This window comes from Mesocricetus auratus, unplaced genomic scaffold (genome assembly GCF_017639785.1).
Source record: "Mesocricetus auratus isolate SY011 unplaced genomic scaffold, BCM_Maur_2.0 Super-Scaffold_100011, whole genome shotgun sequence".
Taxonomy (NCBI): Eukaryota; Metazoa; Chordata; class Mammalia; order Rodentia; family Cricetidae; genus Mesocricetus; species Mesocricetus auratus.
This window is the reverse complement of record NW_024429195.1, coordinates 34,893,116-35,037,294: the sequence shown is the minus strand read 5'-3', so window position 1 is coordinate 35,037,294 and position 144,179 is coordinate 34,893,116. Positions and strand designations below refer to the sequence as shown.

Below are 144,179 nucleotides of genomic sequence, written 5' to 3'. Positions count from 1 at the left end.
GGTGAGGAGTCTCTTGCTTAGGGGCTGTTTGGGGAGGTGCAAACCCTGCTGGATGGTACCAGTGGAAGGCAGCCAAGTCCTGTGAACGGTGCCTCTCTTCAGTGTGTGAGCTCTTGTGACACTGGCATAATGGTTGCTGTATAAGAAGTCTGCTGAGTTCTCCCCCTCTGGAACCTCTGGGCGCCTGACATGGCCCTTACCTCTGCAGGGTGGAGGGTGGAGGGGTCCTCTGTACCTCCATCCCAGCTTTCTGCTGCATCTGAGTCGGGGCTGCCTGACTTCAATGAAGGATTGTTTTCTTGCAGCCAGTGGCCGGCAGAGCCGCCAACTCCAACACTACAAACAGGGCTGCTTTTAAAGCAGAGCAGAAGGGCGTGGAATCAAGGGTACAGGAGTTCCTCTTAAACACACTACGGGTCTGTCCTGGCTCTCCCTCTTCTGAGGGAGAGCCTGAAGCTTCCAGAAGGCTGACTCCCCCACACTCTACCTTCAGACTAACAGAAAGTAGGTGTCTTCATGCTGGGCTCTGGAACAGACTTTCATTGGGCAGGCTCAAGGCCCAGTCATTTCTTTTCCAACAACACGCCCTGAAAGCTGTATTTGACTAGCTGCCTTCTAAAAGCACCGTGTGGTCTTTTGGGCTGTGCCTCCAACTGAGCGCTACAGGAGAGATGGCATGGAACCTTGCCTGGGGCACTGAAGAGATGGCTCAACTATTAAGTACATTGGCTACAGAAGCCGGGCTACTTGAGAAATTGTCCTCTGACCTACACACACACACACACACACACACACACACACACACACACACACACGTCCTTGTCCTGTGCCACCCCAATCTGCATCACACACAATAATGAAAATGTTAAAGTGTGTAGAAATTATGCATGTATACCTTCCTGCTGATGAAATATAATTACCTGGTCAAATGCTCACATTTAACTATTGGAAAGAAATCCCCCTATTGAAACTTTTTTTTTTGCATAATGCCAAGTAGGAAAACCTAAGGAATTAATTTGGTACAAAGAGCATTTTTTTAAAGGAACCAAAACTATGAAGCCTCTTGAGTGACTGGATCACTATGAATAAAAGCTTTGCTTCAAAGCCAATTTTATTGCTGTTGCTCATGGGCTGGTTTTAGAAGTCCATGGGTGCTTGAATACAGAGAAAAGAGACTAAAAGAGAAATCACATTTTCTGTTGGCATGGGAAGAAGGTGAAATAGGACAGCCTCTGGCTGTTCTCCGGTGATCCATGCAAATCATTTCTATTTGGAAAGAAGCAAAACAAGCCATTTTCCCCTCCTCATGAGGTGTCAGAGAGGAGGACCTCCACATATGCGAAGCCTCTCTCTTCTGACCACTGTTAGCATGCCTTCCTCGAAATAGCTACAAACATAGGGCTGTCCCTTTCGTCAGCTTGGAGGGCCACGAAATAGAATGTAGATGCAATAACCGTACAGAATCTCTAGGTGAACCCCCACAGGGATTAAAAATAGCATTGCCACGAGAGATCATAGCATGAAGGAGTCTGGAGAAGGTAAACGCATAAAACCGCAGGTACACCCCATTGAAAAGAAGTGCATCTCCCTTGGTTCCTGCCATGCACAGGGCAGGAAGCTGGAGAGTAACATTCAGTAAGTCTACAAAGGAAAGTCACCTTATTTGGACTTCAGTTTAAAAGGCCACCCGTCTCATTAACCAAATCAGTACCCTTTAACTCTCCCTTTTACAAGAGCAAGCCCTGTTGCTGTGGTGAACGAATCCAAGATTGATTTTGCCACAAAAATAACTAATTGACGTGATTTGCCTTTTTCTCCCATTATCAAGTTAGAAGGAGGGCAAAGATGGAATTTAAAATGCAATTCGCATTGTTTTATGGATTGTGTTTGAATGCTGACTGTATTTTCACTGAAGAAACAATGTTCTGTTCTCAGAGTCTTAAAATGGGCGCACCAGATTACCTAATCAAATCTATAGTAGGAAGTCTAGAGCAGAACAATGTGCTGGCTGCTGTGTTTTGACTTTGCTGTTTCCATGGTAATAAGCATGAACAAATTAAGGAAAAATATGAACAATTTGTCTTAAGGTTAAGGCTTTGTCAAATCGTATTTAGTCTAATTAGTTTTTAAATTAATGATACTTCAACCAATCAAAATGCTTTTCCAGAAATTCTCATGCAAAAATCTATTGTAAATACTGACATTGTTACAATTAAGTGTCCCAGTTGTTAGGGCACACTGGTTGTGGAATGAGAATTATAAGCTTAACCAAATTAAAGTGACAATTTGACAAGGGATATGTTGGTAAGAAACAAAAACAATTGCAAACTATGAAAACCTCCAGATTATTAAACTACAAATCACGTCTTTATGTTTATTTATTTTTGCTTTATGTATATGAGTGTTTTGCCTACATGTATATATATGCACCATATGCATGCCTGGTGTCTTGCAGAGTCAGAAGAGGGCATTGAATCCTCTGGAACTGGAGTTATGGATGGCTGTGAGCCACCACATAGGTGCTGGGAACCTAACCCAGGTCCTCTGTAAGAGCAGAAAGTGGGCGTAACGGCTGCCATTCATTGGTATGCATGTCATCAAGATGAGTGTGACTGAACACTCTGTCTGAGCATTTTCACATGTAAACTTTACCTTAGTGGAGAGAAACACGTGGGAAAGAAAGAACTCAACATGTCAGGTAGACTTAAAATCTCTACAGTCTGGGCATCAGTGGCAGAAACAAGATGACAAAAGAAATGTCACCCTTTGGGAAACGTCACGGTGAGTTGTACTCATTGTGCCGCTGCTGTGGCTACTGCTTTCAGAAGTCCGCAGGGCAAATGTGCCTACGCTGCCAAGTACAAGAGAAAGTATCACTGGAGCATAGAGAGGGAACATGGCCAGGACTGGATGGATGAGGCTCCTGAAACTGTCTGTCCAAGATTCAGACACAAAATCACCCAGGGAGCAACACCTAAACCCAAGAGGGCAGCTGTTGCAGTATCAGTGCCTCTTGAGGATTTATCAGTCATAAAATAAATGGTTCCCTGATGCTCTTAGCCTGGACTCTTGAAGGAGGGCCTAGACCCTAACTTGGATGACATGACAGACTCTGGAGATCCACCATGGAGGGCCTCACCCTCCCTGGGGATCAGAGTGGAGATTGGGTGGGGGACTGGGGGTCTGGTGGGGGGGATGGGGAGGAGGGGAGGGAGAGGGAGCATCTGAAACAAGCTTGTTTCTAACTTAAATAAAAAAGGAAGGAAAAAATGGTCCCCCAAAATAAAACAAACAAATCCCCCAAAGCTCAATGGCCCTAAACATTAAAAAAAAATCACACGCATGTCCACACACACACACACACACACACACACACACACACACACACACTTTTTAAAGACAAGATTGCTCTGTGGAACAGTTTGACCTCAGTCAGACCTGACAGACTCTTGACTCAGCCTCCTTAATGCTGGTATTACAGGCATGTACCACCATATACTACTTAAATACATTTAAAAACAAGTATTTAGTGTGTGTGTGTGTGTGTGTGTGCAGGGACATTGGCAGTCAGAAGAGGGCTCAGATACCCTGGAGCTGGAGTGACAGGTGATTGTGAGCGTCCTGTTGTGTGTCCTGCTATGAGTGTCCTGTTGCAAGTGCTGGTATCTGAACTCCAGTCCTCTGCAAGAATAGCAAATGCTCTTAACTACTGAATTACTTAGCTAAACTAAGAAGCTTAACTATTCCGGTACCATTGAATACATTTTCCACATAGATTATTTTCAGAGGTTGGGTATACACCCTTCCCACAGTCTGGCTGTGTCCTTGGAGTGAACCAAACATGGCATAGGTGAACTCTAGGGGGCAGGAAAAGTGACCCCCAGACAGACCAAAGTTCAAGGGTCCCTACTTCACACTGAATTAAGAATATTAGAAACCACTGTCTCCTACAGCAGACTGGAGAGACACACACAGCTGTCCCTACCTTCTTGCCTCCAAGAAGCTGCAGAATGGATCAATACACAATCAGAGGGGCCAAGCTAAAGCTCTTTTGGGAGAATACTTGCCTGTCATGCATGAATGCGTGGATTCCATGTCCAGGGCAGCACAAACTCAAAGTGGGGGCTCATTCTTGTAATCCCAGCACTTTGGGAGGCAGAGCTGGAGGATCAGGAGTTCAAAGCCATCATCGACTACATAGCCAGCTTGGGCTATGTGATCCTTCTTAAAAACAACAGTAGCAACGGTGTCAGCAGCCACAATAGCAAAAACCCAGGGACCTGCTTCCTTTGGCCTTTATGGTAAATATCAAGGGTGGCTGCTAGAGCCGTGGAAAAGTTTTTGAGGAAGAGGGTATTTTTCTTTAAAAAAAAGTAAAGACCAAAACCCTTGTGCTTTGAGCACTGGCATACAGAGCACAAGAGCTCTCTCCGCATTGGTGTCGAATGACCCAACACAAGGAAGCAATTGTTCTTTCTTCATCCCTAGAGAAGGGGCGACTGACAGCACAAGCCCATGCACGGACCCGGGAAATCTATAGGCAGGGGAGAGCAGGAGAGGGAAGGGCTAGAAATCCTATTGAACAAATGTGTATTTTGTTTTAATCTTTCTTCTCTCTTCCCTTTCCCTGTTTCTCCTGTCCCTCTCTTCCCCTTCATGCCCCAACGTGTGTGTGTGTGTGTGTGTGTGTGTGTTTCCATATGTGTTTATAAATCACATTCTGTAACACATTGCATTCTCAGTTAAATTTTATAGGTTCTGAATTTAGGGACACACAACTGATCTAGGAGGCCCATTGGCAATTAGTCACCCTCCTGCACAGAAGAAAATTAGGGAGGCAACATTGTACTTCACACTCTCTTTGATTTTTTAACTTTCTGGGGCACAGTCTCAGTAAGTGATCCTGGTTGGATTGGAGTTTACTATATAGACCAGTCCTTGTCTCCAACTCAAAGTCATCTCTCTGTCTCTGGTCATTGAGTGTGGGGACTACAGGCCTCTGTGTCATCCAGGGTTACAACAATCTCTCTTGCCTTGAGTTGTGTCTGAGGACATTGCTGACCTTGGTCATAGTGGCCATTCGGAGAAAACTCACATTTCTGGAATAAAATGAGCAGAGGAATAGATGCTCAAATTGTGCTACACTTATGTGCTTGAGAACTATTCAACCATTCAAAGAAAAGAAACAAGCCTCTGACACATGCCATGAATCTTCATTCTCCTCACGATCTATTATGGCCCACATAGCCAGAGACGAATTTTAGCAACAGAAAGAACGATGACAGTCTGTGAGGGGTGGGAATGGAAGAGGAATAGAGGTCCCAGGAGTGATGGCATGTTGGTAACAGGTCTAGAGTGACAGATTCATTATCGAGATGAGAGCAATTAAATCACTTCATCTGTGAGCTTCCTATGTAAATTTTATATGCAAAGTTTACCTTACTGGGGAGAGAAGATTGGAAAAGAAAGAGTACAACATTTTTAGTCAGCTTGTCTTTTTGAAAGGTGATGAGTCAAAGTTAGTAAAGAATCCTGAGTAGGAAGCAGGGCAACAGACCCAACTCTAATTAGTAGGGCGAGTCTATTCTTCAACATGTCCTGAGGTTGCAAGAGCCATTCAGTATTTCACTAGTTAGATGAGAAACAAAATATCAATAAGTTAGTCAGTTTGTGACAATATGGGTGCCAGCTCCAAGTTCACTTGTTTGGATCAAAGCTACACTGTATGGCTTTTCCTGCTTTGGGACATGCATAGATTGTGTAGGGAAGCCTCATGTCAAGTTGATGGATTGACACAGTTGTCCTTCACGCATGGGGGCCTCCCAGGCCTTCTCTCAGAGTCCAGAGTTCTACAGAAGGTGAAGAAGGGGAGCTGTCTGCTTTGTTTCCTCACCCTCAGCAGCTTGGAAGAAGCACATTAGCAGCCAGAAGGCAGTGAAATAGCCAGTGGCCAGTCACTCAGAGGGCATGTGACAGATCACAGCAGGCAGGAGGATGAAAGGCAGGACCAGAAAAAGCTAACCTAAACAGCCACAACACAAGATTGACCACCGGCACTCCCGCTGCTCAATTTATTTAAATAGCTCCTTCATGCATCCAGCATTCCACAGACCAGCCTTTCTCATGTCCCCGAAGAACCAGGGGTTGAATAGCATCCATTCTGCATTGTCTAAGAGGCCAGAGAAATGTGATCGTTGCCCCCAATTTTTGGTGCAATAGGATTAGAATAATATTTAAGGATTTTTTTATCTGAGAGATTATTAACATAAATGAAAGCCAGAGATATGGCTCACTGGGTTAAAGGCACTTGCTGCAGAAGTCTGGTAACAAGAGGTTGGCTCCTGGAGCCCACATGAAGGTGGGCAGAGAGCACTGATTCTTGCATATTGTCCTTCAAGTGTCACTTGTGCACCGCAGCTTGTGGGCGCCACCCCCACATCAGTGATAGAATAAATAAAGCACGCATTCCCTAACAACACTGAGAATTCCTAGTGAAGATTAACTTATAAAAATAATACAGCAGGGGCTGGGGAGATGACTCAGGGCCCAAATTTGACTTCTAGAATCCAGGAGGAAAAGCTGGGTGCAGTGGTGTGAGCTTATAATCCCATTTTGGGGTCGGCGGAGGGTCAGAGACAGCAGATCCCTGGGGTTTGATGAACAACCACTCCAGCCCACTAGGAGATTTCTAGACAAGGCGCTTCCATACCCATGTGCACGAGTGTGCGCGCGAGCACAAACACATAATTTTAAAGGAAACTAGGATGCTAACACCTCATCTATTAATAGAGCCATTCATCTGCTCTTTGCATTTCCCAGAAGTCTATGCAATGCCATCCTGCTGTACTATGAGGTCTTCAGGTATTAAGAGCTGTCATGGAATTCCTTTCTTTGAGAGGCCTGCCTATCATTTTACTGGATCAGAGTGTGAACTGATATTTAGCACTTGTGTAATATTTACTGAGTGGTGTGACACAGTCTGCACACCTAGTAACCAGTATCAGTTGTGACATTTCTCCCAATTCCATGTTCTATGACTTTCTGTCATCAGCTGTGGATGGAGATGATGCCACGAAAATCCCCAAATACTGTAAACTAGGGCTTTCTTCTTTTCAGAGAGCCACTGTTAAATACTTACCAGCATACACCACTGCACCCAGTCATTTCTGTGGGTTCCAGAGACTGAGCTCTGGCCTGCATGCTTATTGTGCCGACAAGGCAAGCACTTTATTAGCTTGCCTCCCCAGTATTGCTGTCAGATGTTTTTGTCAAGTTGTCACAAGTCTTAGAAGAAATTGACAGGTTACACAAGTAAACCTTTGCCTACCATAGGCTTCTGTGGTGATTTGCATAAAAATGTCCCCCATAGAAATGAATGCTTGGTTTCCGGTTAGTGGTGCTGTTTGGGGAGGTGTGGTCTTTAAGGACAAAGTGAGTCTCTGGTCGAAGGCTGTGAGTTTCAAATCGTTCCTGGTTCATTCTCTCTGCTTCCTGGCAGTGGTGTAAGATGCAGGCCTTCTGCTTGCTAGTCTACGGAATATGTTGTCTGCTGCCGTGTTCCGCATTGTGATGGTCATAGACACTTGTCCCTCTACAACGGTAAACCGAAAGGTCTACTGATCATGAAATAGTCTCCTCATATCTGTGGGTTGAAAATGTTTTGGAACTTACTAATTATGAAATGGTAAGTTTCAACCCTCCACTGGGCACAAAAGTCCTGAAGCGGAGGCCCCTGGCTTCCATGTTCAGTCACTTCCGGCAAAGCCTTTAGCTTATGATAGTCACTCCACGAGCATTTACGAGTTCATGTTTCTGGGTGAATTATTCAGAAAATCTGGTAAGTTGACTGCAGTTTTATACACAAATAATACTCATTGCCACGAGTCATTGGTCTGGTTCAAGATTTGTGGTCGGTTAATACTGGACCATTGTGGATATCCTGCTGTTGCCCAGAGTCAACGTGATCTTGGCTAGGTAGGGAGACTGGGGTAGAACCCTAACGAGTTGCAGCCCGCCTCTCTCCTCCCTGCTCTCAATGGCACCCTGAGAGACACTGGGCACGACTGTGGTGCCTGCAGCCTGTGGCAGTGCTGGGCCCAGCAGTCTTTCCAGCATGGCCGGCATTAGCGGCATTCCATGCTTGGGGCCAGCCTGCAGGCAGAGGACTGGTTCTATTCAGTAATGCCACGTCCTTTTGTCTCTCACAGCTGCGCTCCCCATCAATTCCATACTCTCCTTCGACACATCTGTAGTTTCACCATCCACAACTGAGTGCTGCTCTTTCCCGCCATCTTGCTTTCCCATTTAGCCAGTCTGCTTTTTTTTTTTTTTTTTTTTTTTTTTTTTTGAGACAGGGTTTCCCTGTGTAACCCTGGCTATCCTGGAACTGTTTCTGTTAACCGGGCTGGCCTCGAACTCACAGAGATCCTCCAACTGCCCAGATGTGAGTACACTTTTTAAAAGCATCTTCCCATTGGAACTGCCTGCTTTTTTTTTTTTTAAGTTGTTCCAGGGATGCCGTGGGCTCTGCAGGACCTCCACGAGTCTCCCAGGCTCCTGGGAACCGCTTCTCCGTCCTGTGGCGGATGTTGGCGGCCACTGCCATCTTCAGGATTTCATCTTCGGTGGTGGTAATGCGTTCCCAGATCTGGTTCTGCACCACCGACTCCTCCTTGTGGTCCAGCGGCTAGTAGACACAGCAGTTTGTGGGACTGACCGACTCTAAGTGGGTTGGCCACTCCACTCTCACCCCACCCCCACCCCCCATCCACACATACTGCATGCTCAAGGAAGGCTCTTCAAAATAATAGTTTTTGAACACGGCATCCGTATAATGACGGTTCTGGCCTATGTAAGAGAGTTCAGAGTTTTCAGAAAGCGGTAAAACCACATGAAAACTATGTAGGTATCTACAGACTGGCACATGTCAGTGCTAAAACACCAAATAGACTACATATTATGGGTTTAGATTTAACATAAGCAATGAAAGTCCCTAAAATCACAGATATTTCCCACTGGTTGTAGTGGTGCACACTTTTAACTGCAAGATGGAGCGGGGGGGGCAGGGAGGTGGATAGATTTAGATATGGGTGGGAGAAGGGAATTCTGAATCTCATATAGGTGTTTCAGTCATTTGTCAATTTTTTAAAAATTGGAATATGAGCAAACAGGTTAAAAAAATGAAGCCAGCATAAAAAAGCAACGCATGTTAAACCAAAAACAAAACAAAACAAGAAAAACTAAACCAAACAGAAACAACTAGGTGATTCCCCCAAAACTCAGCTTTCAAATTCGTCAGAACATTTGAAAATAATCATGGGACTCCTAATCCCCGCCTAGGGTGACTCCCTTAGCTCCAGCTGTCACCAGGAGCACAAGCACACAGTCTTGAAGCACAGTAGACCAGGAGGCAAAGAAGTGCATTCCACTCAGGGGTCCTGCTGCCTCCCAGTCCTCCACCTCCACTTCTGTTTCCTGCCCTCTTCCACCCTTGTCAAAACAAAACAAAGCACAACAGTAGAGTATTGGGGCAGGCCCTCTGGGATGGACTGACTGGTTTTAGTTACTTGACAATTCAGAGCTAAGGATGTCATCTCACCCCCTTTAGACCTCACTTAGCCCCCGACTTTCCTGTCACAGTTTTGCTGAGCCTCAAATGACATGCTATATGAGAACAGTGAAGCGGTAACCTGTGCAAATACAGCTACTGCTGGTTTCACAGGACGTGTTCTGCATTTACGTAAAGAACACGCATGATCAGCTACATCTCTAGCCCCCACATTAGCAAGAAGGAAAAAGCCAGGAGGATCACTAAGGTTGGTGCCTCACCAGGCTAGTTTCAGGTCCGGTGAGAGACTCTCCAGGGAAGGAGAATGCTAGTGATAGATACCAGATGTCCACATGGACTCCTGCACACACGCAAACCCAGCTCCCCGCACCCCACCCACACTAAGAAAAATAAACCTTAGGTTTGTGAGCAGGCAGGGTGGCAGGTCCCTCTCTCTTGGCTATCTTGGTAAGTTCTGACATTGCCTAGGCTTCTCTCAGCCACAGATCATGGATGACATTATTTCATTAAGGAAAGGGTTGAGTGGATTAGTGGTTTGTATGGCAAACTACTTCCTGTGTTCTTATCTGACTTGGCCATTGTGTGGTTATTGCCCCAGGGAGAAGCTTAATGTCTTAATTTGCTGTAAAAACAAATGCATATCAGGGATTTTCACTTGGAAAAGGGTCATGAGGCTCAGTGGATTCAAACAAGCTTTCTGAGTGAGTTTTGTCCTTTGGAGCCAACTTTATTTTCAAAAGCAATTATATATTGTATATTCAAAGTGGAGAGCAAAGGGACTAATTTGGATCAGGCTTTTCCTTCCTCTGGAACATTGTGTATACCTTCTTATTCAGCCTTTGTAAGTTGTAAGGTATTTTACATTAGGCCATTTGAGATCACTGGCTATCAGAGACAGAACAAGAATTGTGCTCCTTCTCTCTGGCTCGAAGTCCTTGTTTCATGCACTAAACCAGCATTCTTCAGTGCGGACCCTGTAACTACAGGGTGTGTACTGTGTGGGATCTAGTTGGAAACACAGAATCTCACTAACTCATAAACTGCATTTTAATAAGGTACACACATTTGACTTTGAAAATACCGTACTGGATGGGCCACATGGCTTCTTGCGTGGCTGACACCATGCTGAACTTACAGCTGACTCTATTCTTGGATGAGCCGCTAACAGCCACACGTATCAGTCAACAGAACTCCTAGGTGAAACAAATCACTACTTTTCTGCTTATTCTAACACTGTCACCTCTTAGAACTGTGACATTGTGTATTTTACAGGACTTCTTTTCTGTGCTGAAGTGTTTATACACTTTATGAGCCAGGAGTCAGTCATACTCAACCTATGAACTCTTTGTGACTCTTAACTGAGATAGTGTTTGCTTGAGTGAATAGACTAAGTGATTCTGCAGCACAGGGATTGGAGAGTGCTACATAAAGATTAGCATATAAAAGAAGCTAGTTAGTTGGCAGAGTGTACCAGAAGTCCTTCCCCACCTGGGCTTCATTTAGAAAACTGAGCATTCCCAGGTAAAGCTTTTGAGGCTGCTGAGGGAGAAAACTTATCAGTTATCCTTCCTAGCTGTAAATCCTGTGAGCCTGGCAAGATATGCCCAGTGGTGCAATAAAGACACTAATATCTTGGAAGTAACCAATAGCTCCCTTATTGAACTTAAGGTCTGCTCAGTACAGGGGAGTTCATGTCTACTATTGCAAACACAGTCAACTCCCAAGGCTGGAGAGGTCATAGACTGTAGAAGAGAACCTACTATTACCTTTCGGCTAAATTGATGTGGTATCCAGCTGCCTCTGAAATGCCTATTCTACCCCTAGATTAGTGCAGTTCTCAACCCTCATCAAAGAAGATTCCTTTTGCAGCAGACAGAGGTTATTACAGAAGTCTACAACTTGTCAAAATGAAGAAAATAAGTGACCTCAGAGTGCTCAGTCCTAAATCTAACATATAGCACAACCCCTATACTCTAGACTAAAGGAACATCATTGAAGAAGGGTGGAAAGATTGTAAGAGTCAAAGGACTCGGAAGACTGCCACAAAACAGTATCTGCTGGACATTACAGGGATGCTGTACCCATGGACTATCAACGGTCGTGGTTGTCTACAAAAAGGTTTGCACAAGACCAAGTCAAAATTGTAGCATGGATGATGGGAGGGCTCACAAGGTCCTACTCCTAGATGTGGAGCTATTGGTAGTAGACAGTTGCTGAAGGGCTAAGTCAGTTTTCCTCAGGGATGAGCCCCCTGCAAGTAGCCAGTGACCAAGTGGTCCTTTACCTGCACTTATAATTTAAAGAGGAAAAACCAACCAACTCAACAACCAAATATGACAGTGACTCTTCACTACCAACTTGATTAGACTTACAGCCAATGTAGAACATATTTCTGGGTGTGTCTACAAAAGTATTTCCCAAAGGATCTAACCGAAAAAGAGAAAACCCACCCTAAATGTGGGGGCCACCACGCCAGGGGCTCAAGCCCTAGACTGACTCAAAGAGACAAAGTGGGCTCCTGTCTTCATGTCACTGTTTCCTGACTGCAGATACAACGTGATCACCTGCTTCATGCCCCTAGCTGCCTTGTCTTCCCTGCCATAGTATGCCTTGGACCTGGGAAGCCAACACATCCTTCCTTCCTCAGGCTGCTTCTTAACATGTATTTTGGCATATCAATGAGAAAAGTAATTCATACAGCAAACAAAGAAAAAGGAGGAAAGGGTATGTCTGATAGCCGACCTTAATACCTCACCCCCAAAGTTATCCCATGGAAAGGTGCATTAGCTGGTTTTCCTAATCATGTTCATTTCCTAATCTGGCAGCTCTGACGTGTTACTTTTTGGGGGCACCACCTTGGTCTGGTACTCAGGATATCCTCTGAAACAGACTCTGTTTTAGGCAATTGTATGTAAAATTATATCCAATTCTGGAAGTGTGGGAGAAGATCTAAACATGTGCGTTCCCAAGATCTCTAATTGCACTGCCCAAGACACAGTTGTGAAGTGTGTCTTAAATCTTGTAAATAGTAAAAGTTAGAATAAACTGGTGTTTGTAAGTTATTTGCTCCTTCCTTCTTTTAAAATATTTCAGTGTAAGTCTGAAATTTTCCTGGCTTCTATGTGGTGATTAACTGTGCTTACGGACTTGACTGGAATGGGAAACCCCTAAAAGATGAGTGGAGTACACTCAGGGTATGCCTGTTACAGTGTTTCAGAAAAGATCAACTAGGGCTGGAGGAACAGCTCTGACAGTGGGTGGAGCCATCCCCTAGGCTGGAGAACTAGCCCTGGGAGTGGGTGGTGCCATCCTTTAGGCTGGAGAACTAGCCCTGGGAGTGGGTGGAGCCATCCTCTAGGCTGGAGAACTAGCCCTGGGAGTGGGTAGAGCCATCCTCTAGGCTGGAGAACTAGCCCTGGGAGTGGGTGGTGCCATCCTCTAGGCTGGAGAACTAGCCCTGGGAGTGGGTAGAGCCATCCTCTAGGCTGGAGAACTAGCCCTGGGATTGGGTGGTGCCATCCCCTAGGCTGGAGGACTGAGTGGAAACAGAGGAAAGGAGCCAATGCCCCATCACAAGGGTCCTGCTTCCTGTTGGCCATGAGGACAGCAGCCCCTGCCACATACTTCTGTTGCTATAGTGCTCTCTCAAAGACTATACAGGCTGAAACCCACATAACCCCGAGCCATACACCCCTCCTTCCTTCCTTAAGTCGTTTGAAGGATGTTTTCAAACGCACAATGAATACATGTTGTTATTCATTTCTGTCATTCCTCGCTTTCCTGAATGGATGAAAGAGGTGATGTTGAAGGCAGTTCTCACGAAATTGCTTACAACCAAGTCTTTAACTGTCTCTGTTGTAGCTCTGAAGTCTGGTTGTGGCCAAAGCGTTGCATGGTGAATACCATTTCTCTGTGTTTTCTAGAGTTAACAGGGTGGTTATATGACTTTCACGGCTTGTTGAAGATAGAAATAGTTTTGCATGGCAATCCAAGACAGAAGATAGGGAGTATTTTCCACTGGTGCCTGAGGATTTGATTACTGTGGTTTTCTTCACTGTTATTAGAGATGCTGTTTCTAAATTTTTTTGACTGAATTGCAGATATACATTATTATAAGTATTCATGAGACTGGGGCTGGGGATATTCCTTATTTGGGAGAACGCTTACCAAGCATGCATGAGGCCCAACATCTCGACACCAAGGAAAAAAGAAAGAGAAAGGAATCATGGAATTTAGATGTTTGTATGTAAGCAGACACATGCATATATTTGTATGTATAACAGCTTGGGACCAGACATCACATGGCTCCAGGTAGCAACATAGACCACTCATATCAGCCTGTTCCTCATCACCGTTGAGTCTTCATTTCTGCTTCTCTCCACTTCTCCTTCTCTTTCTCCACGACATACCTGTTTATAGTGGTGGCACCTGCCACATGGTCCTATGGTCGCCTTTTGCCCACCTGGGGCTGCAGGGTGCTGAGCAGTTGATTACTTTCTTCTTCAGTGACTACAGTGATGAAACAAATATTTGACTATATCAAAGGCTAAATAAATCTGGCCTCAAACTGAATAAAACAAGAACAAAAATCTGAACAGGAATTGAAACAGGCCTGTTCAGACTTTGGAAAATATCTCAGTATGTCTGTGGTGGAGTTACCAGGGGTCATACCTAGGGACGGGATGCACTCCTCTGAGGACAGTCTTTGTACTGCTGCTACGGTGTGACTGTGGCTTGTCTCTAAAAGATTCATGTGTTGAATGATAGGTTCACAGAATAGTGACTCTGATAGGCAGTGGACCTCTTAAAGCTAATTTATCCTAAGGATGGATTAATGCTCATTTGTGAAAAAAAATTTCAATTTCATGAACATTGACTTTTATAAAAGAATAAGCAGGGCCCTAGCCTTCCCCTTCAGCCCTCCTGTCTCACCATGCACTTTCTCCCATTCGAACTCATATTTGCACTGTCAATTAGCTGAGGGGTTCCTCGCTGGGCCCAAATTGAAGAGACTGTCCAATTTTCAGTTTCTCAAGATGTAACCTAACCAATCTTTCCTTTTAGTGTGTGTGCCATCTTGGGTGTATTGGTATAAACATTAGTTACAACTCCAGAGATTATGACAAAATGCCTGATAAAAGCAATATCAGAAAAAGAATTTATTTTGGATCCTGGCTGGAGTCTGTTGCAGAAAGGAAGACATAATGGCAAGAACACAGACAGTTGGTTATGTTGAGTCTGCGGTCGGGAAGCTGAGAGAGATGAGCATTGGTGCTCAGCTTGCTCTCTCCTATTTATTAAGTCCAGGACCCCAGCCTATCCAGAATGGTGCCATCCACATTTAGGGTAGAACTTCTCACTTCAATTCTCACTTAATGCCTAATCTAGAAACTACCCACACACATGCCCAGAAGTGATTCTAGATCCTGTATAGTTGACAATATTGACCAACAAAAAAATAGACTAAAGTGCTTAGCGTCACTCATTTCAGAATGAAGTGGTTCTGAAGTGGGACATGGGGCAGGCATGGGAAAGAAGGATCCCGTTTTAATTGGGCAGATGGGGCTCTGGATTCCCCTAGGAGGAGATGGCCATTGGACACCACCTGCGGACTGTTGGGAGAGGGCCTCCAGGTAAGATCCGGGTCTCTAAAGTTCTCTGCCAGCTTCTCTAGTGCTGTCAACAGTTATGTGCCCAACGTGTTGCATTTCTGTAATCAGTGTGTTTCTGAAATTCACAGCACAGTCTCTTTATGATGTGGGAAATTGGAAGGCAAAGCTGGTCAGTAGGGGAGAGATAGAGCCACAGATGGTTAAAGGATCCAGGTGTGTTGGAGTGGTTCCTTTCGGCCAGATGAAGCACAGACAACCAGCAATATTTGTTTGGAAATACATGGGAGTCTCTGAAAACTCCCTGAAGTAGCTTTGTATAAACTTGTCAAGGGCACCTAAGGCCTGACTTTACACAGGATGTTTAGTCTATAGGTAACTATAGATGAACACATCCCGTTTGTATTGTCATAGTTGCTCAGGCCACACTTTTAATAACATTGGGATGAGAGTTTTGTCATCTTTAGCCTAGATACAGAACTTGTCAGTCAAATATAACTGTACAAAGAAAAAAGTAGGGACCAGAAAGATGGTGCAGCAGGTCAAAGTATTTTCCACCAAGCCCAATGACTTGAGTTCAACCCCCAGAACCCACAAACGGGGCTGCAAGCCACCTGTAACTTCTTCTCCAGGACCTAACACATAATATGTAGTTCCTATATACCTACATGCAAATTCCAAATCAAAAAGAAAACTTGTTTGTCATTTGTATTGGTTTAACATAGCAAATTGTGTTTTTGCTTTATAGTTCAGGTAGAGTCCCTTTTAGTGGTGGTCTCCAATAGGTTCTCCTAGAGCAGTGGTTCTCAACCGTTCTAGTGCTGCAACCCTTTAATACAGTTCCTCATGTTGTGGTGACCCCCAACCATAAAATAAAGTAAGTATTTAAGTATTTTTCCTATGTGTTGTGTTCGTGGACATGTACACACACACACAGGAGGAATGAGAAGAATTTCCTTTTTAAACTTCTCAAATGATTTGATTTTTTAACTTATTTTATGTGTATTGGTGTTTTTGCATGCTTGTCTGTGTAAGGGTGTCAAATCACTTGGATCTGGATTTAGAGACAGTTGTGAGCTGTCATGTGTGTGCGGGGAATTGAACTTGGATCCTCTGGAAGAGCAACCAGTGCCCTTAACCAATGAGCCATCCCTCCAGCTCTCAGAGCTGCCTTTTGACTATTTGTTTACACTTAAAGTGTAGTGATGGTCTCAGTCTTACCCAGAGGAGCTTAAGTTTGCAGTGGGCAGCGGTTAGTGCAGACTCGTAACTGGTCACCAAAGGGAGAGTAAGTGACTGATGAGTGTTCACCAGATGGGACAATCTTTATTACTCCCTCCAAAGCTCAGGGAACAGGGAGTAGGAAGAGCCAGAGGACAGAGCAGACTGTTGTGACTGTCTTCTGTGTGTGGCACAGCCATTGCACTCACAAATACACAACGGCTGTGCTGCCTATACAAGACTAGACCAGACATCATTGCTTCGTGAGTTGGAAAGGGGCTCATGAGGTCCCACCCTCCCTGAGGAGCCATAGGCAGTTAATGGTTGCTGAAGGCTGAGGCGTCATTACTCCTCAGTGGTGTCGCCACAGGTAAAGTTGCACTTGCTAACATAAACAAAAAGTCCCAGCCCACGCTCAGGCAAGCAACTCTAATTAAATACTGTAGGGAACACTCATTGAAAAGACACGAGAGTGAAGGGGACTCACTGGGGAAGAGAAGGGTTTTAGTGGGAGGAGGGTAAAAGCAGGTAAGGTCAAGAAACATTAGTAAAAGAATAACTAAAAGTGCAGCTTTTACCACAAGAAAACCACAGAATCAACTAATCTGGGCTCACAGAGACTGAACCACCCGCCGGAGAGCTTGCATGGGATTGACCTAGGCTCTCTGCACATGCTTTACAGTTGTGTAGCCTGGTCTTCTTGTGGGACTCCTGACAGTGGAACAGGGGCTGTCTCTGACTCTGTTGCCTGCTTTGGGACCCTTTCCTCCTCCTGGGTTGCCTTGTCCAGCCTCGATAGGAGAGGAGGCACCAGGCTTACTGCAACTTGATATGCCATGGCTGGCTATATTCATGAGAGTCCTGCCCTCTTCTGAAGAGAAAGGAGGAGTGGATGGGGGAGGGGGTTGGAGGAAGAACTGAGGGGAGAGGAGTGAGGGAGGGGAAACTGTAATCAGGCTGGGGAAGATCAATTAATTAAAAACAAACAAATAAATAAATGCATGTTTTAAAGAAAGAAATGAAGTATTGCTACATCTGGAGCGTGGTGTCGTCCATTAAAGCAAAAATGAGCTATAGTGACTTACATGAACTGAAATCACCATGCTTGCTTGTAAGTGAATATATGCTATAACAACACACAGTGTCTCCTGGGACCAATATGTGAATGAGAAATGTTCTTGTAATAAAACGTAAGTAGTTTCTTCTCTGAAAACGTGGTTTCAAAAGGTGTGGGTGAAGCTGCCTTCCACAGGTGAGCTGAGTGTCTATACACATTTACATATTATTCTGATTAAGACGAGAGGAAAATTAGAGATTATAGACCTGTAAACTCTGACCTGGAAATACTCCTCTAGAGTAGAAAAGACACCGATTAGAACACTTAATTAGCTTTAAAATACCATCTAATTGAGCTGCAGGTTGTAGGTTTGTGGAACCATGTGAGCATTTGTAATTCCTCGCTAGCTCCTCAATGACCATTAACTGATGCTCAATCTCAGGGCTATCGTAGCTAAAAACAGTAAGAGGAACAAAGGATTGTCTCTGATTTTCTTTTGTATTTCTTTAGGAAGAGCTGAAACTCAAGGCTTCACAGGCAACAGCTTTGAGAAACAAATGGGGCAGGAGTGGTTCAGGTGCTAGATGGCTTGCAGGGCACGCACCAGGCATGGCATGAAGCAGCCGCGTGGAATGAAGCAGCTGTGACGGCTCCTGCCTGTTTTCCCAGCACCCGGGAGGTGGAGTTCCGGCTTGTCCAGCTCACTTGAGACATTGTCTGAGAAAAGAAGAGAAGAGATCAGATAAGACAAAGAAGAAACAGATGAATGGCACAGGGCCCTGGCAACCAGAAGCACACATGTATTTGTGACTTGGAAATTTTAGTGACGTCTCTGTTAGGACAGAAACTGTGAGTCTTCCTCCAGATAAATATGTTCACTGGTAGCGACTAAGCTTTAAAAATGTCACAGGGCACTAGGCAAATGGCTCCACTCTAGCAGTGTTTGCTGCACAACCAGAGTTCAAACCCTAGAGCCCACGTAAAAACTAAATCAAACACAGAGTGACACTCACTGTGTTCCTATAATCCCTGTGCTGAGAGGCTGAGACAGGAAGGTCCCTGGGGCTTGCTGGTCAACCAGCCTCGACTACTTGGTGAGTCCCAGGCCAGTGAGAGACCCTGTCCCCAACAAAACACAAGGTGAGCAGCACCTTAGGGGCAGAGAGCATGACACCAGAGGTTGTCCCCCTCGTTGTCATATGTATGCCAATATGCACCCCCATAGCAACATGCATGCACGTACGCACACACACACACACACACACACACACACACACACACACACACACACACATACCAAATGGCCAGAAGGGACCTCACCACATTTAGAACCTGGCATCTGGATTTTTTTTTTGCTTATCCTTGTTGCCAGAGAGAAAAACATGATTGTCTGTCTTACCCAAGAGAAAGTACTCCCTTTACACAGATACCACCCCCAATAGTTGCCAAAAGGTATGGAACTTGACTGCAAGTGGGTTGGGGATAGAGGGAGAGCCCAGAGGAATCGCATGAGGAGAGAAAACTTGGATTGACAGACACATCAGTGGAAGAAGTTGTCTGTGCCAAACTCGACCTCAAATATGCTCCACCCCCTTGAGCCTGCCAACGTGCCAAGGTCTCACTGGCTGTCCCAACTTCTGAGAACAAACCGTCTTCTTACCACCAGCCACAGAAAGCTCTCGATGAGCTTGCAAACTCCCACTACGACATGGCACACATTCCTACGTGTTGAGGACCGACCCATGTGCTGTCATTTGCTATGTGGTTTGAAAGACACCAAGAAGATCAAAGTTCCCCCAAATGGCAGTTTTGGGGGATAAACTCAAATGCTGTTGGCTCAGCTATTCCTTTACAGTAGGGATTATCTCATCTTAGTCAGAATTCTCCTAAAATGTGAATCGGGCTGGCAGGGTGGCTCAGTAGGCGTTCCAGCGTTCTTTCTGTTGTTGTGATGAAATACTTGGAGCAAAAAATGTAGGAAGGGAGGTGTTTATTTCACCCTATACTTCCAGGTCAGGGTCCACCATTGAGGGAAATCAGGACAGGATCTAAAGGTGAGAACCAGGAGGCAGGAACCATGGAGGATCAAGGTTCACTGGCTTTCTCTCTGGTTGGATCACAGGCTTAGCCTGGTTCTTATACAACCTAGGACTAATTGCTTAGGAATGGTACCATCAGAATAGGCTGGGTCCTCTTCTCCTGCATCTCCAGATAAACCCACAGACTGTAACAGGAAATTAAACGACCCAGTGCCTGAAGTTGAGGTTCAAGCTTCAAACTGAAAAGCAAAGCAGCTGGCCACTAGCTTCTTACCTGTACCTCAGGATGAATGGGCTGATCCTGTCTCCACGAGTTCTCACAAAACTTCAAACTGCTACCTCTCCTCAGTGTGGCTGGAGAATGAATGCCTCTCTGAGACCTTGCTTTTGTCTTATATACTTACCTAATGTTGGGATTAAAGATGTGAGCTATAATTCTCTTTTAGACCCATTCACTCTTGTGTAACTCTGGGTGGCCTTAGACTCACAGAGATCCATCTACCTCTTGATCCTGAGTCCTAGGATTAAAGGTGTGCACCACCGCCTCCTAGCTTCTGGCTGCTGGAATTAAAGGTGTGTGCCTGGATTCTATGGCTTGTGGCTGAGGTTGCTTTCTGAATCCTCAGGCAAGCTTTAATAAATCATAAGCAGTATCTCATCACAACAGACCAACATGATATAGACAATAAAAAATAAAGTGTGAACCAAACCTGTGAGGACACTAAGAATACAGCAGGCTCTCTTCCCTGTCCCCTTTGTATTAAAATTTAAGGTAAAGATTCCAATGGAAGACAGTGACATTTGCCCATATATTCACCCCCACCACTTCCTGAAATAGGTCTTATGTAGTCCAGCACAACTGATGCAAGAGGTGGCTAAGAGTTTGAGGCCAGCTACACAGTGAAACTCTGTTTCAAGGGGAAGGAGGAGGCAGGGGAGGAGGAAGGCCTTAGACATTACCCGGGTCTCTTGCCTAGGGAGGTTACATTGATATACTGCTTTCAGAGTAAATGTTTCAGTATTGTCCCTGCTAAGGGGAAGAACATTGTCTCAGGGTGTGGGGGTGTGGAGGATGGGGTAGGGGCTGAAGGGTGCAGCCAAAAAGGAAGGAGAAAGTGTTCAGCTCCTGGAGGTGAACTATGGAGACTATTTCACAGTTTGTGGTTTTTGTTTAGCTCAGGCTTGGAGTAGAGTCTATTCATGTGAGTAAACTAGGAACACACACTCACATGTGAGAGTACACACAGGCACACACACACAGGCACATACACACACATACACACACACAGAGAGAGAGAGAGAGAGAGAGAGAGAGAGAGAGAGAGAGAGAGAGAGAGAGAGAGAGAGAGAGAGAGAGAGAGAGGCATTTAGGCTCTGGAATCTCAATTCATACATCAACTCAAACCTGAGCTCTCAGGTAGTCTAAGGCTCCCCAGAGTTACACAAGAGTTAATCGGTCTCAAAGAGAATTATGGCTCTCAGGCCGCCTTCCGCAGGTGTCTGCAGTGTACCGTGATGGTTATTCCTTATTGCCAGTTTGTCAGGGTTTTCAGTCACCTAGACCCAGCTCTGGGCATAGCTGTGAGGGAGTTCAGTGACTTTAACTGAGCATAAGGAGCCACACTGCGCATGAGTCACAAATCTTCCCAGGGCTGGGGTCCCCGACTGAATCAAAAGAAGAAGGCAAGCGGAGCGTGCGTCTCTCTCTGCATCCCGACTGTGGATGCCATGTGACCAGCCGACTAAAGCTCCCGATGCCACAACTTTCCAGTCATGATGGACTGCACCCTAAAACTGTAAGCCCCCCAAAATAAATAAAACAAAATTCCATCTCTCCTTAAACTTTTCGTTACAGCAACAAGAAAAATGACTAATACAGTACCTGGGGTGTTACTCTGGGGTGGTGTGAGGCCTTTGGAAGGTCTTCGCGGATATCCAATATACTCAGAATCCATGTATAGAAGGCATTTGGTGCCTTCTCCATCCCTCCAGGTTCCTCTTCCTGCCTTCTGGGGATGCGTCATTTGCTTTAGCCACACAGACACCTTGCCTCGCCTGCCCCCACAATCGCCAGACCCTTTCCTCCATTTCCTTACCCTTATCCTATCTCAGCTCCAATTCCCTTCCAGTTCATTCCCAGAAGCAATATATTTACAACTGTATCTTGACATTTGCCACTAAAAATGCATAGTTAATTACATGGAACCCAAACAGCCTATCGGGATGATTTCATTACCCCCATTTCCTGTTTGTTGTGTGTTGTGGGCTCCTCCATCAGTCTTACAGGCAATGTGAGAGTCTACTTCTTAGGTTAAGAAAGAACAAGTCTTAGGTGATGTTGTTTTCGGATGTTGCATCACCTTTTCTCTCTTCTCAGGGCAGGCCTACCCTGTTAGAGATACTCTAGTGTCCTCCGTCATAATTTTTATGTCTGTGTTCATTAGAACAGCTAGTGTCCGGACTAAACCTGATTCCCTGTTTGGGGGAGGTATCTCCTTGGATGAATTCACAGAAGAGAAGGCAAAGGGTCTCATGGGAGCAGAGGTCAGAGAGGGGGTTTGGATGAGAAGGGTAGAGAAGGAATTCCAGGGTTTGCTCCTGTCAGAGACCCTTGGACAGAGAGAATGGGGCTGGAGAATGGAGGTTTTTACAAGTCACTTCCCGAGACAGGAGCAGTGCTGGTTCTGGGCCCAGCGGGTGAGGGGTGAGGGAGCGGTTGAAGAGGCACACACTCTGTGAGGGGACAGATCCACAGTGCTGGTGGAGAAGCTTGGCGGGGGTGGTGGGGTGGTGGGTGGTGGTGATTTCAGGTCTGCAGTGCCTTTGAGTGAGGCTGCAGAAGGTGAATGAAAGCAGTTTCCTCCTAGGCAGGTGAGGTATAGCTCCATTTTCTGGAAGCCTGAGAGGGAAAGGGTCCTCAGGAAATGGTAGATGCATCCTGGACTTCCACAAAAAAAAAAAAAAAAAAAAAAACCGGGTACTTGTGCTATTAGGGGAAAGTCTTGCAGATATGCAAAAAGGAGCAGATGAACCATGACTATCCACGGTAGCTGGGACTTCTGTGCCTGCAATTGGCAAGCTCTTGGGATGCAGGGATAGAGGTGCTGAACACTCAATGTAGACAACATGCAATTCTGGAGGTGGGAGAGCTGCTCTGTCGGGAGAGTGCTTGCCTAGTGTACATGAAGCCCTGGGTTCGATCCCCGGCACTGTATAACCTAGGGGTTGAGAGGTAGTGGCAGGAAGAGCAGACATTCAATGTCATCCTCAGCTACACAGCCAGTCTGAGATCAGTCTAGGTTAGAGACCCTGCCTCAAAAATGGGGAGAGGTGAATGGTCTCAATGATTGCAACTGTGGTATAACAAAGAAAAACAATGAATTTTTATAAAATATTCCTACTTTCAAATTACTAGTTTGGGAACACAGTATTTGAAACGGAGTACAGTGGTTTAAACCCATAATCCCAGAACGTTAGGCCAAGGCCGAGGCAAACAAATTGATTGCTGTGAGTTCTACGAGAGTCTAGAATGAGACTGTACAATGAAGAAATGAAAGAAAGAAGAAACGAAAGGAAAGGAAAAGAAGGAAGAAAGAACTTTCCCTCGGAACTGTTCACAGGCTCCCTGGCCCATCAGGCCCCATCAGGCCTCGCCTGGCCAGGGATGTTAAACAGACCGTGTGGTGGGTCAGCTGCCGCGGCCATGCTCTCTGCCCCGGGCCCAGTAACCTCTGACAGAGACTCCTGTCAAACTGAGGTTTTAGGCAGACATGCACATTGGGTCATCCTCTAAGAACAGAGGCAAAGAAGAAAATGAAGGAAAAGTGCATTTCCTAGTCCATTTCTTTATTCTTTTCTTCCATGGTAAGTATATATTGAGCCTGAAGTCAGAGTTGAATGAGAGGGCGGAGCCATGGGGCAAACTGAATTGAACCCCATGTGTAAGACTTAGGGTTTTGTTGATACTATTGCTTGTTTTGGGGACAGGATCTCACCCAGGGTGGCCTGGATTGTGCTACGTGGCAGAGGATTCTCCCGCCTCTACCTACAGAGTGTAGCAGTAAGGAAATGTGTCACCACACCAGTGCTGAACAAGTCAAGGGCCTTTTGCATGCTAGGCAAGCACGCTACCAATTGAACTATGTCTCCACTTGGTGATACCTTTTTTATGTGTTTGTGTTTATTCCAGGGGCTACATACTTTTTTAACTACAACTTTATCTAGTGTTAGTTAAAGGTTACTTTTCTCTTTGAGGAGAGATTATTCTTGTTGACTCAAGACTCCTTCCCTCCAAACTGACATGTTATGCATATGGGTGTTTTGTCTGTCTGTCTGTCTGTATATCTGTGTACTGGATGTACACACTGCCCAAGGAGGCCAGAAGAGGGTGTTGGATCCCTCAGGACTGGAGTTATAGACTGTTTTGAGGTACCATGTGGGTACTGGAATTGAACCTAGGTCCTCTGGAAAAGCAGCCAGTGTTCTTAACCTCTGAGACAGGGATACTCAGAGTATCCCTGTCTTACACTTTTGGTATAGGTTCCTCTATTAGAATGCTTAGTGTAATTTTATTGCATTTGTGCTTTCTTGTTTCTTTCATCAGCTTACAGATGGTGGGAGGACCACAGCTCTTTGCTCAGAGCCCAGCAAAGATAACAAAGCTTCCCTAAATACTCTGAGATAAACTTAAATATGCTTAGATTTCCTTCTCTGAAAGGTATTTTTATGAAAAAGGGATAAAGGTTTCTGAAATCCTACCTTACCATACACACCAGAAAAAGAATCCTTACATCTGGTTAGAGTGTGTGTGCCTGTGTGTATATATGCTTGCTTGTGTGTGCAGGTAAGATATGTGTGTGCATAGGTATATATACAACCTTATGTGTCACATGCTGTCTACCATCTATCTCTGCCCCCCAAAGCTGGGATTACAAGTCTATGATTCCTTATGGTTGGTTTTAAAATATTTTAAATATCTCTGGCAGGAATGAGTATATTCTAAAGAGACACCTGTGCTCCCCTCTTTGACATCAGACTGTTGAAATAAACCCCAGGAAACTTGAACTTGCACAGGGGTTTTCTGACAGTAGAGGAGATGGCCAAAGCCTTGAGAATACCTGCAGAAGAACTTGTCTGCAGGACAATGATTTTACAGCTTGTTGGTTAACCTTGAAGGAGAGACTTAGAGTTGAGGTTGTCCTGGTCTGGTGGCCACTTTGCCTGGCTCTTTAGTTATGGCTATCTCTGCTCCCTATTTAAAACCTACCTTTAAGTCAGAGTCCCCTCCCCTCAAGACAGATTTGGGGGAGTCACTGAATTTCTCTATCTCTCTTCCCAATGTGGCCACAATGAATATTGTTTTCATTGTTAATGTGGATCCTTTAATTGGCTTATTGAGGATGGGTGGCCACATCTGGCTTGCTGGGAGCACAGTCTGTGACACCCTAACCCCAGGAACAACATGGGTTCTAAGGACTGAACTCAGGTCCCTCCATTTTAACGACTGAACTATCTTCCAAGGCCAACACTACCATGTCCTGTTTTCTGCCCCCAGCAAGAGCAGTTGGCTGGCCCTCCCAGCTTTCCTTTGGACCATGTGAGCATCAGATGACCTGGATGGTATGATTGCAGCCTGTGCATCCTGCAAAAGCACAACAGCAGCCCCCAGGGGATCTATGGCATTGGACAACTCAGCACTGGAGCGTTGGTCACAGGGGTTGGGAGAAGGAGGGGGCTGGGATGGGGTGGGGTTGAGTGTAACTCCTTCCTTTGCTTTTTCCTTCTGGATGATTTTCCGGTCCACCCTGTTCTCTGTTCCCATAGCCTCAGCTCTAGCTTAAGTTCTCATCACTTACTGCCTGGTCAACTCACTAGTCTCGTCCACTCTGCTCTTCACAGGGGTTTTTAGTTGAGTGCCCTTTGCCATGTTCCTGCCACCCTTCACCATAGCATAGAGTCTACCATGTTGTCTTTTTGTCTCAGTGTTCTATTGCTGTGAAGAGTTCTATTGCTGCAACTTATATAAAAGAAAGCATTTAATGGGGGCTCGCTTACAGTTTCAGAGGTTTAGTCCATTATCACCATGGCAGGAAGCATGGTGGCATGCAGGCAGACATGGTGCTGGAGAGGCAGCTGAGAGTTCCACATCTGGATCTGCAGACAGCAGAAAGAGACAGATACTGGGCCTTTCTTGGGCTTTGGAAACTCAAAGCCACACCCAATGACATACTCCTTCCCCCAAAGCCACACCTCCTAATTCTTCTTAAGTAGTGCCAGTCCCTGATGACTACAGACTTTCGAATAATGGCTGAATTCCCAGTGGAGCTTAGGAGTCACTCCGTGGTGGATCCCTGCTCCTTTTTCATTCCTTGGGTCCTCTTTTTCTCTAGACTTCTGGAGCTGTGTGGAGCTCTGGAAGAGGTCCCTCCTTCCAGGATGTGTTTGCATTCCTTCTGATAGGCTTTCTTGTTTCTCGGGGTAGCCTACTGCCCTTGTCTCATTACCAAAGTGCCCAGATTCCACACCATCTAGAGCTTTTTCCCCCAGAGCAATGGACGGGCATTTGTCATAAAAGGTGGCTTCCTGTCTTCAGTCATTTAACGTCCTCATTTGCTCTCTTTCTCAAACTTTCATAGCATGTGTACCATGCATTCTTCTCGAAGCCAGGAACACAAAACTGGCACGGGTAGGCCAGGTTCTTGGGAATCCTGGCCCTCAAAGAACTTACAGCTTTTATTCCAATTAGAATGTGATAAACATTTTTAAGGAAATGAATCAGATTATATAGTAATTAGAGAGTGCCAGGGATGACAGGAAAGCCACCTGAAGCTGAGGAAGGAGTTTGGGCATCATCACAGAGTGAACTAAGTTGGTGCACTGGGGACAGGAGCAATATCGTAAGCTATCACTGGGTTATGACGTCCAAAGACTTTGGTTGGTATCTCACAGCTTTTGTCATCACAGGGTCTAGCCTGATGTCTGAGAATAGCAGTGTTAACAAGTATGTGACTGTCCAAAATCATTTGAAAATTAACACTTTTCTTTAAAAAAAACTTTAAAAACTAAAAAAATGATTTTGTATTTTGGAGCGTTTTATCCTAGGAACTGTAGCGAGATGTCCTTGTCTCCATCAAAAGTCAGGTACAGCCTTTCTCTTGATCTGGTTTTCACTCTGCTAGCTGCCGTTTAGATAAGATGGCTTGTAGGCATCTGGTCTGTGGACCTGAAACAGCGGGCAGGAAGTGGAAAGAGAGGAGCTTGAGGGGCAGCTTTCCTTTGAGCTCTTTCTGGTGGGTCAGCGGATCTGGTAGGAAGAGCAGGGAAATGCTCCGGTGGTCCTTTGTATTTTTCTGTGTAATTATCCCCAATAAACACCCATTTATCATTTATCTTGGGTCTAGTGAAATAATTACATCCTTGCCTTCAATAGCTATCAGGTCTTTTAATAGTTCAACTAGGGTTAAGGAAGGTAATTTTATTTTTTATTTATTTTTTCCAAGACAGGGTTTCTCTGTGTAGACCTGGCTGTCTTGGAACTTGATTTTTAGATCAGGCTGGCCTCGAACTCCAGAGATTCACTTGCCTCTGCCTCTCGAGTGCTGGGATTAAAAGTGAGCATCCCTGCACTGGGCTAGAAGGAAGTTTGTCTTATCAACATAAAAATGTTTGTCAAGGTCTTAGGGAGATAGTTGAGTGGGTAAAGGGCTTGCTACTCAAGTCTGAGGACCTGAGTTCAGTTTCTAGAATACACATAAAAAACTGGGCATAATGGCATGTGTTTGATAATCTCAGAGATGGGAGACAGAGACAGGAAGAGGGTCTTTCTGGCAGTCAATGTAGTCTATTCCATGTGCCTCAGATCCCAGTGAGAGACCCTGCCTCAGAAAACAAGGTGGGTGATTCCTGAGCCACAATACCCAAGGTCAATTTCTGACCTTCACAGATGTGTGTGTGCACACACAGCCCAATACAACACCACAATACACACACACACACACACACACACACACACACAAATATTTCTTTAAAACTATAAACATTGTAGAATGTGTGCTTGAAACAATGTTTCTCTTGGGGCTGCAAAGACAGCTCAGCAGTTAAGAACACTTGTTCTTCCAGAGGACCCAGTGCCAATTCCAGCACCCGCGTCAGGTGGCTCAGAACTGTGATTCAGTGTGCTTTTCTTCCCAGGTGGCTCAGAACTGTCTGTGATTCAGTGTGCTTTTCTTCCCAGAGGGATATTCGTTCTGAAGCATTTTTTCTTCCCTAAATACACACCAAGTTTTCCTGAAAGTTCTATGATTTTAATCTTAAAAACTCTCCCACCGAGTATTTTTTTTTTACTGAAACAGTTTTCATACTTGTTTTTCCTTTTTTCTCTGGATTCTCAGTAGGGGTTTCTCCTGAATCACTGTCAGAGACAAGAGATTTAGAGACAGCTTGCCATCTCCTGGGGGAGAGGTGCTTGCCATCAGAACAAACAACTAGGGGGCCCACATGTGGAAAAGCAGAGCTGACTCTAGAAATTGACCTCTGACCTTCACCTTCACGTGTTTGCCTCGGCATGAGTGAACCCACTCCACCCACCCGCCCACCCACCCACTCACCAGTAAACAGATGAATGTAATCAAAGGATTGTTTCAGAGAGGTCTTTCTTCTTCTGTCAAAGCTTTCTGGGAATACCCTGATGGGCACACCTAGAGACACGTTTCCATTGTTTCCATTCCTTCTCCAGTTACATTCTTCTGGAAATACTCTCCTAGATATACCCAATACCCAGAGATGTGTTTCCATGGTGATTTTAGTCCAGTCAAGCAGATAACTAAGATTAACCCCTGAAGTTCCTACAATGTGAGTGCCCAGCTTGAATCTAACTGGGCAAGTACAGACATGTCTATCCAACCTGACCTGGAGCCCAGACATGGTGGCTTATGCTTGGAAACCCAGTGCTTGGAGGGCTGAGGCAGGAGGATTGCTATAAGTTCAAGGCAACCTTGAATTACAGTGAATTCTAGGCAGCCCACTCTGTTTCAAAAACAAACAGAGCAGACTCTAGATGGTTCCTGCTGAAGCACACAGCCTCCAAGCTGTGGGGTTTGGATTCATGCCGTCAGAGTTTTCAGGATAGTAGAGAGGAAATAAAATTCTAAGTCCTCTGCTGGGCCAGAACCCCTGGGGTGATGTTAAAGGGCATCTTGACTTTGTGTTGTTGTTATTTTAAATATTAAAACTGACTACTGAGATAAAAATATTTTTGAACACAATCCAGCTTTTATGTTTCTTGACTGCATAAGAAAGGCAAATTTCAGATGTGAACTGTTGACCTTGTCTGTCCAAAAAATTTAGTAAGGAGATATTAAAGTTCTGGTTCATGTTTCCAAGGACTCAAAAGCCCAGTGGCTGAGAGGGCCTAGAGCTGTGCTGCCAAGAAAACTCCGTAAATCACCTTGGAGAAGGGAGCTAACAGAGAGTTCATATGCGTTCCAGCAATGGGAGAACACAGTGGAGGAGACCTTTGCCCTCCCGTTGTTATTTTATGTGTGGGGTGTCTGCCTGCCTTCAGATGTGTACACCATGTGAGTGCCAGGTGCCTGTGGAGGCCAGAAGAGGGCGCTGCATGAGCCTTTTAGGTGCCGCAACTTGAATAGGGGTCTTCTGATAGTCCTCTTACCAGCTGAAACATCTCTCCAGCCACTCACAGGAGACACATTTGATAACCATGTTCTCTCTGGATACAGTGTCTTTCAGGGTTCTATCGTCACAGTTAAGAATTCACAGTTGTAGCCGGGCGGTGGTGGCGCACGCCTTTAATCCCAGCACTCGAGAGGCAGAGGCAGGTGGATCTCTGTGAGTTCGAGGCCAGGCTGGGCCGACAGCCTCCAAAACAATACAGAGAAACCCTGTCTCGAAAAACCAAAAAAAAAAAAAAAAAAAAAAAAGAATTCACAGTTGTGAGCACATTCTCCTGAGGTCCCCTGGCTTCCTGTTGTGTTTTTACTGCTAAAGTATTGTTTACTTCCAATATACTTATGATGTAGGTTCCTTCTTAATGCAGAACACATTTAATATTCTTGGGTTTTGGCACAACTTTTCATAATAAGTGACTTATGATCATTAATTTTAAATGTCAAAATTTAATTTTTTTCAACTTATAAGAAAAAAGCCATTTCTAATTATGGAAGATTTAGAAAAAGTTAAAGGACACTAATAGAAAAGCAAGCCACATACTCTATGATCTCAATATAAAGACAATCAGTGTTTGAATTTTGAGATATTTTCTCCGGAATTACGCTTTTATGTCTGTATGTGTGTTGTATGCCAATACAAAACCATATATAATAATAATTTTATGTCCTTTTATGTTTTTATAAACTATATCCTCTTAGTCCTTATGTCTCTTGTAATTTGGAAGCTATAATCATATTTATTTCTAATAGTGATTTTTTTTTAAAAAAACCTTTTTCTCTTTTTAAGATTTATGTATTTTTATTTTTATATGTATGTGTTTGCTGTCATGTATGAGTATCATGTGTTTGCCTGGTATCCTCAGAGCCCAAAAGAGGGGGTTGACTCCCTTGGGACCAGAGTTATGAATCACTGTGAACCATTATGTGGGTGCTGGGAATTGAACTCAGTTTCCCTTCAAGAGCAAGTTCTGGGCTGGAGAGATGGTCAGTGACTCAGAGTGCTGTTCTTTCAGAGGATGAGGGTTTGATTCTAGGCTCCCACATGGTGGCTGATAACTACCTGTGACTCTGGTTCCAGGGGATCTGACCTCCAAGCATACCAGGCATGCATGTAGTGGCATGTACATGCAAACAAAGCATCCATTCACATAAAATAAAATAAATAAATAAATGTAAAAAAATTAGCAAGTGCTCTTGCTCATTGAGCTACCTCTCCAACTTCAACCCTTTTTGTTCCTAAAAATGATTAAATTCTTAAAAGATTTTTTAAAATGTATTTTTATTTAATGTGTATGGGTATTTCACCTGCACGTATGTTTTGTACCATGTGGGCATGATGCCTATAGACATCAGAAGAAGGTGTAAGATTCCCTGAAATTGGAGTTACAGACTACTGTGAGCAGCCATGTAGGTGCTGCGAGTCAAACCCAAGTCATCTGTGATAGCATCTTGGGCTCTTAACTGATGAGCCATCTCTCCAGTCACACACACACACACACACACACACACACACACACACACACACACACACACTTATATATGGCCTAGCTAGCCTTGAAATCACTAAGTAATCCAGGATGGTCTCAAACTCACAGAGATTTTTGTCTGCCTCTGTCTCCTAAGTGCTGGGGTTAAAGGCCAGCACCACCATGCCTGGCAAAAGGATTTTGAAATGCTTTTGTCTCTGTGAGTCAATGTTAAGAATACATTTGTTATTTATTAATTGCCAACTGTATAAAATGAAGATATTCAGACTTTTTATTGTGCTTCCTGTGTCTTTCTACTTAATTTTAAGATTTAGACCTAAATTTCTTAAATTGGGGAGGCTGGTAAGTCCAAGGTTAGGGTGCCCACAGATTTGATGTCTGGGATGGGGGGCTGCTTCCTTGTTCGTGGTCATCTGATTGCTTCCTCACACAGCAGGACCCAGTCGCTCTTTCTGAGGCCTCTTTTATAGGGTTTTTCATCTCAGGAAGACTTTGCTCTCATGTCTTGGTCAACTCTCCAAATCTCTGCCTCCTATGACTTTGGGATTAGGTTTTTATAAGATTTAGTTTTATTTTTTACTTATGTGTGTGTGTACTAGAAGAGGCATCAGATGCCTTGATGCTGGAGCCATTTGACATAGGTGTTAGAAACTGAACTAGGTCTACAAGAGCAGCCGTTGCTCTTAATCACTGGGCCATCTCTCCAGCCCCTCCAGCTATATTCTTATTGACGGGGAAGTCTTTTCAGAGTCTGGACATGAGTTCCTCACCAGTTACATCATTGCAAGTGTTTTTTCCAGTCATGGCCTACCTTGTCACTGTCTTCACACTGTTTTTGTTAAATTGAAGCTCCTCTGTTTAATCAAATTCAATATTTCAACCTTTTCTTGCAGAAGAGTGTTTTAGTGTCCTATTTGAGATATTCTGCTCAAGCAAAGATCATGAAGCGGGTTTCGTCTTTTGGTTCACTTTTCACATGGGCATCTGAGATCCATCTCAAATTAATTCCTATGTATTGTGAAAAGAAGGAAATTGTTTCTAAAATCTAGTTACCTAAACTTCACCTTTATTTTACTTATTTGTTTGTTTGTTTGCTTATTTATTTATTTTTGGTGCACTCGCTGTCTCATATGGCCTAAGATGGCCTGAAACTCAGTTCTGTATGTGTAGCCGTGGAAGACTTTACCCTGAACTTCTGATCCCCTTCCTCGGTGTCCTAGGTGCTGGGACTACAGGCATGGCCACCAGTCCTGGATTTTGCTGCACAAGGGATCAAACTTTGTGTGGGCTCTGCAAGCATTGGTGGTGAGTGTCCTACGGTGGGTGTCCCAGCTCAATGCTGGTCTCTGGTCAGGTGTCATTGGCCTCCCCCAAGATGGCTGCTGTCACCAATAGCACAAGGGCCCTACTGGGGAGCAGCTCCATAGAGACTATGAAACTCTCTGGGCCTTTAGGAGTCAAAAATGCAAGTACAGCTGTCAAGCCCAGGTTTCTGCTGTAAATTCTTGACGCTGCATGCCATCCTGGTCCCTTGTGGCGCCCAAAGAACCCCAGAGATCAGATGAGCCCTGCTGTCTGCATCCTGTCTCTGGGGTAAGCTACTCTATTGCAGGTTGCAGACTTGGTCCTGGATGCCCTTCTTTAATCTGGCCCCAATTGCAAAGGATTTCAAAGAAATTCTTTGAAGTTTTTGGCATTTGAATGGTTTCCTTCCCCAGCTTCCATGCCTGATTCAGGGTTTTACATATTTTGAAAGTTTCTGGGTCATTTTGGATGGACCGTGGAAGCAGGTGGTTCAAATATGTGCACTCAGCCTCCACTATTTGCTGTAAAAGTCAGGACACTGCTTTTATTATTAGCTTTATGGTGAGAACTCAGAGTCTGGTCTAGGGACAAATAATGCTGTTATTAATAGTAGACATTATTTACTAATACTAATGATATTCACGTTTACTTACACAGTTGCTTGTTATATGTATCTTAGCCTTTTAAGAGAACTTTTTGAAATGGAACCAAGCTCTCACTTATATCAATTTTTTTACATATACAACTTGCTGTTGTTATATAAACATTATTTCTTTATACCATTGATTTTTTGGACATATTTAAGCTCAGTTTTCGTAAGATTTTGTATATAGATGTGGTAATGAGTGACTCTAATCCCAGTTCTTGAGAGGCAACAGAAGGCAGAGTTCTGTGAGTTCTAGACTAGACTGACTGAGTTACATGATGAGTTCCAGACTAGCCTGGCCTACATAGTGAGACCCTGTATCAAAAAACAAAAAAATCTGGTGTGTGCACAGATATCCAGGTGTGCTATACAGACAAAGAAAATGTTATGGAAAGACGTATGAGACCCAGGCAGGTGGAGAAGGGACCTGGACTAGAGGTGGCAGGGTGCTGTTCTAACCCCATAAGCATCTACATTGTTTACATTGGTACCACAAGATGCTTTCCAATTAAAAATGTCATTAGCTTCTTTAGTTATTATCTCTGGGTGAGGGATGGTAACCCATTTTGACCTGAAACAGATCATGTAGCCCAGATTGGCCTCTGCACTTGTGGAGTCCTCCTGTCTCAGCCCCTGAAGATACACACCATGACCAGGGCATCTTATAAAGGAAAATGTTTATTTGGGCTGGTGGTTTCAGAGGGTTTGAGTCCACGATGGTCCTGGTGGGGAGTGTGGCAGCTTGCAGGCAGGAATGGCAGCAACTGAAAGCTCACATTCTGATTTGTAATTTGGAGGTAGAGAGAAGGCTAATTGGGAGTGGCATGGGCTTTTGAAACCTGAAAGTCCCAGTGACACACCTGCTCTAATAAGGTCACACCTCCTAATCCTTCCCAAACAGTTCTACCAACTGGGCGACCAAGCATTCAAATTTATGTGCTTATGAGCGGCATTCACACCACCACAGGGTGACCTTAAGCTCCTCACCTTCTTGTCTTTACCTCACAAGTGCAAACACGACAGGCATATGCCACCACACCTACTTACAATGAAAACTCAAGACGGACAGGGCCTCAAATACCAAATGTTGATCAAATTTCCCACATACAATACAAAAGGCCATTATAGTTTGTGAATTCCTGAATAAGATGCAGTGTACCGTGGTGTCCTATGAAATCCTTAGCCAATTAGGTTTCTTCTGTGTGCCTTGTGACTTTCCGCCTCCGCAGAATGGTTGCTGGAATTCAGCCATTGCACTCCCGTTCCAGGCAGCAAGAAGGGAATTGTAGAGACACCCAAAGAGGGCCAGCGATTTGGATGTACTCCTCACAGCATCCCACTGGAGGACCAGCAACATGAAGACATTCAATAGCCATGTCACAGTTGTGGGGCCACTGCAGCCTTCTAGGAGAGCACAGACTGCCCCAAATAGAACTAATTCTTTCTGGGGAGAGGGAGCACACTGCTGCATTACAGTGGCTATCATCCTGCTTTCTGATTTGACCGTGATCATGATTTTGTTAGCAGAAAGCCTTTATGCACGTGCCCATACATCACAGGTGAGGCTATCCAGGATGCAGATTCTGCACAGATGCGGCAACAGGAAAGTCCTAGTGGTTGGTATCTTAGGACTGACAGAGAGAGACTGGGGGGGTGGGGGAAGAGCAGTTTTAATCTGTGTCATAGCTCTAGCAGAAGGAACTCTGGGAGTGACTTTAGAATCTTTCAGCGTGTGAGTGAGAGAGGGCACAGGTCAGTTCCCTGGATGAAATAACTGGGTTAGGGAGCCTGTGAGGGCTGGGGCAGCGTTCCTCGGGCAGCATTTCCACACCTAGAGGAGCGAATTAGTTACCATTCTCATCCTTGTGACAAAATAGTTGAGGAAATCAACTTCAGGTGTTCAGTTTCGCTTCTGGTTTGAAGGTTCAGTCCACCATGGTTGGGGAAGCCACGGTGTCAGGAGTGTGAGGCTGATCACACTGTGTTTGCACTCAGAAGCACAGAGAGAGGGAGAGAGAGAGAGAGAGAGAGAGAGAGAGAGAGAGAGAGAGAGAGAGAGAGAGAGAGAGAGAGAGGGAGGGAGGGAGGGAGGGAGGGAGGGAGGGAGGGAGGGAGAGAGAGGGAGAGGGAGAGGGAGAGGGAGAGAGGGAGGGAGGGAGGGAGGCAGGCATGGAGGGAGGGAGACAGAGACAGAGACAGAGACAGAGACAGAGACAGAGACAGAGACAGAGACAGAGACAGAGACAGAGACAGAGACAAAGTTTCTTTCTCCCTTTTACCCAGTCTGGGGCCCGAGCCCATGGAGCTGCCCATATTTAGAATGAGTCTTTTCTTCTCCATCAATCCATGTAGAAACTCCTTCCCAGACATGCCCATTAGGATATCCTCTAGACGATTTTCAAATTGACAGTAGTTTCCATCATAGGGAGTAAGTGCTCTTTATTTAGGTAGTGCAATTTCACGGTCATTCATGGTTTGTCTGTTCAATTCCTTTGTTCTTCATTGTACAACTTAACATTAAATATAGAACACCATCAATGTGTCTCTTATTTAAGTATTTCCTTATTGATATTCTTATCATGATTTGAGGCTTGGGAAGGGCTTCTCCAGGTCTTATACATGTTAACATAAATGGCAAACTTGTTTTGTCTTTAAGAGAAATATACCAGTAATTACACAGATAAAGTTCTAGTCTCAAATCTTTCTCTTCTATTTCTATTTCTCTTGTATTTCACCCACCCATGTTTCTTTTTTTGGTTTTTAATTTTCTCCCCTTTATTGATAACAGATTAATTTCTCATGAAATATATCCTGATTTCCAGTTTCCCCTCCCCTTTTCCTCCCAGTTCCTTCCCACCTCCTTTCCCCTCTGGATCCATGCCCTTCCTATCTATCATTAGAAAAGAACAGGCTTTGAAGAGATAATAAAAAATATAATGAGATAAAAAACTATCACCTCAAAATTGGACAGGACAAACCAACAGAAAGAAAAGAGCCCAAAAGAGGGCACAAGATTCAGATACCTACTGGTTTGCACGCTCAAGGATTCCATAAAAGTGTTAAACAGGAAGCCATAACAAATAGGCAGAGGACCTGGTGTAGACCTTTGTAGGCCCTGTGCTTGCTGCTTCAGTCACTATGAGTTCATATGAGCTTTGCTTAAGCTGATTTACAGGGACTTGTTCTCCTGGTGTCCTCTGTACCCTTTGGCTCTGACACTCTTTCTTCCTCCTCTACCTAGGGTTCTCTGTGCTCTGAGTGGAGGGGTTTGATGTAGACGTCCCATTTAGGACTGAATGTTTCACGGTCTTCCACTGTCTGTGTAATGTCTGGCTGTGGGTCTCTGTGTTTGATTATGCTTCTGCAGGAGGAAGCCTCTCTGATATTGGCTGAATAAGACACTGATCTATAAGTATGGCAGGATATTTTTAGGAGTCATTTTATCATGACATTTTGTTTTGTTTTGTTTTTTGTTTTAGACAAGTATTACATTGTTTACACCTAGATCCCTAGGCTATCTAGTCTCTGGTTCTTGGTCATGCAAGCAGTGTTGGGTACCGCTTCCATCTTGTAGAGTGGGCCTTGAGTCAAATCAGTTATGGGTTGGGTACTCCCATAAGTTTTGTGCGCATTACTCTAGCATATTGTGCAGACACTGCAGATCGAAGGGTGTGTGGTGGTTTGATATTTACATTTCTTTTTGGCTGTGTGTTGATATCTTCCTATACTAGCCACTAGAACATAGACGTGAAGACTCTACACAGGCACCAGCTCGACATCTCCATGTTCAATGAGTTGTGTAGGCATTGTCTTCAGCAATAGGATCTTGCTTGCCTTCAGTATGTATAGAGAGATCTATATTCTTGGAAAAAATCTGGGTTGTTTGGGGATTCCCAATGGGCACTTTGGCCAACAACACAATTAGATGTAACCCGATCCCTGTACTGAAAGTTTTGTTTGGTGACAAGAATGTCCAGTTGGGGCTCTGTCTCCTTCATTATTGGATCTGATTTTATTTAGATTGCCTGCATATATATATATATATACACATGTGTGTGTGTATATATGTATATATATATATGCTTATATTGTATGAAGTTTCCATACTAACCTTCAAATGGCCCTTGATTTTAGCTGTCTCTCCCCTGTAGTTCCTTCCTTACCTCTTTCCTTCCCCTCCCCACCTGATCTCCCTGCTGCAGCCCCCCATCTATCCATAATTATCTATTCCATTTCCTTTTCCTAATGATATCTATCTATTCTCTCTAGTGCCTTACTCTATGCCTACTTTCTGTGGTTCTACAGGTTGTAACTTAGTTATCGTTGTCCTCACAGCTAATATATAGTATTTGAAGTCTTAACTAGAGCAATAAGACTACTGAAGGAGTTCAAGGGGATACAGGTTGGAAAGGAAGAAGTCAGAGTATCTTTATTTGCAGATGATAATGATGGTATACTTTAGTGACCCTAAAAATTCCACCAGGGAACTCCTAGAGCTGATAAACACTTTCAACAAAACAGCTAGAACAAAATAAAAATCAGTAGCCTTCTAGATGCAAATGACAAATGGTCTGAAAAAGAAATAATTGATTTATATTGTATTGCTAGCTTTCTTTCTGTTTTATAGACTTCAGTCCTGAGTTTGATTATTTCTTGTTGTCTATTCCTTTTGGGTGTGATTTCTTCTCTTTTTTTCTAGAGTTTTCAGGGATGCTGATTAGTTGCTAGTATCTTACAATTTTTTTTCATGTATGCAGTAGGTGCTATGAATTTGCCTCTTAGAACAGCCTTAATTTTGTCCCATTAAGTTGGGGTATGCTGTGTATTCATTTTCATTCAATTATAGAAAGTCTGTCATTTTTAAAAAATGTTTTGACTCATTTTTCAGTCAGTAGAAAGTTGTTCAGATTCCATGAGTTTGTAAGCTTCCTCTTGCTTCTGTTGTTGATAATCAGTTTTAATTTATGGTGGTCAGATAGGATGTGGGGTGTTATTCATATTTTCTTGTATCTGTTTTGGTTTGCTGGGTGTCTAAGAATATGGTTAATTTTGGAGAAAGTTCCATGAGGTGCTGAGAAGAATGCATTTCCTTTTGTGTTTGGGCGAAACATTCTGTAAATATCTGTTAGGTCCCCTTGGTTTATAATTTCAGTTAGCTCCAGTATTTCTTTGTTTACTGTTTGTCTGGGTGACCTGTATATTGGTGAGAGTGCAGTATTGAAGTCTTCCACTATCAGTGTCTGAATATGTGACTTGGACTATTGTTGTGTTTCTTTTACACACTAGGGTTCCCTTGTGTTTGGGGCATAGATATTAAAAATGAAAATGTCCTCTTGGTGAATTTTCCCTTTGGTGGCTATGTACTGTCCTTTCCAACTCTTCTGGTTAGTTTTGGTTTCAAGTGTATTTTGTCAGATGTTAAAATGGCTACATCAGCCTGCTTCTTAGGTTCATTTTCTTGGAATACCTTTTTTCCAACTCTTTGCCCTGAGTTGATGTCTATCCTTAATGTTAAGGTCTGTTTCTTGGATGCATCAGAAAGATGGATTCTGTTTTTGCAACCACTTTGTTAGTCTGTGTCTCTTTTTGGGGGGAATTTAGACCATTAATGTTGAGAGACATACTAATGTCCAATGATTTGTTGTTGCTGGTCTGGAATATTTATTCCTTGTATGTTCATGGGTGTAGTTAGCCTCTTTAGGTTGGAGTTTACCTTCTATATGACTGGATTTTTAGATAAATACTGCTTAAATTTGATTTTATCATAGAATGTCTTATTTTCTCTTTCAATGGTGATTGAAAGTTTTGCTGGTTATAGTAGTCTGAGCTCACATCTGTGGTCTCTTAGAGTCTTCAGCACATCTGTCCAGACCCCTCTGGCTTGTAGAGTCCACTGAGAAGTCAGGTGTAATTCTAATAGGCCTTCCCTTCTTTATGTCATTTGGCCCTTTTCCTTTGCAGCTTTTTACATTATTTTGTCCGTGCATTTAGTGTTTTCATTATTATGTTCTTAGGAGTCTTTAATTTCTGGTCCAGTCTATTTGGTTCTGCATGCTTTTTAATCTTTGATAGCTACCTTTTTTTTAAGTTAGGAAAATTGTCTTCTATGATTTTGTTGAACCTGTGTTCTGTGCCTTTGACCTGTGTATCTTTAGCTATGTTGCAATACTGAGGACCTGCTGTGATAGGGTTTGCTGGACTCTGGAAGAGACATATTGTCCCAGCTGTTATCGATAGTGGTTTTATGCCAGCACCTGGCCATCTGGATTTGAGATGAATGTTATTCTAGGTGCTGATATGTGTTCTTGTCTTTGTTGGTGAGTGCTCTGTTTCTTGAATTCTGCTTCCTTTCTGCTTCTTAGGAAAGTGTGGTGGCTCATAGGAAATCCTTGTAGGATCCTGATAGGTGCGGCCACTGGGGGTTCCAGGTAGTGTGTCTCTGAGTTTTGGGAGTTGATATTTAGGAGTGGGCTAAGAAGGTGAAGGAGGTTCACAGGGGAGAGGAACTCAAGGTGCTCCACTAGGATCTGCTTAGATAGCCCCTTGGGAATGGGGACAGAATGCGAGGAGAGGCTGGAGCAGAAGGTCTGGTGATGACTGGGTGATTGGATTTGGAGGGATGGAGGGAGAGGTAGAGATTGGCAGTCAGCTGACCTGCTCCCTTGTTCCGAGAGGGCTGTGGGTTTCCAGGGAGTGCCTGCTGGAGGTGGGGGCTGGGATAAAGCAATAAATGGGGGGGTGAGCTTAAGAGGGGAGATCCAGGGGATCTACTATAGATGGGGAGCTGCAGGGGTTTTCTGCTACCAAACTGGGTATGAAACTGGGGATTGGATTTGGAGAGGCAGAGGGAGAAGTGAAGATCTGCAGTCAGCCTGCCTGCTTCCCTGGCCCCACCCATGTCCTAAACTGTTGACACAGATATGCAGCCAGTGGTCAGGGCTTACAATTTAATAGCTCATTAGCATTTAAATAAGTAATCAATTTCATGTTGTTTATTAATAACGTTAATAAATATTACTAAGAATACAAATTAAATAGGACATTGGTTTGTAAATATCATGCTTAAGGCCTGCAGAGATTGGTCAGCGCTTTCTGCTCTGGGAAAGGACCAGGGTATCCATGATCAGCCAGCAGCTCACAGCTTCTGTACTGCAGCTCTGGGGGACTCAACGCGTTTTCCTGGCCTCCACCGGTACTCATGTGCACATACTCTCTCCCACACTCACACATATATGTAATTTTAAGATAAAAGAAAAATTTTAAAAAGTATTAAGAAATCTCATGCCTCAATTGTCTTGTGAACCCTAAGAGAAGAACATTTCTTTGTTAAGTCATCTTCAATGACTGAGTTTTCCAATCGCTGAACAGAGGTACCAAAGTCAGTGGGAAAAATAGCATTACAGGCCAATGAACAATGCTACTAGCTTTCTTCCATGGTGATTCCTCTCCCGAAGATGGAGGAGACAGAGGTAGGGTGCACAAATCATTTTATTTATTTCTTTAGCTTAAAGGATGTTATTTTCACTTATGTCTATTTGGGTGTTAGTGTGGTTACATGTATGTGTGTGCGTCTGTGAGGATTTGGGATGTTGGGGTTACAGATAGTTGTGGGCCTCCCCATATGAGGACTCGGAATCAAACCTGGGTCCTCTGCAAGAGCAGCCAGTGCTCCAAACCACTGGCCATTCGTCTAGCCCTTCTGACTTTGTTAATATAAAATCAAGGGTCTGCGACCAAGTATAAAAGAGAAAATGTCAAAGTTCCTAAAGCCAGAAGTGGGAGAGAGGTCAATATTACTATTGACCTTGCACAGGAAACAAAGATTCTAAGGCTACGATGAGGACTCATGTGCCAGAAGTTAGAGAAAGCACCTGTACAATATCAGCAAACTCACAGGAACAGAAGATGGGAAAGCTGATACAGGGGAAAACAGAAAACCTAAACAAACGTACACCAACAAAGACAGTGAACTAGTAATAAAACCTTTCCTACTACACAGACCTCAGGCTTCCCTGGTGAGCTCCACCACGATTTAGAGCAGAGCTGACACAGATCCTTCACTGACTCCGTCAAAACTTCAAGGCGGAAGAACCACTTTCAACTTATCCTATAAAGCTGCTCCTACCCAGATGCAAAACTAGACAAAGCCTTCACAAGAACCTTAATGCATATAGATTCAAAACCCTCAACAGAAATCCAGAAACCTAAGCTTCACAACACTCCAGAGGATGCTATGTCATGACCAATTAGGTTCCATGGCAGAAATGGAGCTTGACCCAACACGTGAAAACCAGTTAATTGAAATATACTTGCAGGAGGAGGCCAGAACTATAGAATTTTTACCAAGATGAGCAAAAGCAGTAACCCAACTTTTAATGTATTTCTTTTTTTTTTTGAAGTACCCAAAGAACTAGGAATAGATGTGAATATGTGACCACCTCACCTTGACAGAAGTCATTTACAGAACACCCACACTCTTCACAGAGGTGAAGGGCTGAAAGTTCCTTTCCGAAGATCAGAAATACGATAAGAGCTCTTCTAAGACAACAATGCACTGAAGTTTCTAGGTTGGGGGAGGGGTGAGGAAACTAGCTCACTTAGCTCACTTTGTGGCTGAACCTGTTTGGGAAAGTCCCACAAGAACACAGAATATCAGGGCTAATTAGCAATGCTAGAAGTGTTACAGGCTAGACCATTGACATACAAGAGTCAGTTGCCTACCTGTGTGCTGACAGGGAATGAAATCTGAAAATGAAATTAAGAAACCATTTTCATTTACAATGGCGTCAATTAGAAAAATGCTCAAGAATAAAATTAGGCAAATAAATGAAAAGGTTTTTTTTTCCTGGCAGCTGTAGAACAACATTGAAATTAACTAAAAATAATCTCAATAAATAGAACCATAAATTGAGTTCCTGAACTGGAAACCAAAATATTGCCAGGACAAAGCCCTAAAATTAATCCACACTCTGATTCAATCACCACTAAATTTCCAATTCCTACATTTTCCCCCTTGGAAATACTGATACCTTCCTAAAGGTAGGAAATAATATAAGACTGACAATTCGGAAAGAAACCATTTTATTTATAGCCAGTTAATTATAATGTTGTCGAGATACCCCAGTGGAGACTGGAGAGTCTTTCCAACAATTGGTATGAGACAACAAGAGTCTTCATGTGAAAACTAAAGTTGGATCCTTTGGTCTCACCATGTATACCAATAAAATAAACTACAGATAGAAGACTTAAGCTGTAGGGCAAAACTCTTAACACTGTGTATGTGTGTCAGTTCTCATCACCGCAGCAGAATGGCTGGAATTACTGACAAGGAGACTTAAGTGGTAAGGACTGGTGTTGGCTGATGCTTTCAGGGAATGCGGTTTGTCATAGTGGGGCAGCGTGGTGCTGTTGCATAGATTTGGTACCAGAGGTTAAGTTGTCACTTGTTCGCAGCTTGGCCTATCAGGAAGCACAGGGAGCTGACTCTGTTAGCACACAGTCCCCAAGGTCCCACCACAGCATCCAAAGTGGCATCACTTACCAGAGGCCAAATGCTCCATGAGCCTATGTGATGCAGTTCCTGTTCAAACTGTGACAGGATGAGTCCATTTATGTAACATGTTCAAAACAGGCAAGTCCATAGACCCAAAGGGGGGTTAGTGACAGCCTCTGGCTGGACCAAGAGGGGCTAGATGACTGCCAGTGGGTATCAAGTGTCTTTCTGGACAGTGAAAATGCTCTGGATTGGACAGGGGTGAGCCTAGTGCACTTTTGAAACCATCTTAAAAGCCATGCACTTTAGTTTTAAAAGACGGTAGTATTTACTGGAGTGGTAGCCACACCTTTAATCCCAGAATTCAGCAGAAAGAGGCAGGTAGATCTCTGTGGGCTGGAGGCCAGACTACTGGTCTACATAATGAGCTTCAGGCCAGGCAGGGTTACAGAGTGAGACTATGTAAAAAATAAATAAAAGCATAAAGAAACAGCAAAAAAGTAAATCTTGTGGGATGGGAATCTTGTCGAAGTTAAAACAAGAACGAATATGCAGGTGTTGAGAACACTGGAAGGGTGTCTTCAGATCACTGACCTCTGGACCACTTGTCCCTTCAACGTTTTTGTTTCTTTGTTTGGGTTTTCACTCTACAGTAAAGCAAGCTTACATTACATGTACTTTAAAAAACAGAAAAGTAAAAATAGACCAAACAAACTGCGCAGTGTCCTTGTCTACAGATTTCTCAGATGACAGGAGGGAAAGTGGTCAGTAAACCTACAGACCTCGGTCCACATGCTGACATGATAGACAAAAATTTCTGCCTAAAAGTTCAAGTTGGTAAAAAGAACCAAGGTATCTATCAGAGGTTGAGTAGGTTCAGGGCAAAGGCCAGGTGTGGGGGTGGGGCATGGGAATCATGTTTAAATACATTTCTAACAGAGTGTCTTTGTCCCTGGTGTACTCGTGGGGAAGAATTTAGGAGTTGAAAACTGAAGAAAGAAAAAGACAAAGAAGCAAAAAGCCTGGATGCTAATTTAAGGGTCTGTTTCAGCATTTATTTCTGGATAAATCTTTGTAGTGTTTAGAGCTATAGAGAAGAACTTTCTAATTAATGTGATTTTTGATTAGCTGGCATTTCCTCAGAATTATTTGTCTTTCAGCTTTCAGGACACCTGCCACATAATTACAAAGAGAATGAGAGTCATGCCTCTACTTGATCTTGGCAGAAGGACTCAGGAAGTATCAGGAGCAGAGTCCCCAAAGACCACCCTGGGTCACCGCTGAGATAACAAACCTGTGTTTGTCTTTCTAGGTGGCCTTGGGGAGGTTCTGAGACCCAGACTCTTCCTGTGGTTTTGAGGCAGATGTAGTGAGGGTGTCAGGGCGGCCGCACCGACAGTGCCTCTCAATGTATGGAACTGAAATGTAAGTTTTACAGGAGAAATAGGAACTAGAGAGGTGCTCCAAAGACAAAAATAGCATGGTCAGAATCTGTGGGATGCTCACGGTGGACTTGTACAAAAGATTTCCTGTGTTTGAGCTCTGGAAACAATTAGATAGAACATTTGTGGCTTTATTCTAGTTTTTATTTTTGAGTACCCAAATGAACACATTTTTCTCTTACCCTCCTCCAGCCACCAAGCTCAGTTCAGGAGCTGTCTCTTGCCTCTCCAACTCAAACCATGTATAGAATATGACACCATGAGCCTGATGTTGCTGGTTCTGGGGAAAAGACTGGCAAGGTACAAAAGCCAAGAGTAGCCTTGAGTGTCTGCCCCTCCTCTAAGGTCGGCTTGGCAATGGGAGGATGATTTGGATGCTGAAGTCTGAACAATGGTCCACAAAACACAAAAGACCTCCAAGGTTTGGAGCAGAGTTGTGCTGATACTAGTCTCACGTGAAGCTCATCTCTGGGTACCAAAAGGTGTAGTGTAAACTGATCTTTGCAAGGGGGTAAGAGCTGATGGAAACGATCTTTGCAGGGGGTAAGAGCTGATGGAAATCTCTATCCTGTTCATAATAAAATAGAGGAGGGGTCAGGTGTAGTGATATATTATTTACAATTTACTAAAGTTTGCCTGAGGATTCAGAAAGCAAAGTCAGCCACAAGCCATAGAAGCCAGGCACACATCTTTAATTCCAGCAGCCAGAAGCTAGGAGGTGGTGGTACACACTTTTAATCCTAGGATTTAGGATTAAGAGATAGGCGGATCTCTGTGAGTTCAAGTCACCAAAATCTACAATGAGATTAAATCGGTCTAAAAGAGTAACAGATCATACATACCCTTTAGTCCCAGCACTAGAGGGGTATAAAAGATAGAAGCAGGGTCCTCAATAGTCACTAGGAGGCATTGATTCTCCAGGACACTCTGAAAGACCCCCTACCAAGGACCCCCTAGGAAAAGAAAAGCAAGGCCAGGCCATTGCCTAATGAAAGAAACCCAGACCAGGTGCCTCGCCCAGCTGGCAGGATGTCAAACAGGATCTGTGGTCACCAGAGCAGTCATGGGACCCGGATAATAATTGCTGAAGCTAGCCGGGGTCTTTCATAAAGTAATACCAGGAAACTTAGTCCGTGGGAACTACCCCTGCCCTCAAGATGAGCCAATGAAATGCCTGTTACTTATGTAACCATTGAAACTCTATAAATATTGTGCTCCCTGCAATCCCGGTATGCTCTGCACCCGAGTTGCAGTAGTATCTGCAGGCGCCTGTGTACTCAATAAATCACCTCTTGCATTTGAAGCCAGTGGTCTGGCCCCGGTTCTTGGGCAGAGGGTTCGGTTCAGTGCCCGGCGCTTTGATGCCTAGGTCTTTCAACTCAAGATGAGAAGGCTTAGTATCAAGGAGAATAGGCAGACATTGAAATCTCAGGATTCTCCAGCCACACTGGGGAGAGGCAGCAGTCTGAGGCTTGGTGAAGAGCTCGTGTGTGGATCAGCCCTTTCAGCCTGAGCTTGAAGTAAGAGCTAGTGGCCAGCTACTTTGCTTTTCTGTTCTTCAGCTTGAACCACAGCATCAGTCTCTGGGTCTTTTGTTTATTGTGCAACATTCTGGAGAGAAGGCTTAGCAGGCAAGAGCACCTCCTGAATCCACATGGTTGTATTGGCTTCCATGGATACTGCATGCATGAGGTTCACAGACAGACAGACATGCAGCGAAAAACCTCCATAGAAACAAAATAAAAATAAATCAATCTTTAGAAATAAATGGAGGCAAACCCATCTGCAAAACCATATCAAATCAGGAGCCAGCATGTACGTGCCCACGAACACATACAAAGAAATCTCACGAAGCTGTAAGAGCTGAACATAAAATTTCTTGCAAACTTTGCCTTCATTTGGCTCTCAGGGCTCTTTTTTCTTTCAACTTCCATCTGCTGCATCAACCCACTAGTGTGTTAGGTCACCATGAGTACTTATCGTATATCTGCGCCCTAGGAACACTGTCTTAATAGGGAAGAGGCTTCACATTTTATTCTCTAAGGATACAGTTTTGTGACTATTTAAGGCAAGTCCTTTAGTGGTCCGGAACCTCAATTCCCACATCTGTAAGACCGATGACTACTCAAGTATTTCCCAGGCTTGCTGAGTAAAGCAATTATAAAAACACTCAGCAATATAGAAACACACACACAATAATGTAGAAAGGTTATTTTATCAGGCAGCAATCCACACTTCAGAAAGTTCTGTTGCTGAGAACAAGGGGTGCTCCTTTGTAGAGCTCCAAGGTATATTCTCATTGCAGAATAGCCCTGTAGAGGTGCACTAGGTATAGGGTAGCCTGGGCTCACAGGAGTGGCAGAGGTGGAGAAGAATCTCCTCCATGTGGAGAGAGAGAGAAAGAGAGAGAGAGAGAGAGAGAGAGAGAGAGAGAGAGAGAGGGAGAGAGAGAGAGGGAGGGAGAGTGTGTGTGTGAGTGTGTGAGAGAGGGAGAGAGGAGAGAGTATGTGAGAGAGGGAGGGGCGAGAGAGGAGAGTGTGTGTGAGCGAGAGAGTATGTGTGAGAGAGAGGTAGAGAAGGAGGGAGAGTGTGTGTGAGAGAGAGGTAGAGAAGGAGGGAGAGTGTGTGTGAGAGAGAGGTAGAGAAGGAGGGAGAGTGTGTGAGAGAGAGGTAGAGAAGGAGGGAGAGTGTGTGTGAGAGAGAGAGAGGCAAGATTGTGTGTGAGAGGGAGAGAGGGAGGGAGTGTGTGTGTATGAGAGATGGAGAGGAGAGAGAAGAGAGTATGTGTGTGTGTGTTTGAGAGACAGACAGAGAGAGAGAGAGAGAGAGAGAGAGAGAGAGAGAGAGAGAGAGAGAGAGAACAAAATGGGGAACTGAGTAGGGACTGAAGAACAGGATGGTCTTAGTGACGCCAGCTGCTAACTAGAGATTGAGATTTGGTTCCACTTCAAGGTGAAGATAAGGTACCCAAGACCCTGTGATGGTCCCAAGAGCCCCGTGAAATCAAGTGACCTTTCTCTTTCTTGTAGTAACCATGCATGCTAGTCCATCTGCAATAGAAGAAACAACACGAAGAAAGGTTTGTGTGGCTTGTAGTCTGGGAGGCAGAAAGTCTGAGATGGTATGACACTGGCTGCTCCGTCTCCAGTAAGAACTGTCTGGTGGCAATTGTCACATGTGACAGAGCAGCACGGAAGGAGATGGGTGCTGGGAAAGGAGGCAAGTGTATGGGTTGCAATGGGCTCTGCTGAAAGCTACCCCACCCTGAATCCTTTCTGAGGGTGGGCCCCACAGTGACTTGATCATCTTTCAGGACCTATGGTGAACTGACCATCTTCAGTTGCCTCAGTAAACTGGCCAACTCCTGTGACCCAGTGAGCAGACCACTTTCCATGGACCAAGTGAACTGATCGTCTTCCATGATGCCCAACTTTCTGTTGGGTCCTCCTCCATTTTTAATGGTTTTATTTATTAATAAATATATCATTGACATTTTCAAATACATACATACATATGTATGTATATGTATATAATATGTTTTGATCATATTCATCCCGTTACCCGCTCTTTTCTCCTTCCCACTTTTGCTGGTCTTCAGCCTCTTCCCAACCAGTTCTCTGTTGCTTTCATGGATTTTACTTTTCATCACGGTTACTTGCAGGGGCTTGGGCGCCTTACCAGAGGCTATACCACCAAAGGAAATGTTTCCTTTCCCCAGCAGCCATTTCCTGTTCGAGGCCTTCAGGGAGTGGTAGCACCCCAGGAGCCCTTCCTCCTTAACTGTCTATACACTCTCTAGGGAGGGGACATCCCTATGACCTCCTTGTCTACTCTAACAGAATATCACTGGGTCCAATCTTGTCCTGGTCCTGTGTAAGGAACAAAGCATCTGTGAGTCCCTGCCATGTGAACTCTTGGCAAACAAACCACATCCAAACCTAGGATAACAAAACACCAAAGTAAATGAATGAAAGAAACTAAAACGACTTGTTTGTATATCAAATTTTAGGTGTAGATTTCTATCTTTTTATTCCAAATTTTCTGCAGTTTGTATATTTATTTATATAATTATAAAAATGAATTTAAAGAATAGTTTTGGGTTGGGAATAATCTAATAACCCCAAATAATCATGATAAAATAATCATGACACTTTAGAAATCAGCTAAAAAGATAGAATAAGGATTGATAAAAATCAACATTAAAAACATAATATATTTAATATATATTCTTATAAATATAATAAATGGCAAGCACTTTCCGACACAACTAGCCCCAGCCCCTTCCACTGAAGGAGTTGTGTCTGTAAGAGATTTCAGTAGTGAGGATCTGAAAACTTCCTGCTTCAATTCCGCTTTGGCAAGAAAGCATTTCCGACTGGCTGCTAGGTAGACCAAGATCATTGTCTGAAGTGGCTAACTTTGTGGTTACTGTGTGGTCAGCGTTCATTGCCTTTTAGTTCTGCCCCATTCAAAAGGAACCCCAAGCTATGAGACCTCTTACAGACATAATTCCTTCAACATGAGGAGGGAGGGGCCAGGGCTAGTTGTGTCAGGAAGTGCTTGCTATACAAGGAGAGAGGACCTGAGCTCAGATCCTCAGCATCCATGTAAAAGTCATATGCAACAGCGTGGGCTGTAAACTTAGTGCTGGGAGCATCATCCATGTAACAGTCATGTGCATCAGTGTGAACTGTGTTAGTGCTGGGAGCATCCATGTAACAGTCATGTGCGTCAGTGTGTGCTGTGTTAGTGCTGGGAGCATCCATGTAGCAGTCATGTGCATCAGTGTGTGCTGTATTAGTGCTGGGAGCATCCATGTGACAGTCATGTGCATCAGTGTGTGCTGTGTTAGTGCTGGGAGCATCCATGTAGCAGTCATGTGCATCAGTGTATACTGTATTAGTGCTGGGAGCATCATCCATCTAACAGTCATGTGCATCAGTGTGTGCTGTGTTAGTGCTGGGAGCATCATCCATGTAACAGTCATGTGCATCAGTGTGTGCTGTATTAGTGCTGGGAGCATCCATGTAACAGTCATGTGCATCAGTGTGTGCTGTGTTAGTGCTGGGAGCATCCATGTGACAGTCATGTGCATCAGTGTGTGCTGTATTAGTGCTGGGAGCATCCATGTAACAGTCATGTGCATCAGTGTGTGCTGTGTTAGTGCTGGGAGCATCCATGTAGCAGTCATGTGCATCAGTGTGTGTGCTGTGTTAGTGCTGGGAACATCCATGTGACAGTCATGTGCGTCAGTGTGTGCTGTGTTAGTGCTGGGAGCATCATCCATGTAGCAGTCATGTGCATCAGTGTGTGCTGTGTTAGTGCTGGGAACATCATACATGTAACAGTCATGTGCATCAGTGTGTGCTGTGTTAGTGTTGGGAGCATCCATGTAGCAGTCAGTCATGTGCATCAGTGTGAACTGTGGTACTGCTGGGAGCATCCATGTGACAGTCATGTGCATCAGTGTGTGCTGTATTAGTGCTGGGAGCATCCATGTGACAGTCATGTGCATCAGTGTGTGCTGTGTTAGTGCTGGGAGCATCATCCATGTGACAGTCATGTGCATCAGTGTGTGCTGTGTTAGTGCTGGGAGCATCCATGTAGCAGTCATGTGCATCAGTGTGTGCTGTGTTAGTGCTGGGAGCATCCATGTAACAGTCATGTGCATCAGTGTGTGCTGTGTTAGTGCTGGGAGCATCCATGTAGCAGTCAGTCATGTGCATCAGTGTGAACTGTGGTACTGCTGGGAGCATCCATGTGACAGTCATGTGCATCAGTGTGTGCTGTATTAGTGCTGGGAGCATCCATGTGACAGTCATGTGCATCAGTGTGTGCTGTGTTAGTGCTGGGAGCATCCATGTAACAGTCATGTGCATCAGTGTGTGCTGTGTTAGTGCTGGGAGCATCCATGTGACAGTCATGTGCATCAGTGTGTGCTGTGTTAGTGCTGGGAGCATCCATGTAGCAGTCATGTGCATCAGTGTGTGTGCTGTGTTAGTGCTGGGAACATCCATGTGACAGTCATGTGCATCAGTGTGTGCTGTGTTAGTGCTGGGAGCATCATCCATGTGACAGTCATGTGCATCAGTGAGTGCTGTGTTAGTGCTGGGAGCATCCATGTGACAGTCATGTGCATCAGTGTGTGCTGTGTTAGTGTTGGGAGCATCATACATGTAACAGTCATGTGCATCAGTGTGTGCTGTATTAGTGCTGGGAGCATCCATGTGACAGTCATGTGCATCAGTGTGTGCTGTGTTAGTGCTGGGAGCATCATCCATGTGACAGTCATGTGCATCAGTGTGTGCTGTATTAGTGCTGGGAGCATCCATGTAGCAGTCAGTCATGTGCATCAGTGTGAACTGTGGTAGTGCTGGGAGCATCCATGTGACAGTCATGTGCATCAGTGTGTGCTGTATTAGTGCTGGGAGCATCCATGTGACAGTCATGTGCATCAGTGTGTGCTGTGTTAGTGCTGGGAGCATCATCCATGTGACAGTCATGTGCATCAGTGTGTGCTGTGTTAGTGCTGGGAGCATCCATGTAGCAGTCATGTGCATCAGTGTGTGCTGTGTTAGTGCTGGGAGCATCCATGTAACAGTCATGTGCATCAGTGTGTGCTGTGTTAGTGCTGGGAGCATCCATGTAGCAGTCATGTGCATCAGTGTGTGTGCTGTGTTAGTGCTGGGAGCATCCATGTGACAGTCATGTGCATCAGTGTGTGCTGTGTTAGTGCTGGGAGCATCATCCATGTGACAGTCATGTGCATCAGTGTGTGCTGTGTTAGTGCTGGGAGCATCCATGTGACAGTCATGTGCATCAGTGTGTGCTGTATTAGTGCTGGGAGCATCCATGTAGCAGTCATGTGCATCAGTGTGTGTGCTGTGTTAGTGCTGGGAACATCATCCATGTAGCAGTCATGTGCATCGGTGTGTACTGTATTAGTGCTGGGAGCATCCGTGTAACAGTCATGTGCATCAGTGTGTGCTGTGTTAGTGCTGGGAGCATCCGTGTGACAGTCATGTGCATCAGTGTGTGCTGTGTTAGTGCTGGGAGCATCCATGTAGCAGTCATGTGCATCAGTGTGTGCTGTGTTAGTGCTGGGAACATCATACATGTAACAGTCATGTGCATCAGTGTGTGCTGTGTTAGTGTTGGGAGCATCCATGTGACAGTCATGTGCATCAGTGTGTGCTGTGTTAGTGCTGGGAACATCATACATGTAACAGTCATGTGCATCAGTGTGTGCTGTGTTAGTGCTGGGAACATCATACATGTAACAGTCATGTGCATCAGTGTGTGCTGTGTTAGTCCTGGGAGCATCTATGTAACAGTCATGTGCATCAGTGTGTGCTGTGTTAGTGCTGGGAGCATCCGTGTAACAGTCATGTGCATCAGTGTGTGCTGTGTTAGTGCTGGGAGCATCCATGTAGCAGTCATGTGCATCAGTGTGTGTGCTGTGTTAGTGCTGGGAACATCATACATGTAACAGTCATGTGCATCAGTGTGTGCTGTGTTAGTGCTGGGAGCATCATCCATGTGACAGTCATGTGCATCAGTGTGTGCTGTGTTAGTGCTGGGAACATCATACATGTAGCAGTCATGTGCATCAGTGTGTGCTGTGTTAGTGCTGGGAGCATCATACATGTAACAGTCATGTGCGTCAGTGTGTGCTGTGTTAGTGTTGGGAACATCCATGTAACAGTCATGTGCATCAGTATGTGCTGTATTAGTGCTGGGAGCATCCATGTAACAGTCATGTGCATCAGTGTGTGCTGTGTTAGTGTTGGGAGCATCATACATGTAACAGTCATGTGCATCAGTGTGTGTGCTGTGTTAGTGCTGGGAGCATCCATGTAGCAGTCATGTGCGTCAGTGTGTGTGCTGTGTTAGTCCTGGGAGCATCCATGTGACAGTCATGTGCATCAGTGTGAACTGTGTTAGTGCTGGGAGCATCATCCATGTGACAGTCATGTGCATCAGTGTGTGCTGTGTTAGTGTTGGGAGCATCCATGTGACAGTCATGTGCATCAGTGTGTGCTGTGTTAGTGCTGGGAACATCATACATGTAACAGTCATGTGCATCAGTGTGTGCTGTGTTAGTGCTGGGAACATCATACATGTAACAGTCATGTGCATCAGTGTGTGCTGTGTTAGTCCTGGGAGCATCTATGTAACAGTCATGTGCATCAGTGTGTGCTGTGTTAGTGCTGGGAGCATCCGTGTAACAGTCATGTGCATCAGTGTGTGCTGTGTTAGTGCTGGGAGCATCCATGTAGCAGTCATGTGCATCAGTGTGTGTGCTGTGTTAGTGCTGGGAGCATCCATGTAGCAGTTAGTCATGTGCATCAGTGTGTACTGTGTTAGTGCTGGGAGCGTCCATGTAGCAGTCATGTGCATCAGTGTGTGCTGTGTTAGTGCTGGGAGCATCATCCATGTAACAGTCATGTGCATCAGTGTGTGCTGTGTTAGTGCTGGGAGCATCCATGTAGCAGTCATGTGCATCAGTGTGTGTGCTGTGTTAGTGCTGGGAACATCATACATGTAACAGTCATGTGCATCAGTGTGTGCTGTGTTAGTGCTGGGAGCATCATCCATGTGACAGTCATGTGCATCAGTGTGTGCTGTGTTAGTGCTGGGAACATCATACATGTAGCAGTCATGTGCATCAGTGTGTGCTGTGTTAGTGCTGGGAGCATCATACATGTAACAGTCATGTGCGTCAGTGTGTGCTGTGTTAGTGTTGGGAACATCCATGTAACAGTCATGTGCATCAGTATGTGCTGTATTAGTGCTGGGAGCATCCATGTAACAGTCATGTGCATCAGTGTGTGCTGTGTTAGTGTTGGGAGCATCATACATGTAACAGTCATGTGCATCAGTGTGTGTGCTGTGTTAGTGCTGGGAGCATCCATGTAGCAGTCATGTGCGTCAGTGTGTGTGCTGTGTTAGTCCTGGGAGCATCCATGTGACAGTCATGTGCATCAGTGTGAACTGTGTTAGTGCTGGGAGCATCATCCATGTGACAGTCATGTGCATCAGTGTGTGCTGTGTTAGTGCTGGGAACATCATACATGTAACAGTCATGTGCATCAGTATGTGCTGTGTTAGTGCTGGGAGCATCATACATGTAGCAGTCATGTGCATCAGTGTGTGCTGTGTTAGTGCTGGGAGCATCCATGTAACAGTCATGTGCGTCAGTGTGTGCTGTGTTAGTGCTGGGAGCATCCATGTAACAGTCATGTGCATCAGTGTGTGCTGTGTTAGTGCTGGGAGCATCCATGTGACAGTCATGTGCGTCAGTGTGTGCTGTGTTAGTGCTGGGAGCATCCATGTAACAGTCATGTGCGTCAGTGTGTGCTGTGTTAGTGCTGGGAGCATCATCCATGTGACAGTCATGTGCATCAGTGTGTGCTGTGTTAGTGCTGGGAGCATCATCCATGTAACAGTCATGTGCATCAGTGTGTGCTGTGTTAGTGCTGGGAGCATCATACATGTAACAGTCATGTGCATCAGTGTGTGCTGTGTTAGTGCTGGGAGCATCCATGTAACAGTCATGTCTGTCAGTGTGTGCTGTGTTAGTGCTGGGAGCATCATCCATGTGACAGTCATGTGCATCAGTGTGTGCTGTGTTAGTGCTGGGAGCATCATCCATGTAACTGTCATGTGCATCAGTGTGTGCTGTGTTAGTGCTGGGAGCATCATACATGTAGCAGTCATGTGCGTCAGTGTGTGTGCTGTGTTAGTGCTGGGAGCATCCATGTAACAGTCATGTGCATCAGTGTGTGTGCTGTGTTAGTGTTGGGAGCATCATACATGTAACAGTCATGTGCGTCAGTGTGTGCTTTGGGCAGAAGTTTCTGTCTCACTAGTCCCGCCACCCTTCAGCCCCAAATAAACACACAAAGCCTTACAGTAATTCATAAGCTGTTTGGGTGGTGGCTTAGACTTCTTACTGGCTAGCTCTCTCCTAATTATTAACCCGATTCTATTAATCTAAGTATTTCCAAATGGTCCTATCTTACTGGAGAAAGGTCTGGACCTGTTACTCCTTCCTCAGCTACATGACATCTCACTGGTGCTTCTCTTCGTATCCTTTCCCCAGAATTCTCCTGGTCTGCCTATCTTCCTGCCTGGCTACTGGCCAATCAGTGTTTTATTCATCCACCAATAAGAGAAACATATACAGAAGGACATCCCCCATCATCTCCTCTTTTCTGTCTAAATAAAAAGGAAGATTTTAACTTTAACATAGTAAAATTATATATAACAAAACAGTCATCAAGTAAGAGCTACAGTTAACAATACTTAGTCTATTAATATTTAGCAAAATTTAAAGAAAATATTCTATCATCTGTCCTATCTTTGTGAGTCTACAGTTTTATGTGCAACTTATCTGTTATCATAACTTGGGAAAACTATAACCATAACTATTTGTCTCCAACTCCATCAAAGACCACAGAAGGATAATATATAATTTCTAGAATTGACAGAGACATCTCACTGCCTAGAAAGACACCCACAGATCCTCTGTAACATTGGGACATCCATCTTCAGCCCATAGGCCACAGTGTGTCTGGCAGACTTCTCAGTGAAGCAGAAAATTTGAAACTGTGACGCTCGTATTGGGATTTTGTCAGTCATTTTTGTGTGTCCTGCCAAATGTCTGGCAGACTCTTCCGTGGAGCAGGAATCCCGAAGTACTGTCCCATCTTGTTTTGTTAAGGTCAGCAGTCACTTTCCTGTGGGTCCTGCATGTCACTTTATACAGCATACAGTCGAGCAGTCTTTGCTAGAGCAGTTTCTTGACCAAATGGCTAGTCTGGCTATATCGAAAGCAATTTCTGTAGTGAGTTTCTTCCACACCCATCTTCCTCTCTGATGTAATTGGCATTGCCAGGAGCAGTTGTGTCTCACTGACAAGAAAAACCCTAACAAACAATTTTAAATGCCATATTCTGTATGCCTTTAAAGGTTTGAAGAATATCCATCTCAAATATATCTCTGTATATCTAGAAAACCTAACTAACTTAACTCTAAGTTTTAGGTGACTATATATTTCAGTGCTCCCTGGGGATTGGACACAGAGAGAAGCTGTGGGAGAGAGACACCATGTAGCAGCTGAAGGAATAACATGCTGGAGCCTTCTCTGGTAAGATAAGGCCATGTAGAGATACATAGATTAATAGTTATGGGTTAATAATTAAGAGAGCTAGCCAGTAAGGAGCCTAAGCCAAACAGGGCGGTGCGACCAGTTAGAACAGAAACTTTCATCTACAGTATGGTGTAAACTTAGTGCTGGCAGCATCTGGTGTGACAGTCATGAGCATCACCATGCACTGTAAACTGTATGCATGGCATAGGCATGGTGATGGTGTAGAAACAGGACTCCTGAAACTTACTGGCTAGTCAGTCTAGCCAAAATGGTTTAGACCCTTGCTCAAGTATTACCCTCTCACTCATGCTTATGCAAGTAACCCTAATTAGATGCATGAAAGAAGGAAGGAGGAAAGAAAGAATGAATGAAAGGAAGGAAGGAAAGAAAAGAAAAGAAGGGAGAAAAATAAAAATAAAAGGGGGAGTTGCTGGGTATGGAAGTAGAATAAGGGAGAAAAGGAGGAGGAGAGTAAGTGTGATCAAAGTGTGTGCATATATATATTTATATATTTATATTTCCAAAGTAATTACATATACACACACATGTAATTGTGAAAAATCATGAGATAACAACAAAATTAGATGGAGAGTGATAAAGGTGGACACTTGGTCTCTGTGTATGCCCCCCACATGACAATGTCTTTAGAATGACAGCCACACCTGACATTGATCTCTGGCCTCCACATGTACCCATGTGGACACAAACACATGAGAAAACAAAATAAGGACACGAAGACTTCCCAGTTCGAGGTTATTCTTAGCCAGGCCTTTCCCCCAGTCTTAGCCCTAACCAAGCCTACTAAACAGGTATTCCATTCATGGTCTCCTCCAGCCATGTGGGGGTCTCATTTGTGACTTTATTTCTTGTTTACTGCTAGAGCCTGAGAATTTATTTCCCTGTATGTACTCTTAGGAACTCTACCTAATTTTCTACATAATTTTGATTACTTAACTCTAACATGTATGTACAACTTTGAATGACTTTCCTTATTAAAACTAGGATATAATACAATTTCCTTTTTCCTTTCATTAGTTCTCTTTCTTTCTTTCTTTTCTTTTCTTTTTTTTTTTTTTTTTTGAGACAGAATTTTATATACCCAGGCTAACCTTGAACCGCAAACTCACCATCTAGCTGAGGAAGACCATGGATTGCCTCCACTGCCCAGGCTATGGGATTCTAAGCAGGAGGCATACCTGGCAAGTCCATGTTTTTTCTGAGATATAAGGTGCTTCCATGTCACCCGTCTGCACTTCTAACTTGACTGGGTACTATGGCCATCTGTCCTCGATACAGTTCTGCTCAAAGGTGCATCTACATAACCCTTTCTCTATTTTCTTCCCCATTTCTCCTCCCAGTTTTACTTCTTGCAATGCTGGAAGCAACAACAAGACTTGACTTAAGAATGCAGAGCTCCTGGTAGGGGTGTTCAAACTCCTGGTTCAACACAGGAGATAAAAGAAAGTAATCAAAATCCAATGACCAAAGTAATAGTTACTTTGATGACATTTGTTGTATTTTGTTGTCTCTTTATATACATAAATGTTAATTCTGGATTATGGACATGCTATTATTCCTTTTGATGATGAAGTAGAGGTTCAGAGAAATCAGTACATACTTTTCCTCCCTCCTTCCTTCCTTCCCCCTCCTTCCCCCTCTCTTTCCTTCCTTTTGTCTCTCTTCATTTCTCCATTCTTCTTCCTCTGTTCCTCCCCTCCCCTCCCCCTTCCTCTCCCCTCTTCTCTCCTCTTTTGAGACAGGCTTTCACTACCCAGCTTAGAATAGTCTTGAATTCAAGATCTTTTTGCCTTAGCTGAGATCACTGGTATGTGTCACCACATCCAGATTTTCTCCAGTGTCGTTTCACAGACCTTACCTGTAGGTTTAATGACACTTCAAAGGTGCAGAATTGTGTCTGTGTACAAAGAAGTAAGGGATTCTTCATGCCATTCATGTCTCTCTGACTTTGAGTATTGCTTTTTCTTTCAGATTCTATTTACCAGGCAAAGATGGAAACAACTGCAGTTGGCTAGCACGCTCCCAACTCTCCCTGACTGACACAAGGCTCCTCACCAAGTGCCCATCCGCCTAGATGTTTCTCATGACCATCTCTTGAATGGCATTTCATGACAGCTGCTTAACAGAGGCCCTCTCCCCACTCCTCCATCTGTGTTCAGGGCTTCTAGTACAAGGGTTGGTTATGAGGGGGCCTGATCATCAACCCTCACAGCAAAACAGAATTGAGAGACCTTACCGGTGGCCATGCTGCCACCACTCAGAGATCTCACCTCACCTCAGAGGGTGGCCTAGAGAGGAGCCATGGTCCCTTTCTGGAGCTCACGGTGTCATTTTCCTCTGTGTGTCTCAGCCTCCTCTTTCCTGGTATTGTCTGAGTCAGTAGAACTCAGAAAGAGACGATACCTTTTTCTGCTTGGTGCTCTCCCAGAGTCTTTGCAAGGTGGCCTGGAAAGAAGGGGTAATGCAGAGAGAAAATGTTCTGGAGACGCTGTTAACATATGACAAATGCCCTTTGACACAGTAGCGAAGATAAAATTCACTCTCTACTTCTTTATTGGCTGTAAGTGTTTCCAAATGTCATTATTTAGTCTTTTAAACTGGACTTTTCAGTACTTGTCTGATAATATTTCAACGGGGCATAGGGCTGTGTTCCTTTGTGATGGGAACCATTAAGGCTAGGAATAATGGGCTGGCCTCCTGGGGGAGGGGAGATGCGCTCTGAATCAAAGACGGCTTTAGTATTCTTGGCAACCTCCTTTTTTAGACAGGTTCTCATGTAGTCCAGGCTAACTTTAAAGTCCACGGTGTATCTGAGGCTGACCAGGAATTGATGATCTTCCCATCCCCACTCCCCTGGTGCTGGGATCATGGGTCTCCTGCATTATGCCCAGTTCATCTGGTGCAGGAATTGAACCCAGGGACTCATGCAGGCTAGGCAAACACTTCTTTCCATTGCTGTTAGGAATAAGGTTTTAGAAATATGACATAAATTAGACACATCTGTGTAAGTGTGAGAGCGTACACTTGTATGCAGGTGCACACCCCTCATGCACCCATGGAGGCTAGAAGTCACCATTGGCTATCTTATGCCTTACTAATTTTTGAGACAGGGCCTCTTACCAGAACTGAAGCTGTTTCAGTTAGTCTAGCTGCTCAGCAAGACGCCTAAAATCTGTCTGTCTCCATTCCTGTGTTGGGCTTAAAGATGTGTGCTACCATTGCTGGGTTTTTCATGAGTTTGGGAGCCTCATGTTTGTGTGGGCAGCAATTTACTCAGTGAGTCATCTCTCCAGCTCAATTCAGATACATTTATTGATCCTGTTGACATGGGATAAAGAGCTTTTACAGTTATGGGCAACCTGGTAGTCTGATGCTGTTGGAAGGCCATCACTATTCATGTTTTCACGAAGTTCATTATTGAATAGGTAACTCAGTAAAGTGGGCTGCAGAACTAAATAGAGAGTTTTCAATAGAGGAGTCTAAAATGGCTGAGAGGCACTTGAGAAAGTGCTCAACATCCTTAGCCATCCGGGAAATGTAAATCAAAACAACTCTGAGATACCATCTCACTCCTGTCAGAATGGCTAAAATCAAAAACATCAATGACAATTTATGCTGGAGAGGATGTGGCGAAAGGGGGACACTCCTCCATTGCTGGTGGGAGTGCCAACTGGTTCAGCCACTTTGGAAATCAGTATGGAGATTCCTCAGAAAAATGGGAATAAACCTACCACAAGACCCAGCAACTCCACTCTTAGGCATATATCCAAAAGATGCCCATTCATACAACAAAGATGTCTGTTCCACTATGTTCATAGCAGCTCTATTTGTAATAGCCAGAACTTGGAAGCAACCTAGATGTCCCTCACCCGAAGAGTGGATAGAGAAAATGTGGTACATCTACACAATGGAGTACTATTCGGCAGAAAAAAAATAATGGAATCATGAGATTCGCAGGCAAATGGATGACACTAGAAGAAACCATCCTGAGTGAGGTAACCCAGTCACAAAAAGAGAAACATGGCATGTACTCTCTCATATATGGATTTTAGACATAGATCTGGGGAGTGCCAGCCTACAATCCTATGGCCAGAGAGTCTGGGAAACAGAAACTTCATTTAGTGGCTGATCGAAGAAGAGGCAGACTCCCTTGGTTAAGTACTGAGCTGAACTCAAGAAAGCCAGTAACAGAGAGGGAGGACTGATGATCAAAGGGATTAAGACTGGGCTGGTTTAACCCCCAGAAACAGCTGACCAGACAAAGGTTAACTCTTGAATCCCAGGCATCAGCCTGGGAATCCAGCATGGGACTGATCAAGACCCCCCTGAATCTAGGTGTCAGTGAGGAGGCCTAGATAATCTATTGAGCCCTGGGCAGCAGATCAGTACCCATCCCCGGACTTTGGACTCCCATAGAACAATGTGAGGTGCACTCTCACCCTGAACTCTTGGGGAAGGGTCTAGGCCCTGCCCTATATGAAATGACAGACTATCCCCTGGGGGAATGAGGGGATAACGGGGGGGGGGGGGTTGGGGGGAGGGCACGGGAGGAGGGGAGGGAATGGGAGAGGGACCTAGAACTGACTTGTGAAGCAACCTCGTTTCTTATCTAAATTTAAACTGGAAAAAAAAATGAGTGTCATAAACACACAGACAGCTTGGGGTTGGCTGGTTAAAAATCCTAGTTTGCTGGTCGTGTGGTATTTTATACACTGAACTCTGAAGTCAGTGTAGAGTTTCAATTAACACAGCCCTTTACCTTGTTCCCATGTGACATGACATAATGCAAAGCATTCTTGCTTCTAGAATTTCTACTTAGTGTGACCTCAGATGACAGAATTGTCAAGGAGGTAGCAGGAAGGATACATCTTAGTTGGTGAAGTGTTTTCCTAGCATGCCAGACGTCCTGGATTTGATCCTCAACACCGCATAAAGCCAAGTATGATGGTGCACACGTGTCATCTCGGAGCTTGGGAGGTAGAGGCAAGCATAATTGTTCAGGGTCATCTTTTCTTACTTAGCAAGTCTGAGGTCAGCCTGGGCTATCTGAGACTGCCTCAAACAGTAAGAGTAAGGGGGTTAGAGTTACATGCGCTCATGAGGCTTTCCCCTCACATTTTGTATTTGGGAGGGGTGGATGTTGCCCCCATGTCAAGCATAGGCTTGAAGGATCTGCCAGATTTGTGCAGCTACATGAATCTGGAGCTGTTTACCAAGTGCTAGGTTTTCATTTGGAGTATTGATAACCATGTCTGCCTACGAAGGGTGTTGTAAGCTCAGACAATGTGGTTGGTACTGGTCCAGAGGAGCTATTCTTAGTGTCCTTATTGCCTCCCACAGCCTTCATGAGTAGAAACAGGTGATTATGGAGGAAAGATGAGGTTATAGGAACAAAACCAGTCTCAGCACCAAGGAATCACTTACCCTGTGCTGACTGTCCTTCAGGGAGTCTTAAAAACTGATCTACTTGATTTCATAATGCGCCCTTTCCTGGGCCCCACAGCGTATTGTGTGACATGTTTATTGGACTGAATGATTTCACTTCAATCAACTTGAGAATTTTGTAACACCCTTTGCGCTACTGAAGATCCTCTGGGGGATTTCAAAACTAGGATTAACATTTCCTTTAAAATAATAAGAAAAAAAGTAAATAAAATAAATAATCTCTCCCTCTTGACTCAGGCAGAGCCAAGATAACATCTATTAAAAAGCAAGCTTTATACAGAGGCTGTGAATAGCGTGTTATTTAACATCCCCTCCTCCAATCTTAATCCTCTGCTCCTGTCAGTCCTCCCTAAATAAGGCCTGGAAATAAAAAGCTGCAATTGGAGCCGGGCGTTGGTGGTGCACGCCTTTAATCCCAGCACTCGGGAGGCAGAGGCAGGCGGATCTCTGTGAGTTCGAGACCAGCCTGGACTACCGAGTGAGTTCCAGGACAGCCTCCAAAGCCACAGAGAAACCCTGTCTCGAAAAACCAAAAAAAAAAAAAAAAAAAAAAAAAAAAAAAAAGAAAGCTGCATTTGAAGCCCAAAACAATTGTCTTACTGCATAGACAGGAATTTTTCGGAGGAAGAACAGGACCTGAGTCAGCAATAACTAAGTGCTTGGCTCATGAGATGTAGCTCTAAGGGTGGGGTGCACGGAGGCTAGCACCCACGTGGTTTGTGGAGGTGCTGGACTTAGGGGAGGGAGGGAGCTTCCTGAACTCATCCTGGACACTTCTAGCTTCCTTGTGTGATGTCTCTAAGGCATAACTACCAGCTGTCACGTAGAGGTCAAAAGTTACCTGACACATCCTCCTCACCTAACAAGTCAGGGTTTCCTAGGCAAGTGTCACGCTGACCCCTGTGCTGTCTTACTGACTCAGGAGAGTTTGAGGGAATTCTTTTACCTGTTTTGACCCCAGTACCTCAGCTTGTGTTCTTCGGTTGAATAAATATTTGTGAGGCTTTTATAGAGCCAGGTATTGTGATAAACCCTGATGGTGAAGAGAACAAAGGAGACGCGGCCTCTGACTTTATGGCGCTCATGCTGTAGAGAAGGCAGACTAAGAACAAACAATAAACTGCGTCACTGTGAATGAACACTGAGGAGGAAGTGAGGTAGTCTGGTCCTAGAGCCGGCCAGAGGTTGTGTGATGATGGTGACAGAGGAGCTCAGAAGGAAAGCTGGGAGGGGATCTCACAATAGCGTTGAGCTGTAAGGCCTTGTAGGCATGGGCTTGTCAGATTACGGCCTCCAACTGGAGAGAATGAAAGGCCCGTGGAAGAGTGGAAAAGGAGGCTGTAAGACCCAGAGATGGCTTATCAAGACCTTCATGTTCCTGCCTGCCCATAAATTCTTTTTGTGTGCGTGACTGTTTGAATGCATGTGTGTTGGCCAGAGACCAACTTAATGGCCTCAGGTGTCATCCATCTTGGTTTTTTTGTTGTTGTTGTTGTTGTTGTCTTTTGGTTTTGTTTGTTTGTTTTTTGAGACAGAGTTTCTCACTGGCCCAGAACTTACCAGTTAGTTGGGCCACACTGGCGGGTCTCAGGGCCCTAGGGATCTGCCGGTCCCTGCCTCTCCAGAGCCGGGACTGTAAGCACATGCCACCATGCTTAGCTGTTTCGATGTAGGGTCAAAGTCAGCAGTCACCCACTGTGCTATCTCTCCAGCTGCCACATTCTATTATTCTGACCATTCCTCCCAAGCACTAATGACTAAGTACTTAGTATAAGAGAACTTGACCCAGCCTGAAAGCCGTCCTCCAACCAGAACATCCCTTTCTAGGAGACCCCAGTCACCTGAAATGGTCTGTCACTGTGGGACATGCCCAAGGAGACATTTCTTGGCATCCTCCTGGCTCACATGAGGGTACATGCCTTGTTCCTTACTGACATCTGACAAACATTGCCTGCAGCTTGTCATCTTCCTGTGTGACAGGCCTATCTGCGACAAAAACTCTGAGCCTTGTGCAAAGCCATTGCTGTTCCCCTGGGAACTGCCCATTTTCCCTCGAGTGCTTCTAGAGAACATCCCCAGCTCCTTGTCAGGGAGAAAGGCTCCAGCAAGTGTCTGTCCTGTGTCTGGCATCTCTCATAGTGTTAAAGCTACACTGCACCAATCACAGCCGCCATGGGCATCCTAAGCCTTTCAGGTTTAAGTATTTTAGGATCCAGTGAGACGCTGCGGGTCCCACATGGCAGGGAACCGGAACTACATGTTTCCTTTGAAGAGAGTTCACCGATGACATCCGAGTAAAGTCTTTCAAGACTCAGTTTCTTACAGAAGATGACACAATTTCTTCCTCATGCCTTCACTTAGTTTGGCAGTAAATCCCAGCTCAGGTGTGGTTTCTGTGTTCTTCAGCCTCATAGGAGGAGGAGAAAAGGGAAGGTCTCCCTACGGATGTCGTGTGGACCTGGGGTGACCAATGCCAGCCTCCCTCTACAGCTGGAAAACAGCCTGAGCATTTAGAATCACCTCTTTTGACTTTTGGCTTTCATTTGCCAGAGAGCTGTAAATGCCACAGGTTCTAACTTTCTCACAAAAAGGATCAGGAGTGGGCCAGTAAAAGTTGGCGGGGTGGTTGCTCAGGGTACCAAATTTAAAACGATTTTTCCTCTGTTTTATTTTATTGAGACAAGGTTTCTTGTAGCTCAGGCTGGCTTCCAAGTCACTGTGTGTTCAGGATGCCTCTGAATTTCTCATTCTCCTTCATCACGCATCTGAGAGCTGAGGTTACAGGCAGGCACCAGCACTCCTGCTTTATGCAGTGCTGGGAGTTGAACACGGGGCTGCACACATGCTAAGCAAGCATTTTACTATTGGAGCTGCAGTCTTAGCCCAGTGTAGCCCCTTAACTTCTCCAGGTGGCAGTTTGAGGAGGACATGCAGTAGGCCGCATACACGGCTCACTGAGGACCTGCCTTTTGACGCTGGTTGAAGCCTCTGCCGACAATGTGAACGTCAGCTGAAGGGCCCTCTTCGGCACCATTTCCTGTGGTCTGGACAGTTTGAATGGCAGAGTTCAATGACTAGGGCAGGAGTCAGAGAGTTAAGTATCTCCCGAGAGCAGCTATACATTCCAGGGAGGAGCTCTGAGAACAGGCCCTTGCTATTTCTCCTGCTATCTGGTCTCTAAACCGATACTCTACCTTTCCCTGTAGAATCGGGTCCAGCTGTGGGTCATTTGAAAATTTTCAGTCTCCACAGACTTATCTGTTAGTTTTTCTTCTCCCAGAATGTTGAGTTCTCCTAGGGAAGTCTTACAATCATTTTCCTTGAACCTGTAAGGACCTTGTTAACTATGTGATACAGAGTAAACCAAACATTTGTGTAGTGTCTGTCTGCCTGGAGATAAAGCTGTTCTTCCAGTTAAGGTCCTGGACGACATCAATGGCCTCCTTGTGTTTTAGGCAGTTCAAGTATTCAAGAGAGGGAGGGTGGGGTGTATGTGAAAGGGGTGGAAAGGAGGGTTGCAAAAGGAGGGAGGGGAGACCAGGGAGAGAAGAAAGAAAAAGGGAGGGAGAGAGGGGACAGGAGGGAAAAGGGGAAGAAAGAAGAGAAGGAGGAGGCAAAGGAGGGAAAGAAGGAAGGAAAAGTCTAGTTACACAGGGAATCTCAATTTCTTGCAATAAAAAGAAATGAGCACCTGGGCAAGTAAGTTTTTTTGTTTTTGTTTTTTGTTTTGTTTTGCTTTGTTTTTTAACAATGTCTGAGGTAGCCTAGGCTAATCTGAAACTCCTTGCATAGCCAAGGCTGACCTTGAACTCCTGATCCTCATGCTGCTGCAAGACTGGAATTCTAAGCTACCAAACGCTGCTGTAAAGTAGTATTTTGAAGAAAAGTCAGGATTCTTCAGCAGTAGCAGACCAAGACCTATTTAACAGAAAGTTTTCTGTTTGTTCGTTTTTTTTTATAACAAGTACTGCTTTCTCTAATGAAGCCAGCTCTTGATTTTACTATTTTAGTTTTATGTATAGTGTATGTGTTAAATTTTCTAAATAATTAAAGAAAGAAACTCCAATTTATTTTGGTTGTGTGACTATATTCTTGTGTATAGGTTTGTGCCTGTGTTTACAGGTACAGATACACATATGTGTATGGCCTTTGGAGGCCTGAAGTTGTCCCCCGATTGCTACCCTCCACCTAGGTTTTTTGCTTGTTTTTTTTTTCCAGACAGGGTTTCTCTGTATTGTTTTGGAAGCTATCCTGGAACTCCCTCTGTAGACCAGGCTGGCCTCAAACTCACAGAGATCCGCCTGCCTCTGCCTCCTGAGTGCTGGGATTAAAGGCATGCGCCACCAACGCCCGGCCATCCACCTAGATTTTTGAGACATTAGCCTGGAACTTACAAGTAGGCTCAGCTGGCTGACTAGTGAGCCCCAGGTTCATCTTGATTGCTCCTAGTCAGTGCCCAGATTATAATTGCACACCACCACGCCAGCCTTCTTCAGCTTTATTCCTTAATGTAGGTGCCTGCAGAGCAAGTTCTCTTTACTAGCTGAGGTATCACTCCAGCCCAGACCCCAGCTTATAATGATGTCATTAGTTATGTCAAAGGTTAGAGAAATGACCAGGCCTAAGGACAAATTTCAATAGACTGTTTCTCCAACTGTCACAAACCCAAGGTGAAAATTCAATTTTAAAAGCTTCTGTACACATTGAGTTTTGTTCAACATTTCTTCAATCAGGAATTCAAGGTCATCAAAGGCTACAAAGAAAATCTAAGGCACACCTGAGTTCTGTGACAATCCTGTTCCAAAATTCAAAAACCCAATCCCAAACCAAAACCACCCCCTCCCTAAAAACTCCAAACAAACAAACAACTCCCATAGCAAACCAACCAACCAAAACCAAATGAAAAACAAAACATCCAAAGACAAAACCCTTCCGGCCAGAATCAGTCAGGTCATTTTGTAAACTACCATCAAAATCCCAACAACTTACTTGGCCGATTCAAAGGCTTTCAGGGAAAGGAAGCAGAGGATACATTTTGTAGAAAACGCTTGCACTGAAGAACACGACCATTAACACATAGTGCTGTAAACAAGGCTCATCTATTGGAAGAATTCTAGACTTCTGTTATTCTAGGGCTGACTCTGTTCCTTCATTTTCTATCTAGAATCTTCCATACAAATGTCTGTGTGTATGTGTGTGTGTGTGTGGGGTGGGTGTACACATGTGTTTAAGAGAGGTAATGGAGAATGGCTGGATGGATAGAATTTGATATGGTCAATAAGGTCTATGTAATTTGTTTTAGTTAAAATCAACAGAACACACATGGCAGTCTGAAAGAGAAAAGCTGCCCCTCACTTACTTTCCTGTTTTTGCAAAAAACAAACACAAACATGCAAGCCGAAAACACCATACAACAATAGCTCAGGGAAAGAGCTCATTAGCACACCAGAGTTGGAGGGTGTACAGACAGACAGTGCATCATGCTGGGGAAGGCGTGGTTGGACGGCTGTGAGGCAACTGTCACATTGCTTCTGTAGCCAGGAAGCAGGGAGATGAGGCTGCTGGTGCTTTTTATTTTGTCCAGAATCCCAGTCCATGGAGTGATTTTGCTCACAGGGAGCATCTTGCCATCCTAACTAACCCAATCTAGGAACTCCCTTACAGACATGCTTAAAAACCTGCCTCCCGGATGATTTTAGATCACATTAAGTTGATGATCATTAGCAGCAATGGAACTCCATTACTGAAATGTCCAACAGGTTCACTTGTCTGCTAGTCTGCTGAGTTTTCTTATCAATTGCACATAACAGAGTTTGAGAAACTTCAGTGAAAAAATGTCCCATCAGAGCGGCCCGTAGGCAAGCCTGTCGGGCATCTTCAGGATTAATGATCGATGTGAGAGGACCCATCCCACTGTGGGACTGTGCCCTTGTCAGGTGGTCCTGAGTTGTGTAAGAAAACAGGCTGAGCAAGCCATGGTCTCTGCTTCAGTTCCTGTCTCCTAACTCCTGCCTTGACTTCTCTCCGGGATGAAGTATGACTTGAGGGTTTTAAATTGAAATAAACTTTTCTCCCCAAGTTGCTTTTGGCTAAAGTATTGATCACAGCAATCAATAGAAACCCCAACTAAGACAGGCATTACTTACTAACCTAAGATGATACGAATCTCAATAGCTAACTCAGATCCTTGAGCCACTTTTTTGGCAACGTCCCTGGGGAATCTCTGATTTAAAGGCATTCCCCAGTTTCTGCCTTCCTCACTCGCATTTTCAATGCATGATGGATAGAGTCATACAAGTATATGCCAACGATCTGCTGACATATATTGAATTTGAAAATCATTCTGGTGCTGTCAGCATCTTACCCAAATATTTCATCAATAATTTGGATGCCTGATCTTGATTATCAGTTTTAATGGGTTTGTAATCAACTAAGAGACACACCTTTGTAAGAGTCTATGAGGGTGTTTATAAACTGACTAACTGAGTGGGCAGCACCTTCCAGTGGTAGCCTAGATACAAGGAGCTCTAAGGGGAAAACAATGCTACTTTTGCCTGCCCACCTTCACTGCCTGCTGAGACTTGCATCTACTACATTGCTGCTGCTGTTGCTATCACTGTCCTTCACTGACAGTGGAATGCACCATCTTGGCCTTCCAGTATGAACTGAAGACCATAAGTTCTCCAGGATTCCTCTCTAACACCCTCAGAACCAGACTGAACAGCTGAGGCAGCCAGCCTCACAGACTGAGATCTACCAAGTTCTCTAGTTCTCCAGTGTACAGCTACCTTGAACTACTTAGCCCATATTATGCAATCCAATCTATTAGAATTCCTTTTGAAATATACATCTATTCTATATATTGCTACTCTAGAGTAGAGAATCCTAACACAAGTATGTAATAACTCAGTTAATAATAATTTTTAAAAAACCCACAATGACTTGCAGAGTTCAAGCTGTATCTCAATTGTCAGAGCTCTTGCCTAGCATGTGCAGAGCCTGGAGTGTTGGCACTCACCTGTAATTATAGCACTTAGTAGGTGGAGGCAGGAGGATCAGAAGTTAAAGGTTATCTTTGGCTGCATAGTGACTTTGGGGTCAGCCCAGACTACCTGAAATCCTGTTACCCAAACCAGGACAGTAAACCACAATGAACGGCAGAAGCTGATCAGATCTGAGTAACTGAGATCTGATTTCTCTCAGTGTATGTGAAGGTTTTCAGATGTGCTTGCATCAAGAACATCAGAGGGATGCTGGATGGGAAGCGGAAACACTGGCAATGGCCGCCATCCCTCATCAGGCTTCTGTTGGAAGAGCATGAACTCAGTGCCCTTTTGAACTCTTTTGTTTGCAACATTCCATGGTTCTGAGACTTAAACACTCTGCAGTGCTTAGGAACAGTGCCCCCAGCCACACACTATACCAGGACAGTTGAAAGTGATCAGTGCTCTGGTGCCTAAGAAAACTCAGACTGAAAGAGAGAAGGGAGGAAAAGAATAATGGAGGGGGGAAGGAGGTAGAGAAAGAGGGGGCAGATGGTAGAGATGAGCAAGAACAGAAATGCATTTAGTATTTAGAGGTCAAGAGTGCTCAACTTTGAACATGGAGCACTTTGTCCCCTTGTACAGTGTGTGTGTGTGTGTGTGTGTGTGTGTGTGTGTGTGTGTGTGTGTGTGTGTGTGATGCTTTGAGTGCAGAGGTTTGAAGACAACTTGCGGTTGTCAGTTCTCTCTTTCTACCTTGTGGATCTAGGAGATGGAACTCAAGTTGTAGTAGGGCAATGGCCTTTAAGGGTTGAGTCATCCTAATGGCCTGACAGCCATCCATCTTCGAGAGAGTCCTATAGAAGATTCTCCAGTTTCCTGGCTACTTACCACCCCGCCTCCCCTTCTCCACCTCTGTCTCCATCTCCCTCCCTTGCGACCTTCCCACACTAAGCAACCAGGCCCACTGTTGAGCCCACCGACTCTTAGGTTGTCCTTAGAAGCTGTCCTTCCCCACTCTGGCCCAGAGCACTTTGTCCCATGCTTTTCCACTTAGTGTTGAACTAGTCATTTGGCTCCTATCAGTGACAGCCCAGTGGAGCCACTTATCTTGTCCCATGTATGTGTCTTATCTGTCCAATTAGATTCAGAGCTCTTAGAGAAAATGCTATTTTAACTTTTGTTTTGGATTTTGCTATTTTTTTTCAAAATTGCATTTGACACAAAAAGCTAAGCAGAAAGCCTCACACATGGTAGTTGTGGCTCAAAAGACATTTGTTGACTGATGGTCAATTAAACATCTGAGATACATTTTGTTTGGCTGTTTTGGGGGATTTTAACCCTTTTCATCGTATATTAATTGTATGTACATGGTACTGTGTTCATGAAGGTACTTTCATACAAGTCCATGTTGTGCATTGACTATGTTCTCCCAACTATCTCTCTATCCTCATTTACCTCCTCCCCACTGGTTCTCTAGGTTTTACTAGATGATCTCTTCTTCTTCTTCTTCTTCTTCTTCTTCTTCTTCTTCTTCTTCTTCTTCTTCTTCTTCTTCTACCTCCTCCTCCTCCTCCTCCTTTTTGTTTCTACTTTTTAAATTTCTGTGTGGCCTTAGCTGGCCTGGAACTCACTATATGGATTAGGCTGGACTTGAACTCAGAGATCTGTCTGTTTCTGCCTCCCAAGTGTTGGGATTAAAGGCATGTGCCACCCCCACTGAACTCTAACTTAACCCATTTTTCTGTGAATAATTTCAATATCTCCTCAGAAGCACCGTCTTTTCATGGACAAAGACCCACTCAAGACTAATTTCCTTCTCCACCTTTGCCCGGGCATGCTGTTCAGTGTAGGGTTTGGTGTTTTCTTTGTTTCTAGATGGGTCTGAAACCAGCCTGTGACAAGAGGTAACTGCAGGCACTTGGTGTTGGCAGAGTGCTTTCCAGCCTCTCACCAGCTTGCCTGTGTACAGTACTGCAGCTGTTCTGCTTATCTTCTGCGTTTCCAGATGGATGAAGGGGCACAGAGGTTAAGTAGCTTGCCTGGGGTGTAATAGAATTTACTAATGCTCTCTAAGTCCCAAGTGAAAAATGCTACCCACATTTTCTTTCTACTTCCGGAGGAAAGTAGAATCCTAGAGCTATGCCCAAGCTGCGGTTTTGCAGGATGGTGGAAGCATTGGGTTTGTAGTTTTCATTTGCCAAGTGATCAAGACCCACTCATAGGGCAGAACTGACTGAAGACGTTTGAAGTGACTCAGTGTGGAGGCAATCCCTTCGTGGCACAGCACGGTGGGGGCTATGAAGCTTCAACTCAGCTTTCCTAGTGGAGACCTCAGTTAAAGGCTACCAACAGCAGCCAGTCAGATGGCCCAACAAGCGGAGACTTGCTGCTGAGTTGGAGGAACCGCATGCCACTCATGGGTCCCAAAAGGTGCAGAGATGGCTAACTCCTGCAACTTGTTCTCTGACCTCCACATGTTCTCTCTCTCTCTCTCTCTCTCTCTCTCTCTCTCTCTCTCTCTCTCTCTCTCTGTCTCTCTCTCACACACACACCAAACAAAAAAAAACAAATAAATGCAATTTAAAAACTAGGTACAAGTGAGACAGACAGCTCAGCAGGTAAATCCACTGCTGCAAAATGAATGATCCGAGTCCAGTCCCCAGAGCCCACATGAAAATGGAAGGAGTGAAGTGCCTCCACAGAGCTGACCTCTGACCCCCACACATGTGCTGTGTAATGCACACATCTGTACATTTATGTACACGCACATGATGATAAAGTTTAAAAAAATGTTTTTTAAAATCCCCAAAGCTACCCCTCACTGAACAGATTGTAGGCAACAAGATTTCCATTTTATTTTTGGGAATTTTGTGCATTGAGCGAAGGGGAGACAGAGCCAGTCTGGTGGGGTGGGATGGAGCGTCCTGGTGAGGGGTCCCTTCTCATTCCATCCAGAGTCTATAGGCCGACTTCCGGAGTGGTTGCTTCGGGGAATGATTAAGGCCTCGGATTCTAATCTTTCAAAGGAGCCGTCAGACAGACCTTCTTTGACCACGGAGGACACAAGCTGTCTTGGGACGCCCCTGTGCTCTGAGCAGGCCTCTTGTCCTGTGTCTAATGTCCTCAGCAGCAGGTGGGCTGCACCTGGAGGAATCAACACTGTGTAAAGTTGACCGTCACCCATGAGCACTGTTTTCCAGCTGCTCCTTCCCTGCAGGTCACACAGCACGTGTACGGGAGGGGTCTAGAACTCCAGCGTCAGAACAAGGGAGAGGTGCTCCACTCAGTCTCGTCTGTGTTGTTGTTTAAGCTCTCGGGTACCCCGTTTGCTGATTCACTCAGTGGGGGTCATCCTGGTGGCTGGCTGCTCTTCTACTCTATATATTGGGACCTGGTTTTAGGCTGGGGGTGGAGAGGTGGAACATTTGCAAAGCCCGAGTGAGACCCCAGCCTAGATTCCCCAGCACAGCAAAACAAAATGAAGTAGTCAACCAAGAGAATGGAAAACGTGTTGAGAGCAAAGAGCTGTCTGCCTGACCATTAAGACTGGACATCCCCATCGAAGGAACTGCTTGCCATGCAGGATTGAACAGTTCATATGTACTAGGTAGAACTGAATCATGGGAGAAGTCACAAATAGATTACTTCAAATGTGACTTCTCGGAAAGGATAGGTTTTCCTATTTGAAGTGGCTGGTGTCATTCTTTGGGACAAGACCTTTTGCCTACTTGATGTAAATAAGGTCACAGTGATCCTTGGAATTTGTGAGAAGAGAGGGTAGGGCGGGAGCTTTAGCCCTTTCTCATACCTGCCTTCATCTCACGTGGCATGTGGCCAAGTCTTTAGAAATATGGTCTTTGTCATTGTTGATATGTCAATTAATGGTGAAATAATTTTCTAATCCTAACATTGATTTGTTCTAATGAACCAGAATTCTTTTCTTCTACTCTATTATTAAAGGCGTGTTAAATCAGAGAGGCCTTTCCTGCCTCAGGAGACACAAAACCAAATAAAAAAAATCACTTTGGAAATGACGCCCCAAAGCAAGGAGAGGGGAGCCACATAACCACAGAATGGAACAGAATAGAATAGAGCCACAGAATAGAGCCACAGAACAGAGTCACAGAATGGGATCACAGAATAGAGTCACAGAATGAAGTCACAGAACACAAGCATAGAACTTAGAGGCACACATTGCCCTTCAACTCCACAGCTGCAAGTTCATCCACTGTTTATCCCACGCTGTCACCTCTGGAAAAATCTTGACATGAAAACCATGTTCTTGTTAGCTGGGCATAGTGTGCACACCTTAATCCGAGCACTGGAGAAACAGAGGTAGGAGGATCTGTAGTACAAGGCCAGCCTTGGCTACAGAAGGATCTGTAATACTTGGCTAGCCTGGGCTACACAGTGAATTTGAGGCCACTATAGGTTATGTGAGACACTATCTGAAAAAAACAAAAACAAAACAAAGACCAAAGCAATCAAACAAAAAGGCAAAACAAGTCCAAACAAGCAAATAAAAAAGTTGCTTTGCTTTATCAAGGCGAGCCTTGGACTATGAGGGAGGAGTGTGTGCACTCATTGTACACTAGCAACACCTGGTATGCTCACCTCCTTGCTTTGGTTTGCAACATAGCTGCAACTCAGCGAGACCCAGGGTTAGTATCTGCTAGTTGGGTTTCAGCACCAATAGTTAAAAAATAATGGAACGAATCTATCAGATGCAGTCTATGTGATAAGCTTAAAAACCCTTTGAATTTGAGCATAGCCTGGTCTAAAAAATGAGTTCTAGGACATCCAGAGCTTGAAAAAAACCCTAAAACAAACACCCAGTGATAGAACTGGGTTTGTGACATTAACCAGGGATTCTTGCACTGGAGAGGTGGAGGCAGGAGCAGATAGAGGCTAGCTTTGGCAACATAGTGAATTCAAGGACAGCCTGGACTACATGAGACTTTCTCAAAAAAAAAAAAAACAAGCAAACAATAAACCACCCCCAAAACAAAACAAAGGAAAACAAAAATTTCAAGAATGGTGGTCAACATGTCTTTAATGACAACACTTGGGAAGCAGAGGCAGAAACAGGAAGATCAATGCAACTTCAGGGCCAGCGTAGTTACATACTGTGACCTCCAGATCAGGCACAACTCTAGAACCAGGCTCTCTCTGTCTCAAACACACACACACACACACACACACACACACACTCACACACACACACACACACACACACACACTGATCCAGATTTCACGTTACACTATAAAAGCTGAATGTGAGGCTAGGGTGGAGGCTCAGTGAGTAAAAGCACTTGTCACACAAGCCTGAAGACCTGACTTCAAACCCCAGAACACATGTAAAACGTCAGGTTTGCTGAGTGTACAGTGGTGCATGCCTTTAAGGTAAGATAAGTCTCAGTGAGTCCCAGGCCAATCAGAGCTACACAGTGAGATTTGATCTTTAAAAAAAAACCCAGATGCAGCGGTGTGTTTCTACAATCCTAGCACCCCTACAGCAAGATGGAGCTGGAGACAGGAGTGTCTTGGACCAGTTAATGTACACAGCACATCCCTAGAGCCAAATGGGTCCCTGCTTCAACAATGTGGAAGGAGAGAAAGTTATGCCTACCTTACGTGCCTACCATGCATATAAGGCCAAATTAGAGTCCTTGCACTAAAGAACTCTTGACAATGGTCAGGTGTAGGTCAGGACATTTGTTTTGGCTACACCTTCAGCTGTTATTTTGGTTATGTATCTGAGCATGATCAGGTTCATGGAAAGTCCTGAAGGTGACATGAAGACAGACATGACTTTTCAGGGGTCAGGAGCTGAAAGGCACAACGGGGCCATGAAAAGAAAAGCACAAGATGGCATTACCTCAGCCATGTCAAGAATCAAATCCTGAAAGTTGTCCTCTTATCTCCATACATGTATGGAGTATGTATACAAGTATTTCTCTTGGCTCCTCCATGTGAACATACACACACACACAACAACAACAACAACAACAACAACAAAACCAAAACCCCAAACATAAAAATAATTTAATTCAAGAACTTAATATAGAGAAATAGTATTGTTACTTGCGAATGGAAAGATATTTATTCAACAGAATGTAAGAAAAATGCTAACCAAGGAAAAGATTGATACATGGAACTTTAGCAAAATTAATAGTTTGTAATCATCAAAGACATTAAGATTAAAAGACAAACCTCAAAATGAGGGAATGCATTTGTAATGCACAGAACTCACCAAGGACTTGTGGTCAGAATACTTAAAGAACCACTGATCAATAATTAAAGACAAAAGACTTTAACAAGTAGGCTAGGCTGGATGACCAGTCAGTGAGCTCCAGGATCCATCTGCCTGCCTCTGCTTCCCCCGCACTGGGATTGTGAGCAGGCCACCTTGTCACGTCTTTAAAAGTGGGTTCTGGGGCTCAAAGAGAAGTCTTCATGTTTGCAAGATAAGTCCTTGCTATTTATGGCATCTCCCCAGCTTTGCACTTAGATCTGATTGACTACAGTAAGTCATAGCATTGCTGCATGACTGCATCAGAAAAGGCAAGCAGAGTACAACCTTCCAAACGGCGAGAAAGAAGAGACGCAGAAACAGTAACCCGTATCTAACACCAGTGGACCCTAATGAAACACCAGGTATTGGGAGAAAAAAAGAATACTGTTGACCCGGAAGGAGTAACAAAAGGCAGGATGTGGAGGGTGTGGTTCAACTAGAGGGGACAAACATGGATCTGCGTGGATGAGAGCAAGGACTCCATGAGTTCACTAGTGTTTTTATTTGTTTGCTTTGGTTTGGTTTTGGCTTTTTGAGACAAGATTTCTCTGTGTAGCCCTGGCTGTCCTGGAACTCACTCTGTAAGCAAGCTGGCTTCAAACTCACAGAGATCCACCTGCTTCTGCATCACAAATGCTGAGATTAAAGGCATGTGCCATCACTGCCTTGCTCAAATGGGGTATTTTAAGAAGGAATCTTTTGGCTTATAAGATGAGCTGAGCTTTAACAGGTTTTTCTTTGGACTGCCAGCCACCAAATAATCACATGGAGATGTTTTAATAATTATGAAAACTTGGCCTTAGCTTAGGCTTGTTCCTAACTAGCACTTAAAAATTAATCCACTTGTTTTAATCTACATTCTTCCCTGCGGATCATTACCTATTCTCAGTAAAGCACATCTGTCTTTCTCCAAATCTTACTGGTGAATCTCCACCTTTCAGATTCTTCCTTTGAGTTTCCCTCTCTCCCTAGACATCCTGCCTATTGTCTCTTGCCTAGTTATTGGCCATTCAGCTCTTTATTAAATCAATCAGAAGGTGCCTTGGGCAGGTGAAGTAAAACAGAGACACAACTTTACATACTGTGATCAAATGTCCCAGAACATCTCCCCCCTTTTGTCTAAAATAAAACATAAGGTTTTAATACTAACACAATTAAACTATATATAATAAAAATTGTGAGGTAAAACTGGCAAACAGCAATAGTGGAGAGACTACACTAATAGCCCCTCCTTGATGATAGGGTTGATGACTACCCTATATGCCATCCTAGAACCTTCATCCAGGGACTGATGGAAGCAGAGACAGATACCCACAGCTAAACACTGAACTGAACTCCTGGAACCCAGTGACAGAGATGGAGGAGTGATGAGCAAAGGGGTCAAGACCATGATGATGAAACCCACAAAGACAGCTGACCAGATAAGGGGGAGCTCTTGAAACCCAGACTGATGCCTGAGAGGCCAACAGGGGACTGATCCAGGCTCCATGAATGTAGTGCCAGCGAGGAGGCCACAGAAATCACTGGGGCCTTGGGTAGTAGATCAGTGTTTACCATGGTTTATGAATGAACTTTGGGAGCCCTTTCCAAATAGAGGAAAGCTCTCTCAGCCTGGACACATGGGGTAGGGCCTAGGTCCTGCCCTGGATGAAATGACAGACTTTAGAGATTCCCCGCAAGGAGGGCCTCACCCTCCCTGGGGAATGATGTGGGGATTGGGTAGGGGGCTAAGGGGCTGGTAGAGGGACAAGGGAGGAGGGGTGGGAGAGGGAGCTGGGACTGACATGTGAAACATTCATGTTTCTAATTTAAATAAAAACATATATTGAGAAAAATATAAAAAAATAAAAGTCAAATAGCTCTGAAAAATATAAGAATAAAATAAAAAACCAAAAAAAATTGTGAGGTAAGAATTACATTCACAACATTCATTTGTAATTGGCAAATTCAGAGAAAGTACTATATTATCTATCCTATCTTGGTCAGTTCAAAGTTTTATACCTAAACCACTTTCTATCATAACTTGTACCACCAATCTAAAAATATACTTGTAGGCCTTAAAACATCTTCTTAGATAAACAACTTAAGTTTTTATGCCTTTCAACCTTCATAAACTTTATATCCCTTTTGTAAGTTTCTTTTCTGAATTTATTAACAAGGAAAACCATAAAGCTATAAATTATAGTCTTCAATCCCATCAGAACCCTGAGAAGGATAAAATATTACCTGAATAAACAGGAAGTGCAGAACAAGCAACTCCCGAAACTATAGAAATGACAGAGACAGCTGGCTGCCTGGACAGTCACCCAAGATTCCTCTGTAACACTAGGGCATCCATCTTTGGCCTACAGGCCTAGAATATCTGACAGAATTTTCTCTGAAGCAGCAATTTTGAAGGACTGACTGACCTTACCTTGGCCGGACTTTTCCAAGAGCCTTGTTACCCACCCCAGCTTTGTGAAGTTGCTGAGTCCACACTGTGACAAGTGTTTCTCCCACTGTTCAGGTGCTCAGCTGCACAGCAGGGCCTCTTAAAGGAGTCACACCTCTGTGCACTGCTAGTGTCAGGACTGCCTGAGACACTGCGGGTGCCAGACACAGGTTTCTTGGGTCCTATGCTTGAATATATGCGCCTTCACATCGGACACCAAATGGAGCAGGTCTTTCTTTGGACTTCCAGCTCCCAAGTAATGAAACAGAGACTTTATATTAAATATGAAAGATTGACATTAGCTTAGGCTTGTTTCCAACTAGCACTTAAAACTTAAATTAACACATTTATATTAGTCCACATTCTACCACACGGCTCATTACCTCTCCTCCATACTTGCTGGTGAATCCCCAACTCTCAGATTCTTCCCTTGAGTTCCTGCATCTGTCCCCAGGAGTCTCACCTATCCTCTATTGGCTCTTTATTAGACCAAACAGAAGGTGCCTTGGGCAGCTGAAGTAAATCAGAGACACAACTTTTCACAGTGTGATCAAATCTCCTGCAACAATGAGCATTTGAGTGGACATTGCCCATGCATATTCAGTGAGAAGGCTCAGATAAAATGATAAGTCAGGGATGATGGGGTAGCTCAGCAGGGAAAGGTGACTGTGGCCAAGACTGGGAACCTGAGTTTGATTTCTACACATGGTGGCAGGAGATCACCCAATGAGAGATCACAAAAGGAGACTGAAGATGAATTTTGAAGAATATCAATATTTAAGAGATGTGCTGGATAGTTTTTTGTTAACTAGACACAAGCTTGAGTCATTTTGAAAGAAGGAACTTCAGTTGAGAAAATGTTTTCACTAAATGGGCCCATGAGCACCCAGCCTCGTGGTGGTGCCATCCCTGAGCTGGTAGTCCTGGATACTACAAGGAATCAGGCTGAACAAGCCATGGGGAGCAGTGAGCAGCATCTGCCACAGCGCTGCATTGCACAGGCATGACTTAAATGGCACCTTTGGATTGGCTGGTAAGGTAACAGATGACCTTTGAGAAAGCCATTCTAGTTCAGAAGTGGTACTAGAGGCCAGATCATGGGGAGGTGGGAGGAGGTCAGTGTCTAGGAAGTAGAATGAAGAAGGGATAGGAGCATAGGAGCAAGTGTCTTTGCTCCTCACCATGTTCAAAGCGTGTAAGACCTCAGTTTGGACTTCTTCATTATGGAAGCCAGTTCATTTCCCTTCTTACAAAAATGAGCTTGAACTAGCAATCTACTCTTAAACTAAATTGTTTTGAGTCAGGGTCTCATGTAGCCCAGGTTAGTAGCTAAGGATAAAATTCCTAACCCTCTTCCTCTGCCTCCGGTGTTGGGATTACAGGCATGTACTACCACATACCGGGTGTGCAGTGCTAAGGATTGAATCTGGGGCCTTGTGAAGGTTTGGATGAAAGTGGCCCCCATAGGCTCATAGGGAGTGGCATTATTTGAAAGAATTAGAACACATGACCTTGTTCTAGTAGGCATGGCCTTGCTGGCAAAAGTGTGTCACTAGGGGTGGGCTTTGAGGTTTCAGAAGCTCAAGCCGGGCCCAGTGTCTCATTCTCTCTCCCTGCTGATCCAGACATAGAACTCACAGCTCCTTCCGCAGCACCATGTCTGCCAGCATGTTGCCATGATTCCTACCACAACAATAATGGACTAACCTCTGAACTGTAAGCCAGCTCCAATTAAATGGCTCTTCTCCACAAGAGTTACTGTGGTCATGGTGTCTCTTCACAGCAATAGACCACCAAGACAGGCTTTGGGTAAGCCAAGCAAGCGCTCTACCAACTGAGTTGCATCCTCGTAGTCTCTCGTCCTTCCATTTCTACAGCGTCGTTTCAAGTTGTGGATACCGAGAACTGTCCACATCACAGGTGAACTGTCAAGCCCTGGCAACTATTTCCCAAAGCCACCAGAGCCTGTGCTGATGCAAACAATGTTCATAACAGATGGAGTGCAGCCCTTCCTTAACTAAATTGTTGTGTGAGTAGCAAAAATGTTGCAACAGGGTGAACAGCAGCTTTTGAGTCCCTTACGCTGTTTTCTTTGAGATATAACTTTGGGCAGTATGTGACTTGGATTATTTAGTTGTTTTCCTCAAATGGAATTATTTTAGAAGCAAAATGTCATTGTCGTTGACAAAAGGATATTATCTTTGATCTTTTTAAAGGAAAAAGTTTCCATCTTCATACTGTAACTGGGAGGTCAGGGAGGATATGTTCCCACACACACTGCCTGCTCTAGACTTTCTTACTTGTGTTTGGATCAAGTCCCAGTTGGCATCAAACAGAACAACAAGCCCCCCTTTCTCTTCTCCTTTGTGAACTATCAAGCAAGATCAATTTGTGAGTTGTAAATACCCAAACTCTCTCTAAAAGATTGCCCTGGGGCCAAGGGATGAGGAATTGCTTAGAATTCCTCCTAGGTTGAAATCTAACTTTCAAAAGGGGCAGGAAGCAGCCTGGCCACCATAAATCACCAGGAAGCAAGTGTTCCAAGGAGGCCAGCCTTGATATTAATAGAGGCCAGGTTTTGTTCTTACAGCAGGAAAGACCTTTCGATGCGCTAGGCACAGACAGCCTTCAAATCTTGAGACTCACGACTCGGTCTTGTTTTATGAACTTGAGCACGTTGCTTTCTCTAATTGGGAGCTGGTTGCATTCAAATAGCCCAATTATGTGCTGCGTTTGTAAGCTCCACACATGTAAGGTCACCCAGTCTACTTTTTGTTTATATGTTAAGGCCTTTGGCTAATTCAGCTTTCATTCAATGGAAATAAAAATGTAGCATGTCAAAGAGCCAGTGTTTGGACCCTGCATTAAAAGTCCTTTCTTTCTTTACCTCCTCCTCCTCCTCCTCCTCCTCCTCCTCCTCCTCCTCCTCCTCCTCCTCCTCCTCCTCCTCCTCCTTCCCATCACCTCCTTTCTCTTCCTGCCTCTCCTCATCTCCTTCCTCCTTCTCTCTTCTGGTTTTCTTTGAGACAGGATTTCACTGCGTAGTGCACACTGACTTCACATTCATGACCTCCCTGTTTCGGCCTTCCAAGTTCTGGGGTTACAGGTGTGCACCACAGCTGGCTCTGCAGATGTTTTCTTAGTTTCTTATCATTCATTAGCCAGGAAAGGGCAGAGACTTGGGGGTCAGAGAGTTGAGTCTTTCCCTCTGGCTTCCAGTGTTGGCATTGGCAGATGAGAGAATCTCTGTGGATTGGTTTCCTCAGCGTTTACCAGTAGGCTCTGTCTCGAATTTAGCTGATGTCCAGGCTGCTGTGGCTATGTAACTATCCCACCAAATCTGTTGACCTAAAAGAACAATCATGTTTATCATACCACCAGATTCAGTGGGTCAAATTCCCACATAGGTCTCAGCTGGGCGATTCTTTAGCTTCTTGGGGACCATACCGGATGTCACTTAGGTATACAGCCGGAAGATGAGCTGGGCTCAAGGGCTCAGGATAACTTCACTCGTCCTCAGAGCCAGGGATGAATTCATCTGTCAACCAGAGTGCCTGGCTATTGCATGACCCTTGTGGTGGTCTCTCCAGCTGTTAGCCTCCAGTTGTCTGGTCTGTGACACAGCTTCTCACAGGTGAATGTCCCAAAGAGACAGGATAGCTCTGCTCTCTGGTCTTGGAAGTCAACGCTCCCTTTTCACTGTCTGTATTCACTAATCTCGTTTCATTTAGAGACCATTTTTTCATTCTGTTTAATTGCTTTGTCGCAGTTGCTCACTTCAGAAGATACATACATATTTGATGGCTAGGGCTATAGCTCCACTGGTTGAGGGCTTGCATACCACATGAAGAGCTCTAGACTGGTTTCTTACACTGCAGAAGCCAGGTATGGTTTGTACACCTGTTATACTAGCACTCAGGAGGTAGAGGCAGGAAGATTAAAAAGTTCAAGTTAATTCTCAGTTACACAGTGAGTTTGAGGTCAGCATGAGCTACTGGAGACTCTGTCTCAAAAATAAGTAAATGAATAGATAAATAAACCAAATGATGCTGAGAGTATAAAAGCTTATTCTACACATTTATGACCTGTGCCATTATATTTATATAAAATTCATGAAATGAAAAAGTCATAAGAATTGGGACTGGGTACGTGGTTTCCAGGAATTTCCAGGGATTAAGGATGGAGAGTGAGACCACAGAAGGACAACAGGAGGGATCCCGACCTTGGCTCACACAGTCTTCATCTTGACTGTCAAAGTTTAAGACCTGGTTGTGAATTTGTGCTATGGTTTTGCAAGATGGCATCGTTGAGGGGAATTTGGTACAGAACACACAGGATCCCTCCCTGTGTGACTTCTTACAACTGTATCTAAAACAAACAAGCAAAGACCACCAAGCATAAACAGTTTGTCAAGTATTTGGACATGCTGTAATGGAGACTCATTTTCGCCACTGTGATTAAATATTTCAACAAAAAGCAACTTGGGAGAAAACAGGTTAAATCACAAACCCATCACAGCAGGAAGCTGAGGCTGGCAGAAGCTGTAACTAGCTAGTCACATCCACAGTCAAGAGCAGAGAGAAACCAACGCATGCATACTCAGTACTCAGTTCGCCTCCTCCACTCTCATACAGCTCAGAACCCAAACCCAGGGAGGTGCCACCCAAGGTGGGCTGGGTCTTTCCACGTCAATGAATGTCATAAAGACAACCTCCCACAGACAAGCTCACAGGTCAACCTGATCTAACGAGACTCTGTTTCCAAGTGATTCTAAATGGTCTAATTGACAAGTAAAGCCAACCATCACATGTAACTAGCAGGTCCTTAGCATAACTTAGTGCCTTCCGTGAATAGACACCTTGTCAATCAGTATTTCCGTTTATGCATAGTTTTCCACTGTGTCTGTGTGTTGTTTCACACCGTACTGGAAGAGACTGCAAAAGTTGTTCTTCTATGTACTCTGTAGAGCCAAATGACTGTAAGGAGAATTTGATAAATTAGAAAACAAACAAAAAACATCACAGCAATTAAAACTGCATGGAGGGACTGGAGAGATGGCTCAGCAGTTAAAGCACTGGCTGCTCTTTCAGAGGACCTGGGTTCCAAGTATCTATATGGCAGCTCACAACTGTCTGTAACACCAGTTCCAGGAGATCTAACACCCTTACACAGGGCACCAACACAAGTAAATAAATCATTTAGAAAACAAAAGAAGCTGCAAGAAGCCTCAGGAGATGAATGGGTCCAGACGAGGAGACTGAGGCTCGAGTACGCATTGTTGCTCTTGGACTTCATGGTGTTGAATACTGACAGTCCACGTGGATTAAAGGAAACAGGGTTTAACAGCCCTCTTGCAAACAGTCGCATTCCAGGACACACCTGCTGCGTTCCTGCCCCAGCTTAGTGAGTACAGTTATTCATACTGTGGACGACACCACCCATCCATCTTAGAAGCCAGTGTTCACCCCACAGGTTCTCAGAGGTTGCTAACAAGTGTCCCCCGCTTTCACCCACCTCTGTGTGTATCTTCGCTCCTTGACCTTTAAGGCTCCCTGGTGCCAGAGTGTCTGCAGCCAGGGGATCAAAGACCCTCAGAGGAGTAAGCCATACTTAAACAAGATGAGGACGACTGTGTGAGTTATTAGGAAAAGCCAGCTAGATGCCCCAAAGCCCTTCCTCATCTGGAAAATGCCTGAGCTATATCCCAAGAATAAACATCAAGCCTCAAGACCTAAACACAGCATGAGTCACAGGCAGAGCTAATATTAAAAGCTCAGACCTCCTGCTTGCGTTCCACACTTACTCATCTGCCCTCCAAAAGGTTCCGGTGTGCCTGACCCAGAGGATTCAATATCCTTGAAAACGATGAAAGAAGGAGGCAGCTTGTAATGGCCGATGGGAATGGGAGATAAAGGCGGAAATAAAGAACAGTAAGAGTCGGGTTTTTGACTCCCAGAATTCCGGCTCAGTTCTGTTTCAGCTTCCTGGCAGGCATGGCAACAAGAGCGGCACACTGCACTTGCTGGTTTTCACGTCGCCGGAGAACCCAGCCTGGGGAAGTACCGTGTGCTTCCCTTATATTCCTCTGCCGGAGAATCCAGTGTGGTGGGAAATCTTGAAGACCAAGGCATCTTTATATTTTGAGGACATCTACAGCTTATTGTTTGGTTCATGGTCAAAGTGCTTTTTTTGTAGCCGTGATGTCCCATGTCCGCTCCCAAGTGCTGGCTGTGTAGTCTACTTAAAGAGGATAAATCCATTTTGGTTTTTATTCTCCGTCTGCTTGCAACTGCCCTTTCTTTACAGTCCCCAGCCAGGCCCCTCTGTTTCAGCTCAACCTCAGAGCATTCTTTGAATATTTCCTAAGCCCTCTCTGGTTACCCAGGCCTTTTCCCTCCCTAGTCTTACAGAGCTAGTCGCTAGGATATTTTTGCAATCTACTACACTCGGCGGGGCATATAATCCTCAGCCTTGTTATCTCAGGCGCCCCCTTAAGAGTCCCTTGACAAATAAAGTAACCTGAGTCAAATTAAATCCTTGTTGATTGATTGGCCTGAGCGAGGTGCTCTCAGCCTGATCTCCCTCCTGTCCAGGCTGCCTGTTGCAAATAGACATTCTTTCATATCTGTGGCCAAGCTTGGTGGTTTTTCTTCTTGTTGTTTCCTTGCTCTGTGATAGCATCCATTTCCCTGTCTGAAGTCATAATTCCATTGAGCTTATCTTTTTCATGAAATTTGCCAAACAAAGCATGTGAGAGCTTAACGTTTTTACACTAGCACATGTATTTTAAGTCCCAGGATCCTGGACACGACAGCTAATTTTGGCTCCATTGTTTCATATGTGGGAAAACAGAGGATCCTCCCTCTGAAAGGGTTTGATGTTTCATTCCTTTTGTTGATGCGTAACTTGACTTGTTCAAACTTCTTAATGGTCTATCTTCTATGTCATCTCTGTTTTGTGGGCTGGAGTTTGCTGTTATTGCTGTTTTTACAATTCTTTATTTGTGTGTGTGCCGTGTGCATATATGGGCACATAGCACAGCAGGTGTGGCGGTCAGAGGACTTTTTGCCACTAGGAGGTGTGTCCCAGGGATGGAACATGGGTCATTAGGCTTAGTGGAAAGCACCCTTCCCCACTGAGCCTCTTGTTGGCTCCTGGGTTGGAAGATTTACTTTTCCAAATCATTGTGACATATAAAGCATATACAGTCGGGTACTCTTATTATTATTAATCAATAATAATTTATGGACTAAGCGAAATCAGTTATCACTATTTACTTTCTAGTCTCCTCCTATCTGAAAGGAATTAATGACTTAATAAGCCGGGGTCACTTTTTAAAAATGTTAGCCATGTGGGTATTTCAAGGCAGAATTCATAACAGGTTGGCTGCTTTTCATTGTTCGGCATCAGACATATTAGGATGTAGTCATTTCCAGTTCCTCTTGTCACCTGCCAAGCCCTACATACTTTTCACTGCTTTAACACTGTGAGTTTTAAAAGTCTGAAAGCAAAGACTCTACTCATGGGGATGAATCCCCTGTCCCTGGGATGCCAAATGAGCAGCAGGGTCTTGTTTGTAAGAAGGAGAGTTATAGAAGAGACAAACAAGGAGATTTTGTAGGAGCTTCTACAAACAGGAGATGGGCTAAGCATTAGGAACAAAGCAGGGGTCATCCTGGAAAAACCCAGGCAGCTTTGATCTTCCCCCTTGCCCAGAGCAAGGTGAAAGGGTAGTCTGCAATGAGTCTGATCTGTGTATTTAAGTTAAACAACACTTTAAACATGTGCGGACAAGCATGAGGGTTATTCAAATGGTGAAAAATACAAGGCCCAGATTTTGTGATCAAATACACCAGTGTAAAATAAATTCCCCTTCCCTATAGAGTTAACTGTAAAGAATCAAAACTGCTTTAAGGGAGTGATCCGAGAGCATAAGAATGCCAATTTGGCAGAAAAAAAAACCTCAGTAATTGTGGGCATTTAAGTGACGTTCTGTCTCTCTAGATTTGCTGTGCTTCCTGGCCATACAACAGCTAGAGCTTTCAGTAGATCTTTGGGACAGTGGTTCGTTTAAAGACGACGACACCCCCCTTCCCCCGCCAGGAGAGTGGGAGAGAAGGAGGAGGGAGGAGAAGACTGGGTTTTGAGCCATCCTGGGGATGGGTACACGTCTCAGCTATGTGTGACTTTTCCAGACAGAGTGTATGTCTGTCTCTGCATGGTCCCCCCAGTTACTGTAAAACAACTCCCTAAAGCCCAGATTAGATAGACCACCTGGAACTGGCTCAGCTGCTGCAGGGTTGATCTGCATGACTGGGACAGTCCTTGTAGTGCATCACCCCAAGGAGACTAGGAAGTGGCACTGTAAAAGTAAGTTAGTGTCAGTTGTTTGTTTGAAATATATATTAAAGCGTCAAGAAGCTGTGATCTTCTGTCTTACCTATAGTCAATGTTTGGTGGCTTCTGCTAGCTTCCAAGAGGATCAAAATGGGGAGAACAAAGAAGAATGAGAAAGTTCTAAAGGTGTGCCTATAGTCATCTTGCAGTCCCTACACGGAGTGTAACAAAAGGGAACACACACTCAGTTACAGGAAGCAGCACCCAGCCAATGAGCAGAGGTGCAGGGCAGAAGCCCGTTCTCTAAACCCTGCTAGCTGGTCAGAGGTGGCACACCAGGGCACTCTGATGCAGCCTCTCCATGTGATGGCCAGAGCCCTTAAATCCTTGACTTGATTCAGGGCTGGACCAGGTGGATGGAACCCAGGTCAGACTCTACCATTGGGGAGACCAGTAGCATCACCACACTTGTGCATGTTATACAAGATCACAAGGCCAGGCTGATGCCTAGCCAGGGCTCTTGCTCACCTCACTGAGCCAACAAGCCTCCTATGACCTGTGATGGTGCATCTAGGACATCTTTTTGTCAGTTCCGGGGGGAAAAAATCTCTATGTGTTTGGGGCTGCTCACTCAGGAGGCTTATTTTGCCCAAGCCTCATAATCTGGCAAATTCTCAAACTTACGTTTCTGAGTATACTCCCCTCCCCTCAGAAGGGTATTCACACACTCACAGGGCTACTTAGGAAAGTCTGGTCATCCAATCCACCCTGTGCCCAGGATAAGGTTTACAGCTGCTTTTTCTGAACTGGAACATCCTTTCTTAGGAGGAGGAGGGTGGCCCAGGAAACTCACAGGAAAGTTCTAGGTCTCAGGAGGATGCACAAATTGATCCCCCTGCTCTAGAGATGATGGAAGCTAGTGGTAGCCTAGAAGACTGCCCTGTGGGGCTTCCAGCAGGTTGTGCAGGGATTTATACAGAGCCGTTTCTTCTGTCTGCTATTACCCCCTCTAGCTGAGTGAAGAGGCCTTTGTGCACATATCTCCAGGAAGGCCAGTGCAACCGAGTCCTCTATCACTGGTAGTGAGACAGTTGTTTGAGAAAACTGCGGCTGTACCTGCACCAGGACTGGCAGTTGGACAGTGAAGCAGCTTTTAATCCTAATTCTTCCCCTTGAACCAGCTGCAGGACTGGCAATAAATAGCAGTGGGCCAGGTTCTAGGTCCCGCTCCCTCTCTGTTCTCTCCCCACACTCTCACGTGCTCTCCTCTCCCCCACCCCCTTTTCTCCCATTCTCTCTTTCAACTCTCTCTTCTGAGACCTCAGTCCAAGGATATTAACGAAGAGGCAAGAGTTGAGTTAGGCAGGCCCTTCCTCTGCAGATTCTGGGACTCAATGAGACTGCCGGGCCTCTCTAGTCATCCACCCTCCCCTTCATTGCAAGAAAATGATGTCATAGTGTGGGGCCCTGGTCCATTTCCGGACATTTAACCTGTGTCTCCTGACGTTTCTCTGCTGTCCTGTTCTTGGAGAAAATGAAACACATTGAAATGTACAGGCCAGCAGACCTCAGAAAGGCCTGACGCCTCCAGGATATGGCTAACCTCTGCAGGTACTAATGACTCAGACACCTTATCTGGGTGTCACATCTGGGACACGGCATGGACCCCCTGTCTGTAACATGTAGAGGAAATAGGCTTCAGATTATGTCTGCAATTTCCTGGCAGCGGCCTTTTCTTCCCCTCTACTGGACTTAATTATTAGTGACATTTCAGTGAAATTCGGCCTCCTTGCATGGTTTTTGCTCTGGGTTTGGTTTTAAAATCTGGGCGAAAACTTAAATCTTAACACCACACTTGTGTCTTCATTTCTTAGGATGGGTCAAACCCCAGCCCGAATGACGTTATGGAATTACTTCCTGGAAGGTCAAGGGCTGAAATCGCCCTGTCAAGAATGACTCTGTTCTTTCGGGACTGCAGAGAGTCAGGCTCACGCTGTATCCTTGCTCTGGTCTAAATTTTTCTCTGCCAGGAAACTGGTGCTCTCAGATCATTTGCATACAGCCAATGAGAGCCATCTACTTACTGTTTCATGGCAGTCTTGGAGATTGTATGACGACATCCTGGAAAAATCTCAGCTGGGGAAAGGGGATTTCTTCCCCCTTTTCCTAAGCCCCATTTTAAATAGTTTCCTTCCCACAACCCATGTGTCCACATTCAAAGTAAGTAACCCAGCCCATTTTCCTGCCCTGGCCTCTGTTACTAGCTCAGGAATCTCAACAGCCACACAAAACTGGAAATGGGCTGTTTTAAACAAAGGTGCGATATTTGTTCCAGTCTGTAAACCAGACATTTTTTTGGCACACAATGGGGGAAAATTAACCCTTGTACTTCTCCCAGGCAAGGGCACAGTCAAGTGCCTGCTCTTTCCCGCGTGACAAGAATGCCAAGACTAAGTTGCTGATGTAGTTCTTAGCGTTTTGAGTGGTTCTGGTTAACCTAAGGCATATATATGCACTGTTCTACATGATACCACAAAAACCGGGTCACTTCTGGACTCTCAACTTGTGCACATTTTCTGCGATTTTCTTCTCTCCCTTCTAGAAAGCAAATGCTAGGCTGTCCAGGCCTTAGAGGGGTGTGGTAGCAGCCAGACATCTGGCTTGTTGATAAAATGCCCAAGGATCATCTTAAATTATTTCTGCACAGAGTGGGACGTAAATAAGAAAGCAGGATGTGTGTGTATGAGTAAGCAGGGTGTCCAGAACTTATGGGGATGCTCAAGTGTTATTAATTCAGACATTATACAATATGAAGTGCCTACGTGTGCAATCACCAGATCCACGGCCAGAAATCTTATCATTCCGTTATGAGGCAGATAGCAGTGTGTTGACTGAAGACTTGGAGTCTGGGAGGCATGTACTGGATTGCTAGATAGTGCTGCTTCAGCTCTATGCCCTTGAAGAAGTCATGAAGCCTCTCTCAATCGCAGACATTGCATCTGTGAGATGAAGGTGTTTATGTCTTATGTCTAAAATGTTATGTCTAAAATGTTTACTCTGAGCTTGTCTGTTTTCAAATGAGTGGAATCCATCCCGGCTGATGTTTGAAGATATCTACTAAACGTGTTGAATGACGTCCAAACCCTTAAACTTATTCTGTATGTGTGTGTGTGTGTGTGTGTGTGTGTGTGTGTGTGTGTGTGTGTAGGTATGCATGTGCGTGTGCCACACATGCTGTCGGGAGGTCACGGGATGACTCTGTGGAGTCATTTCTCTCTTTTCCCACTAAATGAGATCTGGGAAAACAAACTGGACCAGCAGGATTGATGACTGAGCCATTTCATTATCCCTGCATTTTTAGAGAATCCCAGGTAGATCAGGCTTTCTGCTGTGCACTCTACTCCTGGAATCTCACTGATTTCTCTCAGCGAGACTATGGATTAGCTACTCTGATTATCCCTACTGGACCATGAAGAAACTGAGAGTCTGTCCTAAAATGATAAAGGAGGAGGTATCTCCATGTAGGTGCTTTCCATTCCAAAGCTCGGTCCGTTTTCTGTTACAGAACACATGTGTGTTCTAGACTGTACTAGAATTCACATGGGTTGTGGGGGGGGGGGCTTCCTGGAGCTGTTAGCTGGGATCTGACTAGTCACAGTTCCTAAAGGTTCCCAGGGCTGCAGACAGAACTAATCTGGGTCAATGACTCAAAGCCCACCACACCAAGTTGTGGAAAGCCACAAACCAAGACCAAATTGTAGAGAATCTAAGAAGCACTGTTCACTCCTCCTGTGAAACAGTCTCCATTGCAGGCGATCATGGATTGACATCTTGGGAAAGACTGTATTGTAAGGGCCATATAGATCTTGGAGCATTTATTGAGAAATTGGTCTAACATGTACCTAAGTTCTTTCTTGTTTGTTTGTATGTTTGGGTTTTTAAAATGGTAATTTAAAAGGTTATTTATGTGTGTGTCAGTGGGAGTTTAAAAAGGCACACATGCGGAAGACATCAGACTAAGTGTGGGAGTCGGTCTTCTCCTTTCACCCTGAGGGTCTCTGGGAATGATCTCAGGTTGTCACCCAGGGCAGCAAGTGTGTTTGCTGACTGAGCTACCTCGGTCTGCTGATAAGAGTTTTAAAACAGTGGCTCATGTAGCTCAGGCTAACCTCAGACTCACTCTGTGACATAGATGGCCTTAAATTCCTGCCTCTCCCTGCAAGTGCTGGAATTATAGGTGTCACCACCACACCTACTTTTTATGGAGTGCTAGAGGTCAAACCCAGGCCTCACACACACTATAGGTTGTAAGTAGATTGTTATTAGAGCCCAAATCAAGAATGGGGGGACAGGTGCTGGTGGGAGTATGATGTCCCCCTGCAGGCCACACTTCTATGTTTTATGTCTTGAAGATTTAGAGTCACGATGATGGTGGCAATCAAAAAAGATTGAGGGAAATGTCGCTTAATTTGTACGATATGGGATTGTCATCAAATGAAACTCCACTTGTGGAATAATATAAATAAAAACAAACCACTCGTTGGCTATAAATTTATACTGTAGATTTTCATATTTATATGGTAACAATAATATTTCAATTTCTGCATCATAATACATATATTTTAAAATGTTAATGGAAGGACCAAAATATAGTTGTTTCCATTTTGTTTCATAAGAATATAAAAGGGGGGAGTTTAAAGAACACAATTACTTGGTAAATATTTCAAAATAATGACCACATATTAAAGAGAACACAACTCTGAATTTATTGTCCATTCTTTTGACCCTAGGAAGGGGTGGGGGAAGAGAAGTATTTATTAGTACAGTTTATCAAAGGAAATACAGTTTTGCTTCTGACGTTTAGTGTGGCCATTTTTATGTCCCAGAAACCACTAAGGATGACTCAAGTCACAGCATCATGGAAGCACTTAAGGATTTACGGGGCGTCAGCAGAGAGAGTCACACTGGTGGCAGTGGAGAAGAGAGTGGCAGAGAGGTATAAAACAGAAGCATGCGCAATAAAAGCTCTAGCAGGAACACACGGGGAGGCCGGTGCCTTTGTGGGCAGGGGCTGGGTAAGGAAGTGGAGATCTTGGCACCGAACACTTCTTCTGGTCATTTGCCGTTTGTGCTGTCTAGATTGGCTAGGGCTTTTCAAAACCTAGCAGGAGATTAAAGGGAACTTTCGGAAATCTTTAACTGGGAGCCAAGAGCTTGAACTTGATTAGAAGCGAGGGAAGGAAGCAAAAGTTTCTTAAGCACTTCTGTAGCATTAGAAATGATGTCATCCCTCTGTAGTTGAGGATGCGGCTGGCTCCGTTTTCCAAAGCGGGGAAATAGGCTCAGGTGGTTTGATTGTGAGTTGCTGAAAGCTGCCCAGATACCCAGGTGGGAAGGGTTAGAGGAGATGATTAAACCCTAAGCTGCCCGGGGAAAAGTGCCAATGAAGGACTAGGTAAAAAGTCAGGCAAAGGCTGCAGTTGCCTGTAACCCTAGCATCGTGAAGACAAATGGACCCTGGGGCTTACTTGCTTGCCAGCCTGGCTTCCAGTTCAGTGAGAGATGAGCCATCTGATATGATCTCTCTTCTATCCTCATGTGTGTGCATACACAAGCGCACACGCACACAGGTACGCACATACATGCACTCATATGTATGAATTCCCGCCCCCACACAGTACACCCTTAATAATGCTAAAGCAGTTCTGCAGACACCCGCTGTTCCTTGGGTACAAATTCCAGCTTCCCCCTTATATTACCTCCGGGAGATTTTTCTTGACTGCACGGCCATAGTAAATTCCCTGTAACATGCAAACTGATTTTAAACTTAAAATATGACTGCTGTAGGCCTAAGTGAGATTTTAGATATTGCTGGGAAGACATAAAAATGAAATTCAATATTGCATCCTGCTCTCTTTTTCACCCTATGCTCCTGTCTTGTGTTTCTGGTCCCTTTATTTGTTTTGATAACCACCTTTGAACACACTGCTCTATTTTCTTTAAATGATATATGTTATTTATTCTCTGCCCCTCTTGCTTGGAGGTGGACGGTATGTTGTTGTGTCCAGCATGTCAAGTGCTTAAAAAATGAGATAGGGACTTTTTCTGCAAGTAGCCAGATGATGCATATTTTAGGTTTAACTGGTCACACAGTCTTTGTCACTGATTCTCAGTTCTGCCTCTGCAGGTGAGAGCAGCCTCAGACAGAAATGGCTGTTCCTAATAGTACTTTGTCTATTGACATGGAAATCTACATATGATGGAACTTTAAAGTACCATGAAATTTTTCTCAAACATTTAAAAAATATAAGAAACCTTGTTGTTAAGCAGTGTGTTAAAATGACAAAAAAGTAGGATCATGTCTTGGATTTTGTAAGAATGCTAAGAGATTTCTCAGAACAAAAGTAGTTGCATTGGATCCCAAACACTAGAGTGAACCTCTTTCTTAATATCAAGTGCCTTAATATTTGGTGAAATGTGTCTTTTTTTTTGGTTTTATGAGACAGGGCTTTTCGGTATTTTTTTGGAGGCTGTTGGTCCAGCCTGGCCTCGAACTCACAGAGATCCGCCTGCCTCTGCCTCCCGAGTGCTGGGATTAAAGGCGTGCACCACCACTGCCCGGCCTCGAAATGTGTCTTTAAAAATTTAAAGGAAAGTTGAAAATTAAATTGATTTATTTACATTTATTTAGTGTACATATGGCAGTGGAGACACACATGGCACTGTGTGTATGTAGAGGTCAGAGGAAAACTTTTAGAAGTTGGTTTTCTCCTATCATGTTTGGCTTGGGGATTGAATTCAGGTTGGGAGGCTTGACAGCAGCCTTCACCTTACAAGCCTTCTTTCTGGCCCAGAAATTAGATTTGAGAGTCAACTTTCTTTAACATAATCTATACTACTATTACTACTAGTGATAATAATACTAGTAATAAATAGAGCTAGTCTTAAATTTAGATTCATAACTCCCCCAAAGGCAGTTATGGTCATCTTTGGCCCATGGGCTACAGTTTGCCAACCCCTGGTCTAGAAAATGTGCCTGGAACATAGCAGGTGCTCAGAAAATGGAGTTTTGTTTGTCCAGTGATATATTAGTTTCCCCGTCATAGGAAAACAATAGCCAGCATAGCGGGCACCCCACACTGCCCTCCAGATCTGATGTCTGCATGAGCAGGAAGTGGCCTCTCACACACCCCATGGACTGGGGAGACCTTCTACAAAGTCTTCTACAAAGAAGCCATTGCACCATTAAATTGTTCGAATGTCTAGTTCAATTCCATCTAAAATACTGGCAGTATGACTATGGGTATTGGTAGGGTTATGGTGCAGAGATCCTGTGAACCCAGTATGAGGAGGCAGAAACCAGAAACTTTCATGTTTGAGGCTGCTCTGGGCTACATTCTGAGTGAAAAGCTTGATTCTGGGCTACATAACAAGACTCTGTCTCAACCAGACCAACCCGATTATTTTCCACCTTAAGTAGAATTGTTTGGGGTGTAAAGATAGCTCAGTTAGGAAAATGCTTGCTTGCAAGCATGAGGACCTGAGTCACTTTCTATAATATACATGAAAACAAAAGGCTGTGTATGGTGACACCTGGCCACCAAAATGCTGAAAAGGCAGAGACAGGTAGATACCTATGGCTACTAGGCAGCCAGAGTGGACTACTTGGTGAATTCGAGGACAGTGAAAAACCCTGTCTCGAAAAACAGCAAGGAGAGTACCAGAGGTTGAGGTCTGAGGCTGTTCTTTGGGTTCTATATACATGTGTACACACACACACACACTTGTGCACATATATAAACATGTGCACACATGAAGGAACATACAGAAACACACACACAGAAAGAATTGTCCTTTGGGCTTTATAGATATGCACACACGTGTGTGTACACACATGAACAGTTATATACATGAAAACATATACAGAAACACACACAAAGAGAAAGAATTGTCACTTGTTCTCTATATACATGCACACACATGAAGGAACATACAGAAACACATGCAGTCTCCTGAGGGGATTTGTTTCACCTCCATATATTGCTTTGTGCTACAACTGTTTAAACTGCTGCCCATTTTAATTATTTCCTTGATGTAATTGATATAACCACAATACTCTTTGGGAAAAAAAGACAGAATAAGAGACACCGATGCCAAGTAAAACTGCACAAAAAATGATGATCATTTCGACAACATGCCTCAAGATTATTTTCACTAAGTCTTTGGATTACATTTTTCTCCCTACCATGTGCTGTCATTCTGACCTGTTTGGTGAGCTTAGGCCAGAGAGAGCTGACTGACATCCAGAAGGTGACTGGCCTTCCTGACGATAACACCCAGAATTGTCCTCTGGCCCTCATGCACACACACACATAGAGAAACTTACACATACATACATTAAAATAATTTTTAGAAACCATAGGTTTGCTGACCAACCATTAAGAAATAACCAGATAGAGCCATTTGTAACTTGTATTGCCATTTATGAAGACTTTAAGAGGATAGATTTCCAAGAAAGAAATCCTTGTCATTAAATTTTGCCATTTTGCTTGGGCATTTTCTTGAACTTGTTCTGTTGTTGACATTTTACTCTTTTGACTCCTTCTCTCCCCCCTCCTCCATCCCTCCGGCTCTCCCTTCTCCTGCCTCCTCCTTTAGAAAAAATCTTGCTATATGTCCCAGGCTGGCCTCAAACTCAGTCCAGATTGTCTCAGCCTCTCAAGTGCTGGGGTTGCAGCATATATTGATTCATACAATCTGAAATGTTTTTTTAAAGATTTTATTTTATGTGCATGGGTGTTTTGCCTGCAGGTATGTCTATGTGCCGCGTGTACAGAGTGCCTGTAGAGGCCAGACAGAACATTGGAGCCCACGACACTGGAGGTACAGACCATTGTGAGCTGCCATGTCAGTGCTGGGTATAAAACCTCTCAACCCCAACTTGAAGGTTTTTAACAAGCAGTCATCTTGGTACCCCTGAGGATTGGTTATAAGGCTGCCTTTTAGATACAAAAATCTGTGCTACTCAAGTCCCCAATATAAAATGACAATACATATCCCAGATTTTTGATCTGAGATTGATTAGACAAGAGAATTTGGAACCCATGTCAAATGAGGGACAGCTATATTATTTGTAAAATGAATGATTTGTCAATATTATTTTGAGAAGTCCCAGATGAAAAAAAATCAATAGAGGAGATTTATTAGTTCACTTAACAATCCCCCAAAATGGGATTTTTTAAAAATTACTTTTTAAACTAGATAATATCCTGGGAGTGAGAAATCAGAAATAAGCCAAAGTTGAGTTGCCATGGCTTCTTCCATCAAAGTTTGAAGCCTATCAAGAAAGTGGTGAAGGGTTAGGATGTCACTGGGCATCAGCATGGAATGCAAAGTTAGCATGGGAGTGGGCAGGTCTGCTTAGTCCAAGAGTGACTGGAAGGAAAAACAACTGATAGGCTCAATCCTAAATTTGACGACAACTATGCCACACCCCTTTTCACTCACGTTTAGGGAACATCAGAGAAGAGGGTTGGAAAGATAGTAAGAGACAAAAGTCAGAGGACAGCTAGGAAACTTTCTTTTGGACATGACAGGGTCATTGAACTCATGAACTCACAGCAACTGTGTTTACCTGAACAAGACCAATACAAGATCTAGCCAGTCAACATTCCAGCACGGATGAGAGGTATTCCCAAGGCCCCACCCTTACCCAAGGAGCTACTGGTAGTTGATGGCTATTGGGGGAAGAGTCATTTTTCTTCAAGAGTGTTGTCTAAGGTAGGTTACCCAAGTTCAAGTGAGTAGACCAGTATCCATGTGCATACAGGCAGTACTAACTAACTAGACTCAGTGAGGAGGAGGAGGACAAGGAGGAGGAAAAATGAAATTGGAAGGGGGTCTAGGAGGAGGTGGTGGGGTAAGTAGTAGGTGCATATGGTATAAATACATTGTATTCATGTATGAAATTACAAAAGAATTTTTAAAATAAACAAAAATTTTTAGAGAGGGTAACAGAGACTGCCTCTGCGTCCAGGACACTCATAAACTCACGAAAGAGCTGAATGTACCAGGCTATAGGCCTGAGGTTTGGATGATAGTCTGAGGATGAAAGGGTCTTACCAGAGTGACCTCTAGTGATCTAAAGGGATGACACCAATTGGCAAGCTAAGCAATAGTGGAGAGACCACCTCGAATGCCCATTCCTGATAATGAACTTGATGTCCATAACCATCCGGGAGCCTTCATCCAGTGACTGATGGAAGCAGAGGCAAACACCCACAATTAAGCACTGAACTGAACCCAAGGAACCCAGTGACAGAGAGAGAGGAGTGATGAGCAAATTGGCAAAGAATGGGCTGGCAAAACCAGCAGAGACAGCTGATCTGAACAGGGGAGAGCTCTTGGACCCCAGACCGACAGCGGGGAGGCCAGCATGGAACTGATCTAGACCCCCCCCCAATGTGAGTGTCAGTGAGAAGGCCTGGACAACCTATGGGGCTCTGAGCTGTGGATCAGTGTCTATCCCTGGAATACAAACAGTCATCATGTGCCCATAGCACAAAGAGAGATGCTCTCTCAGCCTGGACTCTTAGGGGAGTGCCTGGACCCTACCCTGAGTGAAATGATAGACTCTAGATATCCCCTATGTGGAAGGAATTGGCAATAGGGTGGGAGGCTGGGGGGGGATGGGGTAGTGCGGAGGAGGGAAGGGAGAGGGAACTGGGATTGACATGTAAAACAAGCTATTTAAAATTAAAATAAAAAATTTAAAAAAAGAAAGGGTCTTAGTCAGTACTTTACTGTGAAGAGACACCGTGACTTCGGTAACTCTTATGAAAGAAAGCATCTAATTGGGCTGGCTTACAGTTTCAGAGGTTCAGTCCATTATCACCATGGCAGGAAGCATGGCAGCAGGCCATCAGAGATGGTGCTGGAGAAGAAACTGAGAATTTTACATCTGAACCCTCAAGCAGCAGGGAAAGAGAGAGATGCTGGGATTGAAACGGACATCAAAGGGGAGGTACTCTAAACAAAAAGTGGTCCATGGCTTCAAAGGCTGCGGAGAGGAGAGGTCAAGGGGCATATTGGAAAGGATCAATAGAACCTGCCACCTTTGAGTCCTCACTCCAGCTTTTTATCATGAGAGAAAGGGGAAAGCAGAGAACATTGTAATGGTTAGTATTGTCAATATGGCTGGCTCTAGAATCACCTAGCAGACAGACCTCTGTGCACGTCTGTGAGGGAGTTTCTAGAGAAAGTTAACTGAGGTGGGAAGACCCACCCTAAGTGTCAGCAAGAGCCCAACACTGAATAAAAAGAGAGGAGCTAGCCGAGCAGCAGCAGTCATTTCTCTCTGCTTCCTAACTACAGGCACAGTGTGCCAGCCACATCACCCTTCCGGGGCCTTCCTCACCAGACCCTCAGACCGGGAGCCCAGACCAACTCTTCTCAAGTTGCTTTGGTCAGGCATTTTGCCATAGCAACAGGAAAAGAAACACGTACATAAATAATTTCACAATACTGAGTTAAATTAAGACTCTTACAGCCCGTGGCATCGAACACTAGATTTACTATGAGATCAAAGGCAAGGCACCATTTGTATGGACTACGTAAACAACTTAAGTCTGGAGTATTCCAGGACTCTCTGGCTGGACTTGCTGGCCTCTGCTTTCTCTTTGGTACTCACAGTGGCTTTTTATTAATGATGAGAAACTGGGAACTGTTTACCCGTTAAGAATATGACTCACATTAAAGTCGGTCACTCAGTTTCACCTCTCATGATCCTTTTGTGTCTGGGTACATCTCCTATCTCCATGGTAACTGTCTCTGAGTCCTCTACGTTCCACCTTCTGAATAGTCTGTGGTGCTGAATCTTGGATGTCCACCTGATTAAAGGCCATCCAGAAAACTGACAAATCATACTCCTGGGTGTGGCTGTGAGGATGCTTCCAAAGAGGATTGGCATATGAGTCAGTGAACCCAGGAAGAAAGACCTGCCCCGCAGGTGGGTAGTGTGGTCCAGTGGACTGGGGGCACAGATGGAACCAAGGGGTAGATGAAGACAAGCCTGTGCGCATGCTCTGTCCTACTGAGTAGAGACCCTCATTGCTGCTGCTGTTGGACTCCAGACTTGAGCCTTTGACCATGACTTTGACCGCTGACTCTCCGTGGGGCCAGCAGAACTTCAGCCTCACCCTGGAGCTGGGTCATTGGTCTCTTTGGTTCTGAGATTTCTAACTGCTCACATTCATCAGTCACTGCTTTCTCTGGTTGTCTAGCCTCAGACAGCCATGGTGGGACCCAACTAGTCTGTAACTGATCTTGTACCTGCCTTAACACGATGTATGGAGTCTGGTGGGCTTGATCCTCTAGAGAGCCCTGCATAATGCAATCTGTAAAGTGTGTGTCCTCTTCCCTGTTCCAGCAAGTCATTCCTAAATCAGACACTGCTGTCCCTCACCTGGCCTCTTGCTTCCAAGTCTTGTGTTCCTTTGGTGGCCATTAGTCAGCACAGTGCAAGGACACATTCTAGCTCTCTGTCCCTCTTCACAGCAGTCTGTGGCAAGTGAGTATGAATGATGAGTATTTGAAGTAATACCTGAGTTTCTGAATGTGGACACTTAACAGGAAGACCATCTTCATAGGTTAACGCTTCACAAGGTAAATGTCAAAGAGGCTCTGACTAGAGTCCAGCCCTGATGCCACAGCCCCTTTTCCACTTGTGACATGAGGCTACCCTACAGCATGAGAGAGGAAAGAAATGCCTTATTTTTTCTGCATTTTATACTGTAGGAGTTTTATGGGGATAGTACTGGGCATTTATTTTAGAGTTGTTTTAAAAAGACTTACACACACACACACACACACACACACACACACACACTTATATGCCTGTAGCTCCTGGAGTTGTGAGCTGCCTGATATCTATGGTGGAAGCCAAACTCGTGTCCTCTGGAAGAGCTGGAACTACTCTTGACTACGGAGTCCTCTCTTGCCTTTAGTTTTAGTTAGTTAGTTAGTTAGTTTGTTTGTTTGTTTTGGTTTTTCAAGACAGGGTTTCTCTGTATTGTTTTGTAGCCTGTCGTGGAACTCGACCATAGTTTTAGTTTTTTAAGACAGGGTTTTTCTATATAGAGCAGGCTGACTCAAATTGATCATCCTCCTGCATCAGATGCCTATTTATTGAGATTACAAGCATGCATCACATGGCTAAGAAAAATGTCATATATGCACATACATTTGAATTTAGACGTAGATTCCACATATGAAAGAACACTTTGTGGGTCTGGCTTACTTTGGCTAGCATGATGACAGTCAATTCTGTCCATTCTTGCAAAGGCTATGGCTTCATTTTTCTTTACAGGTGAATAAAATTCCATTGTGTACATGCACCGTAGTTTCTTCATCCATTCATCTGTTGCTGGAGATCTAGGCTGATCCCATCACCTGCTGGTTGTGAGTCATGCAGCAATCAGCATGTGCGAGTGTTTCTGTGTTGATTTCACACCCTCTGGTGTATACCCAGCAGTGGTGCAGCTGGGCCATATGGGTTCTGGGTTAAGATTTGGGACAGCCTCTGTGCTGATGTCCACAGTGGCTGCACTGGTTTACACCCCACAGGGAACTCCTTCCCCACAGCCTCACCGGTGCCTGTTGCTATTGTTTTTAATGATAGCCATTCTGAGTGGGGTGGAGAGGGGATCTCGGAAACAGCTTAGACTCATGTTTCCTCGATGGCTAAGGACACTGTGTACCTTCTCAGGTATTTATTGCTTATCTGTATTTCTTCTTTTAGAAACTGCCCATTCATTTCACTGGCCCATTTATTGCCGGCATAGTTTTTTGCTGTTTAAGTTTTGCATTTCTTTCTATATTCTAAATACTAACTACTTGCTTGGTGCCATTCTGTAGGCTGTCTCTTCTCTCTGTTGATTATTTAGGAAAACTATTTTAAAACAACTCTCCTCCTCCTTCTCTCTCTTCTTCCTCTTGCTCTTCTTTTTGCAAGTAAACGGAGACCTGTCCCTTATCCAACCAATAACAGAGTGGAAAGTTGTTTGTTTTCCCAGACAGCCAACACAAAAATTCTTGTCAGTTTGATATGACAGATTGAATATTGGGTAAAGGAAAATTTTGCTCTGAAGTGGTCGAAGTAAAACAATTAAAAAAAGAGAGAGTGGTTAGAGTGTTCTGAGGAGCTCTGAGTAGACATGTGCTTCTCACATGAGTAATGCTCCTAGCGTGTACTATGTCAGGAACTGACCACGTAACTCAGCCATATGATGTCACCTAGGGACACATGAGTGTATTCAAACAGGGAAAGTTCCATGCATTCCTTAAAATAAAACAAAACAAAAGCAAATAGAAGCCTCCTTTTCTATTTGCTTTCACACAGTGCTCCTTACTGGGATCACTGTGTCTGAAGAGTGTGTCAGAAGAAATGAAATTTTCATTTCAAAGTCACAAACTGTGAGAGATCTGGAAGCTATCAAGGGTGTCTGTGCAGCGTCCTTCCACAAGATGAGCCAACGTAGGCCATAGATGATGTGTACAGAGCACAGCAATGCGGCCCAGACAGCCCTTCCCACATCCTCAGGACACAGGAGAGTCACAGTGTCACTCCTCATACCCATGTTCCACTTCTCACCCTAATTATGTCTCTGATTTTCTTCTTCTTTGATTATGAGGCGTGGATCCAAGCATCCTGGGATAGCTAGCCCGGGTTTCTTTAACACAACATAATGTAAAGTAGGGAACCCACATTGGCACCTTCTGACTAGAATTGGATTCCTTCCTTCCTTCCTTCCTTCCTTTCTTTCTTTCTTTCTTTCTTTCTTTCTTTCTTTCTTTCTTTCTTCCTTCCTTCCTTCCTTCCTTTCTTTCTTTCTTTCTTTTTATCTTTCCTTTCCTTCCTCTCCTCCCTCTCTCTCCCCCCTCTCTCTCTAGCTGTATCTCCTCTCTTCTATCTCTCCTCTCTCTTCCCCTCTCCCTCTCTCTCCTCTCTCACTCTTCTCTCTCCATCTCCTCACTTTCCTCTATCTTCTCTCCTCTTTCCTCTTCCGTCTCTCTCCCCATCTCCTCTCTGCATTCTCTCACCTCCCTCCTTCTCTCTCCTCTCTCCTTTCTCTATCTCTTCTCTCTCCTCTCCTCCTCCCCTCTCACTGTCTCCTTGCTCTCCTCTCTCTTTTCTCCTCTCTCTCCCCTCTCTCTCTTCTTCCCCCTTTCACCGTGGAATGTGCGTGACTGTGTGCATGGGCAGGCACTGTCTCCCGTGTGTGCACATGTGGAGGCCGGAAGCTGATGTCAGCTTGCTTCTACCTCTCTCCACCTTGTTCTTTGAGACAGGTCCCCCACTGAATCGACTGACTGGTCCATGAGCCCGAGGGATCTGCCTGTTTCTGTTTTGGCACTTTAACACACCCCCAAGCTGTCTCACCAGCCCTGTGGTTATTCTTCTAGATTCTGATTTCTCTACTGACTATCTAGAGACAATGTAATAGACTACAGGAGGAAGAAATACAGTGGATTCTGACGATTATATGGGCCTACTTCAACTTGACTTCATCTGCCTGGGCATTTGGTTCCTAGTATTCCTACAATTGAAGTTCAATTTGAGGAGTCAGGCCCTAATGCAAGAGTTATAGATGAAAATCCATCACTCATGTTCCTGGAAGCAAACCCAATTAAACTAATTGGACCATGAAAAGAACTAAACACATGAAAGCAGGAAGGAGCCGGTTGGGAAGAGGAAGGGGTTTGGTGGGAGTGAACGGGGACAAGAGAGGGTTAAGGGGGTTGGGGTGGGAATATAATCAAAGTGGACTTCACGCTTACGAAAACATCATAATAATAATTACTATGAGCAAGTACTGTATACTAACAAAAAGTTTAAAATACCCTCAGGTGAATCCATTTCTAAGTACATTTACAGAAGCTGTGTGTGGTGGACCATACCTGTCATCACAGCACCGCAGAAGCAGAGGCAGGAGGATTGCTGAGAGTTCCATTCCAGCCCCACCTACATAGTGAGATCCCATCTCAAAAATATATCCCTTCCAATATATTTATATTTGTAATGAGGCAGAGAAATCTACTCAAGATTTGGGCCATTGCATGGCAGCGTATTTGTCTCCTACTGTGGGAAAGAGCTGCCTATTAATAAATATTTTACTCAAGTGTCTTTAAATTGCACTTGAAGGGTTTACCAGCACTTTTATGTGAAGCAAGCACATCTCCATTCATTAAAAAATAAAGCCCCTATTCATATGACAAGGAGGGGAGAATGTTTTCCTACCCCTTTTCATTAAGGAAGCCACAAACATAACAAAAAATAATGAAAGAAAAATAAAAGGAGCCATCCCACCAGCCTGGGGAGGGGTGGAGCAGCTGCAGGGAATGCCTGAAGGGTGCCAGAAATCCTTACTGTTATTTTCCAAGACCTTGATTACTTACTGGACTAAGAAAGCAGACAGTTCTGGGTTTTGTGTTTCTGGTTTTATTGTCCTACATAATTTTGTGTGGGGCTGTTTGGGGCTGTGTGGGGCTGTGTGGGGCAGGTGGTCTATCCTATTTTTGCAGTCCAGAGTCCTTCCCACCCGGCCAGCAAGGTCAGAATGGCTGCACATGTCTTCATGTTTCTCAAAGTCTTCAAATGCTCCATTCCTCTTTCAATCATTTTCAGTGATTTGGTTGGGATTGAACTGCCCTTTCTCCATGTGACCTGTAACAAGATGACTTCAATTCTACAAAAGACAGTTATGTAGGAGGGAGGGGAGTGTGGTTGAAGATAAAAGTTTCTGTTCTGCCTGGTCCCGCAGCCATTTAGTCCCAAGTAAACCATAGAGGCTTATACTAATCATAAACTGTTTGGCTGATGACTCAGGCTTCTTATTGGCTGTCTTAATTATTAACTCATTTCTATTAATCTAAGGATTTCCATGTGGTCTTAGCTTACTGGAGAATGCCTGGTATCCTGCCTTTTCAGTAGCTACCTGACAGTTCCCTTGAGACTCTCTCTCTCTGTCCTCTTCCCAGAATTCTCCTAGTGTGGTAGCCCTGCCTATACTTCCTTCCTGGCTATTGGCCAGTCATCATTTTATTAAACCAATAAGAGAAACATATATTTAGAGCATACAGAAGGACCTCCCCCATCATGTGGTGATGTCCTAGCAAGTGCCTAGCTCATTTCTAAAAACACGTATCTGAACCTACAGAAAAAAAAAACCCTCAGAAAGATGTAACCGGTTGTTAGAGAACAAATGTGACCCCTATCCCTGCCACACATACCATGTCCTCCCGTCTCCCTTCAAATCATCACTGTTTGCTTTACCTTTCTTTGTTTTTTGGACATAAATTATTATTTCTCGGAGGATTGTGTCTGTTTACAATGTATTTTGGTCATTGTTTTCCCTTTTTAAAAGACAGAGCCTCCCGACTCTCACAAGGTTGGGCTGTGTTCCTGAAGAACATGGATGTCTGGAGGGACACTTAAACTTGCCATTTTAAAGCATTATCAATGTTTTATTTGTAAGAAAGCAAAAGTACCAGCCAGGAGCATGTTTTATAAAAAGTATCGCTGTTTAAATGAAAATTTAGGGTATTATTAGGAAGAATAAAAACAAAGCAAAAAATTACTCAGTCGCTTTCTAGCAACACAGGATGGTGAGGAGGCTCTGTGGGTAAGGACACTTGCTGACAAGCCCAAAGACCCAAGTTCTATTCCCAGAATCCACATGGTGGAAGGAGAGATTCAGCTCCCAGAAGATGGCCTCTGACTTCCACATACACATAGAGCATATTGCAGTTATCATGGGCACCTGAGTACACTCCCAACAAATAAATGTAACAAAGGGGAAAAAATCTATCATTATAACTGTCTATAGGCTCATCACAGAAGCACTATGGAGGGATCTATACCTAGGCAGATCACTGATTTCTTCTAAGCCTGTGTTTTCTGAAAATTTTGTTACATAATATACTAAGTTTGCTGCTGGAAATTGTGTTCAATATTTCAAGATGTATATGGAGACTGGCTTGGTTGGGCTGTGCAAATGTGGGCCAGGGGGCAGAGTCCTATGTGCTAATGTAGACCTTCAGGTCCCATTGTGCCAGCCCCACATAGTGGCTAATGAAACTCGATCTGCTGCCATTCTGGAATAAGCAGTGTCAAATCATCCAAAAATGCACTCTCTCGGGAAACGCCACTTAGCAAATTTATCTAGGTATTTACCTAAATTTGGTGCTGCATTGTAGGCAGATAGGGAGATGGGACCTATGTCTAGAAATGGCAGCAAGAGGAGATTCTTTCACAAAGAAGTATGGTCTAAGGGGTTGGAGATGTAGCTCAGTTGGTAGAGTGTTTGCCTAGCATGCATGCACCCATGGGTTCAATTCCCAGCACCTCATAAACCACTTATAATCCCAGAATTAAGGAGGTAGAAGCAGGAAAGTCAACCAGTTCAAGGTTAGCCTTGGTTACATTGCAAGTTCAAGGCTAGCCTGGGTTATTTGATACCTTATCTTAAAAAAAGAAAAAAGGAAGGAAGGAAAGAAAGAAACAAGTTATAACGTCAATTCTTTGACTTCTATAGCCATTTAGAATTTCCCAGGATGTGTGTTTAAAAGGCACATTGTTTGTGTTCTTCCTCAGGATTCAGACACAGGCCACAGGTGGGGTCCAGAAATTTATTTTAATAAGAACTCTGAAGCCAGGCGTATTAGAACTGTCTGTAGTCCCAGTACCCTGGGGGTGAAGGCCCAGGACCACAGTCACCCTTAGCTTTGCAGTGAGTTTGAGGCCAGCCTGGGCTTCACTATCTGAAAAGAAACAACAAACAATTGGTCTGACTTGCCTGAGTGCTTCTGATGTCATCTGCTCTGAGAAGTGTATTGCAGTTGTCCTGGGTTTTATGGGCTGAGAAGCTCTGCTGCGGCAACAGGAATGACTTCCATGCTGATAGACTTTCCCTCTAGCCCAGTGGTTCTCAACCTTCCTAATGCTGCGACCTTTTAATTCAGTTCCTCAATTTGTGGTGACCCCAGCCATAAAATTATTTCCTTGCTACTCATAACTCTAATTTTGCTACTGTTATGAATTGTAATGCAAACATGTGATATGCAGGATATCTGATGTGCGACCCCTGTGTGATAGAGATATCTTCTGCATATGTTTGTTTAATTGGTTGATGAATAAAGCTCTATTGGCCAATAGGGAAGCAAGATGGGGGAACTAGGAGATGAGGAGGATTCTGGGAAACATAGGCAGAGTCAGTCCTGATGTAGGATGCAAGAGGAGTAACAGGTCTGGATTCCTTCTCTGGTAAGAGAAGACCGTGTAGATACACACAGATTGGTAGTTATGGGTTAACAAATAAGACAGAGCTAGCCAATAAGAAGCCCTCGTCACTGGTCAACAGTATTCATAACTAATATAGCATCCGAGTGTGTATTTGGGGCTCTGAGGTGGCTGTGGAACTGGGCAGGAAATCCTGTAACACCTGTGAAAAGTTGTTGGAGCCCCAAAGCAGTTGAGACCCATAAGTTACAATTTTTGCTTCCTGTTCATTTTCTCTCTCCATGTACTTCAGTTTCCTGGCACAGCTTCTGAGCTCACTTAGCAAACTCTTCACCCAGTTTTCCTTCCCCTCTCCCTGCCCTCCATCCATGCCAAATGGAGCAGCATGCATAAGGCAGACAGCCATATGCCTAGGGAATCCCCCACGGTGGGGGATAATGATGGCTGGTACTTCGCTGGCCCTCATAGTCATAGCTTATATCCAACAAGAACTCTTAGAAAATGTGGACTGTTCACTACCTGGGTGAAATCTCAAGTCCTAAATTTCCAGGTGCCCTGGTAGTCCAGGGAGGGAGGTAATGTGGCTTGGCTTGCCTTGGCAGGGCTCCCTGTAAAATCAGCTCTGTTTTAGGAATGGACAGGATTTCCTTTGCAGACTTATATAGAAGCCGATGAGAATGGGTCTGACCACAAAAGGCATTAAGAGTGCCAACTTCCTGTATTCCAGCTTTGCCAGTTGGGGTACACAGAATCAAGCTGGAAGAAAATAAACCAGCCAGCACCACCTGATCCCAGTAGACACAAATCTGAATTACAAAAGCAGAGTTTGCAGTGGGAGCACTCTTGTCTAAGGAACCCTCTTCAACAGCAGAGGACTGCCATCAGCCACACCTGGATGAGGTAGGGGGCAGGGGTCACTTGTGTCTTCCACCTTCAAGTCTGTCGCAGTGGTGCTGGGCTAGGGCCAGCGGGCCAGCAGTAGTAATAAGGAAGCAACGAGACAGGCCAAATGAATCGGGCTTGGTCAGAAGGTTCTCAATTGGGTTCTGCCCCTTAGTTGAGTGAGTTTTTCCTGGTTTGTTTGAGGCTGGTCTCATGTACCTCATGAGGGTTGAACATACTATATAGCCAGGATGACTTTGAACTCTTTGATCCTCTTGCTTCTGCCTCTTAAGAGCTTGGATTACAGATGTGTGCAAACCATCCCCTGTTTTTGTGGTGCTGGGGATCAAACCCAGAGCTTTATGCATACTAGGCAAGTACTCTATCAACACCCCCAACCCTTAAATGGACTGGTTAGGCAGAGCATTCAACCTGTAAGATGCAAACAGCACCACACAGTCCGAAGCTGGCTAAGACCATGCATTCGTATTATAACTAGCCCTCTTGGAAAAAGTAGGAAGTTCAGCTTGGTTCGGGATATGCAAACATCTCTATCATGACCCAAACAGAAATACTGAGAGAACTTTTTCTGCATGTTGTTTAGCCACCAAATTAAAGCATCCTTATTTGACTAATATTTAAAGCATAGAAGATGTCTCTACAATCATTTTCCACAAAGTTTTTAGTATTCTCTTTTTTAAAAAATTTTATATGATAAAGTTGAATGTGGTAACTTTATTCTAACACCAGAAGAATTACTAAGAAACATGTCAAAACATGATTTAAATTTTAGTTTGTACCTGGTAAAATGTTCACCAGGCAAAAGCACTGGCTGCTCTTACAACGGACTCAGATTCTGTGTCCAGCACCCATGTGACAGTTCACAGCCATCAGTACCTGCAGTTCCCTGACCTCCACAGACATTGCATGCATGTGCTCATAGACATACATGTAGGTAAAACATCCATGCATGAAATAAAAATAAAAAACTATGTAAGCGTGAGAGTCAGGAACAGTGAGACACAAGTATAATTCCAGCATATAGGAGGCTGGGATTGCCAAAATGTTGAGGCTATCCTAGGTTACATAGTGAGTTCCAGGTTAGTTTAGGCTACAGAGAGAGACCACCTCTCAACATAAAACAAACAGAACTATTTTTTTAAAGTTTGACATTTAAGGTTAGTTTATTTTAATACACATTTTCCCAGAAGAAATGCCCATCCTGCTCTTCCACCCTGTGCAGAACGGGGTGGGCACAAAGCCTCTTCTGTAAGTAAGAAACGGACTTTTCTCAGATTTACTGACGCTAACCTGGTAAGTAATACTATCTAAATTGAGGTTGTACAACACAATGTGTCAGCAAATGTCTTTCCACAATCAAATTAGCAAATCTGTTGTCAGTCAGCTCACATGTTGCTGTGTGAGTTTGTAGCATGTATTTGCATGGTGAGAACACTTAAGACTTACTGCTTAAGGGACAGTAAGGGACAAGAGCACTTACTGTCAAGCCTGGGAACATGCGCACCCACAGAAGAGCTGGGTGGAGACAGGTAGATCCCAAGAATTCGCTGGTCAGCCTAGCACAATAGGTTAGTTTCCGGGTCAGTGAGAGATCCTGTCTCAAAGGAGTAAGGACGAGAGCAATAGAGAGAGCCACTTGACAGCTTCCTTAGGTTTCCACATGCAAACATGGGCAGTACGCCCCCAATGCACACATGCACACTCACATAGGATTTACTCCTGGAGACCCAAAACCACTCTCTTTGTAGAGGATGGTGGTTACTGCAGGCTCACAACTACTCAAAGTGCTGAGTGTGACAATCGCAGAGGTGAGGTTAGGGAGAATGTAAGAGCTGGAGGACCAGGAGGCAGGCTGTGAAATGCTTCCAGACACAACGTGGCCAGTGAACGCATGAACTCACAGCCACTGTTGTTACCTGAACAAGACCTAAGACCTGTTCATAAGACTGGATCAGCCAACACTCTGTCATGGAGAGGACTGGGGAGACCCTCAGGAGGCCCCACCCCTTCCAGGGGAGCTCCTGGCAGTTAATGATTGCTGGAGCAAGGGGAGATGTTTCCTTCGGTAGTGTAGCCACTGGTTAGCTGCTCACATTCCAGTAAACGTCCCCTCAACCGTGATTTCAAGGAAACCTCAGAGATCCCCATGGGGCCAACTGAGCTCATGCATGTACATATATATACCATATATATGTACACACACACACTCATTCACACACACACACACACACACACACACACACACACACACACATACACAGCCATGACAGTCAAAGGGGAACTAAAAAGAGAGATATACTGAAGAGGTAAGAGTATGTATGTACCATTGTCTTATTCAATTTTAAAATTCCAGGTTGAGATAAAAATTGGCAAGTGGGGCCTACTATTGGGGGATGAACGAGTTAGTCCCTGAACACCCTCCCCGTTCATCCCAAGTCAATTATTGAGTATATGTAACATGCTGGGCCCTGGTTGCCATGCAGCAGACAGAGTGAGAACTCTTAAGGAATCCCATCAGTCTTCCTCTTCACCATTCAGGACTGAGCAAGTCCAGCCTCCCTCTGTTGAAATCTTACACTTAGGTGTCCGTTCTGCATGAGTCTGGCAGAAAGCTTGATGAACACTCCCAGGGACACACAGAACAGGATGAAGCTCAGGCACAGGTCCAGGGCTTGAAGTGTCAGGTGATACTCTTCATAGTGGAGTGGATCCACGCAGACGGATGGAAACTTTGTGTATGGGAAAGGAAAGGTAACTGCATAACCAAGATAACCGGTCCCTCCAACCCCTGAGAGGGAGTAGAAGCAATATGGACCGAGGAGGGCAGATTCCAAGGCTATTGCAAAATGAAGGGGACATCCCATAATGCTCAGAATTACAAAGGTGAAGCCAGCTTCCCACTGAAAATAAACAGAAACAAACTATTACTTGGAGGGTAGCTGTTAGCCACTAATGGAAGAGGAGAAATTCACACAACTCCCTTCTCTCATCTAGGTGGAGTCTCGTAGCCTAGGCTGGTCTCATGTTGCCAAGGTTGGCCATGAATGCTTGGTCTTTCCTACTTCTACGTCCCAAGTGTCACACTGGATAACCTCCCACCCCACCCCACCCTCAGGGTCGCCATTTGAAATTTAGACCCCCGGCCTTCTGTATGCTAGACTAGCACTCTGTCACCGAACTCTACCGCCAACCCCCTCAACCCTCCTTTTAGGACCCTTTTCCTTTGCCACCAATCTATGTTACAGGAGGAAATCATGTTAGTCAATCTGAGCTAAAATGAAATCAATTCTATCATACATGGAGTGCCAGTTGGTATTGGGAAAAGAAAGCCAAGTCTTTCTTTCTTTCTTTTTTGGTATTTCAAGACTGGGTTTCTCTGTGTAGCTTTGGAACCTGTCCTGGAACTAGTCTTCCTTCCTTCCTTCCTTCCTTCCTTCCTTCCTTCCTTCCTTCCTTCCTTCCTTTCTTTCTTTCTTTCTTTTTTGGTATTTCAAGACTGAGTTTCTCTGTGTAGCTTTGGAACCTGTCCTGGAACTAGCTCTTGTAGACCAGGCTGGTCTTGAACTCACAGAGCTACACCTGCCTCTACCTCCCAAGTGCTGGGATTAAAGGCATGCGCCACCGCCATCCGGCCTCAGCTTGCCATCTGTAGTTGGGTAGCGCTACATGGCTGAAGCGCCTCTCAGAAAGGCTGCCTTTCAGACCGATCCAGACCTCAGGCAGGGCCTGGCCTTTAACCCAAGGTCCAGCTGACCTGTCTACAGCCTTTGCCACTGAAATTAGACCGAAAGCGGATACTGCACTCCTTCTGTGGCGTGGGAAGAGGTGATTTGGTGCTGTTGAACACAAGCTAGCATGGAGTTCTCATCCTTTCCAGGTCTGAGAGAGCTCAGAAGGGGACCTCAGGCTGAGGAGTTGAGATATGAACCGCTGGGAGTGTAATTCAGTGGGTGGGGCTTTGTCTAGCAGGCACTGAGTCTTGGGTTCGGTCCCACCCCACCACCACCCACACACCATGGGCACTTTCATTGTTTAAACATAAGAGCATGTCATTTTGTTCCTACAACATTAAATTCGGGAGTACTGACGCTGACCCCAATCATGAACTTAGAGAAATTATTTGGAGTAAGAACTGGATACAAAATTATAGATTTTAAACATAGTTTATAAAATTGGGCACATGCCTGTAGTCCCAGAACTTGGGAGATGGAAGAAGGAGGGTTAGAAATTTGAGGTCAGCATCAGCTACATGGCAAGTACAAGGACAACCTGGGATACACAAGACTCAGTCTTCACACACACACACACACACACACACACACTCACGCACGCACGCACGCACGCACGACTGTCAGGCCCACTGTCCCATCCCTGCTGACATTTTTGTATTTACCAAGTATCTCTGGCTCCACTGTCTGTGAGCAAGCAGTACAAGTGCCCCAGCTGTGATGGCCTATGAAAAGAAAATTGGAAAAAAATAACATCCACAATCCAAGGGACCTCTGCAAAGAGTTCAATCCGTCGCACAGCGTGACAACTTTATCACAAGCTAGAAGGCAGGGCAAGGGGTGAAATGGATTTACGGCTCTGATCCCTTCTTCATCTGTGAGAGGAACTGTGTTGACAGGGAGGAAAAGGAGCCATTAGAGTCCTCAGGACATGAGTCACACCAACTCAGTTTCCATTCTCTCTATTGCCTTTGCCGTCAGAGTGGCCCCCTCTGCTCCTGTCAGGTCACCACAGTTAAATCTTGCTTCACAGGTGTTGTCCTATGCTTTGTGAGGTGGTTTGAATAAGAAATGGCCCTGTAGGCTCATGGATTTGAACCCTTGCTTACAAGTGGGTGGTAACTGTTTGGGAAGGGAATAGACTCTTTAGGACTTGGAGCCTTGCTGGGGGTGGGCCTTGAGGGATTGTAGTCTTGCCTCATTTCCTGCACACTCTCTGCTTTCTGTGAGGGGGTAAAATGCACAGAGCCAACTTCCTCCTCCTGCTGGCGTGCCATGCTTTCCGCCGTCGTAGACTCTAACGCTCTGGAACCATAAGCCAAAGTCAACTCTGATGTTGCTTTTAGTTGCTATTTTTAATCGCAGCAACACACACACACAGACTTTACATTTTAAGGATTTTAAACATGTATTTATGTTTATTTGCCCCCCTCCCCGTGTGTATGGAAGTCAGATAAAGTGATGGGACTGATTCTCCCCTTCTACTCAGGGTGTAGACTTGGCCGAAGGCATCTTTATTCACTGAGTCATGTTGCCACCCCAATATTCTGTTTTCATCTTTCTAAAGCTGCAAATGAGACAAACTGAAGTGGAAACCTGTCGCCAAGCCCTGAATCACTCCTAGCAGGGGCTCTGTCCTTTGCAGCTTGCTTTCTTTTGATCTTGTGGCCTTGACCTACTGATGGGATGCTGTTTCCTAACTAATGAAGACGGATGTGCAGAATGGCATTTAGTGTTCTGGGTGCAGTGGTGTCCTCTTTTATGAAGAATTTTTTTCTATAGTCCATGCTTAAAGAAAGAGACCCAAGGCAGAGAAGGAAAATAGTTAATAAGGGAGGGGATGGTGTGTCCAGAATGTTGCAGTAGATAATGGAAAAAGAATCTCTGAGCTCATCTTGGATTCATCATGAGGTCTGATGAAGGAACCATTTGTGGTTATCGAGACTAGAAATCACTTCTCCCCAAACCACAGAAATCCTCACTCTCAAGCAAAGTGTGGGCTTCTGAGGTCCAGAGAGAAAGTCCAGAAGACATGATCAGGGTGTGGAAATGTTTCAGGACAGCACAGTTTTGATTTTGACAGAGGACTAAATATGAAGGCTCGCACAGACCTGCTGGATTCAGGTGAGAAGGCAGAGCTTTGCCCATGTGATCCAGTGGGATGTGGCTTGCAGAGTTCCAAGTTTGGTGTATTTCCTGGTTTGAAACTTGGATTTAGAGAGACTAGGAGAGGGAAACCTCTCCTCACACATGACTCTCGCTGCCGAGCCCAAGATGGCAGACTTGCTGTGTGTCTACCATGAATGTCCCATGGATAAAAACAGGACCGTCTGTAGTCGAAAGAAATTTCTGGCTTGATTCTGCAAGAGGGACCTTGCCAGGGGATGTTAAGGAGGCAGAGGCAGGGCAATGTACTAAGGGAAGAGAACTAGATCCCGGGGCTGTCTAACTTCCAGACTAACATGTCACGCGCCTGAGAGAGAAACTCAGAAGCAGGAGAGTAGGGAACTGCTCCTGTCCCTTTGCTGGCTGAGCTCTGGAAGTTGGCTGCCATTATGGGACGCTGAGAGGCTAGCTTGCCATAAGTATGTTGGCAGGAGTTTCTTTCCTTTTGAAAGCTGAAAATCGCTGCAGAATTGCAGTTTCCTGTTATTTTGGTCACAGCAGCCAGCTTGAATTTTGCCTTGTTTACACACAGCTCTGAAAAAGCTCTTTCACCAAGTAGCAGCCTAGGATATGACTGTTCGGTAACTTGTTAAATCCACTTAACTGATGGGATGGGGGTGCCAGAGCTGAGCACACCCACCTGATGCCCCCTCCTGTATTTATATAAGAAGGGGAAAGAATTAAAAAGGAAGAGATTTGAGAGTAGGGAGCAGAAGTCAAGAGGGAAAAGGAAAGGAGGAAGAAGCGGGTGTCTGGGAAGCAAAGGGCTGGTGAATCAGTGTGGGTTGGGGAAGGACAGGGAGGTGAGGATCCTGCAGGTAGGAGAGAGAGCACTCCCTCCCTCTGCTGTGCTACCGGCTTGCTTTCCTGGTAAATCGTGAACCCTCCTACTAGATGTTTATGCTGCTTAAATACAAGCATGCAGTTCCCAGAAGCAGGTGAATTGAAGGAAGCAATTTTAGAGGCATCATATGAAGATAGGATATACAACTTAGTCACGTAAAAGCATCTATTGTGGGTCTACTACAAGAAGTGAGGCAATCCTGATGCAGATAAGTAATGAGAGCAAGTCTCAGACCGACTGAATATAGGGCAGACACGATGGTAAGCACGCTAGTGTTAACACATTGCATCTATACAATGAGGCTGAAGACACAGTTCTGTGAGCAGCATGCCTTCCCAACACACAAAGCACTGATTGTGACCCCAGCTTTTCATGAACAGGGCACGGTGGCACACATCTGTAGTCCTAACACTCAGTCCACAGAGGCAGGGGGATCAGAATTTCAATGTCACCCTCCGTTGCACAGGGTCTGAGGTCAGTCTGCGCTACATGGGACCCTGCGTTAGTGACTTTCTTACTTCTGTCATAAAAGCAGTTTCAGAGAGGGCGTATTTATGTTGGCTGAGTTTCAGGGAGATTCTGCCCATTGTGGACAAGAAGACATAGCAGTAGATTGAAAAGGCATGGAGCAGGCTGGGAAGGCATAGCGGCAGGCTGGGAAGGCATGGAGCAGGCTGGGAAGGCATGGAGCAGGCTGGGAAGGCATGGAGCAGGCTGGGAAGGCATGGAGCAGGCTGGGAAGGCATGGAGCAGGCTGGGAAGGCATGGAGCAGGCTGGGAAGGCATGGAGCAGGCTGGGAAGGCATGGAGCAGGCTGGGAAGGCATAGCGGCAGAGGCAGGAGGCTGGCTGTCTAGTTGCATCTATACTCATGACTCATGTGGTGGGCAGGAAATGGACCTGAACTACAAGGCCTCAGGATCTGTCCTGTGTGGCTGACTTTTTCCAGCAAGGGTTCATTCATGTCCCAAAGCTTCCACAACCTTCTCAAACAGTGCCACTAGCCAGGGACCAAGTATTCAAACCCTTCACCTATGAGGAACATTTCACATTGGAACTAGACTCTCAAAAATAAAGTTAAATAAACTGACATGGAGCTATTCTCCTGCTTCTCAAAGGAAGCTAAGAGACTGTAGGAGATGAAGAGGAGCCCCAAGTCACTGCAGGAATCATGATTCCCACACTCATTGGAACTTGTGATCTAGATCAAAAAACAATGAACATACACAATGTTTCATCGAAGAGTCTGAGAAAAGACAGCTCAGCACTTGAGCGTCTACAGCTCTCACAGAGGACCTGAGTTCAGTTTCCAGCACCCAAGGCAGACAGCTCCCACCTGCCTGAAATGCCTGCTCCAGGAGGCCGGATGGATCTCTTATGGCCTCTGAGATACCCCGCCCCCAGCACATGCACGCGCACACACTAAAAACAAAACAACAACTTTACTAAATAAAACAAAATAAAAATAGGCAAGAATGAGAGTTTGGCACCCAAAAAGCACGTGGTGTGAAGTTTGGGAGGAAAATGGATGAAGACTCCAGGACAAATAGAGCCCGGAGCAAGGCTGAAGGACGGCTTCCATTCCCGTGGCCCTGGCAGGTGAGAGCAGGCCAGCTGGAGCCCAGCATCTGCAGAGGCGAGGAAGTGGCATTGTGCTTGGGGCACAGACAGGGAGGAGCCAGACCTGCAGCAGGGTGGGGTTTTGGTGGAAAAAGCAGAAAATCAGAGTTGAAATCTGTGCTACACCGGGGTGAGGAGGACCTCACAGGTGAGGTCAGTGCAGTTGGGGTGAATCTGGGGACAGTCAAGTAGCACTTGTAGGCAGAGACATTAGGACTGCGCCACTAGCCATGCCCACTTTGGGCGTGGCTAGAGGCGCGAACGGAGGTGGTAATAAAAGGCGGCACAGGAGAAATGCACACTCTCTTTTGGGCTTCCGGTCCTTTAGCTTCCTGCTGACTCACCTTGGTTGCCAGTTTTCTCTTGTAAGTAATCACTACAATAAATAGTTACCTATACCTCATCAAGTATGATTTATCGTTACAAGCACTGGTGGCTTTGATCACACGAGAGTTTAGACATCTGAGACAGAGGCTTCGTGCACGCTGGAATGGAATGGGTGTGGTCTCGGGGTCCCTGTAGGACCCTGCTCTTTAGACTTTAAACTTCACTTGTGGGGAGCAGCACATCTTGTATTTTGGTTTAGTTACAAACCTTTTTTTTTCTTTTTTTTTTTAACAGGGTCTTGTTACCCATGTTATTAGGGTCAGTTCCTGGACCTTTGCAGCCCTAAAATGCCACATCTGCCACCCATCCTCCCAGCAGGAAGAACTGAGAGGTCTACCCGCCTCTGCCAAGTTCCCCTTCAGGGTCTCTCTAGGAGGTTTGGGTTTAAACACAGAGCCAGAAGTTAGCAGGCATAGGGGAGCAGTCCTGGCTGGCCAAGCTGGGTTCCTGCCATTGTTGTCCCAAAGTTGTCTGGAATTCCTGGGGATACCCCAGTTACTTAGAGTCCATCATTTCAATGGTCCCATGGTCAAACGGAGGGCACAGTGACTCTTTAGATGATCATGTCATTCCTTCTAGGGCAGTTGCAATGTCACATGACCCAGGTTAGCCTCCAACTTCCCTGAGGGTGACTTAGAACTTCTGCTCCTCCGGCTTCTGCCTCCCAAGTACTGAGATTCTTCACCGCCACGCCCAGTTTATGTGGTCCAGCCTAGGGCTTCACAGATGCTAAGCCAGCACCTACCCAACTGAGCTACATCCTGAATCCTAGAAGTCTAATTTTATATCCAATATGTTTAGTGCCATATCTTCTCTATTCTATTCATTACAATTGCTGCTAGTTACCAAATACATTGGTTTTGGCTTGGCTTTCAGGGTTACCTAGACATAACATCTGAGTAGGGTAGACAAGGGAAGGAGCTCAGTGAGGAGCAGGGGGAAGTGTACATTGGGACATGTGCTAGGAAAATGTAATGTCCCATGGCAGATGATTTAATCAGGCCTGGCTTAGGGCATTACTCCACAGTGCAGGCCTAGAGCTGGCAGCATGGTATGCTCTGATTTTACCAAAGGTTTCAGTTGGTACTAAAACTTTTAGTTTGGACCTTGGCAGGATGAGCAAGCTGGACTAGGCCACCTGTCCTCAAAATGTCAAATAATGACAGTAGAGAGAAGTAGAGAAAGGTGATCTATTCACTGTGGCCATGTTAGGAAGAAGGACAAATACCCTCCAAGTCCACCTTCCGGTCCCCAAATGAAGTTTGTCTTCAGAGGATAAGAGATGTGAGCAACTGAGCAGTCTTGGTCAGTATGTGCACCCACCATGACTGACCCATCACTGTCTGGGTCCCAGTCTGTCTATCAAGGTGGTTTGACAAGCTGTTGTAACTATATAGAACTTTCTTGTGGAGGTGGCTTGCTCCCCAATGACACCTTTTCCTTCCTTCTGTCAGCATGAGATCCCTGAGGGAATTCTAATTCCTTGGGGTCCATTGTTTCCACAGCTTGATGAACAAAGGGAGGGGTGAGCCTATTTGTCTTTAGAATCTCTTCCCTCCTGCCAGATCTGGTAAGTGGGAGCTACCTAACAAGTACTGCTGAGGGCCCAATGTAATCCAACCCTGATCCTGCTGTCTATAGATCCCCAGTGTTGGCCCTGCCATCCACAGATGCCCAGTGCTGACCCTGCCATCCACAGATGCCCAGTGCTGACCCTGCCATCCACAGATGCCCAATGCTGACCCTGCCATAAACAGATCCCCAGTGTTGGCCCTGCCATACACAGATGCCCAGTGCTGACCCTGCCGTCTATAGATCCCCAGTGCTGACCCTGAAGTCTATAGATCTCTAGTGCTGACCCTGAAGTCTATAGATCTCCAGTGTTTGCACAATATGAAAAGAGTCTACTTTAGCAGAAAGAATTGAGTCAAAGGTCATTTTTGGTTTGAAACTGATTTCCCAACACAAAGAAAGGGAAGTTGGAGAAGAAAGAATTGGTTTGGATGACGAGATGGCTAATTTGTTTTTAGGCAGGCTGACTATAAAGAGGCTTAGACTATTGAAGTGGGAAAGGAACCATTGACAAAGATCAGTTTGCTTAGCCTGACTTCAGGCAAATTACCAGAGTCAGCACTTTCTTGTAAGATCTTCGTTGGGGGCCTATGAGACGGCTCAGCAGGTAAAGGCACTTTCTACCAAGCTGAAGACCTGAGTTTGACCCCACATGGTGGGAAGAGAGAACTGGCTAATCAGTGTTGTTCTCTGACCTCCACTGGTGCATTCATACACACGATAAATGAATAAATAAAACATGGCAATAGATCAGTAGAGCAGCCCATCCTCAAGGCCAGGGATGTTGGATTAACTATGCACATGATCTCTTCATCCTTCAACATCACCTGGCAATGGCAATAGATCAGTAGAGCAGCCCATCCTCAAGGCCAGGGATGTTGGATTAACTATGCACATGATCTCTTCATCCTTCAACATCACCTGGCAATGGCAATAGATCAGTAGAGCAGCCCATCCTCAAGGCCAGGGATGTTGGATTAACTATGCACATGATCTCTTCATCCTTCAACATCACCTGGCAGACAATGCCTGATCACCCCGTCTGTCCTCAGCAAAACTCCCCATCCTTTCTCCTTGCTGTTTCCTCTTAGTAATTTCCTATCCACTGCCCCACACCCTGCTTGCTCCTTGACCTACAGTCTCTCATGTGCTGCACTGTCTGGAGTTGAACCTGGGCCTGTATTGAGGCCTCCTTTCTCCATTCTACAGTAGTACCGAGTAAACTCTGCCAAACATTGTCTTCCCTTTGCTACTGTATGGTAGGTGGAAATCCCAAGACTGCTAAGCCCCACAGAGCCAAGCCCCTCTGTACCGGTGAGAAGCCTGCTCTGCAGGCCTCAAGTGGAACCCTGATCATGTAATCACGAGGCTCTGCGAGCTAGACTGTGGCTTGTTTCTGGCCAAGACCCCAGGCTCTCTAGATGTGGGTCCTTTGATCAGACTTATGGGACCCAGGTCCATCAGAGTTGGCTCTGCAGGCCATGTGTTCCAGGAGTATCAGGGCTCAGCGCTGAAGGTACTGTGACCTGCTGGCTACATGTTTCCTAGCAGCTGATGCCTTTAAATAAACTTGCTCAGACATCCTAGGAGAACTGTGTGCCGTGGGACTTTCAGAATAGCTTTAGGAGGGTGTGTGGACCAAACACGGGCCTGACTTTTAAAAGTCTTGAATTAAAAACTTTGCATGAATACAAGGGACTGTATCATATGCAAAACTTCTCCCTTATACATCTCAAAAACAAAATAAACCTGGGCGTTGGTGACGCATGCCTTTAATCCCAGCACTTGGGAGGCAGAGGAACGTGGATATCTGTGAGTTTGAGGTTAGTCTGGTCTATAGAACAAGTTCCAGGACAGCCTCCAAAACAATACAGAGAAACCCTGTCTCAAAAAAAACCCAAAATTAATAGTAATAATAATAATAATAAACAAAAAAAACAGAGTCATTTGTAAAGAGAACGGCAATGCGATTGGAATATGCAAGTATTAATTTCACCGGAGTTTGTGTCTCAGCAGCCATTAAAGAAGTGATTGGCAGGGTGGTGCAGAGTAAGGCAGAGGCCTTTTGAAGCTGACCTCCATCAGACAAAGCTGTAGCTTAGTAGCAAACTCCATTTAGACATAGGAGGAGTGAGTACTGTACTGCTTCCTTCGGGGGGGGGGGGGGGTCTCCTGCACAGACCCAGCCTCCCATATTAGTCCTCAAAACCTAACCAGAGTTCAATGCTATGACACAGACTGGGTTGCCAGAATGCAGAGCCCAGGAGTAATCTACTCAGTCAACAGCATCCATTAAATGCTATTTTTTCCCAAATCTATGGCTGTCTTTGTTCTAAGCTCTGGAGATGGAGGGAAACAAAACGGAAGGAGAACCCAGTCTTTGTTTGACGCACAGTAGGCAGTTAAGTTATTAGTAATATAGATGGGTGGACCATAGGACTGGGAACAGCGGATGGGGCAGGGATGACAATTTTAAAGTTGCTATTCGCATCTGCTTTAGTTATCTATTTTGTGCAGGACTGGGGGAGTGGGAACATGGGTACCTCTGATGGGAATTGGTTCTCCTCTCCCACCATGTGGGTCCCAGGTATCGAACTTGGGTCTTCCAGCTTGGCAACAGCGCCTTTTCCTTCTGGGTCATCTCTAGTGGCCTCTAGGGAATTGCAATTTAAAATAGGGTAAAAACGGGAAGATACAGGTGGAAAAGTGGCACTTGATTGAGAATTGATGGTGGGGAGTTGGGTGTGCAGCTCAGTTAGTCATGTGCTCGCCTTGAAGCATGAAGCCCTGGGCTGAACCTCTAGCATGGCGGAAAGATCAGAAGCTCTAGACTTCACAGTGAGTTCTTGGACAGCTCGAGACACATGAGATCTTGCCTTTGAAAAAGTGGTTTGGCAGCCAGCCAGATACAGGAAGATTTTAGACAAAGAGCCCCTAGAGCAAAGGCCCAGGGGTGAAACACACCTTGGCATTCTTGAAATGGCAGCCATGGACGTGAAGGGGCAGACATGAGGTCCAGGAAGCTGCTGCACTCCGGGGAACAGGACAGGAGCAGGGTTGATAGCAAGTGGATAAGAACAGAGTTTGGACAGAGCACAGGGTAAGGAAAGGCTTGGTGCTAGCTAGCAATTGGGTACAAAGCTCTCAGCAGTCTGTTCAAATTGCCTTCAGCCTCTCCAAGTATCTTAGAGTTAGACAGTTGTTCACATGGTGCCTTTTTTACCCGTAACTGTCCCCACAGCACAGGAAAAAAGCAAGAAGGAACTAGCTGGCCGAGACGCCTGCTTCGAGCCACATAGCAAGAACATTAAAGTCAGAAATTAAACACAGGTTATTCCCCTACGCCTTGTGTCTCTGACTCTGTGCCCAACCCCAGCCTGCCTCCCTCCACCTCATATCATTTCTCTTGACCCATGCCTAAAATGTTATGTTCAGCCTGTGTCAAACATATATAGTCTTAGTCAAAACCAAGTCCACTGTGGTGACACGAGCTTGTAAGGGATGGACAGCTGCATAATAGCCAAAGCCTCACTATGTAACCCAGGCTGGCCTCCAGCTCACATTCCTGCCTCAGTGTTCGAGGTGCTGGGGTTACAGGTCTGTGCCACCATACCTCATAAGAATTTCCTGAACATTTCATTGCTGTATACATGACATGCAAATACACATGAAACAATGCTAACTAATACATGTTTAAAATTCGGTTAATAAAAACTCCTGCTCTAAATTCAAGATTATGATTTTCTGCAGGATATAGACTATGAATTATTGGAAAACCCTTAACCGATATATTATTTTACTTCTGCTTTCCTTTCACCTCCCTTTATGTCAGTATGCTTAATAAGATATGCCCTACCACAGCCCCGTTCCAGATGGGACAGGCAATCCAAACGCTCCATCCTGCATACCAAAACTTGCAGGAAAAGACCGGGAAGAAGGCAAGGACTCCTGAGAAGACGCTGAGGCTCCCTAGAGCAAGCAGGGTCCAGCCAGCAGCCTGGTAGAGGCCCTTCATCTTCCTCTGTGACTTGAGTCTTTGCTCTGAGACAGTTTGCTACCAAAACACAGGGTAAGCCAGGCCTCTGCAAACATCAGTTTCTTAGAGACTGTAGCTGCGTTGTCTGCAAACATGGGCAACAGAATCCTGCAGACAATAGCCATTGTTTTTCCAAAGGTGAGAGGAAGGAATGATAGATCCCTGGGTGTAAGTCAGACACGATAAACTCTAGCACAGTCATTTTTCAGAGTGCGCTGGGCGTGGGTGGTGGGGACGACACCACACACGATGACAACGACTGATTGCTCATTTCAGAGCGGCTGCCTTCACTCCCTTCATCTGCTGTGTCCTGGGGAGTGACCACTTCCTGACTTAATCAGATTCAAAGGCTCACTGACTGAGCTAATTGTTTCTGAACTCAACCTGCCTGGTGGTTACAGCATAAAGCCAACATCCTTTGTGTACAATAGGGCCACATTCCCAGCAAAAGTTCCCACAAAACAGGGCAAGAATCACACACGCCAATCACTTTCCACTTTTCGTTATATTTAATTTAAATGGTTTGAGCAAACACGTCTTTCCTTTCCAAGTCTAATTCCATACAATTCTTTATTATTATTATTTTAGACAAGGGCTGGGAGTACTCCCTATGGAGACCAGGTTGTCCCTGAATTTGGGGATCTTCCTGCCTCTGTCTCCCAAGAGCTGATATTACAGGAATTATGCTCAACTGTTTACAATTACATTTATTGGTGCTGGAGAAGTGGTTTATTGGTTAAGAGTATGACTGCTCTTCCAGAGGAACTGGGTTCTATTCCCACTATCCATTTGCTGGCTCACAACTGTCCATACTCCAGTCTCAGGGGATTTGACACCCTCTTCTGGCGTCCTTGGGCATCAAACATACATGTGGTGTACACACATACATGCAGGCAAAATAGCCATACACATGAATTACATTTTAAAGTAATTACATTTATTCTCTCTCTCTCTCTCTCTCTCTCTCTCTCTCTCTCTCTCTCTCTCTCTCTCTCTCTCTCTCTCTCTCTCTCTCTCTGTGTGTGTGTGTGTGTGTGTGTGTGTGTGTGTGTGTGTGTGTGTGTAAGGGGGTGCTCATGTCTTTGTATGACAACTTGCAGAAATCAGTTCTCTTCTTCCTCCATATTTGGCCCAGGGATCAAGCTTAGGTCTTCCGGTGTGGAGACAAGTGCTGTCTCATCAGCCCAGAACATGGGTTTGAAGTCAGGCAGGGTGGGGGCCTGATTCTGGCTTCACCCTCCACTGGGTTTGTGTCCTAGAGGAAGAACAAGCTAATTCTGGGTCTGTTTCTTCCTTAGAGAAGCAGGAGAGCCTACTGTTTATCTCACCAGGTAGCTGGGCGAGAGTGCCAGTTGAGCTCACATGTGTAGATGCTTAGGGCATGCCAGCTCTGCATAGGGCACATCCTGAGATCACCCTTCTTCGAGGTTCCTGTGACATGGCTCAGACATTGATTCTGTTGTTTGTCACCTTGGGGACATTAGGCTGATCTCTTCTGATCAGTTTAATAAAGATCCCCGAAGGGACCTCCCACATACTGGAAAAAGGACACCTCTCACCAGTTCTCTGCATTTTTCCCCGTTCTGTCTTCTGATCTATAATAGCCATTCCTCGAGTTGACCCAGATTTCAAAGCAATCGCATCGCAGCTACACAGAATCCGGGAAAGCTGCTCAGACTGCCTGGCATGGCCGCTGTGCCCTGGGTCCTCTCAATGCTGTGGAATAGATCCTCGAATTACTTTCTTTCTGCATGAACTAGAGAAGTTCCTGAAGGCCAGAGAACTTGCGAGTCTTCTGCATTCAGGAAATATGTATGACCTCTCAGCAGCTTAAGACTGGCCTCTGACAGTTTAAGACTGTGTCTATGAAGCAAATCCACACTAGCAAATACTTGCTGAATTAATTCACGGAGATGCTAGCCTGTCCAGTCTGCATTTGGGGCCCAGGGAGCTGAACAAGGGTGAGTGTATGTGAGTTCAAGTTCACTAGAGCTCACACCAAGGCCAGTTTGTTCCCTCATGCCTGGGGAAAGGGTCTTGGGGAACGACAGATTTCTCTGCATTTGTATTTGGCTGAGCTGTTTTGACTTTACTTCTTATCTCAAGATTACAGCTCTGTGGTGTGTTTTCTTGCACACTCCAGGTCAGCTCAGTCTCTGCTGTTTGCACGTTCAGAAAATAGACTGCTAAAATCCCCAAGTTTAACAGTACACAGTGCAAAGGATGCCAAACAAAGACAATGGTTTGTTTTTATTTGGGGAGATTTTAAGTGCCTGTAGCATTCTGGATTAGGGTAGATGTTGTCCTTACAACTCTTAGTGGTTCAAAAGCATTCCCACCAAATATGATCCAGTGATGAATCGAGATGGAACTAGGGACATCTCCCTCTGTGATTTTCAGAGAGGCTGAGTTCATGTTAACTGTTAAAGCAAGAACATCTTTCAGGGAGAACAGAAGTAAGTGTGCACCTGTTGCCAGCTTCCACTCTATCAGCCAGGGCTCTGTACCTAGGCACTGGCAGCTACCACCACCGGGGAGCCCTTTTTATTGGCAGCAATTTTCTAGACCAGGAATTCTGTAAATTCTTCCAGAAGGCGGCAGAGTCAAAGTCTTTGCACACCTTCCCTTCTCTCCAATCCAAAGAAACTCCAAGATCTTGTCTCAAAGAATGGTTGAGGCTCCACCAACATGTCAATCCTACTCTGTCACTAAAGATAAAAACACAACAAACAAGCAAACAAAATCAAACCAAAGCAATGTTGGGTGTCCAATGCCTGCAATCCCAGCACTTGGGAAACTGAGGCTGGAGGATCAGTACTTCAATATCAGCTTGGACTACACAGCAAATCTCTATCTCAGCCACTCACACAAACAAAATGAAATAAAACAAACAGAAAAGTCATCCTAAGCCAACATTTGAATCCAGCTCCCTCCTGCATACTGCATACAATCAAGCAAGGAATTCCAGACTCACAGAGCAGGGATGATGTCATAGATGCTGAGGGGGATGCTGACTCCATCAACCTGTGTCTTTTTAAGTACATTCCTTCACATGTGACCCCTATGAATAACAGCCCTGTGGTGCTAGAGTTTTAGTGTTTAAAAAGCTTTAAAATTACAGGAGAGATCCATTTATATGAAAAAGAAAAACGAAAGAGAATGGGGCTTCCAAAGACAGACATACTTAAATGTATTTTCCTAGTAGTTCCAGATAGCTGTCTTATTTTTACAATTGAAGGGTGGTCACCAATATAGGAGATAGAGCACACACTCTGGTGTCAGAAAGGCCTGAGTTTGCTGGCTTGGTGGCACATGTCTATAATCCCAGGGCAGATAGAGTTGGAGGATCTGGAATTCAAGGTTACCCTTCACTAGCAACAAGTTAGGAACCAGCTCCACGAGGCCATGCGGGTGGCAGTGATAGAGAGATGACCCAATAGATAAAGTGCTTGCTGTTCATTGAAGATCAGGATTACAATCCCCAGAACCTATGTGTATGAGTGGGGGGGGGGGAATTAGTGTGTTGTGAGTGTGTGTGTGTGTGTGTGTGTGTGTGTGTGATCCCGATATTCACTAGGCCAGATGCGGTGTATAGAGACAAGAGATGAGTATAACAGTATTTCCTGGAGTCTGTCAGGTCAGCTAGCTCAGCTTACTCAATGGTAAGGACCCAGCCTCAGAATGGAAGCTTGAGGTAGACTCCTGACTTGTCATTCTACAACCACATGTATGTCATATCTGTGTTCTTTCTCTCTCTCTCTCTCTCTCTCTCTCTCTCTCTCTCTCTCTCTCTCTCTCAAGAAAGGACCCTAATTTAGATTCCTTCTAATATGTAAAAACATACCAAAATTTAAAAAAATAACACTGGTGACACAGTGTAGTAACCGAGTCCAGCAGAGGTCATGGATGGGTATTGAAGGGAGAGAATGGTGGTGTAGTATATGTCCATTGCCATCGTAACAAGTGATCAAACTATGACCTGTAACAGGACAAACTGATACCATTGCCTCCTAATATCACAGAATGGCCTGCACAGGGTCACCTGTGTAGCATTGGTGCAAGAATATCTCAATGGACTCTAATAAAAAAGAAACAATTAGATAAATTCAGGTACTAGAGACATTTTATAAATGTCTGCACTCTTCAACATTATTTTAATATTTAAGTCATGAAAAAGAACAAGAAGGATGCTAGGACAGTTCTGGAGGTTTGAAAATTTCAACTTAGAAATCGAGTGTGCCGGCTCCGTGAGCTTTGACGGCTCAGTGAGTTTTGATGGTGTTGACTGGTGGTGCAGGGACACACAGTTCCTGAGCATCCTTCACAGCCAGCCAAAGCCTGATCTCTAGTCTAACACACAGTTCCTGTGAACCCTTCAGCAGCCAGCCAAAGCCTGATCTCTAGTCTAACACACAGTTCCTGAGCATCCTTCACAGCCAGCCAAAGCCTGATCTCTAGTCTAACCTGGAGGCTGCATGCCAGGCTGCACTGTGGAGGTTCACCTCATGCTTAGAAGAACCTTTCCGTAGACGTCTGCTCCTTTCAAAGAGCCTGTTTCTCAACCCATGTAAGCCTTCCCAGTGTCCACGAACAGCTTTTTCTGCTTGTTCAGTTTCAACTCTGAGTAAGCTCTCTTTTCTCATAAGGACCCCGGGCTGACAGAGGGCAAAGTTCAATGTTTATTATCCTTAAGTCAAATTTCAATTTTAAACCCTCCAATCTGCAAGGTATTTGGAACTACTTAGAGATTGTTGCACCAACCTATACTTAGCCTAATTCCGGCTGTATCTGCTTTCGGTATACCTCCCCCAAAGCGTGTTTTGAAGTCATCTGGAATCTATCAGCCTTTCCCCGTTTTTTGGGGGGGGTTGGGGGCAAGACAACTTGATTGTCACCAGTAAACTTGTACAGCTAGTCATCTGCATCAGCCCAGGTTTTTCAGCTCTGCTAGCAGCCTCCCTCAGGCCACTATAGGCGCTGTCCTCTGCAAGGCCTCTCCTATCTTGTCACACCGTGGAGATAGAGAAATCACAAGGGGGCACAGTGATGTGACAGACTGTCACTCTGGCCACCAAGAGGGGTAAGGAACTTAGCCAACAGGAAGGGAGAAGCAGTCGGTGTCTGAGGAGAGGGGTGGGGGGAAGATGGAGAGGACAGGAGGCAGTCAAGTTGGAATCAAGGGGAAAAGACTCCTGGGGCCACAAACAGCTTTCCGTGGTAATCACAAGTCTAAAGTTTGCACCTGGAAGCATTGGTCTGAGAACACAGGAACCGTGGAAGCTTTGAGCGGCTCATGTGGACAGGTCACAAAATGTTTAAAGAGTGGATGAAAAGGAAAGAAATAGAGAAAAGGACAACAATAAGCGAATCAAAGTGAGGAAGATACTCAAAGTGCCCAGAAAATTCTGATTTTGTTTGTTTTAAAGGTTGCTTTAAGAGAGAAAACTTTGATTAGTGTATTTACGCATGTACATACTTGTATGTATATGTGTATGTGCATACATGTATCTCACTATGTAGTCCTGACTGGTCTGGAACTTGATGCATAAACCAGGCTAGCCTTGAACTTTCCTCTGCCTCCCAAGTTCTAGGGTTACCCCATGTACCATCACCTCAGGCTTAGTCCTTTTAATTAGGAAATACACCATCATTTAACTCCATGCTTTGACGTGTTAAAAAAAAAAAAAGAAAAAGCCAACTATCCCTTGATTCACTCTGTGATCCAGTATTGGTGACACATTGCTGACACCTTGTGAGGCATTTGGTATCAGTCCTGTGCTGAGTTCTGCTTCCTCGACTCTGGTGATTCGAGCTGTATTCTTCTCCATTAGATTAGTGTACAGGTGTTTCTCTGTCCCTCCCTCCCTCCCTCCCTGAGAGTTTAAGCACACCTGAGAGGAAAAGCTGATGAGCGGACACACCAAGAAAACGTCAGAACATCGGATAATGATTTTACCCCCACATTTAAAGAAGAACTGAACAAAGAGACTGCTTACTGTTTCTCCTCGCCACCCCACCATTCTTTTAAATTAAGCTAAAGGAGAGGGCTAAAACCAAAGCTTTGTTTCCATACACAGATATAAAAATTCAGGGTCAGGTAGATGGTTCATTGAGAAAAACACTGCAGTTCACGTCTGACATCACGAGGTATCTCCAGAATCCAAGTAAAGGTAGGAGACAGCCAGCTCCACAGAGTTATCCTCTTGCCTCTGCATGTGCACCGCGGCATGCATCCCTGATGATAACAATGCATACAGGGTCAGTTAAAGTGTGTGTGTGTGTGTGTGTGTGTGTGTGTGTGCATAAATGTGTAGGTGTTTGCCTCTGTGCGTGTGCATAAATGTGTAGGTGTTTGCCTCTGTGTGTGTACATGTGTGCCTGTGTGTGTTCATGTGTGTGTATAAAAAGTGTGTAGGTGTGTTTGCCTCTGTGTCTGTGCATGTGTGTGCATAAGTGTGTAGGTGTGTATTTTTGCCTCCGTGTGTGTGTGTGTGTGTGTGTGTGTGTTTAACTCCTCACTTTCACCTAGAATATAACTGAGGATTAAGCTTTACAATGCTTCATTCCTTGGTTCCTGTCCTATATATGAACATGGACTTATATGTCTGCTGTATGGAAGTTTCTAGAAAAAAAACCCAAAATCTCCTGGTGGAACAAGAAGGGAAGAATGACCTTGTGTAAGTTGCAACCCTTCCTACTCTTGGTATCCTCAGTAAAATGTGGAGACATGCCGGGTGTTGGTGGCGCACGCCTTTAATCCCAGCACTCGGGAGGCAGAGGCAGGCGGATCTTTGTGAGTTCGAGACCAGCCTGGTCTACAAGAGCTAGTTCCAGGACAGCCTCCAAAGCCACAGAGAAACCCTGTCTCGAAAAACCAAAAAAAATATGTGGAGACAGGACTTGACAGTTTCTGAGATGCTTTTTCTCTGGGTTTTTACCCTAGGAACAGAGATACCTGTGAGACCAAACTGCCTGCCTCAAAGAAGTCTTCATTCCTTGCACTGTTGTCTGGAAAGTTGAGACCAAGTCACAGAGCTCCTCTATGTACAAACCAGAGACAGAAAGATCTGAGAGCACCAGGAATGGACTAGCTGTGTCCTTGCTTAAGACATTTCACCCGAGCCCCCGTCCATCCATACCTGACAGCCGAATGGCCCACCCGTGTGTTGGCCCAGTGTAGGCATGGACAGATGCTTGAGTTCATGGTTGCCATAGTATGTCTTGCTCAAAAGTTGAGATTTTTGCAGACCTTCTCCCTATTTTTCCAGCTTCTCTGGTCTAACTGACTCCTTTTCTTCAGTGTTCTGTGAGCCTCAGAGGGGACAGAGAGCATAACTGTCTTATTGGACCTCTAGAAATCTGTGATCAATCTGGAAACAAAGTCCTTTTTCTGTGCTTTCCAAGTGACATTAAAAATACCAGATGTTTGGGCTTTCTGTTTTGACACAGTGGGGAAACCAGCAGAGGTAAAGATGTTATAAACAGTTTGTTCCACCCCTCAGCCAGTGTCCCTACTCAGATCTCCCCCCACCAAGACATGCTCTCACCCGGTGCTCTCCCCGCTATTCTTGGGGCTCTATTATTTTTCTTGTTGTGACAGGATGGGCCTGTCTGGGCTCACAGTTCAAGGTGACACAGTCCACTATGATGAGGAACGCATGACGGCAATAGCGGAGGTCGCATGTCACACAACGCCAGCAGTCAGGAAGCAGAAGGAGAACAGAGAGTGGACAGAGAGAGGGACCAGGCTACAAAATCTCAAGACCCACGCCCCGTGACTCCCTTCCTCCAGTGAGACTCCACTTTCCAAAGGTTCTGAGACTCTTCCGTACAGTGCCACCAGCTGGGAAGCAAGTGTTTAGATATATGAGCCTGCAGGGGACAGTTCATACTATGACATGGTTTTTATCATGCCTGGTTTTATTCTTAAAGCTCTTGATTATGTGTTGATTACATGTCTTCCCCCACTAGAGGGGAGCTCTGTGAATGCAAGGCCTTTGTTTTAGCCACTGCAGACCAGATCCAAAAGCAAGGTCAGCCTGGAGTACAGGATGAGGGCAGCTTGTTGGACTGATAAACTAGTGAGTGAATGAGTGATACTACTGTTTCTCACAATGGCTAGGAAGAAAGAGAGGAGTTCTAAGCCACCTGCTATAGAAGCCAGCTGCATAGGTCTTCCCTTAGAAACACATGGTACTCGGTCCCCTGAACTCTTCAGTCTCTTCTCTCTGAAAGCCCACAGAGAAGCACAAGGGCTGTTTGCTGGGAGAGGGAAGACAGCTGGAGAACCTCACTGTACACACATCATAGGCATCAGATACAGGCACAGGAGGACACACAGTGAATTGACCATGCTGGGATTGTCTTGGCCTTGCTGTGTGAGCACAAGGCATATAATCACATGACTTGGTGGTGAATAGAAGAGGATGCAAGGTCACAGACTAGCCTCCCAAGAGGCAGGAAGATGAGGAGGTCAGGGTCCTTATTAGCTACACAGTGAGTTCAAGGCCAGCCTGGGATGGCTAAGATCCTGACAAGAAAGGAAGAAAGAGAGGGGGGAAGAAGGAAGGAAGGAAGGAAGGAAGGAAGGAAGGAAGGAAGGAAGGAAGGAGAAAAGGAAGAAAGGAAGAAAGGAAGGAAGGGGGGAACTGGACTGTGTAAACTACTTCTCCATTGTATCTCCATTCAGATGGTATCATGATCTTTTCTGAGATATAAAAATTGATAATCTGAATATACCCTTTGTGAATGAATAAAGAGTTGGGTCTCACTACAAACATCACCCTTGGTGGCAGATCTATGGCATCAGCATTGTATAGTAAGGCTCACAATTCTTACTTTTCAACCCAGATTTCTGTCCTTGGTGGTGTTTGTTCCCACAATATGGAAAAGGAGCATTTGTACAACTTCTAAATGACAGTGTGCTACCAGTTCATCCTCACTGTCTATAAAAAGCAAACTGACAACGCTGGAGCCAAACAGGGCCACCTCCTCTAACAGTCAAGTCCACTGAAAAGAATGTGTGCCACCAACAATGGAAAGAATAAAGGAATAAGCCAACTGAAGAGTCGCAGACAGAGCCAGGGGGACATTAAGAGCTAACCATGCTTTGTCATTCCATGAAGTGATCCCATAGTTCACCTTCCTTAGCCTTTCGCTACCATCCCTCTGCTATGTCTGTGTTTAGCACTAGGTGCTGCTCTACTGCTATTTATAGATGCACTTTTCTTAGGTGGAGGGAGCCTAACCTCCCAGTTACACTCACCCTCTTTCAATCATCCTCTGCCAACACAGCTAATGTCATGTTCAGCTTTCTTTGAACTGGGCAGGTGTGACATACTGAATGCACCGAAACAGCTGTCCTGGGAAGGAATAATTGATACGTTACTTGGAAAGGCTACTCCAAAGTTAGACTTTTGTAATTGTCCTAATCAAATATTTACTTAGACTGTTTTTATATTCCACACAGTTCAAGGGGAATGACATTGTCAGCTGTGTGTTTCCTGGAACTGACTGTCTGCCACAAGGCCACAGATAAAGTTTGTTTATAGAAAAACAAAATATGAAAAAAAGGGCACTGTTCTTTGGAGAATTACACTCCCACACATATTCGAGTGGGAGAGAGAGGACAATGTTCTAGGACTTTCCCTCTAGTGACAAAAGGCAGAAACACTTTCACTCCATCTAGTGACGAGTGTGTGCATCATTACCAGACAACTTACTTATCAGTGGCCTTTCTCAGTGCTGTGACCTGACCCCTGACAGAAGCAGTGTAAGTAAAGAAGGATTTATCTTGTCTGAGAGTCTGGAGGAATCCAAACCATCATGGCAGGGGACGCATGGTGACAGGAAGAGGACATGCTCTGTCACACTGTCGTCTACAGCCAGGACACAGAGGGAAGAATGCTGGTCCTCAGGTTGCTTTCACCTCTTAATTAAATCTTGGAACCCTAACCCACAGATAGTGTCACCCACATTTAGGGTGGACCTTCTCACCTTAACTAATTCAGTGTAGAAACTCCCAGATACACTTCCATATTTGTCTCCTAGGTCTTCTGTGTCCTGACAAGTTTCCGGCATTAAGCATCACAGAGAGTTTAGGAAGAAAGCAAATTTTCAATTTGCCTTTAAGTTTTAAAGAACCATCTAATTATGGTTCTTTAAACCAGCTGAGGCAGGAGGATTGCTGTGAATCTTGGGCTACAGTGTCTCAAAGAAGCAAGCAACAAATGGGCAACTGAACAACACATTTTTAAGACTGAAATTCAGTGTTTAAGTGTCAGTCCTCGGCATCCTCGCATGGTTCTGTGGGTTAGATAAACTCAGATAGGTTTGGCACAGCACAGAGGTCAAGGCCTACGAGTTGCTTGTGCTGTGATTGCCTGATGCTAAATTGGAAACCTCTCTAGATGTATGTAACAAACCAACACACAGCTTATTGCTGCTACCCGTGCTATCTTCTTCCTATTTTCGTTATTGACCACTTACTAATTAGAGCAGCAGCAGTCAGGCAACATGCTGCTTTTTATCTTATTGCTTGTTAGTGGTGTTGGATCCTGAGGCTGTGTGCATGCTTAAGGATGCATTCTTCTAGTGAAACACACCCCTATCCCTAGCTCTTTTGTTGACAGAGAAGTGGGAAGGGAGGGCTGGGAAGATGACTGGGTGGTAAAATGCTTGCCATGTATGCAGGAGGACCTACCTGAGTTCCATTCCCAGAATCCATGTTAAAAAAAAAATCCAAACCCTGGTGTGGCTGTACATACCTGTGGTGTACAGGACACAGGGCAAGAGAATCCTCTGGACTTGGCCAGTATAACTGAGTCAGCAAACTTCAGGCTCAGTGAGAGACTCTGTCTCAGGCTCAGAGAGCAACTGAGGAAGGGACCTCATGTCAGCCCCCCCCCCGCCCTCCACACGTGTGTGCATACACGTAAACACATATGTGCACAGAGACAGAAAGGTGGACACAGGAAGGGGCTCGAGAATGGAGTTCAGTCAGTAGAGTGGTTGCCCCCACAAAGCCCCAGGTCATCTCGTAGCTGCATAAAACCAGCCTGGTGGCACAACAACTGTGACCTCGGCACTCAGGAAGTGGGGGCAGGACAACAGGAAGTTCAAGGTCACCCTCAAGAATATGGGGAGCCTAGCCACAGGCCAGCCTGGGATAATAGATGAGATAATGTCTCCAAGAGGTGAGGTGGGGCAGAGGGGGGGGAGGGAGGGAGGGAGGAGGGAGGGGGAGGGAGGAAAGTGGAAAGATGGAAATCTTTATTACAGATCTTACAGAACAATGGAAGGAAGCCGTGAGGAGTTAGCTGCTGGGACCACAGCACAGACCCTTCAATCTGTCCTACAGAGAGGGTTTTGTCTCTCTTTTTTTTTTTTTTTTTTTTTTTTTTTTTTTTCGAGACAGGGTTTCTCTGTATTGTTTTGGAGGCTATTGGTCCAACCCAGCCTCGAACTCACTCACAGAGATACGACTGTCTCTGCCTCCCGAGTGCTGGGATTAAAGGCGTGCGCCACCACCGCCCGGCTCATCTCATTTTTATAAAGCTGCCCTAAGGGTTGATGGAATTAAATACTTGGCTAAAATCTGACTTTTTTACAAACTGTTCTCCCAGCTCTCTCCTACCACAAGCACGAATGACCCTTCCTTCTGAACATTCTATTCATTTCTATCTTTTGATGATAGAATGCTGTGCCATGGAACTCTGTGGTGATCAGTTAGGACATTTAGAAACGAACGAGGTGTTTATTCTCCAGCCACACTGAGGAGAGGCTTGGTGAGAGGCTTTTGCCCCTGAGGACTCGTGAAGACGGGGTTGCCAATTCAGCTCTCTTCAGCCTCCAGGAAGAGATGTTTATGTATCCATCAAAATATCTATTTCCTGTAGGAATGGGGAAAGAATTCTTGAAAGAATTCAATTTGGAGATAAATGCTACATTAATGAGAGAAAGAGAAGACAAAGCGAGTAGCTGTACCTTCTTGGATAATGCGACTTCTACACAGCTAAGCCTGTGGATGTGCCCATAGGGGTGAGAAACGTTGTAGCAAGGATGGAGAAATGGCTGCGTCTGAGCTACTAAAAGCACATGAACCCTGGTGTGTAGGTTTGAAAGAAAGTGGTCACCAAAGGGAAGTGGTACTATTAGGAGGTGTGGCTTTGTAGGAGTGGGTGTGGCAATGTTGGAGGAAGTGTGTCACTGTGGAGACAGGCTTTGAGGTCTCACATATGCTAAAGTCACACCCAGTGTCTCAGGCCATGTCCTGTTCCCTTCAAGTCAAGATATAGGACACTTAGCTCCTCCTGCACCGGGTCTGTGAGTACACCACCATGTCACACGATGGTGATAAGGGACTAAACCTCTGAAAATGTAAGCCTCCTCAGTTAAGTGTTTTCCTTTGTAAGCGTTGCCGTGGCCACGGTGTCTCTTCACAGAGATAGACCAGTAACTGACACACATGGTTTGAATCCCTAGCACCACATGGAAGCCAGACATGGTGGCTTGTGTTTACAACCCAGGGCTGGGGTGGCATGGCAGGATGACCTGGGGCTCTCTGGTCAGCCAGCATGACAGCCTATAGTCTCAAAAACCAGTGGGAAGCAATAGCACAAGGCACCTAATGCTAACCTCTGGCTTCCACACATACATATACATGTGAACACGTCTATGGACACCTATCTGTAACACAGAGATTTTAAAAATCCATTTTAAAACCTGTGAAAATAGACTTATATTTACATGTCTAAACACATTCACAAATTACCAAATATTTACTTTCAGGTTTTCTTTCGTCTAAACTGATCAAAGTTATAAAAATCCTGGTATATGGGACTTCTATTAATCTTGTCCATCCCTGGGTTTCATTTACATAACTCCAGGAGGTGACTGTGAGTCTTAGTGTCTATTAAAAACTAGTTACAGTACGGTTTGACAACTACTTTTCAGTTTTATTCCAAATTTGAGACAAAGTTTTACTCTACTCACTGTGAAACAAAAGCCAAAATCCCCACCCTGTTGTCTCATTGCATGCCCTTATTCTGTTTCCTAATAGTGGATTTCTATAAATATGTTTTCTAGAAACATGTTCTGTGCTACAGAGGCAAGGCTGCGCACATGTTAACCCAAGTCACAATCCTCAGAAGACATCCATTTCAGTCCACATATAATTTTCCCACTTCTTTGATGCAGAAAAAAGAAAATGCAAAACTCAATTACATGCATTTGGGGTCAATGATAAACTGTAGGTGGACTTTCTATATTTTCAGTCCTGAGGACTGAATCTAGAGCCTCCTGCATGCTTGACAAAGGCTCTGCCACCAAGCCACACTCCAAGCCCAACCAAGGAGCTTAACACCAAGAGCAGAGTTGGTTTGAGTCCAGGCTGGGGGATTGTTTGATGTTGGTGTCATACAATTCAGTTATCAAAGCTACCAATAGGGGGCCAAGATGTTTGGGTCGTAAAGGCGCCTGCTGCCAAAGCTGAGAACCTCAGTGGGGTCCCTGGGACCCATATGGTTGAAGGAAAGAACGGACCACTGAAAGCCATCCTTTAAGTTCCACACTGGGGCCCATGGTAATTCATGCCTCATAACCACACCAAATAAGCAAAATATTTAAGATGTATGTATTTAAAGAAAGAAAAAACTTTATAGAATTATGTGTTATCTGAGTACTGTTTTTGTTCCTTTTGGAGACTGGGTCTCAGGTGGCACAGTAGTGCATGCCTTTAATCCCAGTACTCAGGAGGATGAGTTCTAGGCCAGCCTCATCTACATAGGAGTTCTGGTACAGCCAGAGCTGCATAGTAAGACACTGTTTCAAAAACAAACAAAGGAACAAAAAGAGACAGGGCCTCATGTAGCTTGGGCTGGCCTCAAGTGCCTTGTAGCTGACATGAACTTCTGATTTCAACCTCTGTAACTGTGGGCATGTACCACCAGAAGTGTTTCCCGGGAGTGTTTCTGAGTTGTTGGGGTACAGTCAAGGAATTCATCAAGCCCTCTACCAACTGAGCTACACCCCAGCCTATATTGGGTCTTGTTCAGCCCAATTTCCCATTTAAGGTGTGTGGAGTTGATCTGTAAAACTCTATACTTACTATAGTTTAACTTCTTGGATATTTTTGCCTAGTTTTCTGCTTTATTGAAGTCATTGTAAATATTTAATCTGACATTTTCCTTGCAATTTTAATAAACACAATTACTTAAAATTCCCACCCAAGTTATTCAATGCTACTCCACTACAGACTGTTCCCTGGGTGTTTTCCTCCTCCTCCTCCAAGCCCCAAAACTAAGGGGATATGGATACAGAAAAAGGAAAAAAATGGGGCATAGTGCGTCCTGCCTATAGAGAATCACAACTTTCTGGTCTCTGGAGTGAATACTAAGAATGAATGAATGAATGATACAGAGAGATCCTGTCCTGGGGGGGGATGAGAGGAGGAGAGGGGAGAGGAGGAGAGGGGAGAGGAGAGGAGGGCAGAAGAGGAGAGAAGGGGAGGGAAGAGGAGGGGAGGGAAGGAGAGAGGTGGAGAGGGCATTTTCTTCAGTGGTATAGCACTGGTAAGTAAACTATGCTTTTTTATAACAGGGCCTCAGCATGTGGCCAAGATGACTGTTAAATTCTCACTCTTGCTTCAATATCCCGAGTGCTGGTATTACTAGGATACATTAATATGCTCATGTCAAATGTCCCTTGTAAAGATTGATTTGATCTTGCTTTCATGTATGTCTGTATGCAAGTATGGGGGGTGTACCTGCAGAGGCCAGAAGACACGCATTAGACTCTGGAGCTAGAGTTACTGGTCGTTGTGAGCCGATAGATGTGGGTGCTGAGAATCAAACTTCAGTCCTCTAGAAGAACAGCAAGCACCCTTAACTGCTGAGGCATCTCTCCAGCCCCTCAAATATTTCTGAAGGTTTATTCCTGTGGTCTGGAGGCCACTGGGGAGTGTAAGGATGGAGGAGACCGAGTGTTGACTTTAGAAGAAAAGAATTAATGTGAGCTGGTCACAATGCAGTTTCAGCACTTGGAAGTTAGAAGTAGAAGAATCAAAAGTTCAAGGCCATCTTCAACTACAGAGTGAGACTGAGGCCAGCGTGTGTGGGGGGGGAGCACGACACAGTTACGATCCCTCACCTGCAATCCTAAGGACCAGGGTTTGGATCCAGAATCCACAGAACAAGCTGGGCATCCTGCAAACACGTTGTAACTCCAGCTCCAAGTGGAGCAAAGACAGACAGGAGGCTTGCTGCAGTTGCCAGTTTCCTACAAAGCTCAGAAAATCCTGAGCTCCAGGTTCAGGGAGAGATGTTCCCTCAAAGGAATAGACAGAGTGATAAAGGATACATGCACTGTCCTTTTGTTCAAGCTCATGAAAAGTTTGCATGCCTGTACACACACTCGCGTGGACACAGACACAGACGCAAATAGATAAAACCTTCAGATTAGAATGCAAAGTATGAACTGGAAATTAGGATACACAAATCACACACCAGCACGTCTCAATCCCCTCACACTGGGGATGCCCATGCTATCCTTGTTAGTGAGAGGGTGTTTAGCTACACCTACACCCTATGCCACTTACTACTCCGTTGTGGTGTTCTCCTTTAATTGTCCCAGAACTCTGACCTGAAAGCATGTTCCTGTCTCATTGCTAATCCCCACAAAAGTCTGCAGGATGTGACTAATATACCAGACCACAACTGTGAATGTCTTCTAGATATTTTTCCTTGCAGGGTTACTTTTTGCCCATTTAACTCAGTAGACATAGAGTTACCAAAGGGACATGTTTTTCTTCATTTCTGAGTAATAATTCTTAGCCCCGGGCCAAAAAAAGGTTTTTGATTTTTAAGTTCATGTAGGAGTTATTGTTACCTGAGTCAGAGTCTCAAGTAGCTCACATGGGCCTCAAAATTGTATGTACCCGAGGAAGATCTTGAATTCCTCATGTTGGAATTGTAGGCTTAAGTTACCATGCCTGGATCAAGCTCAAATTCTAATTATTTTGTTCACATTTTATCACTTAAAAAGCATTTTAATTAACTTTGCAGTCGGGTTCCAGAGCAATCCCTCAGTTTCTAGGATCAGTGCAATCGGCAGGACAGACACCTTCCAGATCAGAGCAACCATACGTACACACAGCCAGGAGGAACCACACTGGCCCCCTTTGCGCTGTCAGTGATGAGCAGTGAGCAATTAATCAGTCGGGGTCACAGCCAATACCTTTCTTCCCAACACTTGGTAGAAAAGGCAGGAGGATGGCTGTGAGCTCCACGACAGCTTGGACTATGAGGTGGTTTGAATGACGACGACGGCTCCCATAGGCTCAAAGTGGGGGGCACTATTAGGAGGTGTGACCTTGTTGGAGGTAGTGTGTCATTGGGCTTTGAGTTTTCAGAAGCTCGGGTCAGGTCCGGTGACTCTCTCGTCTTGCTGTTCCAGATGTGGGACTCTCTGCTCCTTCTCTAGCACCGTGTCTGCCTGTGCACCACCAGCCACCATGCTTCTCACCATGACAGGGGACTAAACCTCGGAACTGTAAGCAAGCCCCAATTAAATGCTTGCCTTTACAAGAGTTGCTGGCTGTCATGGTTCCCTTCACAGCAATAAACTAAAACAGACTATAAAATGAAGCCTTGTATCAAAACAAAGGAACAAACCCAACCACTTTTCAGGACCAAGCTGAGACAATGGATACAACCACCCTTTGAGAAACTGCTCGATTCTGCACACTCTTGGCCCCTCCAGTTCTCTGTTTAATCCAAAGCTCCTATCAGCATTCCAAGATGACTTGAGATCTCTGTCCCCCTTTACATCTTCATCTTCCCAATGCATTAAGTAAAATTCCTTTCTTCGCTTTCACCATCACTTGTCTGTCTCTCATTTGTTTATTTGAGACAAGGTCTCAATGTAGCCCCAGATAGGCTAGAATTTGCTATGCAGAACAGGCTGGCCTGGAACCTTTAGTGATCTTGTCAGTATCTGACAATGCTAGAATGAATAGAGTGTATCACAATGCCTGGCATCCTGTTCCTTTCTTTAGTTGGCATGGTGGGATGGGTGACTGACCCTAGCTTTTGGGGACTGTATACGTGGGGCTTCAAACCCACTTGTAACATTTGACTTTTTTTTTCTTAATGCAGTGATCTCCATTGCCATGCGTGCTCCAGCAGTGATTGAATTTTCTTCTTCATCATGGTCAAATAAAACTCCATTGTGTATGTGATGGCCATTCATGGTTGTCATCCTGACTATCTGGAATGGACTAGAATCCAGAAATGGAGGTCGCACTTGTGATCCAATCTTGAGGCAGGATTACACATGCCTTTAACCCAGATATTGAGGTGGGAAGATATACCTTTAATCTGGGCCACATCTCCTGCTAGAAGCCTATGTAAGGACACAGAAGAAGGGAGATTTCACTAGTTCTTTGTCTATTTATTCTCTCCTTATCAGCACAACCATTCCTTCACTGGCATTGGAGTCTACTGCTTCTAAAATCCAGTATATACAGAAGACCAGCTGAGACACGCAGCCTCGTGGGACTGAGCAACTACTACATTCTTGGACTCTCCATTCACAGCTAGCCAGTGTTGACTGTAGCCTGTAAGTCACTCCAATAAGTTCATTCTGTAAGTTCTGTGACTTTGGAGAACCCTGATTAATACAGTGTATACACCACATTTTCTGTAACCATCCCCCTGCCCATGGGCATGGGCTCCCTACCTTGGCTACTGTGACTAATAAATAGCAATAAACATGGTTGGGCAGGCATCTATCCTACAACTCGGCTTTTGTTGTTCTTGCTTTTATTGTTTGGGATGTTATTGTTTATCTTTGTTCTTTGTTTTATTATGAACTTTTGACACGTATGGGCACACATACTCACACTGGCACACACACAGTCACTGTCAGCGTTCCAGGAGTGCACCACCATGACTAGCTTGTGCTGTGCTAGGATTTGATGCAGGTTTATTTGAGACGAGACTTGCTCTGCAGCCCAGGCTGTCAAACTCACTTTGCAGTCAGTTTGCCTCAAACTCATGATGATTCTTCTGCCTCAGCATTTTAAGTGCTGGGATCAGTATCATTTTAACAGATTTTTATTTCTATTTAAGATACAATAAAACTTATAAGATATCCTCAATTTAATTTCAAGGACCAGAGAACAGAAAGGATAAGGGATGGGGACCAAGCTACCAAGCTTTATATCCAAAGAACAAAGACCCTTTCACTCTCCTGAGAATGTTTAAACCTTAACTCAAATCCCGTGAATGGGATGTTTCCTGGGTGTCCCAACCAATTCCAGGCAACTGTCCCTTCTGTAACAGCTGTCCTTTTTGCTGCCTGTGCAAAACTCAAACTTTTTATCCACATTTAGTGTAGGTATAATGTAAATCACTAAAGATTTGCTTTTCCCAAATTCTGTTATAAAGTAATGATCATAGAGCTGGCCCAGTAAAATTTTCCAATAGCTGCCTTAATTACCAGAATCTGTGGGAACTAGCCTCAAGACACGGTCCAGTCACAATGGCTCCATAAACCCCGGTTGGTTGGTTGGTTTACTCATAGTGTGTTATGCAGCCCAGGCTGGCCTCAAACTCACTGGACTGTGAAGGGTGACCTTGGACTTCTCATGGTCCTGTCTCCACCTCCTGGAGAGCTAGGATTACAGTTCCCTCCTCTCTGGAGCTTTGGCTTATAAATCACAATAAGTAGAAATGAGATGCAATTCCTAGCTAGCCCCACACAACTGAAGCCCTATATAGAAGAGGGCACCCAACCCTGGGGCTGAAACTCTGGTAGAGTCCCCGCTGAGGTTCTCCCTCCTGCTCACCGTCCTGTCCCTGAGCAGCTCAGCCTCTCAAGAGTCCTGGCCACCTTTACATTTCCTCTTCTGCCCAGTTCCTTCTCCCCACAATCCTGAGTTTAGGTGACTGGGGTGGGGAAGGGCATGGGAGGGGGAGGGGGAGGGAGGCAGGGAAAAACTGGCCAGTCACCTTCACACCTTGCTCTGTCTTGGTCAATGTCTGGGGTGTTTGACAAATCATACCACAGCCTGTTGGCGTCGGCTGGCCTCTAGGACCACCAGCAACAGTTTTCCCTTCACAGAGGCATGCACACCAGAGGCCTGTTAATACTGGATGTCAATGGCGCTTGCCTCATCTCTCATCCCTGTATGACATCCAGTTCCCCAAATGTGCGCACACCCCGTTCTCACTCTCTCAGGAGCTCTAGTTTACCTTCTGACTAGACCATCACAAACACTAAGGGGAAAGGCCGGGGGGACACCACCCAGTGCTCCTCTGGCCCATTTACCAGCTGGTGCTCCCTTTGTCATAATGTACCCTTTACATCAGAGCTTCCAGTGCAAGGGTGTTACAAGTGAGAAAAACTGAAAGTTGGCTGGGACTTGCAAGGGACGTCATCACTCTTCCTTTCTTGTGGGGCCACAATTTAGACACCATCCACAGTCTCTATCTAGCCAGGAATGGGCAGAAGTTTTCTAAAGCAATGCTTACTTTTGTTGCCTTTGCTTACTTTTGCATTTATTTAACAAAGGACCTCATATATCCCAGACTAGTCTCTAACTCACCAAGGGAGGCTTTGAACTCCTGACCCCCCTGCTTTGACCTACTGAGTGCTGGGACTACAAGCGTGTTCACTACAGCAGGCTCCCCAGGTGCCACACATGGAATACAGGACTTCACACATGCCATACAACATGCCCTGAGGAATGAACTAGATTCCAGCCCACAGTTTTGCGTCTGTCTCCTCTGCCCTCTTCCTCACTACAAGTAAACCATTTCTTAACTTAGAACGTCACCATTCAGCCTCTCTGTAGACTGTATTTCTTTGAAGGGACTCCCCTCATTCATTTTTGCCTTCAGTAGTAACAGGCAAAATTTTGTTGACACATAAGTAATTAATGCAAAGCTTCAATTTTACATTGCTTACTACCCATATGCGTTTAGTGGTGAACAGCCAACTGACTGCATAGAGACAAAATACGAACATAAAAAGAAAAAGGAATGAAATCACTTCTCATTTGCAACTAGTAAATCTCAATTGTTCTTAAACAGACATTATAAAGAAACACCTCTTAAATACTAGCCTGGCTTTTTGGTAAATTTACATATCTTTAAGTAAATTTATAAATGTGTGTCCCTGTGTGTGTAAATGGGGTTACTAGCAAGACATGTGTGGATCAATTAGAGAACAATTTGGTTCTCTCTTTCCACCATGGGTCCTGGGGATCCATCTTAGGTCACCAGGCCCTTTACCTTCTGAGTCATCCTGCTGCCCCGATTTTTGATTCATGAATACTTTGAATGAAATCAACCTGTTTTTACTGGTTGTAAGCAGGTAAAATATTTATATAGTAACCGATAGAATATAAATAGTGTACAGGGGTAGGATTGCTCACTATGTAAATTTGAGAATCTGAAGTCAAATCCCCAGAACCCAGCTAAAAAGTCAGGTGTGAGTCCCTGTGCCTGTGACATCAGGTGTGAGCCTCCCAGTCCCTATGCCTGTGACATCAGGTGTGAGCCCCCCAGTCCCTGTGCCTGTGACATCAGGTGTGAGCCCCCCAGTCCCTGTGACATCAGGTGTGAGCCCCCCAGTCCCTGTGACATCAGGTGTGAGCCCCCAGTCCCTGTGCCTGTGACATCAGGTGTGAGCCCCCCAGTCCCTGTGCCTGTGACATCAGGTGTGAGCCCCCCAGTCCCTGTGCCTGTGACATCAGGTGTGAGCCCCCCAGTCCCTGTGACATCAGGTGTGAGCCCCCCAGTCCCTGTGATATCAGGTGTGAGCCCCCCCAGTCCCTGTGACATCAGGTGTGAGCCCCCCAGTCCCTGTGCCTGTGACATCAGGTGTGAGCCCCCCAGTCCCTGTGCCTGTGACATCAGGTGTGAGCCCCCCTTCCCCGTGCCTGTGACATCAGCACTGCTGGGGACAGGGCTGGGAGTAAGGCTGCGGTGGTGGGGCCACAGGTCAGAGGTGCTCTGGAGTATGCTGGCTGCCAGCCCAGAGCAGGTTCAGTCAGACAGAGAGCCTGACTGAAGGAACAAGGCAGAAGACCCAGCAGAAAACCCAGCGACCTCCCCTGGCCTCCCGTGCATCCATGCGCAGGCACATTATCACACATCTACAGAAACACGAATAAAATATTTCTCTGAAGATGCATTTCTGTTACTTGCAAAGTCAGAACTTCTAGACATAAATAGGAAACTATGTAAGTCAAAGAAAAGAGATGATTTCAAAATCCCCTGTGAAGTAGGGAGAAAATATTAGACGGTTTTAAAACATAAAAATTGAAATATTGTTTTGTTACTTTTTTCTGGTATGGATCTTTATTTTCACAAAAATACAAGTCTCCCCATACACAAGTATTCCCGAAAACCACTTCCTTTTGTTTTTGTTCTGCTTTGGTTTTTGAAACAGAGTTTCTATATGTAGTGCAAGCTGACCTTGAACTTAGCACCCCCCCTCAACCTTCAGTGTGTTGGAACTGCAAAAGTTTGCTGCCCTGCTCAACAAAATATCTTTTTATTGACAAAACCACTGTCCAGGGGGATGTCAAAAGATACTTTTACTTTGTATGTGTGTATTTCCTATTTTGCTATTATGTTTTATTTTACCTTGACTAAAAGCAGGTTGAGGAGGACAGGGTTTCTTTGGACAGGTTATATAGCCCACCTTCAAGGGAAGCCAGGGTTTCAGCCTGCAGGAACCTGAGGCAGAAACTGAAGCAGAGACCATGGGAGAATGCTACTTACTGGCTTGCTGTCTGGCTTACTCAGCTAACTTTCTTATTATAGGCCAGGTCCACCTGCTCAGGGATGGGAATTCCCACATCAATTAACAACCCTGTGACATCAGGTGTAGCCCCCCCCAGTCCCTGTGAAAAAAACACTGGAGAGGCACTCCTACTGGTCAATCTGATGGAAACAATACCTCAATTAAGAGTAACTCTTCTGGGCTGGAGAGATGGTTCAGTGGTTAAGAGCACTGTATGTTCTTCCAAAGTTCCTGAGTTTAATTCCCAGCAACCACAGGGTAGCTCCAAACCATTTGTAATGAGATCTGGTGCCCTCTTCTGACCTGCAGGGGTACGTGTAGACAGAAAATTATGTACATAAAAATAAATCTTAAAAAACAACCCTCTTCCGGCAGGGTTTGGTGGCACACACCATTAATCCCAGCATTCAGAGGCAGGTGGATCTGAGTTCGAGGCCAGCCTGGTCTATAGAGTTCTAGGACAGCCAGAGCTACACAGAGGAACCCTGTCTTGAAAGCCAAAGAATTCCTCTTTCCAGGTATATCAAGTTTTGTATCAAGCTGACAAAAACTAACCAGCACAGTGTTGTGTGCTGTGGGGGGGGGTACATGTCATGGCATGTGTGTAGGAGGGGTGTACGCTATGACGTGTGTGGAAATCTGCGGACAACTTTTAAGAATCTGCTCTCTCCCTCTATCATGTGGGCAGGGGTCTAACTGACATAAGTGCTTTACCTGCTCAGCAACCTTTCGAAGCCTGTGTAGACATTTTACTGAAGTGAAAATGATAAAAACAGAGTAAGGGAAACAATATAGGAAACAAATGTGATCAAGTAGTTTTTGGAAGAGCCAAACTGCACAATGTGGGACGCTTGCTATACAGTGCAGGGAAAAATCATATGGATCAGGCTTATGCTGGAATATGCTTAATGCTATCAGTACTGTTATACCTGTAATTTGATTATGCACACGGGATCAATGGTGGACGTACCAAGAGGTTAGAACATTTGTTGAATGGCAGCGTAGTAATAAGTAATGCCTGTCACAGGTATTTAGTTAGAGATAGGACTGCAGACAGATATGGAATAGCCTTGTAGGTTATTTTTTTACTCTTTGCTCTTTAATCACACAGGGAGGCTGAGTCTTACTCATAAATCCCTGGCCTTGGCTTGACTTGTTTATAGCCAGATTGCCTTAAATCATGCTGTCTCTCTTTTGCCTCTGGGTCTTACCTTTCTCTGTTTCTTTATAACTTTCCTCTCTCTCTCTCTCTCTCTCTCTCTCTCTCTCTCTCTCTCTCTCTCTCTCTCTGCCTCTCTCTCTTTCTTCCTTTCTTACTCCATTGCTGGTTGTGTAGCTGGATGGCTGGTCCCTGATATCATCCTCTCCTTCTCCTTTTCTTGTTTCTTGATCTTTTCTTCCCAGATTTCTCCTCCTATTTATTTTATTTGCCTGTCAGCCCCACCTATCCTTTTTCCTGCCTTGCTATTGGCCATTCAGCTCTTTTTTAGACAGGCTAAGTAACCAACTTCACAGAGTTAAGCAAATGCAACACAAAAGAATGCAATACATCTTTGTATCATTAAAACAAATGTAACACACCTTAAAATAATATTCCACAACAAGGAAGTCTGGATCTCATCCCCTATCAACTCCAAAAAAAAAAAAAAAAGAAAGAAAGAAAGAAAGAAAAAGAAAACCACCAACAAAACAAACAAAACAAAAAACCACCAGAATCTAATATTGTTTTATATACAAGCTCAAAAACTGTTGTTTGTGGGCTGGAGAGATGGCTCAGAGGTTAAGAGCACTGGCTGCTCTTCCAAAGGTCCTGAGTTCAATTCCCAGCAACCATAAGGTGACTCACAACCATCTGTAATGGGATCTGGTGCCCTCTCCTGGTACACAGGCATAATGCAGCTAGAATACTTTATACATAATAAATAGATAAAAATCTTTAAAATAAAATAAAAAATGTTGTTTGTACATGTTTATATGTATTACATTTTTTCCTGAGAAATGAAACTAGTGTGTAAATGGGGATACTATTTTATTTGATTGAGTGGTTCAACTCCAAGTCTTGTTTATTCAGTAGCCACAACTGTTCATAACCTACTGAGTGGCTGAATCAGGGTTGAGTTGATTTGAGATTATTTTAAAAATCATGGCACCCCCAGCAGCACTTTTCTGTGTACAGAGAAACACTAACCCTCTTCCTCATTCCAAATGTGGTCCCTGGGGCTGAGGGTGGCTCACTGGTCAAGAGCAGTTGCTTCACTTGTTTGGTTTGAGGCCTTGCTGTTGTTCCTTGTTATGCAAAATAAATGCAAATAAACAAAATTGTGCAGGCACAGTGGTTTGTGCCTGGAATCCCAACATTTAAGAAGCTGAGGAAGCAATGTTTCTTTTACAAATGTGGGTGCCTATGTATCTGGTGCATAGATGTTCAGAATTGAGACTTCTTGATGGATTTTTTCCTGTGATAAATATGAAATGACTTTCTTCATTTCTTTTGATTAATTTTAGTCTGGAATCTAATTTGTTAGATATTAGGATAGCTACACCATGTAATGGCCATTTGTTTGGAAAATCTTTTCCCAACCCTTAACTCTGATGTAAGGTCTGTCTTTGAAGTTGAGGTGTGTTTCTTGTAAGGATGAATTCTGTCTTTGTATCCATTCTATTAGCCTATGTCTTTTTACAGGTGAGTTAAGACCATTGATATTGAGTGATATTAATAATCATTGATTGTTGATTCTTGTTTGTTTTGGATTTGCTTTTTGTGGTGGTATTGTATGTGATTTTCTCCCTTTTCTGGATTTTGGTAAAGTGGTATTATCTATTGCCTATGTTTTTGTGAGTGTAGGTAACTTCTTGGGTTAGAGTTTTCCTTCTATATTGTGTAAATCTGGTTTTGTCATGGAATATCTTGTTTTCTCCATCTATAATGATTGAGAATTTTGCTAGGTATAGTAGTCTGGGCTGGCATCCATGGTCTCTAAGTGTTGGCAGACCTTCTGGTTTCCAGAGTTTCCATGGAGAAGTCAAGTGTAATTCTGATAGGTCTGCCTTTATATGTTACTTGGGCTTTTTCCTTAGCTGATCTTAATATTCTTTCTTTATTCTGTATATATTTGGTGTTTTGATTATTATGTGGTGAGGGGACCTTTTTTTGGTCCATTCTATTTTGTGTTTGGTAAGCTTCTTGTACTTTCATAGGCATATCCTTCTTCAGGTTGGGAAAGTTTTCTTTTATGATTTTGTTGAATATATTTTCTGCACCTTTGAGCTGGGCTTCTTTGCCTTCTTCTATACCTATTATTCTTAGGTTTGGTCTTTTCACGGTGTCCCATATTTCCTGGGTGTTTTGTGCTAAGGTGTTTGTTGGATTTAAAAATTTCTTTGGTGGATGCATCTATTTCCTCTAGTTTATCTTCAGCACCTGTGATTCTCTCTTCTATCTCTTGTATTCTATTGGTTATGAAGTAATTCAGTCACAGAAAGACAAACATGGCATGTACTCACTCATATATGGATATTAGACATAGAACAAAGGATTACCAGCCTACAATCCACACCTCCAGAGAAGCTAGGAAACAAGGTGGACCCTAAGAG

The 144,179-nt window shown here is 44.7% G+C and overlaps 1 protein-coding gene, 2 long non-coding RNA genes and 1 other non-coding gene across 4 annotated transcripts; 2 read left to right on the top strand and 2 right to left on the bottom strand.

The window, feature by feature from the left end:
- Nucleotides 1-44,824: 44,824 nt before the first annotated feature.
- On the bottom strand, nucleotides 44,825-82,209 carry LOC121143232. The gene is made up of 3 exons (XR_005880423.1): nucleotides 81,687-82,209; nucleotides 57,002-57,171; nucleotides 44,825-45,277 (listed from the first exon to the last, which is right to left on the bottom strand). It is a non-coding gene; the product is annotated as an uncharacterized LOC121143232 (long non-coding RNA).
- An 8,324-nt stretch (nucleotides 82,210-90,533) lies between these two features.
- On the top strand, nucleotides 90,534-90,701 carry LOC121143391. The gene has a single exon (XR_005880593.1). It is a non-coding gene; the product is annotated as a small nucleolar RNA SNORA81 (small nucleolar RNA).
- Nucleotides 90,702-104,239: 13,538 nt separating this feature from the next.
- LOC121143231 lies at nucleotides 104,240-136,549 on the top strand. Its single transcript, XR_005880422.1, has 3 exons — nucleotides 104,240-104,417; nucleotides 135,926-136,126; nucleotides 136,239-136,549. It is a non-coding gene; the product is annotated as an uncharacterized LOC121143231 (long non-coding RNA).
- Nucleotides 105,554-118,780, bottom strand: Tmem212 (transmembrane protein 212). The gene is made up of 3 exons (XM_040754600.1): nucleotides 118,593-118,780; nucleotides 108,814-108,873; nucleotides 105,554-107,320 (listed from the first exon to the last, which is right to left on the bottom strand). The coding sequence occupies exons 1-3, from the start codon at nucleotides 118,749-118,751 to the stop codon at nucleotides 106,955-106,957; spliced, it is 585 nt and encodes a 194-aa protein (XP_040610534.1). The 5' UTR covers nucleotides 118,752-118,780; the 3' UTR covers nucleotides 105,554-106,954.
- Nucleotides 136,550-144,179: the final 7,630 nt, after the last annotated feature.

Excerpts from the sequence above, each read along its gene's own strand:
- Tmem212 (XM_040754600.1), bottom strand. The coding sequence starts at position 118,751 with ATGAAGGGCCTCTACCAGGCTGCTGGCTGGACCCTGCTTGCTCTAGGG. Across the intron at positions 108,874-118,592 it reads CCATCTGGAACGGGGCTGTG|GCCATCACAGCTGGGGCACT; the intron begins GTAGGGCATATC and ends TTCTTTTCATAG. Across the intron at positions 107,321-108,813 it reads AGTGGAGCCAGAGATACTTG|TGGGAAGCTGGCTTCACCTT; the intron begins GTAAATACAAAA and ends GTTTATTTTCAG.